Raw genomic sequence first — 140079 nt, 5'->3', positions numbered from 1 at the left:
AAAAACTTTATTGTTTTAATGTTTAGGAATTTCACTTCCTGTTTGTGGACCAGTCTCAGGCTGCGTTCACTCTGCAGGTCTTGATGCTCAATTCAAATTATTTGATCAAATCCGATTTTTTTGTCTGCTCGTTCACACTACAAACAAAATGCAACAGCAAACGCGCTCTAGTGTGAACGCTCAAAGCGCCCGCATGCGCAAAAGAAGACGTCACACACAACGCGCTCTGTTTACACCCAGAGCAACAGTATGTGTGACTGATGGCCTTAATATAAAGACTTCGGACTTTATGTTAAGTTATAAAGTTATTGTGTTTTCTACATTTGGCCTAATAATGATCCTTGTTGCTGTTTTAGAGGATAGCTGCAGATTATACAGAACAAATAAAATGTTCACGTTTCTCCAACGTTGTTCCCAACAGTTGTACTGGATGGACAGGAAGTGTTCACGATGTCTTCTCCGGCGCTGATAATCGGAGTCTGTCTTGTGTCAGTGACGTAAAAGGCGGATTTAATGCGACATGACAATCAAACAGCAGTCGCTTTCTGAAACATCGGATATGTATCGGATTCAGCACCACATACGAAAGTGACCCAGATCGGATTTAAAAATATCAGATTTGTGCCGTTCACGCTGTCATGTGGGTCGCAGAGGGTCAAAAACGCCGGATTTGATGCGCTTTCGCCTGCAGAGTGAACGTTGCCATAGAGACAGCTGATCACACATCATCTGTGAGCTTCTCTCTTACAGCCACCTCAGCTCACACACACTCATTTATTTATCAGTCATTAATATTTCAGCTCATTTATTCTGTAACACTGCTTTCATTTATTCATGCTAACGCTACTTTAGCTTCCTGCTGTGTCCACGTGTTCAGCGCGTTAGGCCCCACCTCCTCCTGATGAGTTTCCTCTCACAGAAATCAGCAACAGACAAAGTAAAAAGTGCTTCTTTTAAACACTTCTGTGTTCTGGCAGCCGCGCAGCTCTGCACCGACCTCGGGTCACTTCAGTAACGCTGCCAACAAGTGGAGTTAAGCCTCGTGTGAAGCTGCAGGCTGCATACAGAACAGCCTCCTGCAGATCTTTGGACTCTGAGGCTTTTGCTGTCTCGATGTTCTCTAAATCTTTTGTCTGGCAAGTCTTTACTTACACTGCTGGCTATGTGGTAAAAAAAAACGTGTGACACAAACTGAAAATGGAGACGATGTACCTTCAAAGTAAAAGTCTCAAAAGATGTGACTTTTACTTTGAAGTGAAATGTTCTCGGTTTGTGGAGAGCAGCTGCACAGCCTCAACCACTTCCATTCATTTAACTGAAACTTAAATATACGTTTTTATCTCAGTCTAGCTCCATTCACTTCTGTTCAGTGGACTAAAAGCGCCCCCTGCTGTGCTCTCGGGTGAACTGCAACTACTTTCGATACCACGGTTTAACAGGAAGTGGAACAGCCCCCCGTGACTGCGTCAGGTTACCAAGAGCAGATTATTTTACAGCAGCACATGAGAACCCGCCAACGCTATCAATGCACCGAGTCGTGCCGAGAGGCTCGTGTTCCTGATGGTGAGACAGGACACAAACATGAATGACCCCGCCCCCTGCGTTTGCCTGGTGCAAGTATACAGCAGAGAGAAAATGTCTCACAGCAAAGTTTATGGAGCTTTTTTGACTAACTTCATGATTTCTGCAGAGAGCTAAATGATGGTCCTGCTTGTTCTCCCCGTGAGCCAGAAGCATGCGAGCAAAGATTAAACCACTGAAATAAATGATTGTACTTACCGTGAATGTATTACTGGGGCAAATATTGGTAATTCCAGTTCTGTCTGTGAGCAGTGTAAGGAGGTTAGTGCCTGTGCCTTTACCGCAGCAGCTCAGCTGAAACACAAAGACAACACAGTAAAGACCTGGAAACCTCCGACAAACAAGCACCACAACTGCAGTTCCTCTAATGTCCAGCAGAAGCAGCAATGAGTCCGTCCCCATAAGCCCCTTTTCCATTTGACCTACTCGGGTCGACTGGTTTTCCATTATAACCCAGTAGTACCTTGTTTGCACGCCTTTCGTCATAGCAAAGCGTCGGCGCATCTGAACGTTCCAACAAAGGTGGACATCGAAGCTAATATTTACCTGCTGCTCGGTCTGTGGGTGTTCGTCACACTCGGGGGATCACGGCGTTGTTTTGCAGCCGAGTTTCAAAAATGGCAGTTTTGATTTTTGTGAACGAGACGCTCTCGTGACTCGTCGAGTGACGCTACTGACCAGCCAATCGGTTGCGTGCGGTCTGACGACATCACATTTTAGTACCTGTCTGGATCACTTAGAACCCCAGCAGGTACTAAAAGACTACCTGGTTTTTAACGGAAAACCCTGGAAAACGTGGCAAACTGTGCCAAGTCAGTCTGAGTAGGTACTCTAGGAAAAGGGGCCGCAGACTCCCGTGTTACAACTTTACAGCAGAAACAAACATGTTTACAACCTGTTACACAAACCGTTTGGTCTCTGTGGATCGTTTCCTGTACAGGGGAGGATGTTTCTATAACTCACCTGTTTAAATCCTATTAAGGTTTAAAGTTTGCATTATTAGGGGCGTGGCCTCTTTGACAGACAGGTGGATGTAGCCGCTAGGTGTAGCTGCTAGCTGCACCTCAGCTAACTGCACCGTGTTTGTGCTGTTGGAGCATTTTTAATGACATCATGTGACCAAAAACACGACTGCTGTGAGGTCAGTGTCCTAACAGGCCGTCACAGAGGGCGGAGCTCCGGTTTGCTGAGTGAAGTTTGAAGATTCGGACTTAATGTTTGTGATTAGCAGGTTCGTCTTAGTGAGGGTCTCGTGTTAGCTAGCATTAGCCGATAACTCAGGGCTCCACCCTCTTGTGAAAACGCGGTGACAGACGAGACGCTCCAACAGAGGGCGTGGTGCAACCCGACGTCTACCTGCATCTCTCTGATTTGGAGTTTAGTTTCTGCTAATTCCAAAGTCAGCTCACCTGGTATTCCCAACTTTTATTCCCAAATTCAACACGTCCAAGTTGTACGTGACCTTCAAAGCATGCGTGTGATTATCTCAGCTCTGCCGCTTTTCATGCACCGTGTTCTCAGTGTTTGCTGTACTTTAAGGTGACGAGGTTCAGGACGCCTCAGAAAACCCTTTACTTTATAAGAAAATATTCACATGATCATTTTGTTATATATCTGCATTGTACCGTCTCATGGAAGGCCTTCAGGACAAGGGTGGCGGCATTGTTCTTTTCCTGCATATTGCTGTTAATTGCGCTGTCGTAGGCGTTGTCGTAGAAGATTTTCATCTCCTTTGTAACCTGCAAAAGTTTAAATAAAGTTATTAGTTGTTGCCTGGTGACAGAAGCACACTAATGACTAATAACTCACACAAGGTAAAGAATATCGAGATATGAATTTTGGGTCATATCCTCAGTACAGTCTGTGGTTGCTGATTATATGAAGCATGTTTAATCCCAGGTGTCAACCAGGACCAAACGCTTCCCGATCAGAGAGCGGCATGCCCGATTTAACCTGCAGTGTCAGCGTGCACACTCACCGTGTCCCTGTTCATGTAGCCCCAGATGCCAGCTGCAACCTCACAGGCGAACAGGATGACGAGGCAGGCGAAGAACTGCAGGACGGGCCAGAAACACAGCAGGTGAGCGCGAGCGTCCTTCTACCTGAGCTCCGACTCAGAGAACACGTGCAGGTAACCGTGCAGCTGCTGCGTTTATTATAACTTTTTTATTATAATTTACAACCTTGCAACTTACACTTGTCAATGTTCACAAGTTGAACAGACGCAGGCAACGTAGAAGCACAAACTTCAGATAATATTAAATAAGACGATCTTAGCAGCAGTAAAAAGTGAACCTCTGCTGGATTATTGAAACAATAAGCATGTATGGGCCATCGCTCACTGAACAAGCCTCTCTGCATCCACAGAGCAGATGTTATTCCCTCCATCTGATCAATCTTACTTTATCAATCCACATATTACATGAAGGCCGGTCATGATTTAATGGTGATACACTTTAGTGCTGCTGTGAGCAAGATTCTTACGAGAGACTTTGTTTTGCTGTTGGTAAGACTCACTAACTGTTGGTCCTTTGTTAATGGTTGTTGGGAAACTGTAGTGAGCTTTATTCCAAACTGAGCTAATGTTTGGACACGGCCAGGATATGTGTGAGTGGGTTGCTAAGTGAGTACCACAATTTCACCAACAAGTGTTGGGAGTTGGTTCATTTTAGCAACGATGTCTGGGGGTCTAAAATATCTCATGACCACCTTCCATTTAAATTCTCTCCACAGCCCAGAATTAGTCACCAGATGGGAAGAGGTGTTCGGTGAGGCCCGAGTCTCAGAGGAGACTTGGGCCTCACTGAACACCTCTTCCCAGGTGTGCTCTGAGACTTGAGTGCCAGTCTCCGCTTCCCACCTTGCCTTAATATCCAAAGTTGCACTTGTATTGAAACTCATAAATGAGTTATAGAAATGACTGATCAGCTTTGGGGAGGAATTACTTTGAAATATTTTAGAGATATTTCCTCGACGGCTGAGGGCTCCAAACTTGCCTCCAGTCTTTATGTTTTGTCAAAAAATCTAAAACAGTCCGAAGAAGGAAGCTGAAGCCGACGTCTCAGCTGTTCAAATGAGCTCAGGTCCTCACAACATGACGAAGTTTATGACGCCTGTTATTTGACCTGCTCTGAAGTCTTCCACAGTAGGAGAAAAACCCTGCAGGGAGGAGAGGCTTGATAACATTGAAATTTCTTTTGGAAGACCAAACGTTTGTTTGATTCTGCGCCAAATCTTTAGTGTGAGCCTCGTCCGTTCCCCGTACGCACAAGTTAGAAAAAAGCAGGGAGTCCAGTGATCTTTCACATATTGTCTTCTCAGTGTTTAGCCACCGAGTTTCAGACCGATCCCGTACAGTCAGGAGTCTCGTAGAACAGCCGACCCCCCCCCTGCAGTTTGACAGTTTTAATGTTTGAAACTTGATCCTTGGACGTTTGCCTCGCCGTATCAATTTGGAAAAAAGTTTATCTAAATTATCAAATGTACAGTTGGGAATGTTTACAGGCAGCATCTGAAAAAGGTATAAAAGTCTCGGTAACACATTCGTTCTATACTCTCGATGCGACGCAGGAGAGACGGAGGCAGGACTGTGCATCGCTCTAAATCTGTTTTTATTACTTTAAACAAGTCTGAGAATAAGGAAGGGATTTGAATTCCTAAATGCTTGATACCTTCATCAGGACGTAGCGTTTTTTCTCTGAAAATGTCCAGATTCAACTTTTTGGGATTTCCTTGCCTGGATGCTTGAGCATGTGTCCTGATATCTTACAGTTTATTTCGTGCTGTGTGGGCCTGCAGATGGAAATGAGTCAGGAGCTAAACCTGGTGCGAGGCATCTTTTCACATCGTTATTCGTGCACCGTCTCACACAAAGAAACATTAAAACTATTAGCAGGTGTGAAAGTCCACAGGGAAGCTTCAGCGTGACTCACAGTTCCCAGCAGGCACTGCGACTCCTGGATGGCGCCGTAACAGCCGAGGAAGCCGACCACCATCATCACCGCGCCGACCGCGATCAGAATGTGGACACCTAGACAGAAGCACAGACGGATGGTCGTTACGAGAGGGGTGGAAGTCATCCTGGACCACAGACTCACAACATCTCATTTTATAACACGTGTAGTGACGCGTGGCGGACAGCAGATGGCGCACTTTTGTTTTCATGCCAGGGTGGTGAGTCATGTTCCTGTTATGTTCACACTTTTCTCGGTTTCTAACACAAAGCTGCAGCTCTGTAATGTCACACGGATCCATCGTCGGGGCACCAAACAGACTTTTCCTAAAGCTTGCACAGAATTCCTGGTAAAGACGGACGATGGGAACAAAAGCGTGAACGAGCTCCAGTCTGTGAGCATGTCTGTTATCAGTGAAGTTTTTACAGCATCAGAGAAAGTCTGCATGTTAGAATCAACATGTTAAAGCTCGTACTAAAGAACAGCATGATCCCAGTTCACAGGAGCAATTTCACTGGAAAAATCTGGAGACGCACAAATCTTCTTATTTCCTGCAGATTCTCACTTTCACGCTTTAAGGCCAACAAATACATTTGACACCATTCAGCTCAGAATAAACACAAAGAAGAAGAAGAGACGACAGACCCTCGGAGCAGCTTCGGACACAAACAGGAAGTCGAACCCAAACAGATTCCAAATTGTCGTCCCGGCAAATGTAATCAAACACTGAGCGAGACCGCCGCAGCGGGGACGGCGGTGTCGCCATCACGGGCGACAGCAAGAAAGAAAGGCCGATAAATCAGTGACAGCAAAGTTCAAGATGACGGCCGCGGCAACAGCTTGCCTTTATAAACACGCACAACGCTGCTTTTCACAATAAAAGCCTAAAGAACTACATTAATGTTTATTCTCAACAGCTGTGGAACCCACAGACTGTACGTAGATGATGGCGCGCCACATTTAGACCCACCTTACAGTTAATGGCATCAAAGATAAATAATAAAAAACAAAACTCTGAACTAAAATGTAAAAAAAGAGAAAATTTCTGAATAATTATCTGAGCTTCAAAAATTTCCTTTGAGTTTAGTTTCAGTCGTCTCCTTCTTTATTAAAATAACACGCACGCTCAACTCGGATGCTTTTATTTGGGAGGTTCACCCCGCCTCCTTCCTGCTTGTCAGCTCACACATTATTGAATTATTGGACCACTAACTGCTGCTCTACCCCCCCCTCTTTCTTTTTTTTTAAGCTCGGAGCCACAAAACTGCGGGTAATTTATAAATCGATATCTTGGCAAGTGCTCCCTCCATCTCTTCCATTACGGCTCTCCGGTGTCAAACTCCTGGCGGTTTGCCGCTCTTCATCCCTCGCTCTCCTGGCGCTCGGCCATCAGTCCGTCCTCTCTGCGTAATGCTTTCTCTCATTCAGAATTATGCTCTCAACCATGCATTTACTTAAATGTCTCTTCCTGTCTCTCCTTATTTAATCCTCTTATGGCTTTGCTTCCATTACAGCCTCTCTGCTCCATCCTTCAGCTGCTCCGTAGGAAGAGGAGCTGATGGAATGTGAGATCCTCGGCTTTGTGCCGAGATCTTCTCAGATGTTACAGACAAACGTCCGCAGGAAGAATCCGTGGTTTCTCGTTTTTATTTGTCTGGAGAAAACATAAAACTGCATCTGTACAGGCCCCTCGCTCCCAGCTCCACTCCTTCCTTGCCAATGAGATCGCCGCTATCCTCGGCGTCATTCGGCCATCTTGGACAGACTCCACCACCTCTGCGAGCTGCAGCAGGTGGAGAGGTGGTTGTTGAGCCACTATGCCGAGCAGAACCAGAACCTGGACCAACGGAAGGACGTGGAGCCCGCCAAAGAGGGACCGCTGTCTCTAATCCCACAGGAATGACTCACGGCTGGTCAGAGTGTGAAAGCCAAACCCGACACTAGGGCTGTGCGATATGACCAAACGCTCATATCCCGACAGACATTTCTCATCCCGATAATGATATAAATCCCACAATAATGCATTTTCTGTAAATTCTGTGAATCTCGGGCAGCTCGACTGGCGTGAAGTGTTTCCAGCTGCGCGTCGTGTAGCTGGAGTCGAGTGTTTTGACCGATGCAAACGGCCGCCGTTCTCTTAGTGAGTGTTTATTACACGGCGTGCTGCAGTCTGAGGTTTATTTTTTAGCACCCGACGGCTCTTTTTGCTTCTCATCCATAAACTCTCTGCATACTCTGTCATGTGATTCTTGCGCAGGTGGTTGAAGAGGTTTGCAGTGTTTGAGTCTGTGGTGGGGGCCGGTTTCCTGCATAATTTGCATAGTATCAGTTTTCTGGTCCGTGTTTCATAACCAAACCACGTCCAGTATAGGGCTGCCACGGTTACGTCGACTATCAAAATCGTCGACGCCTAATTTAATAGTCGACGCGTCACTTGAAGCTTTGTAAGATCCTGAAAGACGCAGGAATAAGTAGGTTGTAAGAGTGTAATAAAGGACTGAAACAGAAGATGGCAGCACTGCATCTACGAGGATGCCGGCTGCCGTTAAACCCCGAAGAAGAAGAAGAAGCAACCTCCGGCATCGTAGCTGTGTCCAAATTCAGGAGCCGCATCCTTCGGAGGCCGCATTTGTAGGCTGATTACGTCACAGCGACACGACGAAGACTGTCCAAATTCAAAGACTCCTCCCAATCCGTTCCCCAGATTTGAAGGATGGGTCTGGTGTAAAACCTTCGTGACCCTTTCCATATCCCAGGATTCATAGCGCGGCCCAGCCAATTCCCGTTTCCAACAATGGCAGCAGCGAGTTAGTTTTAAAATTACTCTTATTAATCTTTCTGGGTCACAAAATAAGCTTTTGACATATTTTCAGGCGAGAAAGTAGCTGTGTAAACATCAAATATCTGCTCGTTTATCAAGACACCGCATATTTGCAAAAGTGCTTCGACGTTTTCGGAGACGTCTGCTACCCACCAGCTCGACAGCTGACCGGGAGCTCGAGGGTCACTGAAGGCGCCCGAGAACCGCAAACTCCCAACAAATCGTTTTCAGATCACCGCCGTCTTTCGCTACTCAGGTTAAACGTGATATATAAGTCACTTAGACAACCTAAAAATGTTATTGTTGGGCTTTTTTTAGGGTTTTATTTGTTCGTGAGTAAATCGGTTTGGCTGAGATTAAAGTTATTAGATTAAATAAAACTTTATTAATCCCCCGGGTGGTTTTCACACAGCTGTGGCAGCCCTGGTCCAGAACCAGAACAGCCTGTGGACGCTGTCTCAGGGTGTTGGCCTTTTGGAGCTTCAGGACTTTGGTTCCTTTACATTTGTTTCGTTCCTTCATCCAGTTAAAAATGTAACCGTGGTTCCACTTTCAGACTGATGGGTTCCTCTCCTAGTCTGAAGTCCCCCCACAGACTTCTCCTGGAAACCTTTACTTCGTCTGCTCCAACAACTTTGATTCAACCGTCCAGAAAACAGACGGTACCTTTGTGAGTCCACAGACGTCACCCTTACAGTCACTGTCTGTCAGTAGAGCCTGTAAGCTCTGCTCTTTGCCTCTGCCTCAGTCTGATTACAGCGGCACGACCGGCTTCTCCCCTGTGAGCAGGACTTGGTGGTGGTGGGTGGAGATCTGCCTCCACCCGGCTCTCTGTGGGTTAGCCTTAGATTTATTATCATTTGTCTTTTCTGATGAGCACAGAGTCGCTGCTTCCGCCGTCGTCCGTTTGTTTCTCCGCTCGCTGCTGAAAATAACCTCGGAATTTCCCTCTGACGATCAAGCCTTTATAACCCAACCTCCAAATATTTTACCCATGTGTGAAGTCATCTGGGGATTGTTCATCGTACGGTGGAAACCTTCCCTTCTGCTGCTTCCTGTTACTTTTTTCTTTTATTACAGCTATTGTTAATACAGTGGTCCAGCCTCGGGAGGAAACCCTGAATCCACAATGGAACAAGCGATAAAGACCTTTAAGGTGGAACTTCAAGGTTGATGCTAGAAACGCAGACATGGCGGTGCCCACACTTCCTGCCTGAACCCTTTCCCCCATAAAGACGACCTCAATGACAAATTGTGAATCCTCAGCATGCATCAATAAAGTCGTGCTTTGGCGACCATTAGAGCAGTTTGTGCGTTTTTCTCGGGGTATCTGCAGAGAGCACCCTCGCTCACTCCTGAAGCACAGCCAGTCGTTCTGGTCTATAAGCAGCCTCAGGAGAGCGTCAAGGGTTACTGAAGCCAGTCTTCAAGAGTCTATGACAGTCGACGGCATTTTAAAATCTGTGACTGCATTAACCAGCTGCAGGCAGTGCCTTCACTCACTCAGTGAAACCAAAATTACACAAACAGCTGCGATAAGCAGATGTGGTTTCTTTGGTTGGAAAAGGAAGTAGAACAAAAAGCCAAAAGGGGAATTTCTGATGTAATATTTGATTTCGTGTCATTTAAGAAAACTTCTGTATTCCCAAGAACAGAAATGACAAACGTTTTTAAAATCCTTTTTAAACAGCGATGACGTGATGCGTGGGCATCAGCGAGTTTCCATAAATAAATCTGCACGTCTTTGGATGTGCGTTCCCGGGAACGTTTAATCTGGAGGTTTCTGCATCAGAGCGACGAGTCTCCTGCAGATCCACCTGCAAAGGTTGGATGCTCTCTAATAAGAACTAGCCACAGTGACGCAGTCACATGACTAACCCGGTGGTGGTTTCATTTCTTTATTCCCAGTTCATGATGCACCATTTTTGTACCTTTGAGCACGAACCCAGAAAGGCACTAAAAATAAAACTACAGAGCAAAGTTAGTGGATGTGACGCAGGCTGTTGTCAGGGGAGGTTTTCAGTAAACGAATTCCCCACGTAGTGGAATATTTACCACTGCTTCATTTTGGTCCCTCCCGTGAATGTGGCCGAGGGCCGGGACTCTTTGGGACTTCCTGACACGTCGGTGTCATTTCAACTCTTGTGGGAGTCAACGTGAAACCAGGGGGCTCAGTTTACTCCTCTGGGTGCTGGAGGGGTCGCTGTGTGAGTGACTTGCTGCTGAACAGGAAACTGAGTGGAGTCAAGTGATCTGAGAGCACGAGAACTTCCTGAAGCCCCAGTGTCCTCAGACATTTACTGGAGATTTAAAAAAAGAGGGTTTAGAGGCTTTTACTGTGAAAAAGGTGCATTTCAGGAAATGCTCTCCACATTTACCTGGGTACAGCTCAACTAGGCCCCGCCCTACACATTCAGCATTTTTAAATTCATAAAGTTTATTGCAAATATGAAATGTTATGTTTAAGATAAAGGAGAATATTTGGTTCCGAGTCATAATTTAAAACTTTCGATATAAACAAACGATCTATCTGCGCGACTGTCATCAGGCATCTGTTTCCACAGGATGTAATCAGAGTACGTCAGAGTCACCTGTCGACAGGTCTTTTATCGTGTACACGCCTGGTTTCTGTGAGACTGCAGTACTCACAGAGGGCTTTCATCTTCCACATCAGTGTCTTGTAAGAGTCGCAGAGACCGAGGACGTTTGTGCTGAATGACAATCAAGGTGTGAAGATCTGCGAGAGCTTCAAAGCTCACGATGGAGTCCGTGAGAGAGAAGTTCAGACCAAAACTTCAGCCGTCCCTGACCAAACGTTCGCCACGAGCCTCTGCCGCTAACAGCATTCACTCACACTGTCATTATAATGATTATTACATCATACACGGGCCTCGCAGATGAACTAAGAGTAGGTAAGTAGCTTACTCTTGAACTGAAGCATATTCATACCGTTCTTCTACATGTGCGTCACAGCGCCATTAACGCCTCGCTCCAGAGCTCCGAGCGAGCGCCATGCTAACTTTCCATCAGCAGCAGCTGAGCTCTCAAAGACGACTTATGCAAAGAGGAATTATTCTGATCCACGCTCTTACTCTTGGACTCTTACAGAGCAGCTTTGCATGATTAACAGTTTGAAATATTCAAAATAATCCTCTGACACTGGGCCTCAGCTCATCCTCCACAACACGCCATTTTAGCTCCTCCCTCTTTGAGACAACTTTCTTTTAATTGGCTACAACTCACAAAGAAAAAAGGGTGTGGCTTCTATCCCGTTTCTGTGACATCATTCAGATCCAAGAGTAGAAAAAACACTATCAGAAACTTTATGTCTAATTGGAACATCTACCACTGGAACAGGAAGTACGTGACAGGAAGTCATTTCAAAATAAAATTCTCAACGTTCCACTTCGTGACAAAGACAGAAGAGCTGTTGGGGACGATCCAGTGCAAGGTTTACAAAATGAATCTACGTCTGACTCATCAGGTTACACTTCTTTATTCTTTCCAGTAAGCCTGATTTTTAAAAAAGGCATTTGTACGGTCAGATAAAATTCTTACTAACTGTGCAACAAAAGATTACCAAACCTGCAGGAAACCAAACCCCTGACTCCTCATCACTGAGAAATCTGCAGTACGGCAGTGGAGGAAGTGAGAAATCGGGTTTGAGCAACATTCGTTTCTCCAGAATTCAAGAGAAACTCATTTTTAGAATCATGAGCAGATTTCAAGGCGACTATTCAGGCGTCTGCCGCTGCTTCAGAACACAGTTTAAAGTGTGTGCATGTGTTTAATCGTGTAGAAAGGCGAGAGGAGGGTCACCGTGTCTGTGAGCGCCGGGAGAAAGGAGAGAAACAGATGTAGGGGAAAGATCGAGCCGCGGAAAAATAAGTTGAGTTGAACGCTAAACACAACCAGATGGGGACGGAAAGCAGGAGCAAGCAAAGGAGAAGAAACTCTCGCAGAGGACGGGGGAGGAGGGGTGGGGTCACTGAGGAGGAGGAGCAGGAGCGAGTGAGGAATTTTTTCCTATCCCGACAGTGTTTTTTCCTCCCCTCCTCGGGAATGAGAGGGAGGCTTTATGTAATGCGAGGGTGCAATCATCGAGGCCGCTGCAGAGAAAGTCCCTGAGTGGATCCTCTCTAATGAGCGAAGCTTTTCCCCTTTAACAACCGCAGCCCGACGGCGCCGTCCAAACAGCCACGCCTTTATTTTCCCTGCGAGACGCTTCCTCACTTTTACTTTGCTAAATCACACCAGTTCTGCTTTTCCTGTAATGCCAGTTTTCATCTCTCTACTCCCTGCAGATGACTCACAGACGGGGGAACGACTCGGATCTCGTCACAGCCGTTTTTAAACGGGATCACGTGACGGCCTGTGTGCGCTCCATCAGCGCTGATCACAAGTAGCTGTTGGTTTGGGCGCGGCGGGCTGAGCTCTCAAAACAGCCTCTGACCTACAAGTCATGAATACCACGAGAAGTTGAGAGCGTTCAGCTTCACTTCCACCTGACTGTGTCACATGACAACCGCATTCATGCTACGAATCCCACGTTCCACCCGAGTTGCAACATGGCGCCGTTACAAAACCTATTCGTGTCGTCCTCTGATGGTTCTGTCAGACGGCAGCACGGCCCCAGGACCTGCCATGATACCTGCGCCAGCACACACCTGGCCTCCTCCTCTGGATGACCACACTGACTAAGTTACAATGAAAAGGAGGAGCTGTTGGGTTGCAAAGCAGCTTGCAGAGGAAACAGCAGCAACTGCAGGGAAGCTGAAGCAGCTTAAAAAGTGGGCTCTGAATGCTCCACCAACAGGAGTAGCTTCCATACTGTGTGTTTGTGACAGAACTGCACAGCACGAATGGGCCCGCCTCTCTGCACTGGACTCACTGGGATGTTCAAAAACCAGTCTGGCTTTCGCTGCGTGAGCATTTTCCTGCAGCCATTAGAGAACGGAAAGCCGTGTCCATAAAGTGATGCACATCATGGTGAGCAGCAACACTCTGCCTCTCCCTGTGGTATTCAAACCATGATTGATTGGTACAAAGAGGCCTGCAGTGGGCCAAGAACCCCTCCCCCCTCCATTACTGCAGCAGCTGCAGGCGGGATCGACATGCTCTGGCTTCACAGATCAGGCACGTCAAACCCTGAATCTGTGCGACTCAGCAGGAAATAACATTCATCATATCAACTTTTTCCATCCTCCAACTGTCCAGCGTTTCCTGAGCCCGTTCCCAGCTGACGCTCGACACGATACCGTCATCGCCGCGCTGCAGCGCGTCGAGCCTTTGCCATTGCTGCTCTGCAGCAGCCTCTCTCTCATCTACAAGGCGTGGTGGCCACTCAGAGTTCAGAGCTCAGTGTTTTTATTTCCGGTGACTTAAACTCACAGCAGCAGCCTCAGAAACATGTGAGAAGGCTTAGAAGCCATGCGGTCCAGATTCATGATTTCAGTCAGAGAAAACTGAGCTGCAAAAATCCACGACTGCAATTAAAGAAGCCGAACATTTGGAGGACGAGGATGTTTTAGTCGTGTGTCGGGAGGATTTAAAGTTCTGGTCAGGTTCCTTTGTTGGTTCTTGGTCCAAGAAAGAACCACAGGAGTTGATCCAGGAATCTTTGGAAGCACATGGAGAACTCCACACAGCGGGACCCCACCGGCGTTCAAACCCAGGCCCCTCCTACCACGCTACAACCTCATCTGGACGTTCTTCAGAACATCTGGACGTTCTTCAGAACATCTGTTGCACGGCTTTGGTCCAAAGTTTTAAACCCATTCGATTTCATCTCAGCTTTAATAAGAGCGAGGAGGACAACGGTGAGCTTTCATCGCAGCGAGCTGATGTGTTTCTCTGATAGATCCACATAAACTATTTATGCCCTGATAAGTGGAACTACTTCAGTCTGTGAGGCAGATGCACGATTGATTCATTATTAATGTTAAAATAACAACGTTAAACTTTGATAGTGCCTAATAAATAGGTATAAACTAAGTGTTAGGGACATGAAGGCTTCACTCACTAATATATTTAATCATGAGCTCAATAAAACTGGCACAAAACTGACCAGGTGAGCAGGTGCTCACAGAGGACAGTCCTAACCAGCAGGGGCAGCAGCGAGTCAGTCCCCATAAACATGTTTACAGCCTGAAACAAACTGTTTGGTCTCTGTGGATCATTTCCTTCCTCATGACTTCTATAACTCACCTGTTTAAATTGTATTAAAGTTTGCATTATTAGGGGCGTGGCCTCTTTGACAGATAGGTGGCTGAAGCTGCTAGCGGTTTGCTAGCTTCACCTGGACCGTGTTTGTGCTGTTGGAGCCTTTTCAATGACATCATGTGACCAATAATATGGCTGCTGTGAGGTCACTGCACGAACAGGACAATTTTGACTGGAAGTTACTGAGCTGCTAAACACCGAGGACATTTTCACACCTGTAGTTGGTTCACTCTGGCTCGAGTCCCGTGAACTCCAAGCGAACCAAAAATGCGTCGCTACAAACCGTGTGACCATGTTCAGTCTGCTCACCGGCCAGATGTGTGGAGGAGGTGGATGTAGCTCAGGAGGTAGCTGGTCACCTACTGATCGGGGGTTCGATCCCTGGCTCTTCCAGTCTGCATGCCAAGTATCGACCCCAAGTTGCTCTCTGATGCGTCCAGCGGAGTGTGAATGTGGTTAGACAGCACTCAGTTTAGAGTCAGTGCTGGTGTGACTGGGTGTTGTATAGAGCACTTTGAGAGTAGAAAAGCGCTTTATAAGAATCGGTCCAGTTACCATGTGTCTGGGGTGGGAGCAGCAAAAGTAAATACAGGAGGAAGAATACGGAGAATTATCCTTCATCTCAAGGCTCGTTGCTAGCTAGCATCTGTAGTTCACGTGGGATGTTTTTCAGCTCCAATGTCTAGCTGCATGCTACACAACCAGGTGCATCCTGGTTCAGATCGGTGCGAATCACACCTGCACCGAGCTAATGTTTCACATACATCCTATGATTGTAGCACTAAATGAATCCTTCTGCTTTCATATCTGCGGGCTGAGAATATCTAACAATGAACGACGGCAGGAAAGTCCGCTGATTTGTTTTTAACTGTTTTGACCTTTGCTGCCATGAACCAGGGCAGTGAGATTTTACCTGGACAAATAAAAGATTCATAAACAGACAGGAGCATAACGTGGTGAGCACACACGTGACATGAAGCAGACACAGATGAGTACGTACTGATGTAGAAGGTGCTGGGGGCGTGGTTTCCATCATATTCGAGACCCAGCAGGGTGGAGATCTTGGGGTCGTGTCTCAACCACAGGGCCACTCCCAGGATTACACCTCCAGTAAGCTGCAACGCAGAACACGGCACATGTAGTCATCCACATGAAAGCTGTTTGTATGCATCCACACTGAAACACCAAACTCACACAGCTGCACAAATCAGGGTGGAAGAGCAACAAGTAAAGTAATGGCTTCACTTCCTGTCTGACTGCAGGTGAAGCACTGAAAGTTCTCAACACAGCATCCACTCTAACTAATTCTTTCAGGGGTGTAAAATCCACAGTAGTCTACTTAGGGGGCGTGACTTACCCCCACCTGTTGCAGGTAAAACACAGACTGTAGATATGAGGCTCAAATGAGGCTCCTCAGAGAAACTGAACCATCAAAAACAGAGAAAAGTTGAACGCATCTTCATTCAGCCCATCACCTTCTGGTGTACACTCCACCATCGGTCTGAGAAATAAGTCCACACATCTGCAACCGATCTGAAGCGACACGTTCCCCCAGTCAGAGGAAATCTCTGTGAGGGCCTGATAACAACAAGCCGGCAGCAGCAGCCGCTGCAGCGGCAGCTGCTGCCTCAGAGGCAAAACACACATTTCCATTTCAAATTAAACACACACACAGACGAAGACGACTGCAGGAAGAAGCGCCGTCAGAGTAAAGTCAGAGTGAGGAGGAAAGTTCAATGACTGGTTTCCTTCCTGTATCCATGACAGTATGTTGGACTGATGTAATCTCCAAATTCATCCAAAAAGATCAAGTCCTGATTTCTATAAACGCAGCTGTGATCTACACGAGGACAATAACACCAATCTGCTGAAGCTGTGAAGCTGAAAAATGACGCTCATCATCTCCATTTTAAACTCAAGCTTCACTGAAACCAAAACAACCCCCATCTTCCTCCTCCTCCTCCTCCTCCATTATCGAGGTCCATTCCAGCTCTACAGCATGCTGCTGCCTAGCAACCAGATCAACACCACGACACACGCACTTGGAGCATGACTCAGGGAGGCTAAACGGTCTCTGAGCTGTTTCCTAAGAAGTACTTAACTCTTTACCCCCGACAGCAGCAACCCCACCAACAAGACCGGTTTACATAACGGGTCAGCAACAGAAGTGAGCGAGGGTGGTCTGAGGGTACGAGCACGCCCTCGTTACGGAGCGTTTATTCGTTTCAGCGTCAGAAACCTGACTGAAGTTTGTTTAAAATCAGATGGGAGACGGCGGTCGGATTCGTAACTTCATTTTTCCGCTGCTGTTCCTTTTCTGATGGTGATGTGTCCTCATCTTTCACAACACGGGAGTGAAAATGTGCACAACGTTCACATCTTACAGCCGTTTTTAGATGTCGAGCAGCTGTTCGACTCATTTACTGTTTCGTGGAAACTGTCGGTGTGACGTTTGCAAAGACAGCAGACGCTCCGAATGTGGAAAAAGTTACGCATATTGATGAGAGTCGCTGGACGCGCCCACCGCATCCTCATCGCAGTGTCACAAGTGCTTGTTGCTAGGTTACAAAAACCATCACTTCTGCACGTCTGACCCCATCACTTATCCAGGAAGTGAGGGAGAAAACAAAAACATGTCCGCCAGAGACACCAGACAGAGATCAGGTAAAGATAAACGGAGAACAGGAGCAGGCTTCAGGTTCCAGACTGAACAGGATCCAGAAAGTCCTGCTCTGCTCACGACGCGGCCTCTGACAGGGTCGAAGAAAAGCGCAATTCAAGCCTCGCCCAGAATAAACCAACAGAGCCCGGCGGGCACCACGCCACGCGTAGGCGGGCTCGCCTCCACAGATTTAAAGCTGGATCAGGGAAACCCTTCAGCAGCCATGTTCACGTCTTCAGACTAGATCGCCACGCGTCCCCGTGAGGCTGACATAACGCACACCTGTCAAACTGATGATCTAACTCCTGATTGGAGGAACAGATTCTTGGCACGTTTACACAAAGCATTTTTATTCCAGTCAGGCTTTGAGTCCATGCGTCCAGGTAAACACGGATTGTGTCATAAGTCCCGCCCCTTTTGAAGCGCAGCAGATTTTCATTGATCATTTATCACCGAGCAGAGCCGGGAGAGCACAGAGGACTCTGACTGCTCAGGACGTCTTTCTTAAATTCTGACTCCTGCAGTCGTTAGTTAGTTTGACCAACAGTCCCGCCTCTTGTTGCCAAGTAACCTTTTAAGGTGTTTACTACCTTTGTCATTTAAAAGTACGAACGCAGCTTTATACTCTTGGCGAGGCGACGGGCAGTTCCAGCGATCGTCATGCGGAACGTGAGCTAAATGCACCATAATGTGGAGTCTCAACGAGCTGGATGCGGCTCAAAGGGAGCACACCGAGTGGACGTGTTTCACGGAGCGTGGCGGTGAGACGTGGACACCCTCCCACTGTGACTGCACCAAGCTTCGTCACTTTCAGGTCGACAGGGACGTGAACGGAGGGAAGCGGCGTAATCCCCGACACGTTACTGAGAAGCGACGCGTCTGCGGCCGGGATGCGTCCGTATTGGTCGCTGATTGATTTCCTCATTGTAGCCGTTTGAATCAACGCTGTGAGGATTCCTCCACCAGCTGACGCAGAGCTCATCCTCCGACTGCAGCTGTGGTGGATGGATGTGGTCTATTAATCAATTCTGCCTTCATCACTTACTGGACAGACAGAAAATCATGACCACACCTGCACTCGTCTTATATTTATTATTATTAACAACAACAACGGATTGCATTTATATAGCGCTTTTCAGGGCCCTCAAAGCGCTTTACAATTCCACTCTCACATTCACACACGGGTGGAGGCAGCTACAGTTGTAGCCACAGCTGCCCTGGGGCAGACTGACAGAGGCGAGGCTGCCATATCGCGCCATCGGCCCCTCTGGCCAACACCAGTAGGCGGTAGGGAAGTGTGTTGCCCGAGGACACAACGACTGAGACTGTCCGAGCCGGGGATCGAACCAGCAACCTTCCGATTACAGGACGAACACCCAACTCTTTGAGCCCCTCAAGCTCCTTTTTTTATTCCTGTCTTGCTTTGCTGGGATGATGAGCTGTGGCCGATATTTGGATCACATTCATTTCATTCCTCATTAACTGGAGAACTTCCTTTGGACACGTATACGATGAACCCTCATCTTCTACACATATTTCATAAACAGACAAAATTCACCTAATGCTCAACATTTCCCGTTAGTTGACCTCAAACAACAAAACAACAGGGTTGGAACCAGCTCGACCAGGTGCTGGTGAGCACGTGAACCATGATTATGGGATCATTTCAGGACAGGTTGAAGGTAGAGGTTTGCAGCTCGATGCTCACCGAGCACTAAAATCAAAGAGAATGCAAACGTCACAGCTCAGTAAGTCGTTTGCTTTTTGGAGTCCGAGTCTCATCAGCAGAAGAAACTCTTTCCTGTTTCAAAAACAAGCTCAGGCCTCACTTTCACTGAGCAGAGCAGAGCCGCCTTCTCCTCTCTATCACGCTACACAATTGTTTAGAGAAAAAAAACATTATTCTAATAGCAGATTGGAGGCTTTTATAAAATATGTAATTTCAGCCAGTCCTGCTGAGACATTCCACTTCCTGTTGGTCCCATTGTGCAGACACTGCAGGAGCTCTGCCAGGAAAAACACTTCGTGGGACAGATAAAATGTTAGCTGCGGAGCACTGACTCAACCGTACTTCATAATAAATAAATGATCCAGTCGGACTTCCTTCCAAAGATCAAAGTTTGCTTAAACAGATTCTTCCTGTTTGAAGCTCTGAAACGAGCAGATTTGGACTTCATCGGTCTGCAGGTTACCGTTGAACGCGGGGAGCGTGTCTGACTCTACATTCAGCTTAACTTTATTTATACAGCATCAAAGCACGACAACAGTCACGTTAAGGTGCTTTACATTGCAGGTAACTACAGTAATATCACTAAGTGATGCAGGCTGTGTCAGTATCACTGGAGCTGAACCAGATGCGTTACATAAATGAAGCCTGGAGCTGGACTCGGAGGCGACACCTACATGATCACAAACACAGCCGACTCTGAGCTCTTACCTGCAGCAGCTCCTCCAGGCTGACCTGGAGGAATATGGAAATGACCGACGGTTATTCATTTACATTTTAATTTGTATTTATGAGGCGATATCGTTGATGTTATCACTGGTGACCGGTCTGTGGGTTAAAGTGCTCTCGCTGGAACTCTCGCTCGTTTACACAAACAGGCCTTCACAGCAGCTGCAGAGCCACGATCACGGCTTCTCCTCTTGCATACTTGCTCCACGTTGTTGCAAAGAATAACATCTTCATTATTTTAGCTGCATAATTCAACAACACCCAAATATGCACTGCAGGAATCACATGTGGTGAAATGTGCTGGGAGACTCCTGACAGGCTAGAAAGGCTCAGGTTTGCAGGCGCACGATGATGTGCAGCTCGCTTACTCCAGCGCCGAGTTACACCACCCAGACTCCACCCACCTGTAGCTGGTGGTCAGACATGAACACCGACTGCTCCGGGCTGTTCCAGTATCAGTGAACAAGCTGAGTGGTCTACACGCCTCCATCCCACTGTGGGAAGACCCACTGTGGCGAGGTCTTTATGGACAGCACTTATCAACATTTGTTTGGTTCTTTATTCGTTTCCTTAAACTTGTGCACAAACGGATTCGCCATCAGCGCTGAAGGACAATAAAAGGCAGCGACTGGCGAACCGTTACTGGTTTGGTGCTCTGGCCAGTTGGCCTGCTGGGATTACGAAATGGCTCGCCTGTGTTTGACTAATCCCATCACAGTTTGATCAAACCCAGAGTGACTCACAGCTGCTGCCGGAGGATCCTGATGCTCTTTGTTGTCCAAAAACAATTAAAGGCATTAATGACGACGGTTTCGTCTCACAGGAAATCAGCTGGGACTCGAGCTCGTCGGTGAAGACGACTCCAGTTTGAGAAACCTGGCGGGCAGACATCCCGTTTGAGCGACAGCTTGGTGACAGTGGGAAGAAACCTGCAGCAGAACCAGGCTCAGGGAGGGGCGGGGCTCATTCACCTCGAAGTAGTGGGAAGTTAATCTTAGGACCCGCCCACTTTGCTTCCATTTTTTTTCACCCGCAGTTGTCTGACATCATCGACTTTCTCTGGTCACTTCCTGTGTTGACGCAGCTTTATGATAATGCCCCCAAACCTCGGTTCAGTCAACCAAGCACACCTGGCACACAGGTACACCTTAGACCTCTGAAGATCTGATCTATATCAGACATGATGCCATGTTACCTAGCAACCAGCTACCAATGGACTAAAATGACCTGGCTTTAGATTTTATGAACCTATAACACTTTATAAAAGCTTTGTTTTCATTTCATGTCATTAACATTTAATGAAACCTTCGTCATCATCATCATCATCATGCACATGTGTGATGGCAACAGACTCCCACACCAGCTCCAGCCACACGGTTCCAGTTTATTACACTGTGTAAAAGCAGATGTGAGCAGATGTGCCAGACTGCTGTGACCCATCACCAGACAAAGGAAGCGCGGCAGGTATCGGGATATTTAAGAAGCCGGGTGTGGTCTGTGGCGTCATGGTGGGTGCTCTCCTATTTCAGGGGAATGCCGGGACCTGACGGGGAGCCAGAAGAGGACGGGTCAGCGGGACAAGAAGAAGAAGTCTTGTCACTAAAAGCATCCACGTGCGTTTTGTACCACGCCGCCACTTCAGGATAACTGGAATCTGCATCCATCATAGCTGCTGCTCAGCTCGTAGTTCACAGGCAGAGAAAACACGGCTGCTCCGCCCAAGTCCTCGCACTTCAGCTCGAGCTTCCCTCCCACCGCTGTCTATTTCTGCCCGCCGCACAAGCGCGAGGCAGAATGTCGGGCATGCTGGGGGTGGGTTGGAGGAAGGGTGGGGGTCGGGATATGCGGCTCCTTTCCAAACCACCCCCACCCCCACATCCTGTTTGACGCAGCAAGTCACGGCGTTACTTTGGTTTGACTGTTTTTATTGTTTTCATTTCGTTTCAGCGATGATCCAGATGTTCTCCAGTCGGTTTATTTCACACGTTTGTTCGTCCAGTAACTGAGGATTAAAAAAGGAGTCACGATTAAACCCAGAGTTTAACTGTTTAACCCTGAAGAACCGTTTAAAGTTCGATTAATGGAGAAACAATCTTTACTCTTAAAGACTACGTTTAGTCAAAGGGGAGAAAAGTGAAACTGGGACATCTTACGAGCTCAAACACCTTCAAACTCAAAGCCCAGTTGGCTTCTTTCCCACGCTCTTCGTGCTACCGTGACCCGGCTGCCTGAGCACTGCACACACAAACTCAGACGTCTTTGATTTCTCTCGCTTTTTTAACCAAAATGGCGTCCTGCTCACTTCCAGCTGCTGCGAGGTCAGCTGCACTAACAGAGTGTCCGAGAACCTGAGGGAAGATCAAGCGCTTCATTTGGAAGTTGCTCAGCGCTAATGAGCAGGTATCTGTGCTAACTCAGCACGCCGCCCTGTCATCCAAACGAGGTCGCTTCTGGCGCCTGAAAACATGGCGGCAAACAGAACGCTAAGGCCGAGTCCAGAAACGCCCGCCGGGCTGTCTCTTCAGTCCAGCTTCACGCGCTCGTATTTTCCTATCAGTCGGTCCCACATTCCTCTGCTCCGGCTACACTTTTCCTCAGAAGGTCAAAGTTCAGGGTGCGCCGCTACGATGGAGTGGTATGCCTCAGTGCTGCGCACACACTTTGTACGAGCAGCTGCGGCACACGGTGAAAGTAAGAAGGTTTGGTAACGTGTGTGTGTCCTTAAACGCGGCGCTCTGACCATCTGCTGCACGCCTGCTCGCTCCCCGTGGACTGTAGCGCACGTCGCGGCGCTCACGCGTGTGTGGTACTCGTTGGTGAGCTACTCTCTGATATTTCTGGGCAGCATTTGGCCGTTTCCCACGTGGAGACCTAAAAATGCAACCTCCCGCTAAACGAGCCGCGAGCACGCGAGCAGAGACACCCGACCGACCAAACTGACTGTTCACGAGAAACATAACGAGAAACCAGCAGCTGCTGTGACGCTCACAGACCAAAAGGGATAAAAGACTCATTCAAGCACAAAGAGAAACAGGGTTTCTGGAGCAGGCAGGAAAAAACAGAATCATGATTCAGGTTTGATCGTTTCTACCTGAAAGTCTGAAGGTGTGAGAATCATTAACACAGCTGCTCGCCAGCCGCCGGGTTTGAAAGAGGGCGTGGCAGACCAAATAAAATGTGACTATGAAGATAAGAGCTGCAGCAGGCTGCCCAGCTGATCAGAACGAGTCAAACTGATTAGTGCTCAGCATGAGAACGTTTATTTCATGCGCACAAACAAAAGGAAGCGGCCGGGTCGGCTTCGGACCATCACGCCGCTGCGCAGGCTGTGGGGTCGAGCTGATCCTTGACTTTTTCCTTTCTCAGAGCTCTCGCTGTCTCTCCTTGACAGCGAGAGCTCTGAGCCACACTGACAGAAAGAGGCTGCAGCCAACAACTCTGATGAAAAGGCAGCAGGAGGGTTTTACAGGTGAGCTGCTGGAACAGAAACGGCGTTCTTCTTCTCCCCGGCGCACAGCTGACTGCTCGGCTGTGGCCCTGCGAGTCGGGCCTTTCAGTCAGAATCAGGGGCTATTGTGGGCCGGGCTCCAGACAGGATGACCCTGCATCATTCATCGACACCCCCACCCCCACCACCATCATCATCACCTGTGTTTTTACTCATTTCTTGCTAATTATATTCACAGCCCGTGGAAATCCCCATTAAACACATCTGTTAGAGTTCAGCCGCTGCATGGCGCTTGATGATTAGAGGAGCTGATAAGATAATGAAGCAGCCGCACGCTTGGTTGAATATGTTCAGGCTTCTACTCGTCCACACATGGACTGTTTATCGGACAAAACAGGAAAGATGACATTTTCCAACATTTTCCTGGGGGAGACATTAAATCCAGAGACCCCGTCTGAGACTGTGTGTGTGTGTGTGTGTGTGTGTGTGTGTGTGTGTGTGTGTGTAAATGGCGTGCAAACACACACTGTCATGCTTCGAGGTGACGACTGCACACGGAGAACTTCGGGGTAAGCCCGTTGTTTCAGACGTTTCCATTGCAGGAGCACTTTAAAAGGCGCAGACTTCCTGTTAGCGCTGGAGCGTGGACACGCCAGATGTGTGAGAGCGGTGGAAGCTCACAGGCTGCTGAGCTGCAGCTGCTTCCTCAGCTCCACTAACACTGATCAGCACTTTCATGTAAAAGTTCACACATTTTTAACTCTGCAGCTTCCTGAGAAGCGCGTACAACACTTCCTGTGACTTCTATTAAAGCGGCTGAAATCGAGCGACACAGCAGACCCGAGCTAAACGTGGAGAATTATCCCAGCAGTGTGACACACAGCAGAGGCTTCAGTCACTTTATTCTTTTATTTATCAGACATTTATTAAAGTCTTGAAGCTCGTCAAAGGGCAACTAAGGGTCCCCTGAGCGCGGCGTTTTAGTGAGAACAAACATAAAACATGAGGTGGAGGTGGTGGGGGTCACGAGGAGATCATCAGCTGCATTGATTCCAGGACTTGACGCGACTTTTTTAAAACAATAAAATCTAATTTTTGCCTAAATATCTAAAAGGTTTTAGAAATTACAAACACTGTTACACTGTAACGGGATAAAAGGTTCCACACTTGCTCACATACGCGTTTGTTTACCGTAAACAGCTGATAAGAAAATAGCTGTGTAAACATGTGAAAATAAAACTGTTTCTATGACAACAGCTTATCCAACGACCTAACCGACGGTGATGATAAAGCCGCTGATTTCTAAGTAAGTTTATCATCATATAACAGCTGCAGGTCGGCCATCAAAGGAGTGTCAAACATAAGGTCCAGGGGCCAGAATTGGCCAGGCAAACACTCTAATTTGGCCCACTGGACAGCTGTGGTAAAAGTGAAGGAGGGTTAAAGTTTGGACTTTTAACTGTAGTTTTGTTAGTGTCACAGATTTTCCTGCCAATAAAGATTTAGAGCCTTCAGCGCTCGACCGATGACACAAAGCACCAATGACCATCGCGGGATTGAGGTTTTGTTAACCCGGCTCACACAAACAGAGCCTGGCTGTGCCGAACCCGCTTCAGAGGCTGGTGCTGTGTTTGGAGAGCGGCTACCTGCCTGCTGCTGCTCATGTGGTTTGACACTAAGAGCGCCTCGGTCAGCTTTAGGAGATGTTTGGGGGTAAAAGGCAACAACGCCGCTCGCTGACAAAGAGCGAGCTGGGAGTGGCCATCACTGATACCTGCGAGAAACGGCAGAAGCCGAGGAAGAGCCCCGCCTTCCTTATGATGCCAAAGGATGATGCTGGATTTATTTCTGATTTAAAAACTCGCTTCTTGCTCTGGAGACGCTCCCGGTGGGACGGCTCAGACTCCTCTGTGGTGGCGTGTGGACTCCGCCCATGAAATGGTGCAGAGCCTCTGTTTGCTATGGAGGGTTGCTTCACTTTCACTTTTAGTAAGGATGTAAAACAGGGATCGTCTGACTTTCTGTTCAGCTTTCCAGGACTGCAGCTCGGCGCTCCTGGACTTTCCACAGAGCAGAGAGAAGAAACCATGAGCAGCAGCAGGGGGAGGAGGAGGAGATGACAAACTGCCCACAAATGTTTCCACCATCCATTACCCAACAGGCTTTGACTCATCCAGTGGAAACCCCTCCACCCACCCATCCTACCCACACACGCACGCACGCACGCATACAGGAGGATGTAATCCACACAAAGCCGCACACCAAACTTCCAGCTCCGACTTTTCCTGCCACACAAACCGAGCAGTGAACATCGCCCGCGGTCACACACCTGATCTGTCCCCACCTGTGCACGTCGGCGCACAGCACCCACACTTTGCCTCGGAGGTACAATGTGGTTACGTAAGCAGAGCGCGCGCACGACTCCCCCACGACTCCCGCGCTGACGGTGATTTCCCCACCGCGAGCCCCTGCTGCCGACAATGTGCGCGCGCGCGTCCCGGAGCAGGCCTCGCGGTAAATGGGTGGGGGACGTGACGATGTCCAGCAGCTAGGGGACACACACAGACACACGCGAGCGCGCTCACCCAGAAGATGAAGTTGAAGAAGAAGAGCAGGTATTTGATGCATTTGGTGCAGCCTTCCACTCCCATGATGCTCCGGGACTCGGTCTGTTCGGCGCAGAGAGGCACAGCAAGAGGAGCAGCAGAAGGACGAAGCGACGGTTCAGGAGAGAGCTCAACACTGGAATGAAGCTCGCACACCGAGGCAACACCCAACCCCTCCCTCCTCCCTCCGCCTGGCAGCCAAACAGCGTCCAATCGGAGAGGAGCGAAGCGCGGGCGCAGCCAATCAGAGCGCAGGGTGGTGAGAGCGAGCCAAACTAACCCATTGTGTTAATGAGTCGCAATTTAGTTACATTTTATTTACAAACACAGAAACAGACGGTAAACACACCCTCCCGATTACGTCATCGCCGAAGGCTCTCTCTTTCTCACTCACTGGAAGGAGACGGGGGGGGGGGTCACAGGGGCTCTCCCGGGGAGAGGAGGGGGCTTTCAGAGGGACAGCAGGGGGGCGTTACGGCTGAAGATAACAGAACAAAAAGTAATCAAACGAAACTAAAGCATTTTTTAAACCACTCGATTATTTCTGCCTCGTTTATGTTTCGTCTCTTTCTCTTTATCCAAATTTATCTGGAAACACATTTAAAACAACAACACTGACCAAAGAGCTGGGCCCTGTTTCAGGAAGCCGGTTTAGTGGAAAAACTGAGTAAGTATACCCTGAGTTAACGAAAACTCTGGGTTTTCGGTTTCACAAAGCGAGTTCAGCTGAAGCCTGAGTGAGTCACTATGACGACACACGCCGTGAAGCTAACCTGCCCCCTAGCAGGTTTACTACAACTAACCCTGACTGTCTCCGCCCCTTTGTCGGAAACCTGACAGTAGGAAGTGTCGGACATGGCGTGCTCCTTCCTTGAAGAGCCAGTAGATCGTGAAGCCCAAATTCTCCGCAGAGCTCTCCGCCGGGAGAGAGTGATCAGAGCGCGTTTGGACATTTTATCATTTCCTGATGATTTTCTGTGCGAACGTTACCGTTTCTCAGCACAATCTATAATTTATTTGAATAACATCCTCAGGCCTAATATTGCTCATGTGACACATCGCGGACATGCTCTCAGTTCTGTGCATATTATTTGTATCGCACTTCGGTTTTTTGCAAACGGGAGCTTTCTGTATAATATTGGTGACGCTGAGCACGTTTCCAAGGCTACCGTCTGTCGGGCAGTCAGGAATGTTACAGTTGCACTGAAACGTCTCCTGTACTCGTTTGTGGTGTTCCCCGGTCACAGACCCACAAGATTTATCAAAGAGGGATGCCACAAAATTGCAGGTAGCAGGATGACCAAAACTTAATTCATGATGTGGTGATACTTGAACTACTACTTAAATTTTACATTTATTTTCACGGTTCCCAGGCGTGATTGGCTGTACAGATGGCACTCACATTCCAGTCATTGCTCCTTTAGTAAATGAAGGAGACTATGTGAACAGGAAGTCTTTCCACAGCATTAATGTACAGGTACATAGTTCCCTGTAGCATTTCAAACTAACAAATTATTTTATCATAGTAATGGATGCTAATTTGTGTTCTCTGCACTGTGAAGATCATATGTGATGCTGCCAACATTATCACAAATGTGGAAGCCAAGTGGCCAGGCTCTGTCCATGACTCACAAATATTCCGTGAATGTACACTGAGCACAAAATTTGGACATGGTGAGTTGAAAATACTTTAAAATATATAAAGACCAATTGCTTCAGAAGTGTATCCTTCTGTCTTAGGAGAGTTCACTGGCTACTTGCTTGGTGATAGGGGGTATCCATGTTTACCCTATTTGCTTACCCCTTACCCTGACCCTGAACCGGGCCCACAGCAGCGATATAATCTGGCTAATTGCAGGACAAGAGCCAGAATTGAAATGACTATCGGAATGCTTAAGGCCCAGTTCCAGTGCCTGCAAAGACTCAGGGTCACCCCAGAAAGGGCATGTGACATTATTGTGGCATGTGTGATTCTTCACAACATTGCCACAATTAGAGGAGAACACTGTCCTTCTGAACCAAACATCAGCAGTGATCCAAACCATGAACATCCTGACCCTCCCACGGACATACAAGATGGAAGCGCAGTCAGAGACACCATATGTCACAATCATTTCTTTTGACCCGTCACCTCAACATGTTGAAAGAAGAATAAACAGATTTTTTGTTCAACTGGCTTTATTGGTCGCCTGTATTTCCTGTACACAAAGTATTAAAAGATGTAAACCTCATAAAGTGTCTCTGTTGCTTCCTCCTCTGTAACAGCTGTCAATGTTTCTTCATTATTTTCCTGTAGTAAAGAAATAAACAACATTGCTGTTCTACTGTAAACTCATATAATCTGTGGAGTATTACTCACAACTGCATGTTGGTCTGGCTCAACAGGAGGCTGCACCAGATGCAGTACACCACCACCATCAACTGATAGAATATGAGGTTTATACAGGTCACTTATAACTTACAAGGGACCAAATGGCAATTAACAAACATACCAATCACCTTACACTTCATTGTCATTATGCTCTCAAAGACAACCAAGACTGAGGGAAGGCAAAATCAGTAGGAAAATAACTTCACTACAAAATAATCCATTATGGTAAAGAGTTTATCAAATGAATGAGCAGCACTGCGAAGGTGACTGTGAAGAAAGGATGTATGCACATCATGTATTATTTTGAATTTACCCCTTATGTAGGCACTTGTGTCTTGCGGGGTTATTGACTCAGAGGATGTCCCCGCAGAGATGCCTTCGGCCACAGCCTCTGTGAGTGGTGGTGGTGGAGGACCCCCACCTGTTTTTCGGGCCTCCGCTTTTTTTCTGTTGGCTATAACGGGCCACATTTGAGCATACAGAGTAAGCAAATATGTACTTGTAATGTGCTCAGATAATTTCAATAAGTGCTTACAGAAAGAAAATTAATGTAGCCTCTAACTGCAATTGATTTACATAGGACAAACAGACCAAGCACTATGGCTCATAATACAATTACACCTTACCTGTTTGGACTATATTTTTATATTTCATTTTTACTTGCTGCCAGGAACGTTTGGGGCCTGTTGGGTTGCACCTGTGCTCACATCACATCACAAAATAAAATGTATAAAATAACAAATAAAATAACATATGATAAAATAACGTGTTAAATGGGTGGAAATCCCTAGATCAATGTTTATATTAACACTCACGCATTGACTCTGTCGGCTATGTTTTGCCATGCATGCTCCCTTTCTTTCGCAGCTGTGGCTGTGTTACTTTTTTCCGCGGAATTTGCGTGTTATCGGCATATGCTGCCATCAGAATTTCGGCCTCAAGCGCTGTAAAATACATTGACCACGCCTTCTTTCCCTCCGTCTCCATGGTGACTCGCTTAATCTGTGCTCCGCTTATCAGGGCTTTATGTATCCTCGTCCGCGCGCTTCACTTGGGGTTAAAGCAACTCCGCGTTGACTGAACTAATTGTTATCAGCCTTTCTGAAACCGAATATTCCGAGTTGGACAGTTCGGGGTTACTCAACCCTGAGTGTCGTTTTTCACTCTGAGTTTTCTAAACCGGCTTCCTGAAACAGGGCCCTGCGCATGAATCACAGGGTTACACAATATAACACACACACATGCACACACACACACACACACACATATAAGATAAGATAAGATAAGATAAGATAAGATAAGATAAGATAAGATAAGATAGAACTTTATTAATCCCTCGGGTGGGTTCCTCTGGGAAATTCGACTTCCAAAAAAAGCACAGCAACGACAGAAGTTACAGTTACAGAACTGTTATATATATATATATACACACACACACACACACACACACACACACACACACACACACACACACACACACACACACACATATATAAATACAGAGACAAATATAAATAAAATATACAAAGGGGATAAATAGAATAAATAGGAATAAAAAATAAAAAATACAAGTGAATTGCACATTTCAAGTATTGAGTCTATTGCACCGTTGACTATTTACAAAAAGTATTGCACAAGGTATTGCACAGTGAGGTCAAATCAAATCAAATCAAATCAAATCAAATCAAATCACTTTTTATTGTCACATCACATGTGCAGGCACACTGGCACAGCACATGCGAGTGAAATTCTTGTGTGCGAGCCCCACAAGCAACAGAGATGTGCAAACACAACAACACAAACGAGCAAAATACAAGAATGGCCAACCTGAAACTAATAAATATATGTACAATATATAATAGTGTATGCATTTCTGGATGTGTATACTAAATATTTTCCTACGTGTGTGTGTGTGTGTATGTGTGTGTGTATACACATTTTTACAAATTAAATAGTAAAAAAATAAAATAAAATAATAATAATAATAATAATAAAATATATAAAATATACAGAGTTGAATATGTGCAAAACAAGTGGCATTTATATACAGTGTGGAGTGCATAATGTTAAAGTTCCAGTAGTGAAGCTGAGGTGTCTATGACGTGTTCAGCAGTCTGATGGCCTGATGGAAGAAGCTGTCTCTCAGTCTGCTGGTACGGGACCGGATGCTGCAGAACCTCCTTCCTGATGGAAGCAGTCTGAACAGTTTATGGCTGGGGTGACTGGAGTCCTTGATGATCCTCCCCGCTTTCCTCAGGCACCGCTTCCTGTAGATGTCTTGGAGGGAGGGAAGCTCACCTCCAATTATCCGTTCAGAGCACCGCACTACTCGCTGGAGAGCTTTGCAGTTGTAGGCGGTGCTGTTGCCATACCAGGTGGTGATGCATCCAGTGAGGATGCTCTCAATGGCACAGTGATAGAAGGTCCTGAGGATGCGGGGGCTCATGCCGAATCTTTTCAGTCTCCTGAGAAAGAAGAGAAAAGTGTGAAAAGGTGAAGAGGCACTACAGCTTAGTTGTTCCCCCCTCCTTTGTCCTCCTGTTTCCCCTCCCTCTCCCCTCCAGAGAGGAGTTAAACAGTCTGATGGCGTGTGGGACAAAGGAGTTTTTAAGTCTGTTAGTTCTTGTCTTGGGGAGAAGCAACCTGTCACTGAACAGACTCTTCTGGTTGTTTATGGCCGTGTGCAGAGGATGTCTGGCATTGTCCATAATGTCCAGCAGTTTCTTTAGTGTCCTTTTCTCTGCCACTGTCACCAGAGTGTCCAGCTTCATGCCGACCACAGAGCTAGCCCTCCTGATCAGTTTCTCCAGCCTGGATGAGTCCCTCTTTGCTGTGCTGCTCCCCCAGCACACCACAGCATAGAAAAGTACTCCAGCAACCACTGACTGGTAAAACATCCTCAGGAGCTTCCTGCATATATATATATGTGTGTGTGTGTGTGTCTGTGTTTAAACCCTTTAATGTGGTTGGCTCCATGACCACATGTTAGCCTTTTTGGCCCAGAGTGAGAGTTTCAATATTCAGGCTGCTGTATTGTGTGTGTGTGTGTGTGTGTGTGTGTGTGTGTGTGTGTGTGTGTGTGTGTGTGTGTGTGTGTGTGTGTGTGTGTGTGTGTGTGTGTGTGTGTGTATTGGGTTGTTTTGTTTTTAGAGCAGGAGTTACGTTCTAAAAATAACCCACAATAACTGAAACCCGCGAAGTAGCCGACTTTATTTACAATGATTACAGATGTTTTAAGGCTGTAAAACCCGTCACTACACACTTTAGACACTTTTCTCAGACAGGCATGAACATTTTCAGTTTTCTCTCTTGTTTATACGCTCAAAGTTCAAACCTTCGTAAAAAACAAACAAACAAGTCCAGCATTACAGGATGAAACCAAAGACACCCGCACGTGACGACGTCTCGTCAACATTGTTGTGCTTGTTGGGGAGAAGACTGACAAACGTACAGTCCAGCACTTATGAGTCACACTGTTAGGATGGAAGATTTATGTAAATGTGACGAGCTGAACGCACTCTGTGCTGTACAGGAGACACGTGCACGGGACTGATGGACAGTAGGGGTGCAACGATATTCGTATCGATATTGAACCGTTCGATACAGTGCTTTCGGTTCGGTACGCATATGTATCGAACAATACAACATTTGTAATTTATTTTATCAATTTTCCTTCTGACGATGCTGTCTGTGTTGAGCGCTCAGTGAATCTGTGTTCGACTACTCCGCCTAGGCTGCACTGTCGAGCGCAGATCCACTGAGCGCTCAACACAGACAGCATAGTCAGAAGGAAGAGCGCAGGGCAAGCTAGCGAGACAGAAGTTAAGCTCTCCTTGCAAGATGGACCTCCCCCATCCTCATTCAGATCTGGCCTTTGGAATTATTTTGGTTTTCATGTGACGTATGACCCTGAAGGTAAGCGAGTCATGGACTAAAGTAAAACAGTATGTTGGATGTGCCACGCAATGCTCAATTACATTGGTGTGAACTAGTGTGTTAGCGCAGTTAGCTCGTTAACGTGTTGGCCGTCTAGCCCCATGCACGGAGCGATCGGCGGTAGCTCGTTAACGGAGATTTGCCGTGTTGTGGCGTTAAGGTCATTTCAACGAGATTAACCTGAAAGCACTAGTGGGAACACAACGAATATGACTGCACATTTACGCCGACATCATCCTAGTGCAAAGACAAAAACAACAAGCATGCTACTAACTTTAGCCGAGTCATTTAGACAGCTGTTAGCACGTGATTCTCCTTATGCTGCTGAGAATATAGCCCAGAAGAAGCGGATAGTATAGCTTTTATTTTGGAAAGAGACATTTCTCTGTAATAAACTCTCTTTTCCAAAGATGAGTGATTCCTCAATCAGATACAGGGCTGGCAATATCGCTAGCCCGACGTCCTGGAGCTAGCGATTTTTTTCAGTCGGGCTACCAAAATCTATCTCTGCCCTGCCCGTCGGGCTATTGTAGGAAAAATATATGTCAATGCTTTTGCATTCTTTCAGAAATGTAGCTGGGTAATTATGTCATTGGCATCGGTGAGCCACTGTCAATATGTGACATATTGAAATCGCGTTTGAATTTGCGCTTGTTTTTTGCTTTCACTTTGCAATCGTGCGAACTGTGTATAGAGAGCGACAGCACTGATCTGTGAGTGATGATAATTTGTGCACCAATTCCTCTGACATCGTCTTATTAATCGTTAGCTTACTATGCAAACATGACAAGTGAAATCTCCCGCAGCTTAAACATGTGAGAGGTTGATCGCGCAGAGAATCGCTGAGCTTATGTGAGTGAGTGTGTAAAAGCATTTCAGTTCTGCTGAGCCAAATAAGACAGGTCAGGGTGAAGAAGTGACAGCCAAAGAAAAGCTTACCGCAAAACGGAAAAGTTATGACAAATGAGACTATAAGGCAAAAAGAAAGTGCAGCTTTATGGTTTCATGGACAAAAGAATTTCTGTGGCTGCAATATGACGAGCTAAATAACCAGGGCTGCACATAAGTGGTCCGCAGGTGCGCATTCACTGTCAAAATAAAAAACACGCACAAGGGTTAGGGTTAAATTTAAAAACTGTACTTTTGAGTTAAAATATATATTTATAATTTTAATAAATGACAAATTAAAAAGGCATGAACATTTTTTTGTATTGAAAAAATATCGAACCGTGACACCAAAGTATCGAACCGAACCGTGAATTTTGTGTATCGTTGCACCCCTAATGGACAGTGGTCCACAGCCAATCAGGACGCAGAACACAATGCGCTGTATAAAAAAAGACAAAAGGGGGAAAAGTATGCAAAATTGCACAAAAAAATCAGCGAAACAGCGAGGCTGCGAAAGATGAACCGCGATATAGACCGCCAGGGCTGGACTGGGACAAAACATCGGCCCACCAGGTATTATAGGAAAAACCATAAAGCCTTTGATTGAGAACAAACGCTGTTGTCACAGTGATGGATGCTGTCTTGTTGGTATATATGCATCAGTCTAATAAACTTAAACCTGCACCATCCTCCCTATTCTGGTATTCTAAACAGTACCTGAAAGTAGACTGTTGGTCGAGTTAACCTCCTGAACTATCTACCTGACATTGAGACAGAGAAGACTAGAGGTGAGACATGATCATTACTGATGACAGATTTAGATATATTTGCATAAACCATTCATTTGCCACATCAATAAACAGCATGACAGGGCAAAATATTCTTTCTAACATGGCAACCTTTAAAAAGTGAAAAGTGACAGAAAGACAGGTGAGAAAGAATAAAACTGACTTTTTGATGGCATTTTACACACAGTACTGGTGCAGTATCTAGAAAATGTGGGAAATACTGGCATCATATACAGGGAGTGCAGAATTATTAGGCAAATGAGTATTTTGTCCACATCATCCTCTTCATGCATGTTGTCTTACTCCAAGCTGTATAGGCTCGAAAGCCTACTACCAATTAAGCATATTAGGTGATGTGCATCTCTGTAATGAGAAGGGGTGTGGTCTAATGACATCAACACCCTATATCAGGTGTGCATAATTATTAGGCAACATCCTTTCCTTTGGCAAAATGGGTCAAAAGAAGGACTTGACAGGCTCAGAAAAGTCAAAAATAGTGAGATATCTTGCAGAGGGATGCAGCAGTCTCAAAATTGCAAAGCTTCTGAAGCGTGATCATCGAACAATCAAGCGTTTCATTCAAAATAGTCAACAGGGTCGCAAGAAGCGTGTGGAAAAACCAAGGCGCCAAATAACTGCCCATGAACTGAGAAAAGTCAAGCGTGCAGCTGCCAAGATGCCACTTGCCACCAGTTTGGCCATATTTTGGAGCTGCAACATCACTGGAGTGCCCAAAAGCACAAGGTGTGCAATACTCAGAGACATGGCCAAGGTAAGAAAGGCTGAAAGACGACCACCACTGAACAAGACACACAAGCTGAAACGTCAAGACTGGGCCAAGAAATATCTCAAGACTGGTTTTTCTAAGGTTTTATGGACTGATGAAATGAGAGTGAGTCTTGATGGGCCAGATGGATGGGCCCGTGGCTGGATTGGTAAAGGGCAGAGAGCTCCAGTCCCACTCAGACGCCAGCAAGGTGGAGGTGGAGTACTGGTTTGGGCTGGTATCATCAAAGATGAGCTTGTGGGGCCTTTTCGGGTTGAGGATGGAGTCAAGCTCAACTCCCAGTCCTACTGCCAGTTTCTGGAAGACACCTTCTTCAAGCAGTGGTACAGGAAGAAGTCTGCATCCTTCAAGAAAAACATGATGTTCATGCAGGACAATGCTCCATCACACGCGTCCAAGTACTCCACAGCGTGGCTGCAAGAAAGGGTATAAAAGAAGAAAAACTAATGACATGGCCTCCTTGTTCACCTGATCTGAACCCCATTGAGAACCTGTGGTCCATCATCAAATGTGAGATTTACAAGGAGGGAAAACAGTACACCTCTCTGAACAGTGTCTGGGAGGCTGTGGTTGCTGCTGCACGCAATGTTGATGGTGAACAGATCAAAACACTGACAGAATCCATGGATGGCAGGCTTTTGAGTGTCCTTGCAAAGAAAGGTGGCTATATTGGTCGCTGATTTGTTTTTGTTTTGTTTTTGAATGTCAGAAATGTATATTTGTGAATGTGGAGATGTTATATTGGTTTCACTGGTAAAAATAAATCATTGAAATGGGTATATATTTGTTTTTTGTTAAGTTGCCTAATAATTCTGCACAGTAATAGTCACCTGCACACACAGATATCCCCCTAAAATAGCTAAAACTAAAAACAAACTAAAAACTACTTCCACAAACATTCAGCTTTGATATTAATGAGTTTTTTGGGTTCATTGAGAACATGGTTGTTGTTCAATAATAACATTATTCCTCAAAAATACAACTTGCCTAATAATTCTGCACTCCCTGTACAGTACTTACTTCTGAAGAAATTATGATGGGACCCTAAAAAAATTACTATGTACAATAATGGATTTCTATACATCTCCCAGCATCTGGCCCATAAAAACAAAAAATCACCATTGGGCTTACCGACCAGTCCACCTACGGGGACCGCTGTGTGTGTATATATATAAATGTGTGTGTGTGTGATACAACCATGTTCCACAGTTGTCGTGGCTTCTGTCTGAGAAATCTCTTTACATTTGAAATGTTCATCCCTGATTTATTTTGTCTTTTCCTTCCTCTGTTTGTCTCCTTGTTTCTGGATTTTGTTTTTTTGCTTCGTCCTGTTGAATTTTTGCTGTCAGCCTAATGAAAGCTTATCTTTCTTACTTTATCTGGCTAGTGTCCTGTTGTGTCCTCTCGTCGTTCCCTACAGATACCGAGACCACGAAGTGCTTCAAAACAAGTAAAAGGATTTGGAGTCATTGACGTGACAGCGTGAGAGGTCTGACTCAGCCCTGAATCCAAGTTTTACGTACATTTTGAGGTGCGTCACAGCTGGATATGACGGCATGCATCAGTTTGTCTCTGATGACTGAAAAGCAGATTTAGTGGCAGTTCCCACATGACTCATGAGCAACTTAAAATGTGAGTCAAACATTATTCCCGGGTTCCGGCTGGAAGGTTTGGAGTCCAGGGGGATTTCTCTCTGGCTGGCTGAGCTTCAGCTTTCAGTTTCATGTTGATTGAGCTGTACGGGGCTTTGTCACATCCACACGTGCGTATCTAAAATACACCCACTGTGGATTCAGGTTTGTGCGGTTCGTGTACAAAGTGACTCGAGCTCTGAAAGTGTAAAGAGTGTTTTTCATGATTGTTTACAAAAATGAGTCACATGCTGGGCCCGGATGATGCTCCAGATCCTGCACATGCACAATCTGCAGTTCTTCCTGCACACGTGGCTTCAGGTAAAGCAGCCGTGGCTCTGTCGTTTATGCACATGTATGAAAAGAAAAGCCTCCGTTTGTTTTCCAGCTGTTCTTCTTTAACACACTGACTCCATATTTGTTCCTTGTCATCCGAGCGCCTGCGTGGTGAAGTCGGGGTTTTCCTACGACACCTGAAGATGTTCAAATTCAAGTCTGGTAAGAGTCAGAGCAGAAACATCTGCTCAGCAGCACCGAGTCACAATCATGGCTCCTCCTACTGGCCACAGGAAATCAACAATATGTGATAAACTTTATCTGATCTCCAACATCACCTCATGAGCACAGGAAGCGATTTGTTTGTGCAACAGCTAATAGTCAATAGAGCGTCTCGAGATGCTCCAGGAGAGACGAGCGTCTGATAAACTGAAGCTGTCGGCATGTTTGGGCTCTTCCACGTGACGCAGCAGTTTGATCAGAGAGGTGGTGTGCTGCTCTTCAGCCGTTGGGTGTAGTTCCACCCCCCTTCGTGCTTTGGGTGGACGAGGAACGCTGTAGCCAATCACCTTCCAGCTGTGGGTTTGTAAGCAGCTGTTTGCAGTAACACTGGGGGACTTTGTCCTGGACTCTGCTGTGTTGTTGGAGTCACTGGTTTGTCTTTTTTCTGCTGTTGACAGAGACTGAGAGATGACCTCTGACCTTTGGTTTGTGAGCAGTGTGTGTGTGTGTGTGTGTGTGTGTGCGTACAGCCCTGTTCTGAGTCTAAATTTAAACTCAGAGTTTTCTGTTCCTGTTTTTCAGGAGACTCTGATCACAAAGCCGTCAATGAGTCACCATGGCGACCGATAAATAAAGAGCAGAGACATTTTTAGCGAGGCCAGAATTATGAATACTGGTCGGTTCAGAGTTCAGAATAAATCCTCCGTGATCACTTCCTCTGTCCTGTCATTGATCACTGATCGATTAGAAAGTCAGCTGTGTTTTATGTCACAAATATTTCATGTTTGGAGAGATGTAAACTCTGATACGAGCTGTGAGATTCACAGGATGTGAAACAGAGAGTCAGGCAGGAGGGGAGGGGTCAGCCACCTGCCAGGTGAGGTTTCGTCTCAGGGTGAGCAAACTCAGAGACTCCAGTAAATCCTGAAGTTCTCCTGAGAAACGACTGAAATGCTGAAGAGCTTCGCCTCCTCGTCTCCATAACTTCAGGTATCAGGATGAAGCACGGTGGATAAGCTGTGCAGGATGTGGACGTGATGATATTTGAACAGATAATATTCATTCTTGACTTCAATACTCAGTGATTCCTAACAACAAGCACGGCTCTCATATATCAAAGCCACAACTTCATGTCAACCATTTTCTCTCGCTGCTGTTTAAATTTGACTCTTTGCTGAATAGAACGAGCACTAACAGTCCAGCTTCTCTGAACACTGGACCTTGTACACAAACTTCAGTTTTTCCCTTTAATATGACACCGCTGGCTTTTTAGCTGCCTCCACCAAAGATCCACCAATCAGCTCGGGACGTGCAGCGCTGTGTTAGCGTCCTTTCAGGCTCCTGGCAGCTCTCACTGCTGACTTTAAGGGCTCTTTGTGGACTCTGTCCTTCTACATGTGAGCTCGTAGTCTCTGATGAGCATCACAGTCAGTGACAGGACTTTAAATGATTGGTCAGTGTTTCCTGTTGGTGTGAAGCATCCTTCCAGTTTGCATCGGTCTGATTATACACACAGTATTTTAACTGTGATATACCTGAAGTGATGTACAGGCCACATTTAAAAGTTTGGTATCAAACTTTCAGTCAAGCGTGAAGTGAAACATGTTTTTAAAATGTAACTTTAGGCTGTTTTTTGCAGGAACACCCTAATAAGGTTTCATATAAGAAAAGAACTACATACAAAATCTTTACCTTCACTCGTTATCAGAAGCACAAAGTTTCTAATAATACGTTTCTGAGCCCAAACCCAGCTGCTCTAAACGCTTTCTATTCTTCGACCTGTCTGATGTCACAGAGGGAATAGGAGCCACACCCACCCGCCGTTCAAACCTTTTGGTTTACATAAGAAATGTATCTTACCTGCCCCTCCCTTCCTTCCCTCCCCATCTCCAGCTGCCTCCCTCTTCCCGCTCCACCACAACCACCCACACATGCAGGGCCTTGGAGTAGGGGTGTGTCACCAGGGTGCAGAGGAGGCTACCCCCCCCCTCTGTCCCCTTCTGGCTGCCTCTGCCTCAATTTTATCCCACAACTTAGACATTCACATTATTCACACTCTCATTACACATACATATAGGATCTTGGGGGTGGGCACAATCACGGAGTCCAAAGTACCATCAGGGTGTACACCCCACCCCTGGCGTCGTTGCCCACCTCTCAATTTTAAATACACGTAGACATTGAGGGCCAGCAGGAGGGACCATGCGCTTACCTGCTGCTCCTTGGCAGGTACCTCCATGCCCTCCTGGGTTTTAAATGCACCTTAGAACACACATGCATCAACATTACAATGAGCGGGTGGAGGGAGGTTTGGAGTCTTCTCCCACCCCCATTCTCTGCGACCTGCTGGAGCGGGGGGGCTAGGTGGAGTTGGCCGTCCGACTGCGGTCTGGAGTGTGGGGCCTCCCTGCTGCTGCGGAGTCGGGGCGGTCTGCTTCTCCCCACCGCAGGAAAAAGGGAAACACCACCTGGGTCTGGGTGCAGTTCCCCCCTCCAGGGGCAAGGGTACCTAGACCCGGTTTGTAGAGTACGCTTGGGGAGTGTGATCGTGTGTACAGCGTCTCTTTATGTCTGTCTCCACGTTGGTTGAGTGTGGAGTAAGTGCATATGAGAGCATGAGGGTGGGAATGGATGTTTGTGTCTGTGTGTGCCTGTATGTCTGTGTCTATATGTCAGGTTGGGTGTCAGACGCCACCTCTCTGGGGACATCTCAGGCCCTCCAAGGTTTGGAGGCCTATCTCCACCCACCACCACTTCCCCTGCCGGTGGCGGACTCCCTCAGGTGTCGGTGCGTTGGTGGTTCTTTGTGTCCGGGGATGGGCATCCAGGTACACACCGGCTCACTCCTTGGCGGCCGCTTATCGGGGCCTGGAGCCTGGGGCTCGCTCGGGCCCCTTCGGAGGTGGGGTGCCCCCGGCCTCTCGGCCTGGGGCTCGGTCACTCAGGCGCAGCTGGCTGCCGGCGGAGCTCACGGGCGCGTCACTGCAACTCCCCCTGGCTTCTGCTCCGCGGCTGCTGAGTGAACCCTCATCTGGGACTCTCCTCAGCTCTTACTGGAACAGTGGCGCGGCTGCCCCTCTGTTGGTCTTCCTTGGTCTCTTGTGTTCTGGGGGCCTCTGGATGTCTGGAGTTTTGATCTCCTCCATACCTGCTTCATGCCCTGGAGGACGGGGCTGTGGCCCCCCCACACCCTCTAGCAGATCGTTACATGGAGAAACCTTTGGAATACAAGCGCGCTGATCCACACAGGTATGCACACGGGTGTTCACTGCTCGTAGACTTAAATTACACCTTTCTTGGCTGCTACCTCGAAGCACATCTGTCCTGCGTGCTGCACAACAACATTGAATATTTAGTATTTACTGCTGTTTACACTTAGCTAGATTAATGCGATGGTGTTGTGTTTAGTATGTTGCTTTGGTTTTTTTTTTGCTTGTTTTCTATTCTTCTCTCAACAGGTGATCCAGGAGATTTTTATTTTTTTTCTCCCCCCCTCTCTCACTGTCCCTCTTCCCTTCTGTTTTTCCTTTCCTTCCTCTTTCTTTCTCCCTTTCCTATCCCTCACTCATGTCTGTCCCGTCTGTAACATCTGAAAATAAAATATAATAAATAATAAAAACAAAGATCGACCAAATGGACCAATACGGCAATGCCACGATGATCCATTTGGCAAAATAAATCCATTGGGTATCCTTGTTGGTCTTCAGACAACAATTCTGATGGCTAAAGAACCAAATGGGACAGGCAAACAAAAAAGAAAAGAAAAAAAAAGAAAAAAGAAATGTATCTTAAAGGGGGAGGAGCTAAAGGGATGAGCTGAGGAGTCGCAGGAGGCCCAGCAGGTAAAGAAGGATTATTCTGAACTATGAATCATGCAAAGCTGCTCTGGGAGAGAGAGTCCAGGAATAAAAAGATGAAGCTGGAGATGAGCAGAGGTATTTAACCGACTGACATCTGTTCCCAGTCACAAGCTGAAGGTTCTGCTCTGTGACAATATATCTGTGAGCTATTTTTAACCAGCGAAGTGCTTTTATGGTGCTGCTGGTACTCTGCTGTGGATACTGGTGGGGTGGCTGAGTGGCGCCCTCTGCTGGTGTGAAGCATGCACAACTAAATGCTGCTCTTTGCACATCCAGCAACACTTTGTTGCTTTAAAAGTTGTTGTGAGGCCTCGTGTAGGTGTGTGCAGCTGATCTAATGGACACGGGTGCTGTGTCGCATTAAATGCCGCAGTAACTGAGCAGCAGCACAAACAGAACCAGGATAAGATCACTGCAGAACTCTCACACACGATTATGTGTATTTTATAGATCATCACACAAATTCACATGATTACAGACAGATTATCACGGCACACGTGCCGCATTTTTACAGCTCAGCCTGCAAACAATAAATGTGTCCTAGCGAATGTTTCAGGAGGCCCCTCCCCCCTCAGGAGGAGGTGTCGGCTTTGTTGCAGCAGAAGTAGATTCAGAGCAGAAGCAGAGGCATAGAAGCGGTGTTCGGCTGTCAGCGGCTTTACTGTGAGCACCTCTTTACACGCTCTGCAGTTTTTTGCTGAGTCGGTTCAGAGCGTCTTCGACGATGTCCAACTCGTGCCGGATGTCCTTCACCATGCTGTTGATGTTGTTGGTGTCCTCCAGAACGTCCACGCTCTGAGTGTAGGGGTCGTAGCGTATCGTGAAGGGACGTCGAAGGGTCTTGGAAAACTCCCTGCAGACACAGCACACACTTTACATCCTCAGCTGAAGCTCTCACATCGGCTCAGAACCAAAATCAGGGACAAGCAGGGACATACAGGGTCAGGGTTCACGGTGCGTCTCACACATCATGTGGGGAAAACTTGCAGCTCACCTCATTTTGTTCTTGGCTTCCTCAAAACTGTCGGCCACATAGTAAACGTGCTGAAACGTGGTGATCATGCACTCCTGGTTGCAGGTCACCGTGGGGTCAAAAGGAAGGATGTTGGCACTGCTGGACAAAGCGTGCTAGGAGGACAGACAGACACGTGCACAGATGTTTTAGATAGAGTCCAAACTTACTGAAACCTGAGCGCAGGTGACTGCTGCGTCAGGTAACTAGCTTAGCAACGGTTGGTGTCAGCTGGAGGACGCTCTGTGCTGCTTCTACCAAAACCAAACACTGAGAGCGAGTCGTGAGTGCAGTGAAGTAAAATCTTACATGTTGAAGTTTTAAGCATCAAAACCTGGAAATACTCAAGTAAAATACAAGTACACAAAAATGGGAGGAGTTTTAAGATGGTGTTTTTATGCCATGTGGATTTTTTTAACCACTCAGTGGGTTTAAGAAAACACAAAAATCACTAATAATCTGAGTCCTTTTAAAAATCGTCAGATGAAGGTGCAGTGTGGAGGTCGGAGGTCACCTGGAGTTCACTGACGGAGGAGAGGAGCCCCGCGCCGTACGCCCTCAGCCTGCCGTCCTGCTTACAGAGCCCAAACTCCACAGTGAAGAAGTAACACTGGAACAAACAGGAGGACACCGACATCAGCTCAGAGCGCCACTGCACGCGCTCAGTCAGCAGCGCTCATCTGTCTGTTTGGTAGATTAAAGCCTGGTGTGGATGAAACTGTGGACAGGTGAGTTCACTGAAATCATCTGCTTCTAGTTTTTCACATTTCGTTCCAGTATTTATATTTACTGAATCCTTCTTCATGTTTTCTGTTCATGTTGAGCTCAGCAGCATCACATTAGCGCTAACTCAGCATGCTGTATACACGTGTCAGTAGAATATTGTATTTCTTTAGTCAGTATAAGCTTTTAATGATATAAGTTTACTTGTGATAGAATGCTGCATGATGATCATTTCCTAGCTTAGAACTGATCGTACTTTTCATTGTTCTGGACGGATTGTTCTTTATGAAACGTGTTCTGATATTTGTATCTGAATCTTCCCACAGCGATAGTAAGAAGTCAAACAAGCAGTCCTGACCTCGCGCACACACACACACACACACACACACACACACACACACACACACATGCTCACATCAAATGTATTCATTTTTCTCGTGTATAAATAAAGACAAGTGCAAGAACAGAGCGTGCATTTCACAGGGCCCCACTCTGATGTGAGCGCTCTGCGAAACGCCCTTGCAAGTTAAAACTGCAGCGTCTGTTTGTGTGTTTTCTCCTCTTAGACTCTCAGCTGAAGAAGTGTCATTTAGAATAAATCTCTTGACAACACGCATACTGACAATCAGCGGTTTTGAGTCTTGATTATATTAATTTATTCTTATTCTTTTTTATTTTCACAGTTTGCACCTTCGATCCAGGAGGACGATATTTCGTCCCACTGTATACCTGAGTGTATACAGTTGGGTTGACAATAAAACTCGACTTGATTCAAAGACTCAGGACAGGAAGGTTTAGGGCGGGGCCGTCACTGACGATGACCTTGGTGGGTTCAAGCTACCCAGATTATAAACCAGGTGGAAGTATAAAGGACAATGGTCCACCAGGGGGCGGACGTTCACCCCGGGGCGAGCGCACACTGAGAATCGCTCAAAGTCACCTGAACAAACTTTTCACATGAATATTTTGAACCTGAAGGAAGAATTTTGTAAATGCATCAGCTGCTGAGCAACACTGCTTATTATGAGGAACTCTGAATATACTGTAAGTAAGAATTGCTGTGATTGGCTCGTTCCTCACTGATGAGAAGCCTGGTGGTGTCACCTGGTGGTGGAGATGTAGAAATGCAGCAGAGGTTTGGAGCAGGAGCTCAGCAGGTGATTAACAGGACAGGTAACCACGTACATGCACCTCTATACATGCACCAGCCAATGACACGCTGCCACAGCTGTAAGATAAACAGGCGTGTTTCTGTGAGGATTGCCTGCTACTCAGGAGCTCGATTCTTACGGGGAGAGGGAGAGGAGACCCTGAGAGCACCTAATCCAGGTGTCCTTCACCTTTACGTGTCAGTCAGTGGTCTGTTTCACTCCTATTGGTAGTTGCCTTAATATTTAGACATGTTCAACTCAGGACCCGCCCACTTCACAACACTAACTCCATATTTTGCCTCCAGCTCACTGAGGTCATCAGCCCAACCTCTCACCTGCTACTGCTGCCCTGAGTCTTCCTGTCCCCTTAAGAAGAACTGAGAACTTTCTATCAGATTTAAGGCCCTATTTCTGTCATGTCTGAGGTCCCTCATGGTTTCATTCCAGCTTTCTGTTTGCGCTCTGTCTGTAACACTGTGAGAACTTTGTTAACCCTTTGTGACGTTTGCTGTTTTGGTTCTTCGTTTGCAGATACGTGTCCATGTAAAGCACTTTGGTTCAACTTCTGTGGTTTTAAAATGTTCTGTGTAATAAAACTGACTTGACAGCCTTATGAGCCAATCCCTTCATATGTGGGGGGAGCCATGTTGTTCCCGCCTCATCCAGGTGTATTTAGGGTGAGTCGGCGCTGCAGCACTCACCGTGGCCAGTTTGTTTACATCATCATCTGAAGCGCCAAGCGACGCCAAACCGAGCTCCTGAGAGAACTGAGCGAAGCTGGGCTCGGCAAGCAGAGGCACGTGACCCAGCAGCTCATGGCATGTGTCTCTGCAGCACACACACACACACACACACACACACACACACACACACACACACACACACACACACACAAGGCTTTAGAAATATGAACAAAATAATAGTGTGTGTGTGTGTGTGTGTGTGTGTGTGTGTGTGTGTGTCTTTGTGCACTCACGGTTCAGGTGTGTACAGAGGCTCTGAGCTGTGGCGGACATACTGAGTGCAGTGGAAGACTCTGAAGGCCAGGCCTGCCAGGAAGTCTCTGGGGGAGAGGTAACCGGCAACGGGCCTGATGATGAAGCCTGAGCACTCTGCTCAAACACACGCACACAAACACACACACACACACACACACACACACACACACACACTGTCCATCTTAATCTAAACAGCGACCAAAAGATGACCAGTTAACCAAAAATAAGAAAGCCAGAACTGAAGAGGAGTAAGATTAGACAAAGACTCAGGCACCAGGATGAGGGTACTGAGGATGGGAGAAAATAACAAAGGATAGAAGTAAAAACACAGAAAGGTAACAAGGACTTAACTGTCAAAATAAAACAGAGGCACAAAGATCAAACCACACAGAAAACAGGAAGGACGCAGGCAGAGGGGTTATTAGGGTTACCATGACAGCTGCAGTTCATGTACCGGCCAGCAGAGGCAGCAGCGAGTCAGTCCCCACAGACTCCCATGTTAAAACTTTCCAGCAGAAATAACCATGTTTACAGCCTGATACACAAACTGTTTGTTCTCTAGAGATAATTCCCCCTTAATAATAACTAAGGACGATTTTATAACTCACATGTTTAAATGGTATTAAGGCTCTAAGTTTGCATTATTGGGGGCGTGGCCTCTTTGACTGACAGGTTGATGGTGGTGACAGGTGGCTGTAGCTGCTAGCTGTCTGCTAACTGGATCTCTGGACCTTGGTTGTGCTGTTGGAGCATTTTAATGAAATCATGTGACCAACAATATGGCTGCTGTGGGGTTTATGGGCTCAAATTGTGGTCATAAATATTTTGTACTTGTAAATCAGGATTTGTATGTATAAAAAGAATTTGTGTGTGCGTAAAAAAGATTTGTGTGTGGACATACGTGTGAAACTCTGCACTCAAGCTTCAAGTTACAAGTACGAATTTTGACCCTATTTTTCTTCCTTTCAGCTGATTGGTCAATGTCATGTCAATCACAAATGTAACAATCCAATCAGAGAACAGATGGGTTTGGATGTCGGAGGGGCGCTTTTTGAACTGCAGGTCCTTGAAGGATAAAGGCTCCAAAACAATCAAACTGGTTTTGCCCATTATGTGCGAAACCAGAAAAAGTGCCTGATAGCTGCAGTGGGAAACATCGGTGTCACTCTCCTTGTTTTTGGCTCAGATATTCAGCAGCTTGGAAACAACTGCTTGCAGGGCTCTAGGGTGCGACCACATTTTTCAATGGTGCAACTAAAAAAAATCCTACGTCGCAGAACTCTGAAAGTCTCCGTGTGGTCAACAACAGACAGACATTATGCCTCTATCGTGGTCTAAACCAATCAGAGATAGCCAGGGGCGGGACCTCTCTGATTGGCCGTGATCCAGTTGAGAGTGCAGGTGGATAGAGATAGTGATGATAAATTCGATTCTTTTTACTGAATCGAGTTTGAATGAGTCACTCACCAAAGTGAATTGGATTTTGAGTCATTTGAGTCACTGAGTCAGTTGACCAGAGAGTGCAAAAAATTTACATTTTCACTGAAACTTAATTTGTTTCTCTTTTCATGTAAATCCTGCTGCTAAGACGAGTGATTCGTTTATGCTACGATTCAGCGCAGCAAGGGAGGGGGTGAGTAACTCAAATGTGCTGTTAGCATGTTAGCAGAGCGATGCTACTGTGAGCTGAGGAGCTATTGTGTTGATGTGAGCTTCTACTCAGGGTTTTTTCTTCCAGTTCAGAGCAGGAATGTTTTTGTTAAGTTAATGTTTTTTTGGCTGTTGTTTTTTCCCCCACAATTTTAATTATAAGTTAGATATATTTCTACTAATGATATTAGTTTGCTAACAGCAACAGGGATGAGTCAGTGAGTCAGTTGGCGTTTCGTGAATCATGATTCACGAGTCAGTAAAGTGATTCTCGAGTATTGAACGATTCGTTCATGATTCGCACATCACTAGATAGAGAGAGGTGAGTGGCTTGAATAAAGCGATAAAGCTCTCAAAACCATTTCAACAACAACCAAACAGTAAATGAGAGCAGGTACACGGATTCCACACAAAGACGTAAACACAGAGCGGACCGACGCATCAGAATCAGCTTTCTCTTTCTCGGCTTTCTCACCAGACGGCCCGTACACGGACACGCCGTCGGGGCTGAAAGCCGACAGCTCACTGATCCTGATGCATCGGCCGGTCCGCGCTTTGTGTTTACTGTTTACGTCTTTTTTGTGCTCAATTCTGAGCTGCAGGTTTTGTGTCTCTCCAACCAAAATTCACTGAAGCAGCAGCAAAAGAAGATCAAACTACGCTTCACATTTGATAAACGTCATCGTCATAAACATCATCAGTTGATAAACATCTTCTCTGACTTTTGCTGTTTTGCTTCCACCACGATAAAATCACACTTCATGCACAGCTCTCTCTCTCTCTCTCTGTGTACTTCAAGAACAGTTTCCCATCTCAAATCTAAATTTTTGCGTTATTCATTCGCTTATTACCCATATTGCATAATTTTATAATAAATGATCAGAATTATAATGTTTCTGACTGTCTGAGGCAAAACTGAATCGAATCAGGACCTCGTGAATCGGAATCGAATGGATTATAGAAATCAGTGATGATACCCAACCTTAGTGAGCAGCCTAGGCCCGACAGAGTGGATGTAGCTGTGGGTAATAAAAAAGATGAAAAGAACGATTGATAACTTTTTTGTTATGTCTCCGTCTGATCTGTCTGAAATTCATAGCCAGCTCTGACACGGTGCCATCAACCTCTGAGCGCTGAAAAAGCAGCAGTGTGTCCAGAAACACATTATATGCTGCGATAAATGCCCTGTGTCCCCTCTCCCCCCGGCCTTTCAGCAGCAAACAGGTCGTCAGAGTGATGATTAAGTTTAACATTGTCTACAACATTACCAAAGAGTGCCAACGCACTTTAAGCACAAGCAGTTTTTCAGTAACTTCTCTTTCTGGTAGAAATGTGCTTCAAATAAAGAACTTTGTGTTGACAAGATTGTTAGTTAATCATTTACAAATCAATAGTGTCTCTATGGACTGAATTTCCCCCCAAAAAGTGTTAAGCGCCCAAATTTTGCACTGAGAGACTGCAGCACTAAGAAAAAAGTTAGGCGCACCAGTGCAACCGTGACAAAAAGTTAGTCTAGAGCCCTGGCTTGCATTTGACGGTCAGCGATGGGCAGTAACACGTTAAGGTAACACATTACTGTAATCCGATTACTTTTTAAAGTAACGAGTAAAGTAAGGGATTACTATTGCAAAAAAGTAATTAGTTCGTGGTAACAGACGTGTGCAGTTCAACAAGGGATAATGTGCAGTGCGGGAGAGAGTACGACCGTGCAGCATTTAAAGCGTGGAAGTACTCACATTACTTTGAGTTTGATTCCTTACAAAGTAACACAAACGTTCGCGTCTGCTGTGCACTCTGCGTGGAAAATGAAACCTTAAACTTCTGAGCAAGTACCGAGAATGCTGGCATGACCGCTGAGGCACACCTGCACCGGGCAAACCTCCACCCGCACCACTCCTGCTAAACACGTGAAAATAGATTTAAGAGCGACAGGACTCAGTGCTGCTAAGTTTTTGATTTTATTTATTTTCTGCTTTGTTTTACTTGCATCTATTAGAAAGAGTGTAAACACAAAACAATTATTTTATTTTAAATGCTGGAATGTGCAGAAAATAGGTTTAAATGTTAAACACATTTCTTCAAGTCAAAGACAGCTGCATACGATTTAATTTTTCCTTGATGCATAAAGTTAAAGATTCAAACTAATAAGACACGTTTTAAAGAGACTTTTTCATTAGATTCAGTTTTATATGATGGATCATGCAGAAAAAATAGAATTGGGCTGAAAGGTCGCTTTATTACCTATTCAGGTTGTGTATCGTGTTTTTTAAAAGTAACTAAGTAACTAATTACTTTTGAAAATAAGTAATCAGTAGAGTAATGGGATTACTTTTTTGGAGACGTAATCAGGAATTAATTAATGGTCACTTTTCCAAGTAACTTGACCAACACTGTTGACGGTTACCTTTAAGGAAGTGCGAGACGTCCTCCAGCTGGGGGATGTTGTCCTCGCTGTATTTGCAGTACTTGGTCAGCAGTGGGAGGTTCTTCAGGTACTCCCTGCAGGCGTGGCTCGGGTACAGCTTGTGGAGCTCCCTGAACACCACGCCCCAGGTACGCACCTCCTCTGCAGTGTAGTCCACACGAGGGATGGGCTCACCGCTGTGAGAGACGGAGTTAAAGGATGAAAGCCCTTCTAGGTTTTTATTATTAACTTCATTAATGAAAACATCCATAAGAGGAACTCACTGTTTGTAGTTTACAGCTAAATCAGAAAAATATTGTCTTCGTTTTCTGTATATGTTGTCCTTAAATCCCTGCAGGAACAGCAAAACCTCAGTCGGTTACCGAGTTCACGCTACATTTCAGAGCTCTGTCCGATGACGCACATACCGGATGATCTGCATCAAGTTCAGAGCCGTACATCAAAACCCTGTTTGCACACAGGTCCAAGTCTGAGATCTTCTTGGGGAACCACGGCACACTGGGCACATCTGAAACACAGTCAAGACACACGCAGACCTGTGAAATAACTCATTCCTATCACAGCTACTGTTTAGTCAAAGTACGACAAGGTGTACCGTCCTCGGGTAGAGCGGAGCCGTCGAACGGCGAGATCTCCACGATGTCCGTGTGCTTCCTGAGCAGCTCGGTGAGCTCCTTGAACTGCTCGTGGTCGGTGTCGCAGTCCACAAAGATCTCAAAGTCTGAATTCCTTCGTTTGGACTTCCGGGACTCGATGTGGATGAGGTTGACGTGTTTTTCCTGCGAACACACACACACAAACACACACAAACACACACACACCCAAAGAAGATGCTGTAAAAGCTTCTGATCACATTCATTCCTGGCCAGTCACATGCATCCTCAGAAAACACCATATCTGTGTCAACATAAAGAAAATGAAACCTCACCTGGAAAAGTTTCAGTGCCTTTATAAGACCACCGACTTCGTTTTTCAGAGTGAATATGATGGTTGTCGAGCCTCTCCCAAAGCTGCTGGAGACGGTCCTGTTGTCCAAAGACCTTCCTCTGCGAAGCTCCTTTCCTTCTGACTTCCTGGCGTACATGCTTCTCTGGATTTCAGCGATACAAATATGAAATTGATAGTGATGGTTCAGTAAGCTTGCTTTGGCACTGGCTGCATCAGAGAGTCGTCTGGTAGGAGTACGACGTGAAGGTCGTGACAGGATGAGTCTCCGGCTGTTCTGTCACTCTGCACGGCGGCTGCTGCCTTTATGAAGCTGCAGCAGAGGGGAGGGCGCTCCAGAGATGGATGTTCATCAGGAGGAAGATCAGCATCACGCCATATACATCACAACACACGACGCCTTGACACGTCACCACCTGTTCACTAATTGTTGAGTCAACGTGACGATAAAGTGTTACTGTAACCGTCCTTTAAAATACACGAACGCATGAACTTTACAGTAACTGTGAACGACTTACTGTTTGCTTCATGGCAACCGGTTTATAGTACTGTGTACTGTTTGTGTACAATGAATTAAATATTTACTGTATTTATGACACATTTTAATTGACACTGTTTCAGGATTAACATCCCTTATTAGTTATAACAATAGAAGCGTATGACTGTAATATAAAGTCCCAGGTTATACATATTATATTTTCAGTACCTGAAACACTCACATGTATCTAAATCAAACTGATAACATAGTTACAGTTTGAATGGAGAGAGAACAAATTATGTTGCAAGTATTTGAATTAATGAGTATCCAACATGTTAACGTTATAGGCTGCATCATAGAGGACAGCAAACTTTGCTTTCTTTCACTGAACTCACAGAAATCACTTTGAGCTGCAGCTGTTGGTTCCTGCTCTTCTCTCTTCTGTTACAAATGAAGACAGTTGAACCCTAAATGCTGTAAACGTGGGAATGAAGAGATTCCTGTTTGTCTGTTTGCTGACTGTGTTTTTATGCGGTGATTAGCCACGGGACAAAATAAAAGAATTATTTATAAGACAGAAAACACACAAAATCTTTTCAAGTAACAAATACTTTAAAGAGCAGAGTATTATCAGTATCCTGACCTCCTGTCCTGGACTCTAGTTACACAGTACTCACAGGTGCAGACAGCTGAAAGGTGAACCTGGAGACGCTGTTGAGTCATTTTAAAGAAACTTCTGGTTATGAATGCAGAAATTATATTTATGGTTCTATTTTTTGAAAGTTTACCATCATTTTTTGTTCAGTTCTGTTTTAATATTAATTTTTTTTACATATTCAGCAGGTTATTTTTGATCTTTCGGGAAGTAAATGGACTGATTCTTATACAGCACTTCTCTACTCTCCCAGAGTACTCAGAGCGCTCTATACAACATGTCACATTCACCTTTTTCTATGATTTTAAGTGCTTACTGACATTCACACACATCCATACTCTGATGGGTCAGACAGCAACTTAGGGTTAGTAGCCCAAAGGCATGCGGGCCAGGCGGGGGTCGAACTACCTCCTGAGCTACAGGGGTTCGTATACTCTAATACAGACAAGATCCCTAATAGTCACGTGTAACTACAGTGTAAGGAGGGGAAACAAACTATAAATCTGTATCAGTGTTTTATTTTACCCAGATAATAAGACTCGGAGCGACCAGTCAGTGTGAGCAGACACTGATAATAATATTGCAAAAGGACTGTAAAGCGAGCCGTCACAGCTTTTTATTGATAAGACTTCAAAACCTATCAACTGGATCTCGTGATCAGGAGTCATCGCTCAGGACATCACCTCTGTCAGAAAACAGAGGGCGGGTCTGAGTCACCTGTGGAACCGAAGCCTTAGTTATTCAAACTGAACCAAATTCTTCTTTATTTTTCTCCAACAAAGAGCAACTTCAGTTTTACCAGCGGACGTTTTGCACAGGTGGCATCTTATCGCAGCATCATGCTGGAACTCCTGAGAGCGACACAAATGTTTGTAGAAGCCGTCAGCATGCCGAGGTGCTTGATTTGAAACACCTGAGTGAAATGATTTGGACAGGTGAGGGAATGCTTTTGGCAGAGCAGTTTGTTTTACACATATAAACAAAGGTTACACTGTGAGTTAGAAGTTTCCACCAAAGGTTTCATCGCATGTTCGGTTGCATGTGGTCATAACCTCATACGGGGGGGGGTAGCTCACATTGGCCATGTAGTCCGTCTATAACGAGTAATTGTAGTTATAGCGAGAGACAGGAAGTCTCTATCTGCTTCTCTAATTTTGTCTAAAACTGCAGCCTGACTCCAGCAGGCTCCACATGAGGCCTGGCGTATTTAAACACATTTACGGCCGGACGTGACCCTCAGCAGCCCTCTGAGATGAACGTCACTGATGCGGGTTTGCTGCTAACTGCAGCCATGATTTTCTGGGCTGCAGATCTGAGTCTGATGCTGCTTCTTTGAAAAGCTTAATGAGAGTCAGACTCAGAGTGTGATCCATCTACTGTCTGTTTATGCGATTAGAGAGCCCAGGCCTTTGTGCAGCACTGTCTGCTGATGCTGTATGTGTTTCTGTGCAGGCTCGTTTTTTTACTGCTTTACCTTGTTACGCACTGATCTTCATTCACATGAATGAAATAATGCACATGAAATACAAATATAACTTCCAGCATGAATCCGAATGCAAAGCCGACTCTAAAAATATCCCAAAATTACTCCAAAGATGCTAAGGCCCAGTAACGCTGCAGACCAGCACCTGAGGAATAACGGAATAAAATAATCAGAGTGTGTAATTCAAGCGAAAACTAGTGAGAACTGTGAAGGCCTGAGAAGTGTACGGTTTTAGGACTGAGCCTGTATCAGTGCAGAGACACGAGTCCATAATTACACTGGCTGTGTGAAAGGTTTTGTCCAGCCAGCAACAAACGTTTGGACCTTGACGTGTCTCGGACTGTTTGTCACTTTCATTTGGAAAGTCTGTAATTACTCCACATAACTAAGACACATGTTCCACCATAGACATTACTGCAGTTTAACTGAGGCTCAAATAGAGACAGGAAGAAGAAGAGCTTCACACAGAAGGAAGTCTCTCAGTTTGAAAAATGAGCCAATTATTTAGACAGTGTCCTCATTAATTCATCGATATGCTTATCAAATTTCAGAAATTCATCCATCATTTCTCTTCCACTTATCCGATTCAGGGTTGTGTGGGCGCTGGGGCCTATCCCAGCTACCACAGGGCGGGAGGCCTGGTACGTCCAGGACGGGTCGCCAGTCTGTCACAGGGCCTCCAGAAATTCATCAAAAGATGAATCTCCGCCTTATAACCCAGCTGTTTGTCTTGATGTCATAACGTCAATTACAAAGAAGTTGGGGCGTTTATAAAAGTACATAAAAACAGAATGCAAGTCACAACATATCAAATGTGTAAACTGAAAAAATGAATAAAAGTTTTAATAAAAAAGACTGAGTGTGAAGACAGCAGTCTCCCAAACATCTGGGAGCTCTCCCGTCCTCGGTGCTCATGCTCCAGATGTTCTGGGCCGCTGAAAGGTGAGGACTGGGCCGGGTGCGTTCACTCAGTTGAGTGGGTAAAGCGAACATGTTTGGGACGCGGCCCGCCTTAGGAGGCTGGAACAGGGCGTTTCCGCGCTGAAGGGGACGCGGCCCGTCTGGTTCCTGTCTCGGTCATATGTCGGGGCTCCTGGTGCTCGCAGCGGCGGTTCCACAGACAGAGTTCAGAGTTCGAGCAGCGCGTTGTCCGGGTCAGCTGAAGCCCCCCAGCAGCGGAGAGGATGCCGGCGGTGTCTAAAGGGGACGGGATGCGCGGACTGGCCGTGTTCATCTCCGACATCAGGAACTGTGAGTTTGTCTCCTTCACCCCGCAGCTAGGCACGGCTAGCCTCTGTACCGCGGGGACCTCAGGGAACCCGCCCGGGTGGGGGACTTCGAGCCCGGGGTCAGTTTCCCGCCCCTGCCGCCCTCGTTCTGGACACATTTACCCCGTTAAAGTGGGATAAACTCCCGCCCAGCGCTCAAGCCTCCCCGGCTAATCATCGCTAGCTGCTAGCTGCTAACGTCACCGTGTCAAAGGGCGTGGGCCGCCGTGGGGAGATAACCAAACCGTCACTTTTTAACTGCGTGAGCTGCTTTATCAGGCCAACATGAGCGGCTCAGTGCCGCCTTAGCAGGTCGTAAAAGTCGGTGTGTAAAGTCTCCGGTCCACCGCCTCAGTTGGCGTTAGCTGGAATTAACGTTAATCGCAAAAAGTAACGCAAAACGGTAATCTGAGTACTCGCGAAAGAGCGAGAGGAGGCGGTGCTGCTCTCCAGGGGGGTTAGAGAAAACCAGCAGCGGGTTAAATAAAAGCTTGAAATGAGAGTGTGTCCGTGTTAGTGGGCAGGTGCACAGGAAAGGTGAGACGGAGGCAGGTAGACAGTTCCCGTGTTTCTGTTTGCTGGTCGTGGGAACGAGTTACAGCTACAGTAACTGAACCAGCTGCTGTGTGACGGTACGGCTCTGCGGTACCTGCACGATGACCAGTCCAGTGGCTTTTGGCCTCTTTCAACATCCTTACACTCTGTGACAACTCTGACCCCTGACCTTGACCCTGAAACACTAAAGTCAGGTGACTTTCACCCACGTGGTGCCTTACAGCCTTTTCCTCTGGTCCCCTGTGAGATTTTGATAGGAAGTATCTTTTATATTGTGTTTGTGTTATTGTTGGGTCCTTACCTACAGTATAAACCCAGAGATGGCTGTTGTTGTGAGGTGGTGTTGTATAAATAAAGCCGCTGTTGTAGGTGACGGTGTTGCAGAACTGCACGTTAGTGTTCTGGGTGAGAAAACAGGCCTCAGAGCTTCCTGTTGCTGCCCCGACACAAACCGTCCTGACTGATTTTATTCTGCAGCGTCCGGCTGCTGCTGCTCTGCTGGTTTTGTTCATGCTGGCGTTTCAGGGTGACTTATTCTGAATCCACCACAGCAGCTTACTGTGATTCACAGTTCAAAATAAGCCTTCTGTATTTGATAGTGCAGTTGATTCAGGCCCTCTGTGTTCGCACAGGCTGTCAGTGAGTGCTCCCACATCCACTCTGCTCCCTTCACCTCTTATTATCCGGTCAATGTGAAATGTTGGCGAACGCTCATCAGGTTATAAATCACGTTCTTCACAACAAAGCACATGAAAAATGTTCCTACTGTCACAATCAGAGACTGTACATCAAGATGGATTTAGCTGAAAGGTAAATCTGACACAGAAGTGTCTTAAACCATCCAGCAGGGGGCGACTCCTGCGGTTGCAGAGAGAAGTCTGATTGGATGGAAGTCTGTGAGAAAAAGAGGCTCCGGCTCAGCTGACCTGAGCTCAGTAAACACTGTGATGATGGTTTATGGTCTCAGCCGCTGGTTTCGGGGCTTACTGAACAAAGCGTGATGTTCGATTTGGAGGTTTTGGTCACAACAGAGCGAGAAAGGAGCAGGAAGCGGGGAGGATTAGCTCTGGGTGATCCTGCTGCGTCATCAGGTCTACGCTTCAAAAACAGGCGGCCTGAGGTTCCTGCTTCTGGAGATAATAAAGTAAAGATATGTCACTGCTTCATCAGGAAGCTCTTATGTTGTAGTGTGCGATTAAACCCGGACGCCACGTTCCTCAGCGGGGGCGGGTCCTTTAAAAAAGGCAGGATGTTGTATTCATGAGTGATCGCAGCTCTGTGCATGCTGAGTAACGCTGATCTGTCTGCAGGTAAAAGTAAAGAGGCCGAGATAAAGAGGATAAACAAGGAGCTGGCAAACATCCGCTCCAAATTTAAAGGTAGGTGATGGAGAAACGAGCTCGCCGAGTCACCTGACCTGCTTCCTGCTTCCTGTCCCGACTGCTTTGTGTTGCCCTGTGAAACCTCACTGACTCTCTGGTTGCTGCTGTTTCTCCTGTTGCCACCTGTTCCTCACTGCCTATAATTAGTCTGCTGCAGAGAGGAGGCGATATGCGGGCAGGGAGTGTCCACATAGCGCCTCCTCTCCGCCCTCTCCACCCGGCATTCAGGCCTTTCCACTGTGTCCACATGTCTCTGCAACTGTGCTCCTTATCCATGAAGTACTGAGGCTGGCGTAAAACAATCTTTCTTCAGTTTTATTTGATGATGACGTTTCCAAACACTGAATAAAAGCCCAGTCATGCAAAAATAAAGATTGTGTGTTTGATGTTGCACTGCTGCAGATCCTGAACCTCCCACTCTCACTGGGTTTGGATTATTTGACTAGATTTGAATCAGACAAAGTCCACCTGCTTTCCCCTCAGAGCCTCAGCTGTTTGGAATAAAATGCTGCTGTTTATCACATAGACATTAAAGAGTGTGTGTGTGTGTGTGTGTGTGTGTGTGTCTGTGTGTGTGTGTGTGTGTGTGTGTGTGCAGGAGACAAGGCGTTGGATGGCTACAGTAAAAAGAAGTATGTCTGCAAGCTGCTCTTCATCTTCCTTCTGGGCCACGACATCGACTTCGGGCACATGGAGGCCGTCAACCTCCTGAGCTCCAACAAGTACACGGAGAAGCAGATCGTGAGTGTCGGAGCCGCTCGGCCGCCATGTTTCAGGGTTATCACGTGCGAGAGCGTCAGGACCGCCCCCTCACGCCGCTCTGTGGTCTCTGCTTCTGGGTTGATAAACACATTTGTTCCAAATGTTTTTATTGCAGTGCCGCTCGTTTCCCTTTCGCGGCGTCCTGGTGGTTTTTTTTAAACCTCTAATGAAGCAGGCAGTAATAACTGTGTAATAACAACTTTACCAACAGTGTTCTGGATGAGAGTGACGTGAATCGGCTCAAATCATTTCAGCTCCGAGAGACTAGATTTTATTTCCAGCTTTCCACCTGTCCCGTCTCTAAAAGCCCACACTCGCTGTGGTCGTATCTCTGGGTCAGACAGAGCTAGCTGCCTTTGACTTGAGCTCTCCGAGCGTCTCTGAGGGTCTGTGCTGAGATTCAGAGCTGTTGGCGGGCATCCTTCCTGCTGAGCGCTGGAGGCGGAGCTGCAGGCGCCATAGGCTATAAACTCACTGTGTAGGACCTCACCAGACTCCACTTAAAGTGTGACAGAAGAATGTTAATTTTGCTGCAAACGTAAATTGTTATCTCTGCGACCCTGACGTGGGGTAGCTGTCGTTAATCAGCTTCTGATCAGTTTTATTTCATTGATCAGTTTTTTGTTTCCTTAAAGGAAACGAGTGAGCGTGTGGAGGCGGATCATTGTCACAGCACGGCGTCCTCCAAAGCCTCAACGACTGTTCAGTTACACGAGTAATCCAGTAAAAATACTTTAAGCACGAGACTAACACGAGTTTGATAAATGATGATGATCGTCAGGGCAGCCGATTCGAGAGTCGCTGGGATCAGCTGATGTTTTGGTAACAGAGGCCACGCCTCCAGCTGCTCCGTGTGGGTGGTGCTGACGCTCCGGCTCTGCTGTGTGTGTTTGTGGATTTCCAGAGTCAGAGAGAGAAAGAATATCCCGTCACGTGACCTTTGCCGTGTCTCCTCCTTTCAGGGTTACCTCTTCATCTCAGTGCTGGTCAACTCCAACAGCGACCTGATCCGCCTCATCAACAACGGCATCAAAAACGACCTCGCCAGCCGCAACCCCACCTTCATGAACCTGGCCCTGCACTGCATCGCCAACGTGGGCAGCAGAGAGATGGCGGAGGCGTTCGCCTCGGAGATTCCCAGAGTCTTAGTGGCCGGGTTCGTTCTTAAACACGTTTTAGCTCAGAGCGGCTCAAAGTCCTTTAATATCAGTTTGTTTGTGTTGGTCATGAACCTGGTTCAGGGTCAGCTGTGGGCGCTCGTGAGAAATACGACGTCAATTATGTAGATTGTTGCAGCAGCGGTTTGTAAGGCACCAAATCCAACCTGACATTATCTGAGATTGACTGCTGTGGCCTGAAGCGCAGCGCCGTCACTCATTACACATTAATAAAGCCGACCTCATTACACAGTGACGATCCACAGGCCAGTGTGTGGGTAACAGGCCGTGAAACAGATGAGCAGGCGGATGAATAACCACACACGAACATCTCCATCCTTCCAGTCATTACAGACAGCTGTCTCCTCACTCACAGCTGGAGTCAGCACTCGACCTCCATCCAGTAAAACGAGCGGCTGTTACGGGCCGTCGGCACTTTGGTAAACGTTTCCGGAAACAACCCTTAAAAGCGACGTTATAGATGAGGATTCGTGTTCAGACTGAAACGCACATGTTGATGTTCTGTTTGGGCCTCAGCCCACAGTCGACACTTAATCGGGGAACTAGTTCTTGGAGGAGGGATACTCTGACAGGGAAGTGGGGCCAGTGTGATGCAACAGAAATCAGTTACAAATCAAAGAACAGCAAAAAAATTGCAAACCTCCTTCTGGGCCAGACTGGAAGCGACGGATCAGATTTTTACTGGGAACAAGCTCGCGAGTGAACGATAAGAAAACGGCGATCGTGGTGCATCAGCTTAATGAAATAACACAGAGCTGGTGTGAACAGTCTGAGCAGACTGTAGGTCTAAGCCTGTGTAATCTGATGTAGTCTGATTACCAATGGGTAATGTGGGCGTGTCCTCGGCTGCTCGCTGCTGGTGTTCTTCCTGTTTGGTGAACTCGTGTCGCCGTTGCTTCTCTCAGGGACACGATGGACAGCGTGAAGCAGAGCGCAGCTCTGTGTCTGTTACGGCTCAACAGGACGTCGCCCGACCTCGTGCCCATGGGCGAATGGACCACACGGGTCGTCCATCTGCTGAACGATCAGCACCTGGTGAGACTCCGCCTCCTCGTGGCGAGCTAAATACTTATATTTATCGTGAGAACGAGCTGATCGATGTGATGCCGTAGTTTAAACCCCGCCCTGAAACGCTGACTCTGCCTTCCTTTATTTCAGGGCGTGGTGACGGCAGCCACCAGCCTCATCACCACTCTGGCCCAGAAGAATCCGGATGACTTTAAGACCTCCGTGTCACTGGCGGTGGCCCGGCTCAGCAGGGTGGGTGTCCGTGTGACCCTCCGCGTCGCTCGGCTCAATCATAAACCAGCGGGGACGTTAATCTCCTTCCTGTTTGTTTAGATCGTGACGTCGGCGTCCATCGACCTGCAGGACTACACGTACTACTTTGTGGCTGCCCCGTGGCTGTCCGTCAAACTGCTGCGCCTGCTGCAGTGCTACCCTCCTCCAGGTACGGCACACACGCGTTAGTCCACCACGAATAAGTAAAGGTCTGAGAGGCGTAACCGTGGCGACGGGGCTTGAAGCGTCTGGTTTTCTTTGCAGAGGACGCCGCTCTGAGAAGTCGTCTCACCGAGTGTTTAGAGACCATCCTCAATAAAGCCCAGGAACCTCCGAAGTCCAAGAAGGTCCAACACTCCAACGCCAAGAACGCCGTTCTGTTTGAAGCCATCGCCCTCATCATCCACCATGACAGGCAGGTCATACACGCTTTGTTTATCCCCAAGTGTGGGGGAGAAAACAAAACATCCGTCAGTTTGCTTTTGCATGTGGGCGGGGCCAGTGCCTAGCACAGCTGTCATTGGGTGAGAGGCGGGAACACCTGGGCTGGCCGCCAGTCTGTCGCAGGGAGGGCGCAGAGACAGACCCATCACCTGTGATCGAGACGAAATGTAACAGGAATCAGGTTTGTGTGTAAAATGCAAGGCATTGCCATGGAAACCAGAACAAAGAGCTCAGTAAGTACAAATTTAACTCAAACACAAAGTCAGTAAGTAATAAATTAAAAGTACTAATTTAAGTTAAATGTTAAAAAACAGAAAATATGAGCTCAGTAAGTTACACTGAAATATTTAACATTTTAAAATGTTCAAATTTAAATGTACAAAGTAAAAATATGCAAAAAGCTCAACGTGATGAAATCAGATTAAAAACAAACAAACATGAGATGATGTCAGAGGGCTGAGCGAGCAGCTGCTGTGCAGATGTGCTGCAGTGTAGAGAGGGGTTCCTGGGCCCGGCCCACGTTCCTGACACGCGTAGCTCCGGTCGTCCTCGGACGTCATCGTGTTCGGGTGTCGTATCTGAGCCTCACGCTTGTCCCCCGTTGTCTCCCAGCGAGCCCACCCTGTTGGTACGAGCCTGTAACCAGCTGGGCCAGTTCCTCCAGCACAGAGAAACCAACCTCCGTTACCTGGCGTTGGAGAGCATGTGCACGCTGGCCAGCTCCGAATTTTCCCACGAGGCCGTGAAGACGCACATGGAGACTGTGATCAACGCTCTGAAGGTGAGTCTCGCTCAGCTGGACGTCAGTCGTCCGTTCCTCCTCAACTTGGACAAAACTCAAAGGTTTGGTTCGGTTCAATCTTTGAACACTAAAAACTAGTCTTGCCAATAAGTCTGACCTTTACTTTGAAATTCACACTTGCTTCCTGGTGTCTGTCCCGTGCAGACGGAGAGAGATGTGAGTGTTCGCCAGCGCGCCGTGGATCTGCTCTACGCCATGTGCGACCGCAGCAATGCCAAGCAGATCGTAGCAGAGATGCTTAGCTACCTGGAGACCGCCGACTACTCCATCAGAGAGGAGATAGTGGGTCGTGATGTCAGCACGTTTCGCCGTTCGCTTTAAGTGGCGTGAGCGCTCGTCTTCAGCCTCTGGCTTCTCTTCCTCAGGTGCTCAAAGTGGCCATCCTGGCGGAGAAGTACGCCGTGGACTACACCTGGTACGTGGACACCATCCTGAACCTGATCCGCATCGCTGGGGACTACGTCAGCGAGGAGGTCTGGTACCGCGTCATCCAGATCGTCATAAACCGAGACGACGTCCAAGGTTACGCCGCCAAGACCGTGTTTGAGGTGAGCCTCGCTGCTGTCCCTGAACGCTACAGAGCTCACCGCTGTTTAAGACTTGTGCGGTGAATCTTTGTCGAGCTGGCGCCGCTGCCAGCTTCATGCTCACGCGCGGTGTATTTGACATGTGGTCGCACAGGGATCCGACGGCACCGACCCGGCCAATCACAGTAGCTGCAGGCTGCACTGCTGTGACGTGTAGTTATATTTGCAGGGAGCAGCGTGTCGGGGTACGGCGCAGATTTAACTCGCACTTCTTTTCCCAGCAGACACGTTCAGAGTGGCTTCAGTCTGTGATCATGTGATCAGGTTTTATTCTGTCCGGACGTTTGGGTTTCTTTAAAGGCTCCAAACGGCTGTGTGACACACAAGTTTAACTGGCTCGATCATTGAACACTGAGGTCCTCACGGAGGAAACGAGTGGGCTTAAAGCTCTTTGATTGGTCGGTTGGATGAAGGAATCCTTCATGAACGCAGCTGTGATCCTGAATGTGTCTCCGGCCCGTGTGACTGGTTCGTTTGTGTCTTCTACCGTCTCATGAAGTCACTTCCTCTCTGACCTGCAGGCGCTGCAAGCCCCCGCCTGCCACGAGAACCTGGTGAAGGTGGGCGGGTACATCCTGGGGGAGTTCGGTAACCTGATTGCTGGTGACTCGCGCTCCAGGTACAAACCACACCCACAGCTGATCATCACAGTCCAGGGGATGTTTGTCTGGTCTCGTTGTTATTTGAGATTTTTATTAGAAAGAATAATAAATAGTTTCTGAGCTCTTCTCTCATTCTGGACGATTTTGTGACAGAATAGGAAAAATGTGCCGGCAGACTTTAGGAAACGTGTCATTTGTCAGTAAAGCTGACGCGTCGCTGCTGAAGCTGACGGGACCGCTCGCAGGTTTCACCGCGACTCTGTCTCCTCTTCCTCAGCCCTCTGGTCCAGTTCAATCTCCTTCACTCCAAGTTCCACCTGTGCTCTGTGCCGACTCGGGCGCTGCTGCTGTCGGCGTATATCAAGTTCATCAACTTGTTTCCAGAAGTGAAAGCCACCATCCAGGACGTCCTGCGCTCCGACAGCCAGCTGCGCAACGCAGACGTGGAGCTTCAGCAGCGAGCCGTCGAGTACCTGAGGCTCAGCTGCATCGCCAGCACCGACATCCTGGTGCGTTAACCCCCCAGCTATAAGACCCGCCGACGTGGCGACATCTGTCGTGAACTAGCACTGATGCTAACTGACTTCCTGTTTCTCTGCACAGGCCACCGTCCTGGAGGAAATGCCGCCGTTCCCGGAGAGGGAGTCCTCCATTCTGGCCAAGCTGAAGAAGAAGAAAGGACCCGGAAAACTGCCAGACATGGACGATAGTCGCCGCAGCGTCAACGGCAGCACGGAGCACAGCGAGAACACCGACACCACGAACAAGGTAACCACAGAAGCAGAGCTGTGATTGGCTGCTGTGAAATCTGCCCATACCTGTTTAAAAGCCTGCAGCAGGTCGCTATTGCAGTCTGCGTGCGCAGGCTGCCTTTAGCAGCTCGTCCTTCATCTTCAAACTCTGTCCGTCTTCTTCTTCACTGTTGGATGACCTTCTCCCTCCTGACAGGCCCCGCCCCTCCTCCTCTGATAGGAACATGGTGCTGTCAGCCTGACTTGGTAAACAGTAGCTGCACTGATGAGCGCGCTGCTCGATCAGCTGTGAATCGATTCATTGGTGAAAGCAGAGATTCAATCCTGGCAGGAGGGTGTAGTACACACCTCCACCTGTTCTCACTTTGTTTGCTGGTATCTGTCTTCCAGAGCTCCACCCACTCTTTTACGGATGTCCTGAATCTAAACCCCGCCCCCTCATCAGGAGCCAATCTGCTCATCGACGTGTTTTCCGAGAGCTCCGCCCCCGCTGCAGCCACAGACGTATCGGAGGAGAACTTCCCCAGGTGGGGTTCAGCTGCAGTGACCTGCACTGATGTTTCTGTGAGTCTGTCTCGTCTCAGCGATGCTGCAGCGCGTTCAGGTTTGCAGCGTTGGTTCATGCACAGCTGTCTGAAGGCTGACCACTGCTGCAGCTTTGCAAACAGCCATGAACTTTGACCTTTCTCACGCTAACTGAGGCCTGTAGAGACCGAGACTGAGCTCTTGGGTTTACCGTGTGACCTCAGGGTGACCGTGTGTCGATGGAGGTGCTCACGCCGCTCTCACAGCGCTGCAGAGTCGTCCACGAGGATGCCCGTGTAACGTGACATAAAAGTGTCGTGTTGTGAGTGTTGTGTGAAGCAGGCAGGTTGCACGTGACCTCGGCTGTGTGTGTGAAGCTGTGTCACGCCTGCTGTTTGCACACCTTGAACCAGACGGTGTGAAACTCTCAACATACAAACTGCCGCAGGTTTCTTTGCAGTGCCGTGCATCCCGCTGCTGCAGAGAGCGGGATGCACGGCCTGACAGGAGGTTAGCCTCTGACATCACCGAATGCCGCGTTTACCTCTGTACGCCGTCGTTCCTCGTTGTTAGCGATGCGAGTCATTCCAGTGGCCGCTCTGAGATCTGCACAAGATGAAGTGAATGAACAGATCGCTAAACCTGTGGGCGTGGCCGAGCTTTACCGCCGTGCTCGGCCTCACGATGATGTCTCTTCTTCACACAGACGTTTCCTTTGTGTAACTGTCGTCACGTTTTCCTTCTTCCAGGTTTGTTTGTAAGAACAACGGCGTGATCTACGAGAACCAGCTGTTACAGATCGGGCTGAAGTCTGAGTACCGGCAGAACCTCGGTGAGCAGCCGCTCGTTAAATCGAGGTTTAAAAAGCACAACCTCCTCCTGCCAGACTCAGGCTAAAATCTCGTTATCTTTGTTTTTTCTGTGAAGCTTTGTTATTATTGCTGCCTGACTTTGACGGTCACCCTCGCAGGTCGCATGTATGTGTTCTACGGAAACAAGACGTCCACCCAGTTCCTCAGCTTCTCCTCCTCAGTGAGCAGCAGCGACGCACTCAAGTCTCATATCCTTTCATGACAAACCTCGTAATTCTGCTTCAGCACAGCGAACCAGAGCACGAGGAGCTCCCACTTCAGCTCTGCACGACTCAGAAAACCACTTGGGGGGCCGAGGCGGCCCTGGAGAGGGTTGGGAAACTTTAACATCATGACCCAGGTGGCGAGTACAGCCGAGCAGAGGCGACGAGACCCTCTTTAAATATTTATATTCTGTTTTCTACAGAAATGCATCCGATTCTTTAGCATCTCTGTGTCTGTGGGCGTGGTGTCCTGTGACGACCGCGCCCCCCTGAAACAAGTTCAGAAAAACAAACGTCGGCCTCCAAAGTGCAGGAAAACCCAATCAGAGCAGATTTAAAATGCTGTGACATCAGAATATCTCCAGAGCGATCAAAGACGTCCCGGTGGGTGAAACTGACTGTGAGATACCCGCTGAACTTCCTGTTCCATCAGAGCTGTGGAAGCTGATGCATGTTTACTACCAGTCCTCTGTTTGTACTGTGTGTCTGTGCACTCACATCATCACGGCCGAGAGTAACAGGGAGCAGGTTTATAATTACAATAGCATGAAGCTGACCTCTGAGTGGAGCAGACTGAAACACCAGAGCAGACGAGTTGGACGTCATGCGCTCGCACGTTAAATCTTTGGTGCTAGTGTTTGTGTCGGGGGCCTGAACCGTAACGTCCTGCGTTTAAAAAGAATAAAATCCAGCTGAAAGTTTGAGTTTGATCACAGACGTGTGCACTCAGTAGTAGCACACAGTAGTAACACTCAGTAGTCGGAGAATAACCCCGTGAGTATCAGGAAGGCTCACTCAGAGGAGTTTGTGTCTCTGATGATGTGGAGCTCTGTGACCTTCAGTAGAGTCCTTAACGGTCGCGTCCACAGCTGAACGTCCACTCGAAGGCGGTCGACCCCGTGATAGAGGGCGGAGCTCAGATGCAGCAGATCCTGAACATTGAGTGTGTGTCAGACTTCAGCGATGCGCCGGTGCTCAACATCCAGTTCAGGTGTGTGTGTGTGTGTGTGTGTGTGTGTGTGTGTGTGTGTGCGCGCGCGCACAGGTATTAACATCTTCATGGGGACCAAAACTTGGTAGTTTACTATCCTCGTGGGGACCAAAATCCGGGTCCCAGGAGTTTGAAGGCATTTTTGAGAGTCAAAATGTGGTTTTAGTGTCAGGGTCACAGTTAGGTTCTGCTTAGGTTCAGGGTCAGGCATTCATTTTTGATGGGTAGGGTGGGGGCTAGGGAAAGCATTATGTCAATGAGATGTCCCCGCAAGGATATAAATACATACGTGTGTGTTTGTGTGCTCACTTCTGACTGCGTGTGTGTGCTCACGTTCAGGTATGGTGGGGCCCTGCAGAACATCGCTGTGAAGCTCCCCGTGATGCTCAACAAGTTCTTCCAGCCCACAGAGATGATGTCGCAGGACTTCTTCCAGCGCTGGAAGCAGCTCGGAGCGTAAGCGCAGCTTTCACTGATCAATACGCCGATCGATGGTCGATCGCTGCTGTGACTGAAAACACTTCAGCCTCTGAATTCGAGCGCTGACACCAAACATTTGTTCTGTTTTACGTCTGATCGATCTGAGAGAGCTCGAGTGTGTTTCTGTGAGGAGCTTTCAGGATTGGATAACGGGTCGGGGTTCAAATGGGTCACGTAGTAATCGAGGACTCGTTTCCTTCTGTTTGTCCGCAGTCCTCAGCAGGAGGTCCAGAAAATCTTCAAAGCCAAACACCCGATGGACACCGAGGTCGCCAAGGCCAAGGTAAAAAGACACAAATCACTTTGGCTGTAAACAAGTTTTTGTTCAGTTTTATTTCCGCAGCTAGAATCACAGCAGCCGCCCCCTCAGGCTGCTGCATGTCGTCAGGTGCAGTAAGATAACGAGCTGTTTGTGCTCAGGTGTCTAAAGTCTACTGACACCTAGTGGTCAGATGTTACACGCTGGAGTTTTGATGAGGATAAACTCCTCCTCTGACCCTCGGTTCAGGTGTGAGCCACCTGAGTCGTGCAGAAGAGCCACAGAGTTACACAGTAATATAGCTGTATTATAGCAGTAATCAGATTACAGCATACGCTCTTCAGCCTGTGGAGATAAGACGAACGTGATCAGGAATTTGCTGCACAAACATCGAAGTTGAGGTCGGCACACAGGTAGCAGAGTGAGGCTGCGGCGTGGCGACCGCGAGACTCGCGGGCGTGCAGAGACGCTGACCGAAGCGTCCACGTTTATTCCCACGGTGTGAATATGAAAATGTATTTTTCTCCAGATTTTAGGTTTCGGTGTCGCTCTGCTGGACGGCGTCGATCCCAATCCTGCGAACTTTGTCGGAGCGGGAGTCGTTCACACGAAGACCACTCAGGTGGGCTGCCTGCTCAGACTGGAGCCCAACATGCAGGCTCAGGTAAACACACACACACACACACACACACACACACACACACACACACACACACACACTCTCACCTGTGTGTAACTCTGAGTGCTTCCTGTGCAGATGTACCGCCTCACGCTCCGGACCAGCAGGGACTCGGTGTCTCAGAGACTCTGCGAGCTGCTCTCAGAGCAGTTTTAGACTCGCCGCCTCTCACACCTCAGCTCCTGTACAGTGTAAAGTCTTTTTTATTTTTCTTGCTTTACATCTGAATGAATCCAAATGTATTTTTGCACACAGCTTTACTAATCACACTGCTTTAATCGTCCCTCACTGTGAGCGCCTCGCTGCAGGTCCTGACTCTGCCGCCTTTCCCTTTAGAGAACAATCCCACCAATCGCACGCCTTCAAACCAGAATCGCTCGATCAGAGGTCGGCGTCGTTTACCTCGGGAGGAAAAGCCGCAGCTTTTCTGTCTTTGGTGTAACAACGACTTCAGATGCTTGGGGCGGTTCTGCTTTTGCACATAAATTTTACACGATAATTCAGCAAAGACAAAAAGTCCTCGTAGAACACTAGCTAGGATCTTCTTATTGTGCTGGAGGTCATGAGGTCATGGGAGCGCGTCTGTTCTTCTTGTGCACCTCTGAACCGGTTGGCTCGCTTTCAGACACCAAACGGGAATGCTGCTCCTCCAGCCACGGATCCAAGCTTCCCGTTTGGAGCGGGACTTCCAGGGAGCCATCTAGGAATCTGCAGCAGGTGCAGAGGTGAACAAGGAGACGGCTTTGTAGGTTTGAAGGGGACGTGGCCCAAAAGTCACGAGTTAAAGGTGGCCTTTGACCTCGCCTCGTTCTTACCTCCAGATGGTCGAGTCTGTGAACGTTTGTTACTGAGAACATAAAGGCCTTACAAAGAGCCTCAATCACTGCCTCACACACTACGTTTGCCTTAAAGCACCGCTGCACTCTTCACATTTCTGTCGCTGTTTGCTGAATCTCCTGCGTTTGTGTGACGTGTCCTCATCCTGATCTGCGACGGCACACGTGACTAGTACAGAGCGAGCGTTCACGCGTGGGCTTCAGCCTCACAGACGTCGATGTGACAGAAAAAAAACGCTGTTTCCGGTGTTTACGCCTCACGCGGCGCCGTCACCGTTTCGGCTTCAGGTTCACGAAAAAGTCTCCATCGTTTTAAAGGAGACCGTCAGACGCCTCACCTGCAGTGCCTTCAAGGTGAACTCTGTTCAGCCTCTTTTACACCTGTGCCCTCATCGGCTGCTGACCCCGCAGCTCGCCCCTGCTGTCAGCACACAGTGAGCCAGGTACTCTGATTACTGAAGCTCAGCTTTGTCTCTGCTGACGCATCAGCCTTTGTGCTAAACATTAGAGATGTTGGAGGAACGTCCTGTACGTGGCAGGAAGCAGCTTGTTGAGCCAGCAGGTGAAGCCTGGCCTCTCCCGGCTGCAGTTTGGCACACGTGAGTTTGAGCTTTCAGGAGGCGATGAAACGATGTCTGAGCGTTGGTCGGCCCAGCAGGAAGCTCTCAGCGTTCTTCCTCGTTACTGCCCATAGAGAAGTGTTCAATGCCACGGGCTCAGTCGTCACGGCTTCACCTCAGAGCGAGGAAACTTTAAGGTCTGACCTCACGCTGTGGCTTCCAGCTCTCGCCGTCGTAGCTGGACGTCCTCTCAGTTTCTGTCCTGAAGCTAATCTGTAGACGAAGTTTTGCGACCCGTTGAAGCTCCGTGTAGCGGCTCAGGCCGAAGCAGCCGCTCGTCGCGTTTCCTGAACTTTACGTCTTTAAAATCCGTCGTCGCTCCTGACGGACGCTCGCGCTCAGTCACGTGTGCCTCGCTGAAGGATCGCACGCCATCGAAGCAGAAGAAACGGCTGCTGATGTCACTGTGATGTCATTTCAACATCCAAATGTGTTTTTACAAATAAACATATTTTACAAACTAATAACCTGAAATCTGCTGTTTTTATTCAAAAAGGAAAAAAAGCCTCCTGGTAACTCGATCTCGCTTCACTTTGAATAAAAATAATAAAATGTTTTCAAACCTTCAAAAGTGTTTTTAGAAATGAAGCTGAAACTTCGCAGCACTCATATAATTGCCTCAGATTAGTACATGAATATCTGATTTCTTTTTTCTTACCATGAAAAGGAATTTTCTGTCTTAAATTCTACACTAATAAAAACGTCACATAACAGACGAATAGTGAATGATGTGTAGAGTTTCTCAATAATGTGAAAATAAAGCATGTTTTAAACATTTTTGTTAGTTTTTCTTAAACCACAACATGGATTTACACAATGATTTATATGAAACCAGCCGTGCAATACATGGTTTATGGCTTCAAACAGTAACTTCTGTTGACAGCAAATACATTTTTCTCCACGACAGGATCGTCATCCTCCTTTGAGTTAAACATAATGCTGTTAGGTTATACACTTACAGCACAGTTTTCATAAGGTGCCTGCATACCAACAATATTAGATTTAGTCTGGATGACAGAGACAAATCACAACAGTTGTCTCAAGGTGCTTATACTGTAAGGTCGACCCTGCAATAATACATACAGAGAAAACCCAACAATCATATGACCCCCTATGAGCAAGCACTTTGGCGACAGTGGGAAGGAAAAACTCCCTTTTAACAGGAAGAAACCTCCAGCAGAACCAGGCTCAGGGAGGGGCGGGGCCATCTGCTGCGATTGGTTGGGGTGAGAGAAGGAAGACAGGATAAAGACATGCTGTGGAAGAGAGACAGAGGTTAATAGCAGATATGATTCAATGCAGAGAGGTCTGTTAATACATAGTGAGTGAAGAAGAAACACCCAGTGCATCATGGGAATCCCCCGGCAGCCTACACCTAAAGGAGGATTCGGGGTCACCTGATCCAGCCCTAACTATACTTTAACGTCTTCCAGTGTTTCTTCAGTGTTGACCGGTCCCATACAGAGTGAAGAAGCCTTTTTCTCCTGAAAGTCTCCAACATGAGTCTGGAATGTCTCGGATTCCAGACTCTCTGGACTCTGGCTGTTTGTGAGATTTTAAACGAGCCTTTGTTTCTTGTATGTTTTCCAGAATATCCCGTCTCCACGCCTCCAACTGATCGATGGTGGGGGTTTTCTTACGGAGTGTGAGATTGGATAGTGGTGTTGAAGGCATATGTTTAGATCAAATCAAGTGTCTTAACTGTAATTTAAAAAAAAATATCTTTTTAGTGTTGTTATAAGTTTGACAACGTTGATTAAATGTTAGAAAGCTGCCATTTAGATAAAGACCTATCCTCCTCACGCTCCTCTCAAACCATATTTTAAAGCCACCACCCGATCTTCCTGCTGACGTCCAAACTGTATTTGTCCATACTGGGGAGACCAAGAGATACAGGGGTGGTGGGCTTTATACCACCTGTCACTAGTGGGGTTTTTGTTTGTTTTAAACATTTTGGACATTAACATTTTAACATTGATCGGTGATATGGGCATAGTTATCCATTGCTCAGGTGTTTCTTTGACTTACTTCAATAAACGGTCATAGTTTGTCAGTTGATTTAACATCAGTGGTTGGATAATTAAGTCCTATGTTGAACTGATAAAAAGGGTTTTTATAACTAGATTTAATCTTTCCACCTTATGTAAGACTGCTTTCTTAAAAGTAGAATGGGAGGCAGAGCCTTCAGTTTTCAGGCCCCTCTTCTGTGGAACCAGCTTCCAGTTTGGATTCAGGAGACAGACACTATCTCTACTTTCAAGATTAGGCTTCAAACTTTCCTTTTTGCTAAAGCATATAGTTAGGGCTGGACCAGGTGACCCTGAATCCTCCCTTAGTTATGCTGCAATAGACGTAGGCTGCCGGGGATTCCCATGATGCACTGGGTGTTTCTTCTTCACTCACTATGTATTAACAGACCTCTCTGCACTGAATCATATCTGTTATTAACCTCTGTCTCTCTTCCACAGCGTGTCTTTATCCTGTCTTCCTTCTCTCACCCCAACCAATCACAGCAGATGGCCCCGCCCCTCCCTGAGCCTGGTTCTGCCGGAGGTTTCTTCCTGTTAAAAGGGAGTTTTTCCTTCCCACTGTCGCCAAAATGCTTTCATGGGCTCATATGATTGTTGGGGGTTTTCAGTATAAAGCACCTTGAGGAGACTGCTGCTGTGATTTGGTGCTGTATAAATAAAAAAAATTTTCATCATCATTGTGTGAAATTGCAAATGACTGATAAATGTGTTTTGGTCAAATTGAGACATTCTGATCTGTGTGGTGTACCTTAAAACTACTGTAAGTTTCTAGGGGGTCTATTATTAGGTTTCCTGAAGAATTATCCTAATTGCTGTCTCAGACTGTGATGTCTGAGTTCTCCGTGCCCATTGCCAGCCTTTTCTCCTTGATTGTAATAAGATGTTTTGAGCCAGAGCGAGCTTTTTCTCCGCTTTGTCAGTGGGTAACTTGTTATATTTTGCTGTCAAAAGAAGTAAGTTGATTTGAGTAGTTGTAGTCTTTATTTTTAATAAGCTGAAGTTCCAAGAGTTTAATCTGTTTTCCTGAAATTTCCATTTCATTTTTTCTCTTTAAATGTTGGAGCTTGTAAAGCTGATTAATTCTCCTCTCCTCCCAGCTTATGTTGGTACTAGTTTGGCCAGTATTTGATCCAAAATCGATGCTGTTCTGGTTTTAACGTATGTAATAAATTCAGCGTTTTGTTCCGTCTATATAAATGGTCTGATTCTTATAGAGTGCTTTTCTGCTCTCCTGGAGTACTCAAAGCGCTCTATACAACATGCCTCATTCATGCATTCACAAGTGCAAACTCATCTACAGTCACAGTCCGATGAGCGCATCAGAGGGCAGCTTGGGGTCAGTATCTTGCCCAAGGATATCTGACATGCAGACCGGGGAAGCCAAGGATCGAACCACCAGCCTTCTAATCAGTAGATGATCTGCTCTTCCACCTGAGCCACAGCCACCCACCCGTAAATGCTAACAGACAGGACCATGGTCACTTATAACTATACAGCTGTGCCAGCAGTTTTTCATTTGTGATAACAGCTCTCTTGACACAGGGAAGTAATCTATGGGGGAGCAAGTTTTTAATGTACTATAGTGACACGAGTATTCCACTTTTCCAGGATTCGGTTCATGCCACACCTCGACCAGGCAGTTTGCTCCATTGCTTTTGCTAATTCGCCACTGCTGCTCTCCAGACGTTCTTCAGGTTCTTCTGTCTGCAGGCGGCGGCGCTCTACTTTCTGCTCGATCTCTCAAACTGGTGTGTTGTGACACAGGTGGTCATCTCACCCATTTTACCAATGCTGTCAATGCTGGACTTAAACTGCGAGCCAAGCGTCCTCAACTCTCTTAACGCTACCTTCAGTTCCACCATCCTGTTAGTAGCACCTTCATGTTGTTGTTCCTCTGAAGGAATTTTGGGGGGTTTGCGAGCTTTGACATAGCTCGGCTTACTTTGGTGTGGTTAGTTGAAAGTTTCAAGGTCATGCTGAGCCTCCAAGCTGTGCCCGTGTCGTCCCACGCTAAGTATCCCTGACAGGATTTGTTTCCCATGCGTTGCGAGCATGCACTGGGCTTTCCAAATCAGGGACAAATGGCATCCATCATTCTTGATTTTCAGTTAACAAACACTTCTTATAGTGACTAACTACTCCTGAAGTTTTGGAGCTCTTTGGAGCTGCAGTCCCCAACCCCCAGGCCATGGACCGGGCCACGAAAGCTGAACTTGGTTGGCTATGGTTTTTATCGTTTTTATCATTAACTTGGTTCCCTGGGTCTTTTCACGTGTGTTATGAATAAATCTTTTTTGGTACCGGTACTGGTTTTATTTTGTTGTATTTATCCGCGACACCTTAAAGGCCGGTCTGTGAAAATACTGTCGGATTTAAACCGGTCCGTAATGCAAAAAAGGTTGGGCACCGCTGGTTTAGACAGTTTCAGTGGGATCCAAATAATTATCAGCCAAACTGTCCTGTTTTTGTTTTTTAATTTATCCCGTCCGATAACAGGTGAGAACAATAAATGTATAATTTTCTGTTGTAACCCACAGACTGAACCACAGTGTAACGACACTCATCTTTCACCTTTTCACTAAAGTCAAACGTCACTTCCACCTCTAGTTGGTTGTAATGGAGGCGGAGTCAGCTGGGTCCACTCTCCCTGCCCAGCGCGTGCTAGATCCCGTCGGGGATAGCCACCGTGGTACGACACCCCCGCATGTAGAGAAACTTTTAACATGAAATTTTGAGTCACAAAGACAGAAAAGAAAATGTTATTTCCATGTAACTGTCATGCTGCGTTAAACAAATGTGACAAGTTTTATCACGAATACAAAAATATGAAATAAATAAATTTGCAGATGGTACTCGAATTATAACTCCCAAAGTCATTTTGTTCAGTATGTGCGTGACTTTGATTTCAACCTACTCTACCTACAGTTTCAAGTAGATCTTAAACTGAACCGGCAGCTTGTATCACTTCATCGGGTCTTTCAGCATCATCGTGGGCTCCACGTGTACATCCATAATGTACACGTGCAGCGCTGCACCTTCAATCATTATAATGCGAACATTTGTGGAAACACAAAAAGGCTCATCAGTTTGTTTTATTTGAAAAAGATGAAGAAAGATTTTCTCTCCTCTGTGTGCTTCAGGGTTCAACATGAAACCTCTTTATTCACAGAGACCTGACTGTCATGAAAAGTCTGCAGGCAGCCAGAACTCACGGCACACCTGTTCTCAGGTTAAAGTTTTCACCCTGCGCTTTAACTCATCAATGATTGCTTTCTTGAGAGGAATGTCTTTCATCACATAATCAATGAGGCCCTCTACAGTTTCCCATTTCAGATGAACTAAAATAGCCATGACTGATTTAAGGAGCTCGTCCAATTGAGCAGGAGGCATCTCCCGCAGGATCTGAGGCAGAGGCTTGAAATCGTCACTGGTCTTCCAGCTGTAGATGCCTCCGATGGCTGCACCTGGAAGACAAGAGGGTGGATGGAGAGTCACATATGTTGCTTTAGGAGCTGTTTCTCTTCATTCCTCACCATGGAAATGGCCGCTGTGTCGATTCGTGTTATATTTTTGACGGATTATTTGAATCAAGTTTCCAGTTAGAAATATTTCTGCCTGTCTTGAAGAGGATGTTGTAATAGTAATTTTACAATGTATGTTGAAGAGATATTACTGCCCTCTGTTGGTGTGTCTGTGCATTACAAGCAATAAAAGGTGTTCGTTAAAAACATCAGAGGAGACTGAGAGTAAATTATATCTGATGGGACTGAGGTTCAAGTTCATCGCATGACTGCTAAAATGCTTCGGTCCCCTCAACTCCACAAAGCTTCAAAGAATTTTCACTTCATTGCAACTTATGTGTTGGTTTGGTTCAACAGTTCCCAGCAGAGAGCAGAGCGATGGAGACTCAAAGTTTACCGCTCACAGTTTGCTGATCTGCACTTAAATGGACAAAAAGTTCACGTACAGCAGTTTATATTTTTGAAGTTGAGAAGTTAAAGCTCTGTGTGAGGGATCGTTTCCTCCCAATTCCACATACCTATAGATTTTTTGAACATGGCAGTCTATCAGTCCAATAACCCAATAAAATAAAAAATCTGATTGATTTTGTCCAAGTTCTCACTGTGTCCTCGATTCTTTCGTTTCATTTGGCCCGATCATCAGCTGCTTTAATGTCTGCTTCACAAATGGATAATTGATGTACTCACCCACAGCAAACCCCGGAGGTCCACCAACCAGCCCACCAACAACCGCACATCCTCCGGTCTTAATTCCTCCTTTCACCGAGTTCTTCATGGTGACCTTGAGATCTGGCTCAGACCATAATTTGTCGAGCAGTTGTTGGAGATCTTTTTTTATTTTGTCGTTCATCTTACTGATGAAGTATTTGGGTAAAATTCTGTCAGTTTCTGCCTGGATGTAACTGTGATGTAATTTTACTGTCAGAACAAATTCAGTTTTATTCATAAAGCAGCAAATCACATCAGGCCTGTAAGGTCCAAGCAGCAGACGTTCAGTCTAATATTTAATCAGAAGAAAAATATTCAGATTTATTTGTAATCATTGATAATATTTTTGACTGTTGATTCATGTCGCAAACTTTTAAAAAGCACTCCTGACTCGTCCACAGCAGTGAAAGTTAAAATAAGCTAATATAGACGACATGGATCAGCTGGTGCGATCAACAATGACTGATCAAGTTTAAGTGACAAGTAGCAGAAAGACAGAAAAGCTGTAATGATCTATGTTTCTTACCTTTGCTGTCCTGAGAGGAATGAAGCACGAGCACAAACACACACCTTTATAGCAGGTGTGTGTTTGTGTGTGAGGTGTCAGTGTGTGAGTTTCAGTTTCATTATTTCCATCATACAACTATAAATACTGCAATACTTTCATCAGTGACTGCAAAATGTCTGAAATGATTTGAAGCTTTGTAGTTTGAGCTCAGGAGCTCTGTTGGCCTTTTGGCTGCCCCTCCCTCAGCCTCCACTCCAGGTGCTGCTCATGAGCATCGTCTGATTGTTGGGTTCCTCTCCAGCGTTGCAGGGTCTTTACAGCCTTACAGTTTAAAGCTGCTGGAGGCGACTGCAGTTGTGAATTGGTGCCGTGCAGTAAAAGTGAAATGAATTTAAAGTTACAGATAAGCACAGATGTGTGCTCAGCTGGATTTCAGCTTCACACCAGGGTCTAAATTCACACTCTTCTGTCGCGCTGACACAAAAACACCTTTTATTCTTCACTTTTTGCTGAATGTTACTGGAGCGGTTTGTCTCGTCTCAGTTTGACAGAAGGATCCAGCACCATCACTCCGCCCTGACATCACTGATGTCGGCTGTTGTCTCTGTGAATGCTGGAAGAACACACTGGGAATTTTTCACTCGCAGACGTCTGCTTTTGTTTGTGGGCTCATTCCAGAGACCAGGTTCAGGTAAATATCTGAGGGTTTTCATCCTGAGATGAAACTCCAGGTTTCTGTTCAGGAACAAGAGCTAAACTCATCAGCGTCTGAAGAGTAAAGCCAAAACTGAAGGTCCTTAAACCTGCACTCTTTTTAACGGTCAGCAGGGGGCGGTGGATAGCACGGCACGTGGTTAAAATAAGAGGCTGGAGGCACAGAGAGCCAGTGCTGATGAACACAAATAAATGATGCAGCTCAGCGGGGGAGATGGATTCAACAGCAGCCTCTGATGGTAACTCTTACAGACTGCTGCGCACAGCCCGGCTTCTTTCACTACAAATGTTGGATGAACACGATCAGAGCCGACTGAAGACTCTGATTGGCTCTTCTGGAACAGAAACAGAAAGAATCTGATAAACCTGCTTTCTGGAGCAGCGCCTGGCATTTACCGGAAACCTGAAGCTCACTCGCCTTCATATTAAACAAGCAAACAAAAACTTTAAGCTCTGACTTGGTGACCAGCATTTTGTTTAGTTCATTCATTCACTGACTAACAGATGAGTTGGTATCATAATCGTTTTTGAGACAATAAGAAATGAAAGTACCCTGATCGAGTCACATCTGTGCCGTGTGCTTCTGAACTGTAGGTGTTTACGGCGTCTCGGTGCTTCCAACAGACGCTCCAAACATCCAAACCTGTGTGATCACGTTACCCACTCTGTGAGGTGTAAGGACCCTGCCAGTGTTCATTAGTGTCTTAATATAAACCCATTTACCATATTAGCACATCGGTTTCATTTCTTCAGGACGTTACTGGACTGGTTTATCTCGTGTTACTCGTACAAACCAAACCGGACCCTTAACACCGGAACAACTGTCACATGTTAGGAATTTTCACTTTCAATGTGAAACGATATTTCACGCCAGCCGACACCTTCGGTTGGATACTTCTTTAGCTTTATACGCACGTCTTTCAGGACTGGGTGTTTTTCTTTCTTTCTTTTTTTTTGTAAGCCCCACAAGATGGAAAAAGCCTCGTATCAGTTTGTGTATTTTCTGTCAAAATTGGTGCACGGTGTACACATGTTGAGAGATTTGTAACTGGCATTATACCTCTACCAAGCATAGCCCAGATCAATTGCTTCAAACCTGAAAACATATGTTCAATACATCATTTTGGGATAAACTGTGAAGTATGATGCGTCTCTAAGGCATTTTTCTCTGTAAAGCTGATAAACAAGAAGCCCTGATGCGTTTCTCATGATTTCTTTTTTTTTTTTTTTTTTTCGCCTGTCCCATTTGGTTCTTTAGCCGTCAGAATTGTTGTCTGAAGACCAACAAGGAGACCCAATGGATTTACTTTGCCAAATGGACCATCACGGCCTTGCCGTATTGGTCCATTTGATCGACCTTTGTTGTTATTATTTATTTTATTTTATTTTCAGTTTTACAGACGGGACAGACATGACTGAGGGACAGGAAAGGGAGAAAGAAAGATGAAGGAAAACAAAAACAGAAGGGAAGAGGGACAGTGAGAAAGGGCACTTAAAAAGAGAAAGAAGAGAAAAAAAATCTCCTGGATCACCTGTTGAGAGAAAAAGAAGAGAAAACAAGCAAAAACAACAAAGCAACATACTAAACACAACACCATCACGTTAATCTAGCCAAGTGTAAACAGCAGTAAATACTAAATATTGAATGTTGTTTTGTAGCACGCAGGACCGACAGCGCACAATGTGCTTTGAGGTAGCAGCCAATAAAGGTGTAGTTTATGTCTATGAACAGTGAACACCTGTGTGGATCAGCGCGCTTGTATTCAAAAGGTTTCCACATGTAATGATCTGCTAGAGGATGTAGAGAGCCATAGCCCCGTCCCCCAGGGCATGAAGAAGGCATGGAGGAGATCCAGGCTGCAGGCATCCAGAGGCCCCAGAGTGCGAGAGCCCAAGGAGGACCACCGGAGGAGCATCCGTGCCACCCTCCTGGGAAGAGCTGAGGAGAGCTGCCTGCCGGCTCTGCAGGCAGCCAGCTGTGCCAGAGTGAACCGAGCCACAGGCCCAGAGGCTGGAGGCCCGAGGGCCCCCTTTGCCCCGGAAGAGGCCTGACCGAGCAACAGGCACCAGGCCCCGCCAAGTAGTCACTGGGAGTGAGCTGGTACATACCTGAGCGCCCAGCCCCGGACACCAAGAACCACCAACGCAACCCCTGAGGGCATCAGTTACCAGCAGGGAGTGTGGTGAGGGGAGATAGGCCTTGGAGGGCCTGTGCCTGGTTTTAATGATGTCACAGTGTAGATTCCAGGTGCAACACCTGAGATCCTGAACCCTGAAGTGCAGGACCAGAAATGCTCCCGTAGTATTACGCTGTCATTTTAATGTTGGCTCAGCTACACCTTTAAAAGACTTCCTGTTAATGTTTGTGTCCTGATAACTTGTGTGACATGACCAGAAGTTCTAATATCGAGCTCCATGTACGAACAGTATTTCCTGCTCTCAGCACTTTTTTGTTAACTCTTTGTTGTCTAAGGAGCTTGGAAAGAAAAGCGTCTGGACACCTTAAGTTGCTTGAAGACGTTTCACCTCTCATCCAAGAAGCTTCTTCAGTTCTAAGGTCAAATGGTGGAGAGTCCCAGATTTAAACCTAGTGGGAGATACCCCCCACAGAGGGACAAAAGGACCCCCTGATGATCCTCTAATCGCCTGAGCCAAGGTATGAAACTGGGTGTGGGTCACAATCAGCCAGGGTTCGAGTGAGTTCATTGTGAAACCTGGCTCCACCTTATCATGCGAATTCCTGAGGTCAGATGGCCCAGGATGTGAGTGGGCGTTAAGGCGTCTGGGGAGGGATCTCAAAACTGGATTATAGATGGCAGACAGTTGGTGTCGTAAACCACCACCTCTGTTCAAAGATGGTCGCTCACAGTGCACATAAAAGGTTTCCTTCACTCCTCTTTCAAACCATCTGTCCTCTCTGTCCAAAATGTGAACATTGGCATCCTCAAAAGAGTGACCTTTGACCTTAAGATGCAGATGGACTGCTGTGGAGGTGGCTCTTCTGTGTTGTGCCATGCGCTTGTGAAGTGGCTGTTTGGTCTCTCCAATGTAGAGGTCTGGTCATTCCTCGCTGCACTGTACAGCAAACACCACATTGTTAAGTCTGTGTGTTGGAGTTTTGTCTTTCGGGTGTTTGTGTCTGAGCGTGTTGCTGGGTCTGAAATGCACCGGGATGTCATTGATCCTGATTGGGACCCACACCCAGTTTCACACCTTGGCTCAGGCGATTAGAGGATCATCAGGGGGCCTTTGTCGCTCTGTGGGGGGAAACTCCCACTAGGTTTATATCTGGGACTCTCCACCATTTGACCTTAGAACTGAAGAAGCTTCTCGGATGAGAGGTGAAACATCTTCAAGCAACTTAAAGAAGTCCAGACGCTTTTCTTTGCAAGCGCCTTTGACTACGATGACCTGGATGACTGAGAACCTTCACAGACTTAACTCTTTGTTCTGGATGTTGTCACAGAGAGGTGAAGGTGTTTTTTTGTGAGGAGCAGCCAATCATGAGTACTTTTTCTTAACCCCCTTGTTGTGTGCACCCCCACTGTTAAAGTGAATTGTTAAATGTTGTCATTTTTATGCTTACCATCTCTACATTGTTTCAACTCTGTGATCAAAGGAATTCCTTTGTCCCCCTCCCCAGCCTCTCGAGGTTCTGGGGAGGCTGTAGTGTTTTATCACAAGCACATCTATAAGACACAGGAGGAGGCAAAGTCTCTGTTCATGCTTCTCATCAGGGCCAGCTCGTCCATCTTATTCCGGAGTGAGCGTACGTTGGAAAGGAAGATCCCAGGAAGAGCAGTTTGCAGTCCGCGTCTTCTCAGACGCACGAGTGCGCCGGCTCACTTTCCTGATCAAAGTCTGTAGTAAATTTGCTGCAAATGCGACAAATATTGGAAGTAAATCCACAGTGTTTTCTGGCATTTTCAACTCCTCACTGCAGGCATGTCATGTGCCTGCCTGCTTCAAGTCCTCTACCATAATCCCTGTCCCCAAGAAACCTAGGATTACTGGACTAAATGACTACAGACCCGTGGCTCTGACATCTGTGGTCATGAAGTCTTTTGAGCGCCTGGTTCTCTCCTATCTCAAGACCCTCACGGCCCCCCTCCTGGACCCCCTGCAGTTTGCATATAGAGCCAACAGGTCTGTAGACGACGCCATCAGCATGGCCCTACACTTCATCCTGCAGCATCTGGACTCCCCAGGAACCTGCGCCAGGATCCTGTTTGTGGACTTCAGCTCTGCCTTCAACACCATCCTTCCAGACCATCTCCGAGACAAGCTTTCCCAGATGAATGTGCCTGATCCCATCTGCCGGTGGATCACTGACTTCCTGACGGACAGGAAGCAGCACGTGAGGCTGGGAAAGAATGTCTCGGACTCCCGGACCATCAGCTCCCCTCAGGGCTGTGTTCTTTCTCCTCTGCTCTTCTCCCTGTACACCAACTGCTGCACCTCCACCCACCAGTCTGTCAAGCTAATCAAGTTTGCAGATGACACCACCGTTATTGGACTCATCTCGGACGGGGACGAGTCTGCCTACAGGAGGGAGCTTGAACGTCTGGTGTCCTGGTGCAGCCACAACAACCTGGTGCTGAATGCCCAGAAGACAGTGGAGATTATTGTGGACTTCAGGAAGCACACAGCTCCACTCCCCCCCATCATCCTGACTGACACCCCCATCACCTCTGTGGACTCATTCCGCTTCCTGGGTACCACCATCACCCAGGACCTGAAGTGGGAGCCCACCATCACCTCCGTCATTAAGAAAGCCCAGCAGAGGATGTACTTCCTGAGGCAGCTGAAGAAATTCAACCTGCCAACACGGACGATGATGCAATTCTACACTGCAATCATCGAGTCCATCCTCACCTCCTCCATCACCGTGTGGTACGCTGGAGCCACTATCAGGGACAAACAGAGACTGCAGCGTGTTGTGCGCTCTGCTGAGAAGGTGATTGGCTGCAGACTCCCATCTTTGCAGGACCTGTACACCTCCAGGACATTGCGGCGTGCAGCTCGGATCTCAGCTGACCCTTCTCACCCTGGACACAGTCTGTTTGACCTGCTCCCCTCAGGCAGGAGGCTCCGGTCCATTCGCACCAGAACCTCTCGCCATAAGAACAGTTTCTTCCCCTCTGCTGTTGGACACATGAACAATAACCACATGACTGTTCCCACCACTAACACATGACCCTACGCTGTGTTCACTGCATCATTCCATGTTTGGCACTGATCACCACCTGCACTCATGTATATATCTATCTTCTTAGCACTTTTAAGTCTTATTTTTATGTCTATTTAAGCGTTATCTGACAGTATGTTTGCACTAAGTACCGCAGCAATTTCCTAATGTTGTAAACCTGCTCAACATTTGGCAATAAAACCCTTTCTGATTCTGATTCTGATCCTTGTGAAGGTTTGTTTCATGTTTGGTAAGCTTCCTGCCCTTTTTATGGCTTCACTGTGTTGTGTATGGTGAACCAATACAGGAATTGAACCATACATTGGGTGTGGGGGAGATTACCCTCTTTATGACCAGGATGTTGTTAGAAACAGTTGTGATCAGGAAGTCACGCACAGACATTCTTGCACACGTGCACACACACATTCTCACATGCATGTCCTTCACGGGAATAAGTCCCAGGGTCAGTGGGGTCTAAGTTTAGACCCAACACCCACCCTACTTTAGTGTTCTGGTCACAATTGACCAGTTAGTCTTAACAGCTCTTAAATTAACATAAGAAACGTCAGTTCAGTGGGCCATTCAGGGGGTTGGAGGCCAAATGGGGTGGAGGTTGGATTCCAATTCATTTTCTATGGTGTTTTCTATGGCCGGGAACATTAGAGATGTAACAAAGTTGATTAAAACGTTCAAAATTCAACTAAAGAGGTGCTTATCACTTTCATATAGTGCATACTGTGGAGGATGTCATAAGACCCATAGGCAATCGGATGTAAAACACAATATTTATGGGTTTTATCATTTGTAAATTGGTCAGATTTGACCCAAACATGACAGGAAGGTAGGGGGAGGAGCTAAAAGCGCTTCTTTCAGATGCAATGAGCTGAGTGGTTGCACTGAGGCCCAGGATCAGATACAGACTGTGAATCGGAGCTTAAATGAGCAGAATGGATTACCTTTAAATGTTCCATTTAATGTAAAAACCTGAAGAACAAGTTCAGATACTTGTATTCTCAGTCAGTGCGCAGTGTAATGGTACAGAGAAATTGCAGACCTCAGAATGGACATCCTGTCTTCTCTCTGGTTTCACACTGAAGTGTTTGCAGGATTTCTGCTGGACTGGTCTGATTACACTCTCAGTGTTTCACTGAAACACAAGCTTTTCTGCTTCATCTTGTTCACACACTTCAGCCCAAACATTCAGCTCAGATCTCGTGTATCACCTCGAAGTTCTTAAGATTTCACGGGAAACCTAAAGCTCTTTATCACCTTTGCTTTTAACTGCACCCTTTGGTTACACCTGGTCTGACCTTTCAGCTTCATTCAAACAACTTTAACATCTGAGTTTGTTGAATGTGGGTAAGCTGGTCATGTGCTGCGTGTGGATTTTACACTCGTTTTTTTTCCATAAACGTGCTGTTGATGTTCTTCAGCTGCACCTTCTGACGTTTCTTTGTCTTCCAAACCCAAAAAGGCGAGCAGGGAGCTAAAGATGAACATGCCGGAGGAAACTGATGTCTGACCTTTAGGAGCTGTTGGTCTGAGAAAACCGGCTGCCAACTTCAAGTATAATTCTCCATATTTTACATTTGCACAGTATGTGGAGTACTTTATTCAGGAGAATGAAATCATTTGTAAGGACACAAAAATGTTCAGCAGTTTTTTTCTTTTATTTGAATCAGAGTGAAGAAAATACATTGACTTTCTACTCCGGCACAGATTATCTCTAATTTATGTTTCTAACTGAGAAATACGTCTGGTTAAAATTCACTGACTGTGTTTGTCCATCACGAAGGCCAACACACACACAGAGTCATAAATGTTAAGACGCCTGTTCTCACATTAACATTCCGATTAACAAATTGATAATTGTGGTCTTGAGATCAGGATTTCTCATCACTTTATCAATGAGGTCTTCAGCAGTTTTCCACACCAGGCCACGTAAATGTCGCCTGATTGCGTTGAAGAGCTCTCTCCTCTGGTCATCAGTCATCTCCCCCAGGATCTCAGGCACAGACTTGAACTTTTTACTGGTCAGCCAGCTGGAGAGGCCACCAATGACTCCACCTAGGAGACACAGAAGAGAGGGTGAATGGAAAGTCAGAACCAGGTTTGGTATCCAGTCTTGTTTCCACAAAAAGGTTAAGTGTTTGAATTATCCCAAATAAAAACATCAGAAAACACAGCTGAGGATTTTTATCTGTTTAATAATAGATTTATATTTACTGTGAACAAGTTTCGTAAAAGCCAAAGAAAAATGATCCGATTTATGGTTTTGTCCCCGTATGTGTTTCTCCTCCATGTTATCTGTTCAGATAGGGTTAGGGTCTCATTGTTCAGAAACAATGACTTTATTTTGTTTTTATTTTCTTAGTATTACCCACTGTAGGAACAGTTCCCTCTTATCTGGATCATTCATTCACTCACCAACAGCAAACCCCACAGGTCCAAAGAGAGCCGCGCATACTAATGTGCATCCTCCCGTCACAACTGTTCCTTTGAGGAGGCGCATCCAGGTGTTTCTCAGCTCTCTCTCTACATCAGGTGATAATTCATGAATCAGTTTTTCGATATGTTCATCTTTCGCTTCCATCTTCTTGGTGAATCTCCTGTAAGAGAAAAATATGATAACTGATCACCGAGAAGTTCCTATGAACTAAAACAGAATACACATCCATATTAATAATGCAGCATGAATAAGAATAAACGTCTTACCGTGCTGTCCTGAGTGTGCGAGCTGATAATCTGCTGTGCACAGAAACACTGACCTGAGCATCCCGCTTCCACTTTATATCAAGATGTCTGTGGGGCGGGTGGAGGTGTAAGTGGCTTCCAGTTCTTCTTAAGTTTCATTATTACCTGGATTGTCTCTGCAAACATCCAGTACATAATGCTGAAAATGTGCTGGTTTGTCCTGTTTTACTCGTACAAACCAAACCGGACCCTTAACACCGGAACAACTGTCACATGTTAGGAATTTTCACTTTCAATGTGAAACGATATTTCACGCCAGCCGACACCTTCGGTTGGATACTTCTTTAGCTTTATACGCACGTCTTTCAGGACTGGTTTTAATGATGTCACAGTGAGACTCCAGGTGCAGCAGTGCAGAGGAACACCTGAGATCCTGAACCCTGAAGCTCACCTACACATAAGTATGAACTTTGGACTTTTACAGTGCAAAGCCAGAGACGCTCTCGTACTATTACTTTGTCATTTTAATGTTGTGTCATAACAGCAAAGCTGTGTCAGGTAAATCACTCCTCCAGTTTAAATGAGCCGCACTGACAGAAGCAGGGATTGGTGCTTTGTGGCCTGTGAGGCCGGGTCAGGACAGGTGTGCCCACCTGTTGGTGCCATACTCTACACCCTTCTGCTGCTGATCAGTGTGCTGTGACCCTTAAGCTGTGATAACCTTTGCATTAAGATATGTGGTCCAGTATTAAAGATGAACAGTCCATAAATATCTTTGTTGGGTCCACGTGACACTAATTCTCTGCAACAGCTACAAGAGCATCTTCTGTGCAAACTGACGTGGGTCCAGTTTACCTTTCACCTCACTAAGAACACGATCTCTTCTTTAAAGCTATTCATTGCAATGGATTTGTTTTTGGTACAGGACCTTATGAGGACGCCCAGGCTACGAGACCAGCGTGGACCATAAGAGATTTGGGACTGGTGTCTAAAGACAAAGCTAAGCTCTTTCCTACGCTCCCACGATCCTACCAGTTAATCCATCAGGCTACCTGCTTCTGTAATACTGACCTTTCTAAAGGTTCCTCCCTGCTCAGACACAAGCTGCTCCATAATGTAGCTCTGTTACCTACTGAAGTCAATATTCCAGCTGCACAGCTTCATAGGAAGTGAGTCAGCTGAAAACATCTGGAGCATCAGCAACAGGACGCAGCAGAGCCAGGACTGCTGCCCTCCTCAGCTCACAGACCATCACAGGCTGATGTTGAAGAAGAGGAAGCATGGAGCTGTCCCACTTTACAGATGTGTCGCTGCCATCAGAGTTTCTCATTTTAAACATTTGATGTGTTTTCTCTCTTCTACTCAGAATAAAATCTGAGTTTATGAGATTTGGTAGAAGCTGATTTCTGATTTGGTGAAAATTGGGTCAAAGTCAACCAAATATGAAGATCAGTAAAAACTTTATATTGCCCACAATCATCAAATTTCACAACAACATACCAGGTCTTCCTCGACAGACACGAGTACCAAGGTTGGCTAAGCCCAAGGTCAATGTTGACCTTTCAATTCAATTTTATTTATACAGATCACAACAACAGTCGCCTCAAGCTGCTTTACACTGTCAGGTCGACCCTACAATAACACACACAGAGAAACCCAACAATCATATGCCCCCCTATGAGCAGCACTTTGGCGACAGTGGGAAGGAAAAACTCCCTTTTAACAGGAAGAAACCTCCAGCAGAACCAGGCTCAGGGAGGGGCGGGGCCATCTGCTGTGATTGGTTGGAGAGAGAGAAGGAAGACAGGATAAAGACATGCTGTGGAAGAGAGCCAGATTAAATAAGTAGTATGAGAAATGCGTTGTGTGACAGGCGACGCAGAGAGCTGTACAACACAGTTTTTATTTGTCCAATGCAACGTCCTGCAGTGTCACAATGATGTCATAACACGCTGCAGTAAAAACATGATAAAAAACATCAGAGGTGTAGTACCAGCCCTCGGTCTTCGGGGGGAGTAATCATTTTACAGTGTACCAGCTGAGCTGTCAGTCATCAAAGCTGCTGAACAAATATTGAATGAAAAGCTTGAAATCTGAGAGCAGCAGCACTCTAAAAAGACCCTGATGCAGAGTGTGCGAATGAGCAGATTTTCTAATCCAGATTAAATTACACGCTGGTCCCATTCAGGGATTAAAAAAGCCAAAGTAACAAAGACATCAGTGCTGCACAAACATTGCTGAGAACTTCGTCTGTGTGAGCTGCGAGACGTCCGTGATTCAGTTCAAAGGTCAGGTCCACGTGGAACCATCCCTCAGTCCTTGTAGCGCACCTCCGCTTTCAGCTCCTTGGTGACGTAGCTAATTAAGGCAGCGGCGACCTGCTGCTGGAGGGTGGAGTTCCCCATCACGAGCGAGACGAGCTGGGCCGCGTCCGTCCAGTCCAGGTTCCCCAAGACGGCCGTGATGGACTCGTAGAGCTGCCTCTGCTGCGGGGGAGGCAGCTCCATCAGGATCTGAGGCAGAGGTCTGAACTGCCCGCTGGTCAGCCAGCTGCCCAGGAGACCGCCGACGGCGCCGCCTGACAGAGATGCAGAAGAAGAACACCAGCGCGTCAGAGGCGCACACACAGGCGTAAACAGGCTTAAGTAACAGCTGTGGCCGAGGTCAGCGACAGCGACGTCCAACTTTAAACGTCTAAAGCTTTAAACACAGGCTGTTCACATCAATACATTTATTGATTGATTATATTATATCTATTATGGAAAAGATCAGAGCGTGTTAAGGCGTGTGCTTTCAGGCCATGCATGTGAGCACCTGTGAGGACATAAAGCCTCCTGGTGGACAAACTTGTGACTCCCCTGTTGAATTATGGGCTTCGCCAGAGTTTCAGAAAACTTGACCTCTGACCTTGACCTCTTATCAAATGAGATGTTAGTACACGCACCGTGCTGTGAATTTTAAACTCTGCGTCGCCTCGTTCTCAAGTTATCAGATTTACAAACTTTGGTGACCAAAGTGCGTCTGTGTTTCCATCAATGCAAACGACTAAATTCAGCGTGTGGTTAAAAATAATCGTCACACATGTGAAACGGCTCTGCCTTCACTGAGGTCGTTTACCTGTTCGTTCACACAGGTGTGCTTTAACTCTCCTGTCGGCCACACAAAGCGATTTACATAACGCCAGAGGCCTTTCAAGATGGCTGCTGTGTGGGGAGGACTTTGCTGGTCCAGGTTACTGAGGCTGCCCGCGTGACGATCACTGCAGCAACTAAAGCCTCCAAACGTCTTCTTACCTGCAGTTACTGCAGAGGACTCGAACCTGCTCGTGTTTACTGCCTTCTACCACAAAAAGCACAAATCCTCAGAGCGTGTTATTACTCTGACAGCTGTGGCAAACACGCGGCCTCGTCCACAGTCAGGTTTAAACCGACAAACTCAAACCCAGCGTCCTCCTCTGTTTCCTTTTATGTCTTTTTATCTCCTTCTGCTGAATCAGCAGATTTAATTCCTCCTCCTGCTTCTTCTACTTACCGACAGCGATCCCCGGAGGTCCGCCGAGCAGCCCGCCCACAAACGCAGATCCTCCCGCCACCATCGCCCCTTTGGTGGAGTTCTTCACGGCGACCTTGATCTCCTCGTGAGCCGACACTTCACAGCACAAACGCATGACGTCGTCCATCCGGGCGGGCATCTCTGCGACTCCACGTGGTGTCTTTCCTGAAAACAAGGTCCAAAAATGAAGATGAGTGTAAGTAGTTATTCCTTACACAGCGACGCACACCTGGGACAGGTGAGCTGCCAGCGTCACAGTTTCACAGGTAAATCTGCTGTTAGCGTGTCGCAGCTGTCACATCTTTAATCGCATTTCTGTGGTTGCTGCATCATTGATGCAACAGTGTGTGAGCTCCGTGAGAGAGGCAGCGGTGACTAACGTCACACACAGCGTGTCACAGTAACACACGCGTGTGCGACACGAGGTCACGTGTGTACTGACTCCGTGTCTATCTGCGACCACACAAACCACCCAACCCGAGCCTACGCTGCTCAGCGGTTGCGATTTCTCTCGCGTCTCCTTCTCTTCCTTCTGCTCCGCCTCCACCTTTCCCAGCATCCACCTGTGCCAAATGTGCAGCTGTATGATGACGCATGAATAGAAATAACATACAGTAGAAATGCAGCACAGACACAAAAGTGGAAGCAGCACGTCTGACCCTAAAATAAAAACCAGTTTCAGTTTTCCATCAGCTGCTGACTGTGACATGTAACAAAGAAAAGTGAGATTCAAAGAGCAGAGTGTCATCCACCTTCAGCCTGTTTGCATAAAACTGTCACGCACACGCGAGGCACGGAAAGGACCACAGCTTGGTTTCACTTTTACTTTCCAACACAGCCTGAAACCATCAGACGGCCTGTGATCATTATAATTACTCGAATAAACCACATCCACGGCCCTGCTGCGTTATCTTTCGTGTTTCTTAGGGGGCTGTCAGAGCTCCGGGTTCAGGACAGGCTCCGTGTAAACGCGTCGGGCACAATCACAGCAGTTGGACTTAAATTAGACGGTTTCTGAGCGGAGTTTGGTGGGACGGGCTCGGCAGTGACAGGTGTAGCACACCGGCAAACAAGAAGTAACTACAGAGTCAGGACGTGAACATCAGCTGCTCTGTCTGACTCACAGAGTCGGATAATCTGAACCGGTTGGATTCAACTGCGAACTCGGGACTTTTTTTTACCGAACACTCAGACTCGTTCCCCTCTCTGTGTGAGGCTGCAGAGGTCAAAGGTCACACAGCTGATCGGAACACATTCTGCTTACCTTCAGTCCGTCACTGTCCGCAAACTGTAGACAACTTCCGGCTCTGCAGATCAATGAAGGAGGAAACACACGAGCCTGTTTGATTCTTCTTCGCTGAACACAAACCGGAGAAACGGAGAGAAGACGGTCCGGTGCGCCGGTCCGCTCAGGAACTCACGTTAAAACACTCACGCTCTAATCTCACTCTACTTTTGTTTAACGAACGCATGCGCACAAAGTTTGATACGCTCAAAGAGCACATGCGCACTAAACAAGCCGGAGACCGGAGAAACTTCAAACAAAGTTTCTACACGGAGAGTTCTGATTGGTCGCTGCAGCTCGCTACGTCACCCAAGCCTCCACATTGGTCGCTTGAATTAAAAAGAAAAAAGAACTAAATTCTTTCTTCGTGTTTTGAAAGTCAGCTCGGTTCATTTCCAGCATCCTGCAGCGCGCTGTGGTCGTTTCTGTATATAAGGATTTAGATTGTTTTGATATTGTGGTATATTGTTCATTGTGTTGCTCGTATGTTGTGTTTTAAATTGTTGTGCACTTCGCTCTGTCCTTCACATTTGACTTTATTAAATATTATGATATTTAATTATCTGCTTGATTTTCTTATTGTATTCATTCTGTTTAGCTTTGACCTCCTTCGGCTGTTTGTTTGGTCGGATGTTACCGAACTTCAGACCAGAGGACGTTTCTGTGTTTTATGTTTGACTCATTTCTTCTTCTTCTGCTGAATCGAAGAAAAATGAAGTAAATCGGACCTCGCTGTCCTCACCTGCAGTACCTGCGGCTGCCACCAGGAGGCGCCGCCCCCTTTGTTTTAATATGTGAAGCGTTTGTTTCATTGAAGCTGCGTCCCACACACGCCCCGAGTGGGGTGAATGTGGGACTCGGGACCTTGTAGCTGTCACAAACATTCATATCTGATCCTGCGTCTGAATCCTGTTTGTCTTGTTTCCTGTCTGAGAGCAGAGGGACTATTTAACCTCCTCGCATCCTAATATCACCGTTTCATAAAGAGAAACAGAGCGCGGTCCAAGCACCGGCACAGCGAGCTGGAGCAGCCTCCGCGTCCATCACTGACATGTTTACATTTATGCTATTTGCATCTTTATTTCACGCTTTCTTCCTATTTTTACTTCCTGTTGCGTCACACTGCCACAAAGACGTTACCCTCATCCGTGTTTGTGATTGCTGAGCTCCAGATCGCTGAGCGCGCGGGTTAACCCAGCGAGCAGATAACCTGCTTCCGGTGACCTCTGACCCTGACCGGTACGCTGAGGAGTGACCTCAGGCCTGCCGGGTCTGCCCGGCTGAACTCGGCTCAGTGCGAGGATCGGGGCAGGGGGCGGGGCTTTGTTTGTTTACGTGTGATGCAGTGAGATACGCTCCGCCTGATTGGGTGGATTTTGGTGACGTTTGAGGCAGCGGGGGAGGAGCCTGTGTGAGATAAACAACCTGTGGATGAAAACAAGCACAGAGAGAACCGGAAGCTTCAAAGCAGCGAAAACATCGACTTATCGGAGCAGGTGGGTCTGAATCTTTAGTTACACCCACGCGTGACCTTTGACCTGCACGCGGTTAGTGTTAGAGTCTCTGTTCCGCCGTACCTGAGCACGGGCAGGGTGCTTGTTCCAGCTGGAGGTACACGGAGTCCTGCCGAGGTCTGTTTCTCACGCACGCACAGAGGCGCGTGTCTGTTAGTGAGTGCGTGCACTTCTGTTGTGTTTCACGCGCAGATGTTTCTGTAAACACGATGAAGCTGAGGGTCACGTGATGAAGCGGAGCTGCAGTCAACATGTGAGCAGGACAAACGCACAGGAACAACGGTTCTCAGTTTAATAGAAAATAAAGTTTTATTATTTTAAGATCTTATAAACTGCAGTTGAGCAGTAATGTGGAAACAGGAGGTGAAAGGTCACGACCCGGCTTCCTGTCTTTGTGGAACATCACCTGGGGTCAAGCTGCTCAGGTTTCTGAGGCCTCGGCGTCATGAGGGAAGCTTTTTACCTGTGATGATCTCACCTGTGTGCTGCTCTTTATCCACAGGTGCTGTCAGAAACGTCGGGATGATCGGAAAGATTCTTGCTCAGCTTATCGGGAATGCCAGCGAGGACCAGGAGTCAGCAGGAGAAGAACACGAGACGCTGCGGGAGTTCGAGGACGAGGGCTGGGTCATCGTTACCCTGCCAGGTGAGAAAGTCAACCTGCTTCAGGTGTACACGCTGCAGCGCCGATGCTTCTAAACATCTCTGATCCTCATGCAGAGGACGGGCTTCTGTCGGCTCCAGACGGGGACCTCCTCGAGAACCTGCTGATCGAACACCCGAGCATGTCCGTCTACCAGATGAGACGCGGGGTGGGTGGAGCCGAGGAGGAGGAGCCGGGCTCTGATGAAGAGGAAACCTCAAGGTTATGATGCTGACGATGCTTTCATTCAGATAATCTGAAACCAGTTTTACAAACACAGAAGACAGCAGGGCAGGTGGGCGTGGTTTATAATGTGGCTTCCTGTGTGTCTCTCCAGGCCTGTGGCGGTAAGGCGGCATGTATCCTGGCGTCTCGCCGCCTGGGGGCTTCCTCTGCCGTACAACATCCAGCTGCCGGCGGCGCAGCGTGCCAGGAGCCGTGCTGAAGGCAGGAAGCTGAGCCGCGGCGCCCTTCACAGGCAGAACCTCACCAAGACACGCTTCTGCCCTGCAGAGCGGCGCTACGGACACTTCAAGCAGCCCTGCCAGCGTCTCTACAACTACTGACTCCAATATCGGCGCCGCTCAGGCTTCACCTCGCCGTTACATCACGTGACATTCACCACTTCCTGTGCAGTAATCAAACAGCTGAAAGAACCACACGTTTTTCATTCTTCTGTAAACTTTATTGTCAGCAGGGCGAGCGCCGCGCGGCAGGACAGTCACTGCTCAGATTAATGTTGATGATGTCAGAGCTTCGTGCTCTGTCGCCGTGTTCAAATCTGTCATTTTGGCGGCTTCGCTCTTCTTCTTCTGCGTGTTAAAGTGTGTGATGAGTTGACCTCTTGACCTTTGCAGCGTTCCTGCTGCTTTTCTACTTTTTATTTGACACAAATGTGAGATTTTAATTTTTATTTGTGTGTATTTATAAAATGTTTTAAAAAAGCAAAATAAAGTTTTTGAGATTTTCTAAAGCTGCGGTCTGCGTGTCTTTATGGTGGGGGCTCGTTCACTGCCGGAGCTTCCGGATTTTTCCCATGAACCTCTTCACCTGCTGCGGGTCCACCTCGTTGGCCCAGTGCCCGCCCAGCTTAAAGTGGGAGCCCACTATCATCGCGTTTGCATCCAGGTAGCTCTCGACATTGTCATAGGTCACTCCTGAGCCAATCAGCACGGGGATTCCCACAGACTGGGAAACGTCTGGAAAAACAGAAAAAATCACTTTAATGAATTTCTATTTAAGAACACGTCAGCAGTCGAAAGCTTCGTTTCCCACCGTCCAGCAGCACACGAACGCATCTCAACCCTCCAGACTTACAAACCCTGAAGTCCACCTGAGGCTGTGAGCAACGAGGTTTAGAATTTGAATTAGATCATTTAGATTTCATTTAAACCTCTGAATATTACAAAGGAATCTAGTAGATCGCTACTAAACGCACTGCAGGCTGGACTCAGCACAGAGAGGCGTCGGGGTGAGGGCTGCTGTGGTGCTACTTCCTGCCTCTCAGTCGATATGTGACCCACCCTGATTAGTCTCACCTGTTCCCACTCTGATGATCCTTCTGTTCCCTGACACAGTCCTGGCTCCGTGTTGGGACCTGGACTTTGGGCCGTGTCTCTGATACGTTTGCCTCGTTTACTGTCAGCTGTTTGGACCTTGGGTTGAAGCATTGCTAACTAAAACGCAGCCGCTGCTAGCATGCGTGGTTTGTTTATCTCGCCTGGAGCAGCCTCTGCTATATAAACATCATCACCGAGTGCTAACTCCTTGGAGCTCAAAGGTATCTGACTGCATGCTGCGCAGGTCCTTTGGGTCGGTGCAGGACAGTGTGTGTGCAAACAGGCTCACTGCATGCATATTCTCTGGCTTCATAATGACTTTGCTCACCTGAGGCGTGCCCTCTCTGACCTGCCAGAGTCTCCTGCCTGTGCGCAGAGGGGTGTGGCAGATATAAGACTGACACATTAGAGTGTGACAGAATAGAAAATACGCTTCAGATGCCTTCACCACCTGCAGAGCTGCACTCAGTGAACCTCCGCTCACACGCGTGACCTGGTGAATGTGTCTGAACATGACCAGCACCTGTGTGTGTGTGTGTGTGTGTGTGTGTGTGCGCGCGCGCGCAGCAGTGGCATGTACAGCACTCAGACTGTTTACAGGCTTGAGTGTCCGGCTGCTATAAATATCCTGGCTGCTGCTGCGAGGACGCGGTGCAGAGTTCAGACTCAGTAACCTGAGCTGATACAAACCTTACTGACTGATTACTGCAGGATTTATGGTCCTGTGCATGAAGCTGCATGAAGCTGCATGAAGCTGCAGAGCAGCACCTCAACGCTGATTGCTTAAATGTTTTAAACAGGAAATGGACCTACAGATGAGGAAGCACAAAAACACGGCACTCATCAGTAACACCTGAGGGCAGGTATAGCTCTGGGTTTATCTCAGTGAATGTCGGTGGAGCCATGACTTTCATTTCTAAGCTTTCGATAGGAAATGGACTGGTTCTTTTCTACTCTGATCACTTAAAGACACAGAGGGAAAAACGAGTGGATTTACCTCCCACAAACAGCTCAGGTGGGCTTGACCCCCTGCTGTGAGTGTGACATTTAAAATTCAGACTCTTTGGGCGCCGGTTTAGCTCAGTGGTTCGAGTGCGACCCGCGGCCCTCTCTCCCTCGGGGTGAGGGGGACCTCTTCTGGACAAACGGGGTAAAAGCAGGAGGACCTGAGGTGAGGGGGCTTAAAAAAAATGTCTGATATGTTGTGAAATACTGTTCTGAGAATAAAGTGAAGTGTGCATCCGCCCACGCAGCACAGCTGATGAAGACACACCTGAACCCTGCAGAGCCAATCAGCTGTTTCTGTGCTGCATGCAGGTGAATCCTTTCTGCAGCTCTAACAGGAGTCACCTGACCTGAGATTTTAACTTCAGATTTTAATTTCAAAATAAAAATCCTTGTAATGTCTCCTTTTTATATTCTGCAGCGAGAAGCTGCTAGGATTCTGATTGTAGACGATAAAGTGATAAAATGCAGTGAGTGACGAGAGTCAGGCTAACATCTGGACAGAGTGTGCGTGTGTGCGGCAGGGGCGGGACCTCGGAGCTCCTCGGGGTCGGCCTGCAGTCCTGTGGCTGCTCCTGTGATGATGACGCCGTCTGAGAGGAAGAACTCAGCAGCACGCGCCGTCTCTGCGACGCTCACGTCTGACGTCAGGGCGTGAGAGCTGGAAACACACACACACACACACACACACACACACGTGTGGATGTTACACACTGGAGATGATAAGTGGTTTGCACTGTAATAGAAATCAAACCTTGTGTGAGGTGTGTGAAAGTTTCATGATTTGCTGCTCAGTGGGGTGGATGCTCCTCCCACAGCAGCAGGTGAGCTGCCCTTCAGTGTGTCTGCAGTAGACACCAGAAGGACACCACAGGGGACCATCAACATGAAAGCCGCAGGTCCAGGCAACATCCAGGACGGCCTAAGAGCTCGCCAAAGTGCTGACACACATTTTAACACCTCTCTCGCCCAGGCTGGCCCCATTCACGTCCCAGTGCCTGAAAGCTCAGCTGTGACAGGCATGAATGACTGTTGGCCGGCCGCTCATCCTGATTATCTGCAGCTGTACTCAGACACAGGAAGTGTTTTCACGTCTTCTTGCATCACTGAGTACTTCATTCTTTACTATAACTGCACAGCAGGTGACCTCACCTGTGCTTCTTCTTGATGTCGGTGAAGATCTGCACGTGCTCAGCTCCGATCTGTTTGCGGTACCGCAGTAACTCCCCGGCGCCGGCGTTCAGGAGGCCTTCGTCTGCCACGTGAGCAAAGACGAAGGCCTCAGCCCTGATGAAGTCCAGGCCTGGAAGCACACAGCGCCGTCACCGTGCTGATCACACGTCCTGCATCTTTCCAAACACATCAACATGAACTGAATGAACAACTGAACCTGAAGCCAGAGCCACAGCCAGAGCCTGCTGATTGGCTGCAGTCAGGATCTGCGCTCCTATAGGCAGGGACGGACAGGCGGCCCTAACGCTGCAGCAGACGGCGGTCATGCAGGCGCTCACCTCGGGGCCCGCGCTCAGAGAGTACGGCACATCGTGCATGTTTTCAACGATCAGTCCATCCTGAAAGACGGGATTGGAGGTTCGGTTAGCGCCTCGCCTGTGCAGACTGCAGAGCTGTGAGGAACGCAAACAACGTGCACAAACGTACAACCCCTGCGTCTCTGTAGATCGCTGCCTCCCGGCACGCCGCCTCGCTGATTTCAGACATTTTCAAAGAGCCCAGTGGGCTACCTGAGGAAGAGGAGGAGCCTGTTATAAAGGGTCTCAAAGAGTACCCTCAACACTTAAGGATGTGGGCACCGATGTGCACATCATGCATGTACAAGAATACGAGCGCAAACTGTGATGTTTTTCTCTGCAGCTCCTCCTACTCAAAGTCACGAGTACACCTGGTGACACATCAGGACACAACCATGATCACCTGGACGAACAACAAAACACCGCATATTTACAGCGTGTCATTATTTATTCAACACTAAACCAAAACGCAGCGTGTGAGAAACTATCAGCTGCTGCTAATCGATGCAGGTTATTGACTAACTGATCATCAGCGGTGTGAGCGCCTCTGTAAAAGCAGAGCTTTGGTCTGTTTGCAGGGCGACCGTGTTCAGGTCTGTTAACACAATCCCAAAATATTCCTACGAGTGGACGTCCCAGCAAGTTTACCCCAAGGTCAGAGCGTGCAGAAAGTGTGTGTTAGTGTGTGAAAGGTCAAAGGTCATGACAGCAGAAAAAGTGAGAGCAGGCCTTGTTTGGACAGGAGAACGGGGCCGAGGTTCAGGGTTCAGGGTGGGTCATCGTCTGCATCGATGTACTTATTGTGTATTTTGTTGCCGTGTATCTTCGTATGAAGTTAAGGTCGATCGTACTGCTGCGAGTCTCAGCCTGCAAAAGGGATGTTTGATCTCCACTCACATTGTCCTGGTTAAATAAAGTTTAACTGCCCCGTCACAGGGCGACCACACCGGTGTGCGAGGCTGAAATGTTACACGTCTGACTTAATCAAGTTCATGTCTGAGCGCAGCGTACGCAGGAAAATGTCACATATCAGCTAAATCTGAGCCAATCAGAATGTGCGATGTTGTCTTAACCTGATGACGCGCAGGCCCACGCGAAGCTGGACGCCAGCTCACCCTGAAACCACATTTTGCAAACCTCTGTGCTCTTACTGACCTCCCCCTGCCACGACCAAACACTTCACCTGAACCTGGAGGACGCCGACAGGTGGACTCTGTTACCTGGCAACGCTTTCACGTGAATCATTCCGATAACGACGGATTTTAGACGCCCAAACAGCTCCAAAAACTTCATCCTTCCCTTTCTGTGCAGACGCCACAGAATGAAACCTGTTTGTGTCGTTCTCAGGAGGGGGTCATGTGACTGACCAAAGGTCGACTTTGTTCTGTTCACCAAACAAAAAGAGTATTTCAGCTTCACCGAAGACACGAACACAATCATCTCTGGAACAAGTTTCCTGGCTGTAAATCAGGGCCAGCAGGACGTGTCTCATCTATTTAACTTTTACGCTCTCTGAGGAAGCTGAAGTTTAACCATTAATGTTTGTCTGCACTCACCTGGCTCTGGGTTTCCTCTCAGACTCACCTTCCTCCACTTTCACCCACTTATTAAAACTTCTATTCTTCATATAGCAGCAAACCTCGAAGCTCCGTGCCGACCGCAGGAAACTCAAAGCAGTCGTTCTGCGCCTGGCAGCTCCATCACCCTCCCTCCTCTGCACATGCTCAAACCATCTCATCCTCTCTGACTCTCAGCTGCTCCTCTGATGGACTCCTCCTTCTCACTCCCAGTGAACGTCTGAACATCTTCAGCTCATCCTCTGCCATCTCCAAACAGCAGAGCTCACTGCTGTCTTTGAACCTTCCCTTTGTCTCGTGCTGCTACCCTTCCGTCACGAATCACCCCTGACATTCATCTCCACCCGCTCCGCCCTGCCTTCTTCACCTCTCTAGTGCACCGTTCATTGCTTTGGGTCCACACCAAGCCTCCTTGTCCTCCTTCCTTTGTCCAGAGGACACTCCCTGCAGTTTCCCTCAGCTTTACTTTCCCAGCATCCTTCCTTCACTCACTTGCTCTTCTTGATGTCCAAAGTCACCCTGCAGTCAACCATCCGATACTGTCCAGCTACATCCTCCCTGACACCACCTCAGTCTCATATCTCGCTCAGATCACACCTTCTGTACCTTCCTCCACCCCTCTGACCTCCACCCTGTGGGGCGTACACACTGACACCCTTCGACCTCACGCTTCATACTGGTGACCTTGCCTGTTACTCCTCACCTCCACAGCACTGCTCAGGCTCCTCCTTCAGGATTACTCCTGCTCCATTTCTCCTCCCGTGATCAGAGCTGTCTGTAAATCACGAGGAAGCCTCGGTGCTTCCCACAGCTCAGAGGGATCATCGTGGAAGTCTCCACTGTCCTGACCTGTGCTGCTGTGTTTGTAAATGCAGATGCTGAGCTCTGTTACGGGTCATGTCTCAGCAGCAGGAGGAAGGATGGTACCGATGTGACGTTATTGCATTTCCTGTATAAGCTGGTTATTAAAACCACGGCCTAATGAATTATCATATTCAGCCTGCAGCAACAACCGTGTGAGGACGCTGTCATGTGATCACGTGACCAGAAGCCACAGATTTGCTGACGTCAAAGGTTGGTTCGCCTCCTGCCACTTTATCAGATTTAATGGTGAAGTTGGGAGCCCGGGGAGGAGTCCGGAGGCGGCTGAGCGGGTCACTCCGTTACGGTCGGAGGCGGGGCGAGTACGGCAGCCCGCAGTGGACATGTGGGAGGCGATACGCTTCATTTTCCCGCTGAATCACAACCCGGTCCCGTGACAGACACTGAAGGTAACGCGCACGGAACCCGCTCGCTCACTTGCTGCGTCATTCTGCCCGCTTTGCGTCGTTTTCCGCGTCTTTCTGCGCCGCTTCTGCCTTTGTTTACATCTGACACACAGCCACGCGGTGCCCGAGCGCTTCCGGTCTGCGAAGATCCGCCCCTCGCAGCTGTCAGCGCGGCACTCACGCCCCCATTTTTACCGGCAAAACTAAAAACTCACCGTTTCCTTCACGCTCGCGACCATCCGCGTAGAGTTCAGCCAGCATACCTGCCGCGTGCCCTGCACAGGTGAGCGGCTGAGGTGACGCAGCTCAATGCGGCTGTAAAGCGGCGCAGAGGGTGGAGATTTAGCGCCAACTGGAATCTACGCCTCCTGACGTGGAGCTCATCTGCACTCTGCGAGGCGCCAGCTCGGAGCAGTTAGCCCGGCCTAAGCTCAGAATCCCGGGCACCGCGAGCAGGAGAGCACCGGAGGACAGAGAGCACACACCTGGAGAACACACTTGGAGAACCCGAGGGGAACCCACTGCGGGGTTAAACCTTCCTTTGGAGCTCTCGGCGGAGCAGGGTGAACTTCAAGGGAGGAACTTGAGGTGAGTTTCTGCAGCTGGCTAAAAGTTTGCGTGAGTAGAATTGGGGCTTGATTGCCTGCAGCGTAATGTGACCCAGGCTCCCACGTTAAACCCCCACGGTCTCCGGTCCAGACGTGGACAGCCCCCGGGGGTTCGGCTCTTTGTTGGCCGCTCCGTGTCCGCATCAGGCGGCCATGATGTGCAGCCGGACTCGGTAAAATATCGCTGTTTTCGGTTAACCGAGCCCCGTGGCCGCCTCAGACCAACCTTGCTCGGTGTGGCGTGGATGTCGGGGCAGTTTCCCGGGTCTCCGAGGTCCGGTGGGGGGGCTTTGGGGGCACTTGGAAGCGGCCTGCTGCCCCGCTCTCCGCGCCAGGCTGAGCCGGGCTTTGTCGGGAGGAAGGCGGCTCGGAGTGGGGGTTGGGGCCGCTGTACGTCGCACTTTTACGGCTGTTTAAGTCTAAATTTCAAGTCGTTTGTCGTCCACAGGTTTGCTCCCACGGACGCTTCCACGGCCCCGACTATAATGAGAGGAACACGGTGAGTTTGGCCCACGCAGGAAGAGCCACCAGGAGCTTTAGCCTCACGGGCTAACTAGCCTGTTGTTTCTGGACCGTGTGAGCGTTTACCCGTGCTAACCCGGGTTTGTTCGGCTGATTGTGGATATGGCAGCGCTCGCTAACAGCTGCTGTTTGCTTTGCTTGTTTCAGGGAAGACACAGAAGCGAAGAGTGCTCCTGCCGAGGCCCCCAAACACACCACAGTCCGACCGAGGAAGAGGAAGGCAGATGTTGCTATTGTGAGTGTCCTGAAAGGCTGGCAGAGGCTCCAGCAGGGCCCCCCCCCCACACACACACTCTGCTGGGGTGGGTCATTGATGTGTTTTGTCACAAAGAGGGTCACGCAGGGTTCCAACAATGTTGGACATCATATTAGAGCCACAGTGAGGAGAGCTGACAGAAGCAGTGGGCCTTCATCTGAGGGGAGATGGTGAACAGCACGGAGGCGCAGAGCGCGTCTTTAAGCTCAGGTTTTTTGTAACTGCAGCCCGAAGGTCAGCGGTCACCTGATCCAGCCCTAACTTATTAGCTTTGCCAGGAAGACGATTTGAAGGCTGATCACCTGACACCAAGCGCGGTCCACAGGAGGGGCGCCTCCAAATAACAAAAGCATGAGAACGATAACTCCAGGGTTCCTTCTTTTCTGTTTGTTCCTCAGGTTTTACCGGATCTGGATGAGGAGGTAGCAGAGATGACGAAGAAGAAGCAGCGCGAGTGTGAGGTGGGTCTAATTACCTGCAGCGACTCCACGCCCACAGTCTTGGAGGCGTGTGTTCCTCCTCCACCCTTCTTCGACTCTAACCGAGCTCTTCCTGTCTCCCAGCCGGGCTGGAGTCCTGCAGCTGATCGCGTGAGTCCGCAGAGGTGGATCTCCACGCCTGATCAGGAGGAGTGCCCGCTCGTCCCCCTGGTCAACGCCAGCTTTCCTCATTACAGCTTCCACACCACATGTGTGACACCCGTGCACCACGCGCCACTGCCCGCGCTCTGGTGAGTGGTGCTGATGGCTGCTCAGCCCTCAGTGGTCGGGGGTGTTTTCCTTTAATCTGTCACCTGTACCTGTCCCGTGTCAGCGATCTGTTTGACTCTGTGTCTGTCAGCTGGGCCAGTAAGGACGCCGTGTGGAACAACATGCTGGAGAAGGACAAGTCCTACACCAGAGACGTCCACATGATGGACAAACATCCACACCTGCAGCCCAAGATGAGGGCCATCCTCCTGGACTGGCTCATGGAGGTCAGTACTGAGTCTGTGAACCTGCAGCACCACCTGATCTCAGGTGTGTCTATACGTGAGATTTTAGCTTTACGCTAACCTTTAGCTTCAGGCTGCAGGTTTTACTGTGGACGATCCACGGCAGACGCAGCTCGGCGTCCCGGAAACCATGAAATCATTCATCTAAGAATAAACAGTAAAGATGCAGTCACCTTAATGTACTCAAGGTGTGTGTGTGTGTGTGTGTGTGTGTGTGTGTGTGTGTGTGTCAGGTGAGCGAGGTCTATAGGCTGCACAGGGAGACGTACCACCTCGCTCAGGACTACTTTGATCGCTTCATGGCCACCCAGAGGAACGTCCTCAAATCCACGCTGCAGCTCATCGGCATCACCTGCCTGTTCATTGCCGCCAAAGTCGAGGTGGGGAGGGCGGAGCTCTTCGGTACCGTGCGGGTGCTTTGTTGCGGCGTGTCTGCTGCGTTTCTTATCTTTAAATGTTTCTCTCCCAGGAGATGTATCCTCCCAAAGTCCACCAGTTTGCCTACGTGACAGACGAGGCCTGCACAGAAGACGAGATCCTCAGCATGGAGATCATCGTCATGAAGGTAAAACGCACGACCTGCCTCGGCCTTAACCGAGCTCTGAGCACACCTGTGTCCTCACCTGTGAGACACGGCCTCTGTGGCGTCATCAGGTTTCCTTTGGTTTCTCAGCTGAAGACTCGGTGACAATTTCACTGTTTGGTCCATTTAATTCAGCTTGATTTATGCAGCGTCAAAGGTGCTTTATACGGTCAGGTACAGAGAAGCCCCAGCAGCCAGACGGTCCTCTATGAGCCAGCACCTGGTGACAGTGGGAAGGAAAAACAGGAAGAAACCTCCAGGAGAACCGGGCTCAGGAAGGGGCGGAGCCATCTGAGCAGTTTAATGATGCTCATTGTGTTTAAAAAAAAAAATCAATTTTAGTTTGAATCAAGTGATCTCGATTCCTTAAATCCTGGATCTATTTTGCATATAAATGTATTTCGTCAGAAACAACACAATCTCAGGTTAAAGCTCACAAAACTATTCAACAACCAGCAAACGGCCAAAGCTGTGAACGCATCATTTCGTGATGTCATTCTGTCATCGCAGCCCTTAAACCTGCGTCAGATGGGAGATTTGGGTGTCTAACGTGGACTCGTCTTCTCTCTAGGAGCTGAAGTGGAGCCTGAGCCCACAGACTCCCGTGTCCTGGCTCAATGTTTACATGCAGGTGGCTTACCTGAAGGACGCGGACGAGCTCCTCCTCCCCAGATACCCGCAGGCCACCTTCACGCACATCGCAGAGGTACGCCGTCTGTTACCATAAATGAATTGTGCCGATGTGCTTGGAGACAAGCGTCTCTCGCTGAGGTGGGACCGTCTGTCTCCCGCCGAGTGTCTCTGATGGTGCGTCTGCTTTCAGTTGTTGGACCTGTGCATGCTGGACGTGCGCTGCCTCGAGTTTTCTAACGGCGTTCTCGCTGCTTCGGCGCTCTTTCACTTCTCGTCCCTGGAGCTGGTGGAGACCGTGTCAGGTAAAAATCCTTTTCCACACTTCCTGTTTGTCCCTGCTGGTGTGACTCCACCCCGACTCACCTCCTCCTCCTTCTGTCCGTGCAGCTCTGAAGAGGGTGGAGGTGGAGGAGTGCGTGAGGTGGATGGTGCCGTTTGCGATGGCGCTGCGAGAGGTCGGCAGCTCGCCGATGAAAACGTTCCCGGGAATCTCTGCGGATGACATGCACAACATCCAGACACACGCCCCCTACGTGACCTGGCTGGTAGGTCCAACAGCTGTGTGTGCGTGCGTTTGTTTATTTCCCCTCACAGTCACCGGTTTGTAACTTTATTGATAAGTTTGTTGCTCCGGGGCACAATCGGCTGTTTTTGACTATTTCACCTTTAAAACAGCTTCTCGCCTTGTTTGGTTTCGTTCTTTCAGGACAACCTCGTGTCTCAGTTTACCGTGTTAACACAACTGATCTGAAATCAGACAAACATAAAATCAGAGTTTTATTTTTTACTGTAACAAACACAAACATGTTTAAAGAATAATTTTCATAACTTGAAATGCAAATATAAATTGTAAGTTTGCAAAACTATGCACAAGTAACTTTGGTCGTTGCTGTGCTTTTTGGAAGTCGAATTTCCCAGAGGAACCCACCCGAGGGATTAATAAAGTTCTATCTATCTTATCTTATCTTAAGTTTTGCAAATAAAAAAGTTTTTTGCAGCCATTTACCGAAAAATGCAGCCAAGCATATTTTTTATAACCATTTCAAAGTATTTACAGAACAACCAGCTGTTCTGCATCAAATAAGAGTCCCACAAATTTTATTTGTATTTGTGCCGCTCCAAAAAATAGTTTCTGTCCACTATAAGACAGAGGAGCACGTCCCAGCCTGACGCCTGCAGGCTGGGACGTAGATCCAGAGATTTTTTATCATCTCTGGATCTACGTGGCCTCTCGACACAAGATGAGATACCTTTATTAGTCCCACAAGGGGACGTTTAAAAACTTGTCTATAGATCACTGCATCTCCATGTCGCCTTACATTGGTCGTGTGATTAGGACACGCCCACGTGTGCGTTGACCCCCAAAGCGTTAATATCAGAGCAGAAATTCAGACAGAATAATTTTGTAAAAATGATGAACGACGGCAGAAAAACGCGCTGCCACCTCTGGTTAAACGAGCTCGAAGCAGAAGAACTCCGTCGCGGCGGCGATGACCGATCGGCGCTTTAATGGTTGAAAAAAATGACATTAAATGCTCACACAAAAACTTTAAAGACAGGATCCAGAAAACTGCTCAGGATTGTTTCCGTTTCCTCCTGAGAGCCGAGGAAAACTTACGTCGTTTTTTCCAGCATGGGTTGCAGCGAGGTTAAGGCCTGAGCGGTCATCGCAGGTGGCAGATAGAGGGCGGAGTTATGTAGACTCCTGGGCGTGTACCGCAGGTGTCAATGGGGACAGGATGTAGTAAATGTGGAAAAAGGTCCAAACGTGTGCTTTTTCACATGCGTGTTCCTGCTGTGTTACAGGAAAAGGCGTACTCCTACCAGGAGGTGGAGCTGCAGTGTCACGGCGGCTGCCCCGTCCCCTCGGGCGTCTTGACTCCGCCCCTGAGCAGCGAGAAGACCGAAGAGCCGGACCGAGGCGAGGCCACCGTGGTTAAGATCAGAGCCAGCATGGAGTCTCCGCCCCCCCAGTAGCAGAGCGCTGCTGACGCCGGCGGGACAGGAAAGCTCGGCGTGTTGGATTTGAGTTTCAGCTGAGATTAAATTTTTAATTCCAGGGAGGGAAACAGCAGCGAGGAGACGCGTCACCGCCATGGGGACGTGCTTAAGCTCCGGTCTGAGCGCGAGCAGAAGAGACTTTGTTTTCATGCTTTTTATTAGCGGTGCTGCTGAACGCTCGGATCAAGTCCAACCACGCCTTTATTTTCTATGCAGAGGCCAAACTGAGGAGACCTTTAGTGCGAGCGAGCGCGCTTAAATCTATTAGTGGCCTCATTTGCCCCCAAACTATTTCTAGGGTCGTGTTTGGCTCTACGTGCTGCTATAAAGTGGGCTGAGCATGATGGGAACTGTGTGTGTGTGTGTGTGTGTGTGTGTGTGTGTGTGCGCGCGCGTGCGTGCGTGCGTTTTCCTTTTTAATGGGCACAGTGTGGCCATGTTCTGCTTGGGGACCAGTAGCTTGGCTACCTTGATGGACAGGTGAACCAGCCGGGCTTCAGAAGCTAAATGTTGACTGTCTTGAACTTTGACCTTTTTATCCCAAAAATGTCTCTACATGATTTGTTTTGTTTGTTTTTAATGAAATGCTGCTACATGTTTTCCAATAAAGGTTTTTAAGCTCTTTGACGTGATGAGTGTGAGATGGGCGAGCTCAGGCTGCGCTCCACCAGGTGGCACTGTGACACCGTCAGACGCTTTAAGCTGATAGGAAGGAAACGGGAACTCTAAGAGCATCTCTGGCACTCAAACATGAGTTCACTGCATTCAAACAGGAGGTGAGGTGTTAGGATAACACAACGGTAGTGATGCTGACAAAAAGAGCTTGAACTGAAGATGTTCTGATATTGACTGGCAGTGAGACGGGATCAGAAACGAGTCCATCAGAGGGACGGCTGAGGGGGGAGGGTGGGAGAGGAAGAGCTCAGAGGAGGTTCATGGATGTAGTGAAGGAGGACATGCAGAGGGTTGGTGTGACAGGAGGATGCTGGGATAGGAGGAGGTGGGTGTTACACAGCAGAAGACTGAGAGGTTAAAACATGTCTGTATCTCACTTCTGCAGGTTTTCCTCTGATCTGAAATGTTTTTGCATGCAGGAAACACGCAGACCATGAAGCTCGGTCTGAACCTTTTACATCCTTCAGGAGTCAGTGGCCCACACTACACCTTTAACTGTAATTCATTATTATCAGGAAGTCCTAAAAACTCCCTGAAAAGCCTTCAGCTGATCCAAAATGCTGCAGCAAGAGTCCTGACAGGGACTAGAAAGAGAGCAGATTTCTCCTGTTTTGGCTTCCTTCGCTCTCGCTCTGCAGGCCTACTTGTTGTTCCTAGAGTATTTAAAGTAGAATGGGAGGCAGAGCCTTCAGTTTTCAGGCCCCTCTTCTGTGGAAACAGGAGACAGACACTATCTCTGCCCTCGGTTTCTCTCACATTGCTGACAGTTTGATGTGAGTTGTGCTGATTTTAGATTTAATTTGAAGCTCAGACCCTCCAGAACACAAACACGTGACTCTGATCTTCATGGGGGACTCCCAGAATGCACCTGCGGGCACAGGTAAAGTCACCTGAACCTGACTCAGCTGGGTGGAGAAACTCGTGTTCTGTTCTTTGAACTCTGGATTGGAAACACAGCATGAACCAGCAGATTAAAGCAGAGAGCGTGCTGGTCCGGTCTGTGAGCCTCGATGACGGTAGCTCAGCTTTATCAGACCGAGGGTTCACTTTGTCAGGCTCTGGGGACACGAGCTCCTCGGATGGAGAGCAATGTGGACGTCTCAAAGATGATGGATGTGCTCGACGAGGGCTGACGAGTTCTTCTAAAAGCAATCAGAAACTTTAACAAGTCTAAATTTCTGCCATTCCAGGTCCCCCGACCCGGACCGCTCCTGAAACCGCTGCTTTGTTAAAGTTTGTTTATTTTAAAAGGTTTTTGATTTTGTTCTGTCAGTGCTCAGAGTGCTGGAGGCTAACAGCTACAGCCAATCACCTTGAATCTGAGCCGCCAGTTTGGACCGTTAATCAAAAACGCTTCACTGTGGTGTGACGTCACCGATCAGCTGCTGCTGCACCAACACCACCTCCGACTTCCAGGAGTGTCTGTGAATTTTCCCACTCAGGAATTCACTTAATCCTGACCCCACAGGAAGGCACGCTCGCTCCTTCAGGATCGTCTTAGTGAAGAGTGGGCTTGTTTCAGCCTCTCGAGGGTAAAAAGGCCTGACCGCTGGTCTCATTATGTGCCGAAGGAGCTGTGGATCTGCTCGCCTGGTTTCATGTCTTCACACAGGTGCATGAAAATAGCTCCGTGATCTGTCGCTGTTTTAATCAAACTTTTTATCAGGTTCCCTTTGGAGTCCCAGCGTCCGTGAGCCGCTCAGAATCAGACGATGTTTTTGTATTTATATGTTTGTGAGGCCAGTTTGGGTGGGCTGGAGTTTTGCTTTCTTCACGGTTTCTAAAGTTTCACGTGGAGATGTGCTGGAGAAAAAAAGAAGCAGCTGCGGATCGGGGGGATCGGGATCCACGTCGGGCTTCTGGTGAAGCAGCGTGGTGGATGCCTCCGGGCTCCTGGTGGGGGTGGAGGGGTGGTGTTTCCTGCCTGTGTGAAGTGATGTTTGCTCGAGCTGAGCGGCGTCAGAACCAGGCCAGACCTCCCTCAGGGCCGTGCCACCGCCCCATGTAAACAACTTGCTCCAGTGTATGTTAGCAGACACTTTGATGTTAGCAGCTCTCCCGCCTTCTCTTCTCTTACTCTTAAATATTTCATTCATCGCATTCATGTCGCCTGGAACGGCTGCTGTCGCTCTCAGGCACCGCTTTGGGTAACGCACACTTTCAGCTCAGACTCAGTGAGTCCACTAAAGTTTGTCAGGTCTGCAGAAGCTTTGAGGGCTCGAGGAGGCGCTGGACAGGCTCCTGATGGTTTAGCTGGGATTGTACCTCCCTCTGGTGGACACTTGCGATAACTACAGTTTACCTGTGCAGGACTTAAATCCTGATGTTGTTATTGTTACTGAAGCAGGGTTTCCTTGTTGAGCTCAGTGTCTCAGTGTTCATCACCTGTGTGTGTATATTAAAGGTGACCTGTTCTGCCCTCCCTCCTTATCTGGTCCCGCCTCAGTGCAGCCCTTTAACTCATCCTCTCTTTGAAATAAGCCGTTTTAACGCCAGTTCTCTCCTCATTGGCTGCCCCTCAGAAGTTCTCTTTAAGACAGAGACTCCAGCATGATCTTAAATGGGCGGGACCACTAAGAGCTGTCGCCCAATAACCTTGCGATAAAATCACCTCCTCCTTTTACTGTGAAGAAGCTTAAATATGTTAAAATGTTCACATTTACTAAACCGTGCGTTTATAAAACCGATGAGAAAAATAAGTCTCAGTTTCTCCGTGGGAATGCTGAGTAAATCGGCTCCTTGGACTTAACTACCTTACTTGTGTATAAGCGCAGAGCGTGTGATGCCTTTCAGTCCGACAGTTAAACTGACTCAGACCTGTGGCTCAGCTGATACAGACGATAATGATGCAGAACAGAGTGAAAAGTGCCACATCCCTCCTGCTTTGAATGCTTACACATTAAAGCCACCCACTGGGCCTGGTTGGACCCTTTGGTGACCCAGTTCTGGGCCCCAGGCTTTACTTTTAACATCTCTGGATTTAGACAGCTTCACATTTTGTTACAGACGTTTATTTCTGCTGTAAAATGATAAGAAAATAATTTGTTCTTAAACTAATGTGAAGTGAAAACATTTTAAAATTGGGGGAAAAAACAACACAAAACAGAATTTTATGTATTCTTATTAACATACATACATTTTTGTTATTTCCATACACACGTTCAAACAACAAAAACTAAAAAAACGGCTGCGTGTTTTATGTTTGTGTAGTTAAAGTTAGGTCTTGTATGTTGTTCGTTATCTCTTAAAACTTAGTGGAAAAATGAAGATGTGAACTGAAAACATTTACACACATTTACATTTAATTTTATACACATTTTAAAACATGTGATGCATAAAATTTAAGTTTTAATTCTAATAAATGACAAACTATAAGCCATTTTATTTCCATAAACAAATTTTGAAACTATTTTTGCTGCAAACTGAAATGTAAAATAAAACATGTTTATTATTTGTTAAAACATTCATAGAAAAACTCAATATATTTATTTTATTTCCATAGACTTATGTTCCTTTTTTCTTTAAAAAAAACTGAAAACATTTAAATAAAAAAGAACAAATCACAGAACGTTTTATCTAAGAAATGTTTATGTTTTCAAAAAAAATGGCAATACAAAAAAAATCATCAAAATCAAAATAGAAGATTACTGCTGCATCATCCGACCCGCAACCGACGACGCCACGAAACGACGCAGACTCGATCCTCTCGGCTCTGTTTCAGCAAATGTTATTAAAATATATCCGACCCTTCATTGGCCAAGGAAACATAACTGGCCTCACCATGACTCACCGTGTGATTATCCCGCCTTTAAGTCTGATGTCATTAGCCTTTTCGAGTCCAAATTCCGCTTCAGGCATACTTGCCAACCTTGAGTGATATATATATATATATATATATATATATATATATATATATATATATATATATATTAGGGTTGCCAACTCCCTGGAAGATAAATAAGGGACACCTCGTGGCCAGGGCCGGGCGACCCAGTTGTCTTCACCCTTCCCAGTGTGGTGAATTTTCTAGCTCTTTTTTTGTGTGTGAAATTATTTTTTTTTAACCATTTGACTTGAAGTTGATTTAAGCAGATGCATATTCTTTGTGATATGAACACATGTGAAACAAGTGATCATTTAGCCATTTATTTTTAGCTCAAAATGACAACATTAACACAGTAAAACAGGTCTCTTTCTTAAACAGAAGCCTGTCATGCTTAACTTTTGAGAATATAAGTAAATCTTTCTTTAAAAGAACTCTGTCCTGCTTAACTTAAAATAATAGAAAACAATAGAAAGAAAAATATTCTTGTAACAGTGCACATTTAGTGCATTTAGTACAGTTGGCTTCAGCTGAGGTATTATTTCAGCTTTTCTAATGCTAATCAGCTGCTCCTGTTTGTAAACCCACTTGTTCCCATGATTACGCATCATAACTCATCATCATTATTCATCTATGTATTACTTTTATGTATTAGTCATCTATTTGTAATCATCTATCCTTGCAGTTGTTTATTACACAAAATAAATTATATTATCACACTTCTGGCCACATAGCGCTGATATTCACTGCACATGCCCATATTAACTTTTTCCAGCCAGGTGTTTTCCTTTTCCCATTCTTCCCTTTCTCTGAGGGGAACAAACATTGCTGCTCTAACGCTGGGCTCACACTGTGCGATTTTTGGCCCATTTTGAGCCGATTTTTGAGTGATCGGACCGATTTTGGCCTTCATCGTGCGTCGTGTAGTATACGTGGGGTAACGAGAAGTGATTAACACCTCACGACCAGCTCCCGATCATCAATCGCTCGTGAGGGTGTCACCACAGCCGCTCACACTGCTCACGCGCAAACACGTAAACGTCGGTGAAAAAGACGGAGCAGCACGGCTGTGCAGCGTGTGATCTGGACACAAGCGATGGAGGCACAACTTGTAGAACTTTGGAAAGCTCATCCGAGTCTTTTCCATGTGGCCTCACAAAATTATCACGACCACAACAACCGTGAAAATAGTTGGATTTACATGCTGCTCATTCACAGCTGCCTGATCATGTTTTTCATTAGCAATTTAGCAAAGTTGATGGTGGTGGTGTGTCTGTGTGAGTGAAAGACTGAGAGAGAGAGCGACAGATTGTCTGTTATAACCTTCATTTTATGGAGGCACAGTGTGAGCACTCAGGTCGCATCAGAGCATCGGGCGGTATAGTGTGAGACCTGCATCGTGACCTACCAACTTCTAACCCCTGCGAGTCAATCGTGCAGTTTGAGCAGGAGCTGAATAACGTGACTGAAAAAATCGTACAGTGTCTGTCCAGCTTTAGGTGTACTGTCGTCCGAGACTTGCACCGCCGTGTCGGCGTTTGTTTCCCTGTTGGCCATGCTTCTTGTTGTGGTCATCTGTTGTCTTCCGGTATTTTCTCCGTAAGCGACCTTTCCTCGACCAATGAGATGAGCGGTAATCTGAATTGTCATACTCGAATTGTCATAAGTGTGCTGTCAGCTCATTGGTCACAAAGCAGGAGAGGGGCTGGGAATTATGTTTTCAAACAAAGCGTTAATCTCATTAACATTTATAGACTACTTTTGATTCTCACTGTATTACGGGACAAAGTGCGTCGCTTATTAGCTCAATACGGGACGTGTACTTTTGTTTCGAAATACGGGACGATTCCGTTTTTTAAGGGACGGTTGGCAACCCTAATATATATATATATATATATATATATATTCAAGTTTTTTGTGTATATATATATATATATATATATATATATATATATACACAAAAAACTTGAATTTTACAGTGTTTATAAAATAAGTTATTGTCACCGTTATTGTTGTCGGGCCGGAAACAGCGGGAGTGCCCAAATTCAGAGGCTGCATCCAATTGAGGACCCGGCGTTTGCGGTCTAAGGCTACGTCCACACGTACACGGGTATGTTTGAAAACGGAGATTTTCCGTTTTCGTTTTGAAAAATAATCCCGTCCACACGTAAACGCAGAAATGAAGGAAAACGCTGCTATGAACATGCCAAAGCAGCAGGTGGCGCTATATTCCTAACCGTGCAGAAATGTTGGCCAATCAGAAGTCTAGAAGCCTCGGTGGGAAATAGTAAACAAAGATGGGGCATAGAAGCAGAACCGAGTCGTATGTGTGGAGGGACAGTAACTGTGTATATGTAAGCATTTCAGAATCAGAATCAGAAAGGGGTTTATTGCCAAATGTTGAGCAGGTTTACAACATTAGGAAATTGCTGCGGTGCTTCAGTGCAAACATACTGTCATAAATTACGCTTAAATAGACATGAAAAAATAAAAGTAGGAATAAGAATTAAAAGTGCTACGTAGAAAGATATGTGCATGAGATATACATGAGATATACATGAGATATATACATGAGATAAGAATTAAGAGTGCTGCGTAGAAAGATATATACATGAGTGCAGGTGGTGATCAGTGCCAATCATGGAATGATGCAGTGAACACAGCGTAGGGTCATGTGTTAGTGGCGGGGACAGTCATATGGTTATTGTTCATGTGTCCAACAGCAGAGGGGAAGCATTTAAACACTGCAGAGAGTAGAATTAACAGTATTGTAGAAATTCATTTCACCAAAACAATAACGTGGCGCACAGTGTGACGTCAAAAAATGCGTACACCTTTGACGCTGCGTTTTCTGCGTTTTTCTCGTCCACACGTAAACGCAAAAACTGAGTTTTCGAAAATATCCACCCTGGCAGGCGTTTTTAAAAATCTCCGTTTTCAGTGACCGAGAACGCCGTTTACGTGTGGACGAAAGGTGCAAACGCATAGAAAAATCTGCGTTTTCAAAAATACCCGGGTACGTGTGGACGTAGCCTAATTGTGGCGGGTCCTCCGAAAGCCGGGTAGGCTGGAAGTGAGTGACTGTGACGGTCTATAGTGATGGGATTTACGGCTCTTTCGGCTCCGAACCGGCTCTTCAGGTTGTTTTGTTGCTTTAATTAATTTATTATTAACAATAATATAAAATTATGCACAAAAGGAATTACTAATGTAAAAAAAAGTGGTTTTATTTATATATGTTTATATATAAATATATGCAGTGGCCTTAGAGACAAAACACGTACACACTCCAAAACACATTTCTAGCTTTAACTGAACTTCCAAAACAGCTGCCTAGATCACTTAAATTACACAATTGAAAGCATATGTGTATTGTTTGTGTATTTATACACAAACACTCATATATATATATATATATATATATATATATATATATATATATATATATATATATACACAAATAATTTACCTGTTACTACCACACACCAAATCCGGTCGTTGGTACTTCTGAGCTTCTGAGTTTGTATGTGCTTTGTCTGTAGGGGCCACCGTAAATATACTTTTATTTATTCACTCCACATAAAGTGTAATAAATAAATCATATAATACAAAAATCAATTATTCACATTTCAACTTTTAACTATTTAAATTTTCAGCTTTTTCCTTTTACAAATTTAAAGTGAAACAACACAAAACACTGCAAACCACAACACAATTAAATATAAATTAAACTATGAAAACTAAAAGAACATGCATATTCTGTCATATGGACCTGCGTGAATAAACTTTCTGAATCCTTTGTCATCCGCAACTGAATATAGTTGTGGATGATTACTATACCTTTCTAATGTGAGTTGTTGTCCCTGCTCTCTCTCTCTCTCTCCCTCCCGCTCTGTTCCTGTGCTACTGCCAGTGTAACTACCGCCCCTCTGTATGGGCTCAAATTGTGGTCATAAATATTTTGTACTTGTAAACAGTGTTGCCAACTTAGCGACTTTATCGCTATATTCAGCGACTTTTTCTCTAAAAAAAGTCGCAAAAAAAAGACGTGAAAGCGCGTATCGCTTTTACTCTCAACAAGCAGCGGGTGCTGTAACGCAGTCAGTTCTTCTTTTACTCTTATGCTGTTTTGTGGATCACAAGGTTTGAAACTACTTATAAACACAAACACAAATTAACTCCACCAGAGCGCCTGTTTCGGGTCACTTTTGCCGGTCCAAGCCCGGGTAAAGGAGCAGGGTTGGAATTGTGACAAAAAAAAAATTGCTAAAAGAAATTTAATTTGTAGTTCTAAATAAACTCTAAATGCATTTAGGACGTTTTTTACTCACTTTATGTCTCTTCCACGATGTTATTTCTCTCTCCAACAGCGTAGGTTACAATTAGATTAGCATGACCAATTATGCAAATTAGGCGATGACGTCATTTAGCGACTTCTAGCGACTTTTAGGACAGCCAATAGCGATTTTCCTTACTGAGGAGTTGGCAACACTGCTTGTAAATCACGATTTGTATGTGTAAAAAGATTTGTGTGTGGACTTAGCCAAAAACTTAGCCACCTCCGGCGGGGGGCAGTGTTGTGGAAATGACACAATTCGAGTCCATACCCTCTGCCCAGCGCAAAGCACAAGGCTCGCATGCAGAGTGAAGCGAGAGAGAGAAAGAAAGAAAAAAAACAACCCACGGCTCGCGATAGACTATGTGCACGATAGCATATGTTACTTCCGGTGCGGAAACTCCTGTGGGGAGCTTTGTTTCCGGTGTCCTATTCGCGCCTGGTTTACGGTCCAAAACAAGTTAAGCAAATGAATGAATCAAGCGGCGATTTACATTTCTATAGATGTCTCGGGCATTTACCCAATATATCTGTAAATGATGTTCGATATTGTCGATATTTTTCCCCCGCGCCTCAGAGCAAAAGAGAAAAGGGATTCAAATGTTATATTTCTCAGCTGTCCCTCGTTTATGCCGGGTGTTATGTTCTAAAAATAACCAGCGAGAGGTGAAATCAAGGAGCCAATTTTATTTTTTGACGGTGCAAAACGTTTGGTGGACATCGTGGACATACAGCACTGCACTTCAGAGTCACACTGCTAGCATCGATGCAGCGATTCTGTACTGTACAGGAGAGACGTCACGGAGGAGATCGTCTGCAGCGATCAGGACGCAGGACACAATGTGATGTAAAAAAATAAGCATGCAAACTTGCACTAAACAATCTGCGAAACAGCGAGGTGAAAGGTGAACCGCGTTATAGCGAGGGACCGCTGTAATTTTTAAGCTAAGTCACAACATACCCTTCGTAAATACTAATGTATAGAAACCCTTACAATCATTCATTTTTGTGTGGCTTTTTTCAGGGTTTGTTAACATGCTGTGTAGGTGTGTACTTGACTAGCTGATCTCGACATAACGGGGAAACATCTGGTTTGACTATTCTTCACCTGTAGTTTGAATGCTGAACATTTGCCTGTTTAAATCATGAGACCAGTCACTACACAGAGATGTGCTTCTGAATGTGGACGATGTGTCTTCTGCTGCAGTGATGCAGTTCTGCTTGTGTTGAGTGATGTAAACAACTGATCGATCTAAACGCTTTAAACGTCAAAACTGATCATTAGACTTTTTATGACACAACAGTGGTGAGTGTTCCCACCTTCTGCTCTTTGTAAATCTTTCCGTTTTCGAGTTTTGGACATGATTGTGGAGGATATCTTCGCAGTAGTGATTGACTGCAAAGTAAAGCTACCGGAAATGTACAACCCTACATCCGGTCTCAAACCAGGAAGTTAGCATTTTCTCGTGCACAGGGTCTATTAGGAGCCGGCTTGCGTCGTTCACGTCAAAGATCCGGCTCTAAGAGCCATTTCGTTCGCGACCGACACATCACTAACAGTCTAGCCTTCAGAATTACGCCACGAGCTCTCTCGGTGGAGTGAAAACCAGCCGTAAATTCTCGACCATCTCACACTTCTGTTTAATCAGTTTTTTGTTTGGCGTTTATTCAGCTGTGTGAAAACCCCAGAGGAACCCTCCCGAGGGATTAATAAAGTTAAATTTAATCTAATCTAATAACTTTAATCTCAGCCAAACCAATTTACTCAGGAACAAATAAAACACTGAAAAAAGCCAAACAATAACATTTTTAAGTTATCTAAGTGATTTATATCACCTGAGTAGAGAAAGACGGCGGGGGTTTGAAAACGATGTGCCGGGAGTTTTCTGTTCTCCCCGGCTCAGGTATTTGAAGTTTACACAGCTACATTCTCGCCTGAAAATGTGTTAAAAGTTTATTTTGCAACCCAGAAAGTAATAAGAGTAATTAAAACTAAGTAGCTGCCGCCATTGTTGGAAACTGGAATTGGCTGGGCCGCACGATGCATTCTGGGATATTGTTTTTCAATTTTGTTGTCCGGGTGGAAAATTGGGAGAAATTCGGGAGAATGGTGGGTCTGAGAAATTTCAGGTGGGGCACTGAAATCCGGGATTCTCCCAGAAAAATCGATAGGGTTAACATGTATGTCTTCAGGTCCCAAAGTCAAATGAACACTGCGGCATCACTGAGAGTTACAAACTGTAAAGTCTTTCATCTGTAATAAAATGATTTATGATTTAAACAGAATTTATTAAATATAACAGAGTTAGAAGTTAGCAGGAAGTTAGTTCGCTAGCTTCCACCTAAGCATGATATAGCATGTTCTGACTGAGAGATTTCTGAACAAATTCAAACGTACAGCTCTGCTATCACTTCCAACATAAATGAAGACAGAAAACTAAACAGCAGTGACGTTTGCAAGGTTACTGAAGTTGTGCTAGCTTCTATATAGTGATGTGCTACGTGATCGCTAGCTACACAGCTATGTTAGCATAACATTAGCACAGTGAAGCTGGAGGATGAACTTTTTTACACTCGATAAAAGTTAACGTGAGGGTTCCCGATGGTTAGGGACAAATGCAGTCACATGGCAGGATGCTGTAAAAGGACCAAACTTAAGTCAGGAGAACAACTGAGATAATCCATCCACAATACGAGGTTAGTCATTCATAGGGCTGGGCATCGTCACTGATTTCTAGAATCGATTCTATTCCGATTCACCAGGTCCTGAATCGATTCGATCCACGATTCGATTCAATTTGATTTGAATCTGGGAAATTTTGCTTCAGACAGTCAGAAATATTATAATTCAGATCAGCACATTTACATATTTTTGTATCTATAAAGAGGAAGCTGACACTTTCCAGACTTTATCAAAGGTGTGAGCGTCACAGCAGAGGCCTTTGTGTCAAAGCAGCTGAAGATAAAACACAGAAAAACATGAAGGTGATTTTCCTGGCCTGGATTTTATAAAAATATTCTGCAGTAGATCATCAAAAATGAAAGAAAACCATTAATCAACTTGAACATTACCTCCTAAGTTACAGCGGTTTTATTAGAGACACAGCGTTTTGCATTTTGCATAATTTTTAAAAGTTTAAATTTGTTCAGAAGCATATTGAACGGCAGAAATTAGGTTTTCTTTTCGGAAGTAAGTAAAAGGAAAAAAAAACATCGGCCGACAGCGCTGTAAACAACGGCGGATTTGCAAGCGAATAATGCAGAAAACAGATTTCGGGGATAGATGGGAAACTGTTCTTGAAGTACAGAGAGAGAGAGAGAGAGAGCTGTGCATGAAGTGTGATTTTTATTGTGGTGGAAGCAAAACAGCAAAAGTCCATGACGATGTTTATGTGAAGTGTAGTTTGGATCTTCTTTTGCTGCTGGTTTGGTCAATATCGTTTGGAGAGAGATCAAACTAACAGCTTTAGAATCGGCGCAAAAAGGATGTAAACACAAAGCGCGGACCCGCCGAAACATCAGAATCAGCGAGCTGTCGGCTTTCAGCCCCGACCGTGTCCGTGCCGTCGGGTGAGAAAGGCGACATCTCACTGATCCTGATCCGCAGGTCCACGCTGTGTGTTTACGTCTTTGTGCAGAAGCCGTGTACCTGCTCTCATTTACTGTTTTAAATGTTGGGTGGTTGTCAAAATTTTGTGACGTTTCACCTGAGATTCTGGAATTTTGGGCAAAATACATTTATATAAAAAAATCGATTCAGGATTTTAATGAATCGATATCACGTTATCCAAGCCAGAATCAATTTTAATCGATTAATAAAACCCACCCCTAGTCATTAATATACTGCTGCATGGGCTGGGCTGTAGTTACATCGGAAGGGTTTAAACACTGAACTTTCCCATACGGAAAAGAAATAGTAAAAACTTATATGTGATTACTCATGAAAGTGGCCACTTTCTCATTACTTTCATACATTGGTTTAGTAAGTATCCAAAAACATACAAGTTTCATTGTATAATTTTTCAAGGGTTTTCACTCTTATATGCTTTTCATACAAGTTTCACACAAGACAGATACAAACTTTATAAGATTTATATATATCTTTTCCATATGGGTTAGGCTACGTCCACACGTACCCGGGTATTTTTGAAAACGCAGATTTTTCTATGCGTTTGCACCTTTCGTCCACACGTAAACGGCATTTTTGGTCACTGAAAACGAAGATTTTTAAAAACTCCTGCCAGGGTGGATATTTTTGAAAACTCAGTTTTTGCGTTTACGTGTGGACGAGAAACGGAGAAAACGCAGCGTCAAAGGTGTGCGCATTTTTTGACGTCACACTGTGCGCCACGTTATTGTTTCGGTGAAATGAATTTCTACAATACTGTTACTGTTAATTCTACTCTCTGCAGTGTTTAAATGCTTACATACACACACAGTTACTGTCCCTCCACACATACGACTCGGTTCTGCTTCTATGCCCCATCTTTGTTTACTATTTCCCACCGAGGCTTCTAGACTTCTGATTGGCCAACATTTCTATACGGTTAGGAATATAGCGCCACCTGCTGCTTTGGCATGTTCATAGCAGCATTTTCCTTCATTTCTGCCTTTATGTGTGGACGGGATTATTCTCCAAAACGAAAACGGAAAATCTCCATTTTCAAAAATACCCGTGTACGTGTGGACGTAGCCTTAAATTTAACAGTCGTAATAAAAACTGAGAGAGGCCGACAGTCATCACTGATTGTTTTTAAGGGCTTGTTGAGATTAAATAGAACAAGATACAAAACATGAAAACATGTTAAAACCACAACAGCCTTAATAAATGCAGAGTAGTTTGGACCCGGAAGCAGGATTCATCAGGTCATCACTTAAAGAGCAGATAGAAGCTTCTCTCAGTCAATCCCAGCCACAACCTGTGCACCATAAAGCTCATCAGCTCTTCTAAACGCGAGACAGAATTTAAACAAATTAGTGGCATAAAAACGTGGGCACTATGTCTGAACATCAGAGGTGGAAAGTAACGAAGTCGAATTTTCAGGCATCTGTACTTGAATATTTATTTTTCTGATAACTTTGGACTTTTGCTTCGTACATTTTTAAACAAATATCTGAACTTTCTACTCATTACATTTCCAAACCCCGTTACTCTAGGTTCATTTATAGCGTTTCTACTCTGGGGATAAAGTGGCCAGAGGACTGCAGTGTCCGTAAGGTGTGTTTGTGTTGTGTAAGTTGTCTACTTTAGCATCGAGCTGGGCTACAGAAGAGGAGCAAGCACAGAGTAACGTCATAATTTGAAATACAGCGTTTCTATGAGATCAACAAACATCAGCAAACACAAAATGTTTGTGTGCAGTTTGTCTCACAGTGTGTTGCAGCTAAAGGTCCAGCTGCTTATTTCACAGGGAGAGAAAAGAAAGAGACCTAACTTAACTCAAAGATGGCGAAAAATAAGAAAGAAAGACAGGAGAGGAAGAACAGAGCTTAGAGTTAAAGGGAAGGATGCTCAGTGACGCTCGATACACTGCAGATTTAAAGCTTACATGTCATAATTTTCATCACATTGGTATATGATGTGTTTTGATAAATCATGTGTTTTTATTTAGCTATACAAACCTGCATTATTCAAATGTTGCATGAAAACACTGGGTAATTTTATCCAGGGTAATCAGATTACTGTGCAATAATGTGGTGAATTCACAGCTCTGTGTTGGAGTGCTGCACAGCAGCTGTGGTGCTCATGGTCAGATGCTGGTACATCAACTGTAGCAGAGATGAATTTGCATTTACCATGTTTAGATTAATTCACTGAATTCCAACTTGACGCTACTTGTATACTGTCGAGTATAAAGACACGCCCACAAAGAGCAGCAGGTCAGCTGATATCCACTCGAAGCCACCTGCTGAATCCCACTGTGACCCCTGACCCACGTTACTGTTCAGGTGTGGAGGGCAGGTCACCCTCTGCAGAGCAGCCAACAGGTATTTATTTATCGCTGCTTGTCTCCTACATAAGAGATTCAAACTAAGTACATTCATTATTTGTATTCTCATGTGCTGATATTATTTTATTCTTATATTGATTTAGCACAAGGTTCAGTTCCCTTTGTACAAACGCAGTGAGTAGAATCGTCCTTCAGCTTTTTACTTTCGTACTTTGAGTACATTTCAGAGCCTGTACTTTATTACTTTTGCTTGAGTAAAAAAGTTGCTTCAGTACTTTTACTGGAGTATTTCTTAACACAGGTATCTGTACTTCTGCTTCAGTAAAGGAGGTCTGTACGTTTGCTGTTGATCGTACGTCCTGTTCCTATAAAGGTCATTTGTAGACCTCTGTGAGTCATACCTGTGATACTTTTAATAAATATACCCTCTTATAAACATGGAGCAGAGATAAATGGTATATACAAGCATCAGACTTTGGAGATCGCTACTCACTGACACATTGAACCTTTTTATACCCGTTTAGGATCCCATTTATTTATTACTGCTGAGTTTAGTTTAGTAACTCGATATCTGTAGTTCTGATTGAATGATGTATACAGTGGGGCAAAAAAGTATTTAGTCAGCCACCGATTGTGCAAGTTCCCCCACTTAAAATGATGACAGAGGTCAGTAATTTGCACCAGAGGTACACTTCAACTGTGAGAGACAGAATGTGAAAAAAAAATCCATGAATCCACATGGTAGGATTTGTAAAGAATTTATTCGTAAATCAGGGTGGAAAATAAGTATTTGGTCACCTCAAACAAGGAAGATCTCTGGCTCTCACAGACCTGTAACGTCTTCTGTAAGAAGCTTTTCTGTCCCCCACTCGTTACCTGTATGAATGGCACCTGTTTGAACTCATCATCTGTATAAAAGACACCTGTCCACAGCCTCAAACAGTCAGACTCCAAACTCCGCCATGGCCAAGACCAAAGAGCTTTCGAAGGACACCAGGAAAAGTATTGTAGACCTGCACCAGACTGGGAAGAGTGAATCTACAATAGGCAAGCAGCTTGGTGTGAAAAAATCAACTGTGGGAGCAATCATCAGAAAATGGAAGACATACAAGACCACTGATAATCTCCCTCGATCTGGGGCTCCACGCAAGATCTCATCCCGTGGGGTCAAAATGATCATGAGAACGGTGAGCAAAGATCCCAGAACCACACGGGGGGACCTGGTGAATGACCTGCAGAGAGCTGGGACCAAAGTAACAAAGGTCACCATCAGTAACACACTACAACGGCAGGGAATCAAATCCCGCAGTGCCAGACGTGTTCCGCTGCTGAAGCCAGTGCATGTCCAGGCCCGTCTGAAGTTTGCCAGAGAGCACATGGATGATACAGCAGAGGATTGGGAGAATGTCATGTGGTCAGATGAAACCAAAGTAGAACTTTTTGGTATAAACTCAACTCGTCGTGTTTGGAGGAAGAAGAATACTGAGTTGCATCCCAAGAACACCATACCTACTGTGAAGCATGGGGGTGGAAACATCATGCTATGGGGCTGTTTTTCTGCCAAGGGGACAGGACGACTGATCCGTGTTAAGGACAGAATGAATGGGGCCATGTATCGTGAGATTTTGAGCCAAAACCTCCTTCCATCAGTGAGAACTTTGAAGATGAAACGAGGCTGGGTCTTCCAACATGACAATGATCCAAAACACACCGCCCGGGCAACAAAGGAGTGGCTCCGTAAGAAGCATTTGAAAGTCCTGGAGTGGCCTAGCCAGTCTCCAGACCTCAACCCCATAGAAAATCTGTGGCGGGAGTTGAAAGTCCGTGTTGCTCGGCGACAGCCCCAAAACATCACTGCTCTCGAGAAGATCTGCATGGAGGAATGGGCCAAAATACCAGCTACTGTGTGTGCAAACCTGGTAAAGACCTATAGTAAACGTTTGACCTCTGTTATTGCCAACAAAGGTTATGTTACAAAGTATTGAGTTGTATTTTTGTTATTGACCAAATACTTATTTTCCACCCTGATTTACCAATAAATTCTTTACAAATCCTACCATGTGGATTCATGGATTTTTTTTTCACATTCTGTCTCTCACAGTTGAAGTGTACCTCTGGTGCAAATTACTGACCTCTGTCATCATTTTAGGTGGGGGAACTTGCACAATCGGTGGCTGACTAAATACTTTTTTGCCCCACTGTATGCTGTGTTTTTACTTGGTGTTACATATTTAAAATTTCTCTGTTAATATATTGTGTTTTCTGTAGATTTATGATTCTCTGTAACTGATTTTAATTTTATTTCTGGCTTTTCTTTTGCGGTGCTCTGGAGCCAGCACATAGACGAGCTGCATTAGTGTGCATGCACGTGCTCTGTCCAGGGAATTGAAATGAATTGAAGTCTTTGAAGAGAAATATAAATGTTAAGTCACGTGATCTTATGGCACATTATTACCTCGTTATAGCGTCTGTGGCTGCACTTTGATACGTTTGTGTTATATTTGGTGTGAATCAAGAAAACTGTTCATACAAATGTTCCTTTGATGTGCTTTTCCTGCAGTTTATAGCGTTTGACCTTATGCAGTGACGTTGCTGAGTCAAGTCTAGGGACTTTGACCTGAGCCCTCATTAACGCCCTAATAAGAGCTGGTTTCATTGGTAATAATTAAAGTTTGGTTCATTTCAGGCGTCGTTGCCGGGGCTTTGGCCCCAGTGGGCCCCCATAGTGTTCGGAGACTTCCTAACCTGGTTGAAGGTTAAATAAAAGTGCTGTTGTCGCCCTCTCACCCCCGACAAACCGGCAAGATCTCGTCCTGCTTTGGCTCCGTTGTCCCAGCTTAAGCAAACAAATACCTCGCTTAATTGCGCGTTGGGATTTGTGATTTGTTGGGGACGCGGCGGTCTTTGTTCGTCAGTGGGTGTCACGCTCGCAGACGCCGCCGTAGTATCTGTATCCTGGCGTATGATGCGCGCTGAGGGCGACACATTTGTAAATCTTAAAGCTGTTTGGTACAATGGAGCATGTGTGGATTAGGCCTATTTAATAATGCAAGCACAAAGGCTCTCTGTTATTTTAAGTCTTTATGGGATTTCATCTTGTGTGTGTGTGTGTGTGTGTGTGTGTGTGTGTGTGCAGTATCGACAGGAAAGGATGTCTCTCACACACACACACACACACACACACACACGCACACACACACACACACACACACACACACACACACACACACACACACACACACACACACACACACTCCCAGTTCCTTTCCCATTGTAATTCCTTTAATTAAAGTGATTTTATTCATAGGCACACAGCTGGCACCGGCTACTTTCCATTAGCCATCTGAGTGGCCGCTCGGTTCGGTGGGAGGACGCGCGCTGGGGCCGCTTCCTATGGAGCGCACAATACTATTTTCATCTCCCAGCTGAGTTTGTTGTGTGTTTTGAATTTATTAATCATTGATTTTAATGTGCCGCCTCTTGACAGTGGCAGCTACCCACGCATTAATTAATTCCCGCTTCCCAGCCTTACAAAATGGCATTTAAAAAACAATGAGAGGTCGGCCGGTGTTTCCTCTGACCTATAAATGGAAGGCGTCAAAAAGCAAAATGTCAAAATTTGCTTTTATTTGTTCTTCTCTTGGCACATTTTTATTGCCTGCCTTTTATTTGATAGAGCGAGATAGAAACGAGGTTATTTTAGGTGTGCGGGAAACGATGTGTAAATACAGTTGTGTCACCTTTAATATTCTGCTCGTCTTTTTGGGAGGTTGCGAAATGCAATAATGTCTCTTTTGTTAGGCACGTTTTCCCCGCGTGCACCTGCTTTGCATACGGCATCTGCCAGCAGCGCTCTCAAAGGAGCCCGGGGTCTTAAGTTGAGGATAAAGGTGCATTGCCATCGACAATAGGTAGTGTGTGTTTATCCTTTGAGGTCTTAAACAAGTACGTGTACAAAGATTTCCCTTCGCTGAATTGGCGGAAATAGAAAAAGGGAGATTAGATCTTAAATGAAGCATATGGTTGGTGGAATTTGAATAGAGTTGGGATTTGAATGTATTTACGGAACTATATTCTTTTTTTATTTATTGAGCAGACCTGAATTGTTCATCCATTTAAATGAGTGACTGGTCTGCGTGTTTGAAGAGATAAAAGCTCGCTCTCATAATCCCTATTGACACTGCGGGAGGCGTAAAGACAGCTATTGGTAAGTCCCCGCAGCGCCCTGCCCCACAGAAAGAGCCTCATCCGCGGTTAAAGCTAAAGATTTCCTGACAGATTGCTCTCCGCAGATTGATTAGCACACGTTGGGAGAGAGCAACTTCCCAAACTGCGTGTCTCCGCGAGGGAGGGGGCGCTGGATGCGCAGGGCTTAACGCACACTTTGAAAAGCGTTCCCGCTCTCTGTTAAAGGGAGAAAAGGCTGTAACCCGACGGCGCCCCCGCCGAGCTGCGGCACGAAACCACGAACGGTGCTGCCAGCTGCATGAGATAATTCGCGTCACCTCTGTCGTGCTGCAAACAGCTGGAGCGCAGGGAGAAAGAACCCGGAGCCCGGCGAGGCCGGGAGCCGGGTTTACCGGCAGCCATGTTGGTTTTAGATGGACTTCTGAGCAGCAAAGCAAGGATAATCATTCCCGTGCAAACGCTCGGTTTGACACGTTCAATTAGAAAACAATCGGCGCTTTGAAGAAAGACCGTCCCCGCTGTTAGTGCACCTACGGAGCCCCGAAGCCGCCGGCCTTCCTCCCCCTCCTCCCCTTCCTGCTCCTGGCCTCTGAAGGGGGAGAGAGAAAGCCATCGATCAGCGAGCGCCCGCCCCGCCTCCTGTCTCCTGCCTCCTGCCTCGCATTGTTTTTTATCTCATCTCGCAACCCTGTTGCCATGGCACTGAAGATGGCACTTCAACCCTTGTGCTTAATGATCTCTTGGATGATAGCCTACTCGTCAGACATTCATGCCCTGCTCTGTTGAAACGCTCGACAGAGAGGAATGAGCTGCGCTGGTGGAGGGAGGGCTGCTTATTTGAACATTTTATTCCGAGCCTAACTGGTAGCAAACACGGTGTTATGGGTTATTTACCAAATGAGCTGTCTTAAACAGCTCTTTGTGCGCCCTTCCTGGCCGGCTCAGATGGACGCAGACAGACAGAGAGCTGCGTTGCTTTTGTTTCCCGGCGTTACTTTGAAAGCTGTCCCTCTTTTCTGGCAGTTCGGAGCTGGCTGAGAGATTAGCGCTCATATAAATAGCTGTCACTGATTTGACTAAGAGAACACTTTGTGTCATTATGAAGGCAGAAAATCCTAATTGGGGAAATTGGAACACAAAAAAGAGCCGAGCGTTCAATTCATATCCGTAATCCGCCACGTTGCATGAAATCGAGGGTGTCACGTTACAATGCTCGATTTTAGTCATCGCTGCGATTGAGACAAAGGTGGCGCCTGGAGCCATCACGCGGTGCTGCTAAGTGTGGGAATGTGCCATTTTCCGATGGCGCGTTTGGCATCCCGTCTGCGTTGCTGTGTGAGGAAGGCCTGCAGAGGGAGGCGCAGGAAGCCGCTCTGAATCTGCCCAAGGAAACGCTCGCCGCCCCTCCCCCCGTTATTTAAATATGGATTCGTGCGTCGCGCTCAGTCAGACGCATTAGCGACTGCTTATTGATTGAGATTCCTGGAAAAGAGAAGATCTGCTGCTCGGCTCTTTGAGCACAGTCGACCTGTTACTCGTCCGTCTGCGTGGCGAGGTGGCCCTCTGCGTGCTTCACCTGGTTATGCTCCCATCTTGACAGGTGTATTTTGACCCAAACCTACCCAAGTAGGCTTTAGTAGCTGAGGTGAAGCAGTGAGAGCAGAGCACATCCTACCTGCCTCCGGTGGTGATGTTTAGGCACTAAAATGGCTCGGGCAGGTTTGGGAGCCGGTGGATCTAACAGCAGCCGGCCCGTCCACGTGAGTCCGGAGATCAGTTAAGAACACGAGATGATCTGGGTAAAACCTTCATACCTTGACTATGACGCTCTCAGTCCTCTGCTGCTTTTATTTTGACAGCGACCCAAACCAAAGCTGAAATGTTTTCCTCCTGGTGTGACTCTGCATGTGTACGCAATATCTGCATCACCTTCCTGCCCCTCTAAACTCTCAGATTAAATGATTTAAGGACATATTGATGGATGAGTTAAACTCTGATGGAAGAGTGCGGTGACTTCTCTAAAGTTCGGCGAGAGCAGAAGTCAAAAATAGCGGCGTTTAGTTAAACGTGTTTAGTCTTCTGAACGCAGACAGGCGGTGATATGAAGCGACTTCATCCTCTCCTCCCTCACGATGAAAAACACACTCCTCTTTTTATCTGCTTTTATCTCCTTTTGTGCCAGAGAGCTTTAACGAATCAGCATCTTTATCTCTCCCCTCCTCCCATAATGCAATAGGGCGAATGCTTCCTGCGTGTCATAAATATGCTATTGAAAGGTCCAATTGAATTAAACTAAAAGATCTGGGAAGAAACTGGGAAGTACTCTCACTTTCCCCCTTCTCATTTTTGACGGCGGGAATTTCTGTAAATTGACACTGAAATGGTCTGTCTCGCCTTCCTCGCCCCCTCCTCCTCCTCTCGCAGCTCCTCCCGCCCCCTCGGCGCTGTCGGATAACGCGTATATTAAGAGGCTCTGGGCGAAGCGTGCCGAAATGGGCCGAAATGGGAATACAGTAAATGAGATGCCCATTGTCTGGCAGATAACATTTCTCCTCATCATAGTGCCTCGCTGATTTTTCTCCACATCTGACGCCTGATTGGTGGATAGACACCTCAGATTACCTGACCTTGGCTTTCCTGTGTCACACACACACACATGTGCGCGCAGTGCATAAAATCTGAATTTCAACCAAGTGTTGGCGCTCCCCCCTAACGTGGAGAGGAATGCTTGGATGGATGAAGGCCTCAGACTTGCAGGTGATAACGGTCATCTTCGCTGCTTCACTGTGGGGCGACACAACTGTATGTGGGGCGACCGTAGCTCAGGGGGTTGGGAAGCGTATCTGTAACCGGAAGGTCGCCGGTTCGATCCCCGGGCTCTCTGTCCTGGTCGTTGTGTCCTTGGGCAAGACACTTCACCTACCGCCTGCTGGTGTTGGCCAGAGGGGCCGATGGTGCGATATGGCAGCCTCGCTTCTGTCAGTGCCCCAGGGCAGCTGTGGCTACAGCTGTAGCTGCCTCCACCAGTGTGTGAATGTGAGAGTGAATGAATAGTGGCATTGTAAAGCGCTTTGGGTGCCTTGAAAAGCGCTATATAAATCCACTCCATTATTATTATTATTATTCATCGCTCACTGAGGCCAACAGAATCACGTCATCTGCAAAAAGCAGAGTGGAGAACCACTGAACAGGAGAGCCTCCGCCGCTTGATGTGTAGAAATTCTGACCATGTTGAACAGCAGTGGTGAGAAAGGGCGGGCCTGACGGAGCCTAACTTACATCCTTCAGCACCGCCGGAGGGGTCAGCAGTGATTACTCGTCTGTTATCTAACTACAGTCCTCCCAAAAAGTCGATTGCGTTCACCTGGACGTGGCGTTTCCAGTGGGAGAAACGTTTCGTCACTGAATCCAAGAGACTCAGACTCAAACGCTACGTCCAGATGCACGGGACCGACTTTTTGGGACTTACTTACCTGGATGATTGAGCGTGCGTCGAGACATTGTAACTACACTCCTGTTTGCATTTATTAATAATTTGGTTATAACAGCCTTCACTTCAAAATGTATGAAACGTGACGCACTGGCGGTTTCACCTCATTTCTTTGGGGTCAAAATGACTCCAGGTAAAAGTTTCCAATTTTAGGGAACGTCATTAACCATGAGACGACGCGGGTTTTTACACAATTTAGAAATGTTTCAGTTTCCATGCAGTCCAAGCTGGTGCTGCGGTTGTACCCCATCCTCCCTGACAGGATCCCCTGAGGAGTGTGCTCAAACACCCTCTCCAAGATCTCTTATCCTTGAGAGGATAAAGATCCGATCCAGTCCGAGGTTCGACTACCGGGACTCTCCGCTCTGCTGGCGATCTTATTAAAAACAGGAACCACTTTTCCAGTCTGCCAATCCCAAATCCGTATCTGTTTTCTCACAATCTTGTAGAGGCAGGTCAACATCCCCACAACCACCCGAGCACCCTCCCACTGCCTCGGTGAACACACCCATCCCATCCAGTCTAAAACAAGGTGAGAATATAAAACTACAATAAGTGTGTGGAAAAGCTCAGTGCAGCTGTGTGAGCGGGACAGAAGGAGCTGGCTGCGCAGACGAGCTGAGGTAAACCGTTCAGAGCTCCGAACGGAAACTCGGAAATGAATTCAAACATGTTTAAAAAATCATTTTCATACTAATTTCTCACACATGTGGCCGTTGCTGCTTTCCAGCACGCTCTGTAAATGTGGCGAGCGCGTGGGATGTTAGGCAGCCGAGGAAGAAACAGGAATTTCCGGCTGATACCTGTGAAATGTAGGTTAGATGTTTCATGGAACTTGCATCAGTGTTTAGTGATTGTCGTTTCTGCGGCAGCGCGGCATTATGGGGATTCTCTTCCTTCGAGTGGCAACTGTCAGGGAATATTTTGGTGTGTGTGAAAAAAGGGAGATGCCTTGAATACACATGCTATTAATAATTAACTCTGTGCTTTATTCCCCTTTGAAAGTTATTATGCAGAATTAATATTTCATACGGGTACAGGCCCTACATGACAACTGTGCTAAGACAAAGGATAGTAAAGGCGCAAAGTTTGACAAGTCTGTCTGGGCTTGCTCTAAAATTATTGGCCTTCATCTTATATTTAGCATTCAAGAGATGCCATGAGATGAATCTCTATTTTTGTTCCCTCTCCTATTCACCAATTCTTCTTTCCCACCCCTATGTGCTCCATTTTGAATGAACACTCGCAGCGCAGGCCTCCTCTTTGGAGATGGGGACTGTCATTAGCCCTTCAGGCTCTTGTGATCCACATCGGTCCTTAACACTTGGACCCTGCAGCCACTTGGAGATCTCCGGAGAGGTGGCAGCGCTCCACCTTTCCTCCGTGATGCTTCGGGGACGTGTCATCGAAGTGCGTCTGATGGCATCTCTCGCACTGATGCCTTTTTCGTTCTTTTTGTCATCTTTGCATTTAAGTGCGAGGCAGAGGGAGGATGTATGCCGTCAGTCGCTTCCTGAATCGTCAGGGCTTCGAGTTGATGTCGAGCTCACGGCACGCAGCGAATCTCGTCTCATTTAAGCAGTGAATTCGATATAAAAGTGTGCCGTGTTGGTAGCGTGTGGGATTTGACCCATAGTGTCGTAACCCTGTAAGAGTCACGTGACTATTGTTGCCAAATCTTTTAACCAGGAAGATAACAAAGCTTCGAAGTCCAGAAATGATCACGTTATCATAATAAGCTAGAAACATCCTAAAATGACAGTGGAAAATAATCAAACACGCGAGCAGCAGCTGTGGTGTTTCAGGCCGACTGAAGCTCAACGTGTGGTCACACCAGAGCTTTCATATTACACCAGGTGATACGTTTTAGCCCAAACTTCAGAGTTTTTCTACTCTTAGATCCGAGTCACAGAGAAAGGATAGAAGCCCCGCCCATCTGCAGCCAGGAGACAGCTGGCCTGCAAGGGGGAGGAGCTAAAACGGCCCAGGATCAGGTACAGAAGGATCATTATGATCTTTGAATCATGCAGAGCCGCCCTGTGACAGATCTGATTCGCTTTTAAGGGAAAAGCTGTGATTTTTCTGGGACGTTGTTAATCATGAGACCCGCAGTCGTGCTTTCTGCTGCAGCGCTCTGACCTGTAGCTCACACAGCGGGCCGCAAACGTCGCATCTCCCTCTTTAAATTTCAAACATCCCTCTGTCTCCGCACGCCCCCTCCCCCCTCGTCTCCCTCCTCCCCTCTCGTCTGACTCTCTTGTCTCATGATATGCCACAGAGAGACACAATTATCCACTTCATTTGAGTCGTGGTGCTAATGGCGGCCTCTTGGGGAGTTGGGTGATAGGTAGCAGTAATTGTAAATGGTGTAATGAGTGTGGAACGGCCACAATGTAGCGCTCCGCCATTACAGGTGACCCCCTCCTGCCCACCTCGCCGACGTCGCACCGACAACAAGTGAGCCCCCCTCCCCCCGCGGTCCTCCCACCTCTCCTTCAGGGTTCAGCAGAGACAGAGGAAACATTAGCCTCACAGACCATTACTCCCAAGTGGTTTGGCTGCTGCTCCTTCTCGCCTCGTTGTGCGGGCGGCCCCCTCACCTCCCCTTTCACTTCTCACATAATCGGACTTTTTTTTGGTTTTTGTTCTAACTTTTGAATTTTTGCTGATGGATGAAATTAACCCCGTCCCTCCTGGATTCATTTTGACGTTCTCCGCATGTTTAGACTTGAATTTCGTGGATGTGGATGGAGAGAGCACATCTGGAAGGGAAACGCTTCCTGCTCTGTGGATGTTTGAATGAGTCTGCACGTGGGTGACCAGGTGTCTCTTAATGCGAACCACTTTCAGTCCTTGAAAGAATCACAATCATCTTTGTTTTTTCATGCAATAAAATAATGTGTTTTTTTAAATAGGCAGTATATAACTTACACAAGTCTGTGAGACTCGTTGGCCTAAAACGAGCTGTGCTGATCCACAGCTCATCCCAGACCAAATCAATCAAACCTGAATCCCACCTGACATCCTCACAATCAGCTCATAAAACATTTTTACAGCATTTTTGATCCACATAAGTGCCGCACATGCTCATATTACCCAGCTCATATTAGCATGTGCAATAGTTAGCGACGGGTGGAAACAGGTGAAAGGTCTCCTTTCTATCTATATTTGATCCCAGAACCATCTTCTAGCTGTAATTTTGTCCAGATTTAACCACCAGTAACTTTACATGTCTTTGTTAAATACTCGTTTTAGAAATTAAAGTTTAAAGGAACTGATTCTGAGAGCTCATTCTTCTCAGAATGAAACTTTAACTGTGGTTTGTGCACAGAAGACTTGGTCTGAGTCCATGTGTGACCAGTCAGAGTGCCCATGCTGACCCTGTCTACCACCAAAAAACCAACAATGTGAGCATGAACTGGACCACGGACCATGGAAGGAGGTGGGCTTGTCTCACGTGGATGGCCAGGTGTGTGTGCATCGCTTACCTGGAGAATACCTGACACCAGGAAGAAGGCGAGCCGGAGGGGGCAGTGTGATGGTCTGGGGGATGTTCTGCTGGGAAACCTTGTATGCATCTACATGTGACTCTGACACGTCCCACTGACGTCAGCACTATTGCAGACCGTGTGCACCCTTACATGGAAACGGCGCCCCCTGATGGCTGTGGTCTCTTTCAGCAGGCTGATGAACTGAAACGGAAACGGTTCAGGAGCAGTTTGAGGAGCACAACAAGAAGTCTGAGATGTTGACTTGGCCTCCAGAGTCCCCAGATCCCCAGGCGATAAACGAGCAAACGCATCTTTAAACGAGCAGCTTTGATGTTGCTTAGAGAAGGAAGAGGAGTGGCTCCTCTCCACTGGGTGATGACATCACAGCACCTGTGAGGAGACAGGTGAGCGAACTCGCCGACACTCCCCAATTATCACAAGTGACACCGTGTCAGCAAATTAGATCGTTGCTCAACGACGCCTGGAGTGTCGGTGAGCAGCGGGAGGCCCGGCAGACCTCCGGCAGCATCCATCTGACACACACACACACACACACACACACACACACACACACACACACACACACCTTCCCTGCTATTACTTTTATGTCTCTCACGCACACGAACACACACTCATGGACATTACCTGCCTCTCAGCCCAATTTACCTTCATGTGATTTATGACTTATTGCCGTCATTAATCAGCACACATGTGGCTCTGCTGGCTGTCTGAAATATTACACAACTTGTGCGAGGCCTTTAAATGTCTGATGTGAAGCAGCTCGACTCGTTTGGTGCTGCAGACAATTAAAGAATAAAGAAAACACACCCAGCTCGCTGCATGATGGAAAAGCTGTGCTCACTGGAGATGCCGAGAGCGTGCTCACGGCTCCTTAAACTAAGTCCAAATGAGTTTTATATGAATAAAAGCAGCTCTGTGTTCGTGTGCCGCAGGTTTGTCACACTGACGGTTGGTGAAATTATGGAGAAACAGTTCGGTCAATTTTTGAAGCAGTGGATCGATTGATTTGATCTCTTAAGTTACTGAACTCTGACCTATGAATCATTCAAGCATAAAAAGGCTCCTCACCTGTGGCTGTGTTGTGTCTGCAGATAAGAGACAGCTGAGCACAGAGCTAGTTTTAAATTCATCTGTTTCCCAGCAGCAGTCGCACAAACACATCGTTTGTTCCCATTTCTTTAGTCGAATCTGTGAAAAATAGCAAAGAAAACATAAAAAGTTTGACATAAAAAGAGCTGTTAGCATATCTCAGCATGGTGTGCAGCTTATCCTTAAAAAATCTGAGGACACAGGACAGAAGAAGAAGTGTGAGACCATCTACAGCAGGTGAACAGAATCTAAAAGTCACCTAACAAACAAACCTGACGCAGGACCCGAGAGGTCCGCCCAGGAACATCTGGAAACATCTGGGTGTTTTATGTTTCATGACAGTGATCCCAAACACACTGCCACTCGGCCTCCCCAGAGCCAGACCTCAGCATCACTAAAGCAGTGTGGGATCATCCTGACAGAGAACACAACGTCCAAAGAAGAGCTTTGAGTGTCCTTCAGGAAGCCTGGAAACTATTCCTGAAGATCCTCACAGAGCCTGCAGAGAGCTGCTCACACTACATGTTCACCTTTCAGAACACATGAACTCTGTTTTTGTCTTATATGCTGTGTTTTCATGAATGTTTGCACGTTTGCTGCAGTTTCCCCAACAAATTATAGAGAGGTGAGGGCTGGCTCAAGACTTTTGCACAGCATTGTGTCTCCTGAAGGTTCATATTAAACGCGGCCCAGGTTTCTGATGATAAGGTTAGTGCTCTGAACACTCGGTTTGTCACAGTTTTTTCTCTCGTCTCGCCCAAACGTCTCCACTGCTGCCGTTACTGTGAAGGAGCAGAACCCACAAACATGCTGGACGCAGGAGCTCGGAAAGAAAAGCGTCTGGACCCGAGAAGATCGAGGAGTGGTGGCGAGTCCCAGATTGAAGCGGAGTGTCCCTGAGGCTACGTCCACACTAATACGTTTTCATTTAAAAACGCATCGTCCACACTGAGACGGCGTTTTCGCTGATGGAAAACGCGGCGTTTTGAAAACGCTCTCGAAAACGCATACATTTGAAAACGATGCTTTCGTGTCACAGCGTGGACAGCGAAAACAGAGACTTTCTAAAATAATGACGCATGTTAGTCATGTGATCCAGTCATAGCGGAGGGCGTTATACAGCAGTTGTTTTGATTCCTCTCAGTTTTGACAGCCCCAAAAAAGATGAATATCTTTGTACGTGCTCCAGATAGCTTTTCTTCGAACGTAAGGGTTTTGTGTCGTTTCAATGTGGACGCTCAACTCTGGGAAAACGACTGAAAACGCTAGTGTGGACACGGCTTTTCAGACAAAAACGCCGTTTTCGAATCTGTCCGGGCCAGTGTGGACGTAGCCTGAGAGAGCTCCCTGAAACCTTCCTGTCAGCGTGACCCTCACACTCGGACTCTTGTCCTTTTTAAACTGGGATTGAGCTTCTGTGGTTCCATCGCTATTGTGACCTGACCATCAAAGTAACTGGCAAACCAGTGAGATCCCTCTAAACCAGCACAGAACGTCGACTTGTACGCGTCTCGTTCACAGTTTGAACCTCCAGCTGCTCGTCGGTCTAAGCTGAAGCTCTCCGACGAAGGCTGGATTCGGACTTTTCGCTGTTCTGCGCTGCATCTCTACAGACTGCAGAGGTAGTTCATCGTTAGACGGAGCGTGTGCGTACACATAAAGTGCGTAACGCTAACGGAGACTCTCCACCTTCAAAGTAAAAGCTGTGGCTTTGAAGACGAACGGCTCCGTTCATGATTTGTTTTTCAAGTTTCAAGCCACTCGGAGAGCAGTTGGTGAGCGACTGCAAGCAAGTGTGATTTTTGTGTTGTTTTTTAAAATTTTGTATTTTTTGTGTATTTGTGTATTTTTTTTTTATTTTTTTATGTGTTCTGTGTTTTTTTTTAATTTTTTGTTTTTTATGTTTGTTTTTTTTAATCTTTTGTGTTTTTGTGTTTTTTTTATTTTGTGTATTTTTGTTTTTTTGTGGGGTTTTTTGTGTTTGTTTTTTTAAAATCTTTTTTGTTTTTTGTGGGTTTTTAAAAAAAAAGATTTTTGTGTTTTTTATTTTGTGTGTTTTTGGTTTTTTGTGGGGTTTTTTTTAAATCTTTTTTTGTTTTTTGTGTTTTTTTGTTTTTTTTGTTTTTGTGTATTTCTTTTTAATTCTTTTTATTTGTTTTGTGTTTTTAAAATTTTTTGTTTTTTATGTTTTTTTTGGTTTTTTTGTGTTTTTATGTTTCTTATGGTTTTTTAAAAACAATTTTTAAATTTATTTTATTCTTTTGTTTTATGTGTTTTGATTTTATTTATTTATTTGTGTTTTTTGTTTGTTTTGTGTGTTTTGGCACTGACGTGCGCTGTTTCATGTTTGGTTTTGTAAACAAACTGAACCAAATGATATTTTGGTTATTTAATAAAATGTAACTAATATCTAAACACACCAACATTTAAATCCTCCATCTTCAAACTGATGACATCATTTCCTGTTATTGATGTCGCTGACATGTATTCTGGTGCAGAGATGCATTACAGTTTTGGTGGAACAGCAGATTTTTCCCCTGAGCAGAGACGTGTTTGAGCAGACGTGAGAAATGACGTCAGATTAAAGCAGCTCAAATATGAAAATATATTTGTTCCATTAACACGTTTGAGAAGACTTGACAGTTTCCACGGAGCGACTCTGTGCAGATGGAGAAGCTGCTGCAGAGCTTCTTTCTTCCCATCAGATAAATGTTTGACTAAAGCTGCACGTTGGATTATTGTCTGATAATAATTTTACACTTTTATGTGTGTTGTTTTCTTTGAACTGCTGAAAATGTCTGAAGCGCGTTTCAGTGGCCGGGCCGTCGTCCTTTCCTCCGTTTCCTTTAAACTCAGCTGGGATTTGATTTCAGCCAATCTCTTTTGTTTTGAGCTGTTTTGTGAGTTTTGCGCCGCATCAGGATTTTTACTTATTGAGCTGCTTTGTTTTCTTTGGTCTTATTGAGCTTTGGCTGAGTTTACCTTATCGAGCCTTTTTGTTTTCACATGCTCTGATTTTATTTTGGTATTTCGTTCAGAATCAGAGCGTCTCGGCTTCCTGCAGCACGATCTGTTCAACATTTTTGCACGTTTGAAACATGTCACATGTTTTTCTTTTACTTGCGTCTCAGTGTTGGGTAACGGGAGCATTACAGCTCTTTTCTTTGTTATGGGGGGCCCACCGACTCCTGTCTTAAACTCCAGTTTAATTTTCTTTCACCGCACCGTGGGGTGTCCACATTATTCTGTCCACCTCCTGTCCTCGTTGTGCGGGACAGGGCGTGAGGTTGTGCTGCGTTTCATCCAGCAGGGGGTGCTATTAGTACTCGTTTGCGAGCCGAGGCCTTCGGGGAAAGACGGCTGAAATGCCAGCACTGCCTACAGAGACAGAAGGATGGGGGACGGGGGGCGGAGGGCGGCGTTGGAGCGATGGCGCTGGTCTGTGGAGCCGTAGCATCAGACATGTAGCGTTAACAGAGTCGGGAGAAGCTGATTGTTATTCAAAGTTCTGTATGTCAGGGTCGTTAAACGAGTCGATGACGGGGATTTGAGCTGCAGCTCGATCCCACGCCGCCGTTCCCGCGCTATTCCCTCAACATATGTGTCTGAATGGGAAATAAATCACGGTTCATCATCGGCGTCTCCAAACACTCCGTCACACTTCCATCTCCTCCATTCTCTTCTATTTTTAGGCTTCATGCAGACATTAAATCAGCCGTCCCTAACATCACCCCCTCCTCAGAATATTCTGGCTCTGGTCAAGTGGAAGAAAAAAAAACACCCCCCACTGATGTACAGTTAAAGAAACGAGCCCCCCCACCCCCTCCACCTCCCTTTTTATTTAAAGTGAGCGAGGAACATTATCAGGCTGGGCCCAGCCGAGCAGAAACATTCCCTAACCCCAACCTTCCTGCTGACCCCTCCCTCGCTTTTAACAACTGCCGACATAGTTTGGCTCTGTTATGTGATCATGCTTGGATGAAATCTGTCAAACAGCTCCCTGAGTTATTAGGCTGTCTGCGCCTGACCTTTCCGCAATCAAAGATATATGACTTAAGGGCTCGGATTTGCCATGGCAACGGCTCCAATTTGCCGCCGTGAGAAAAGGTCTAATTGTTGCAGAAATTTAATGATCTAGCCCCGACATCAGGGGCTGTGAGATTTTATGAACTGTTTACGCTATAATTTTCTTTTGTTAATGCATTCCGCCTTAACCCCTTCCCCGCTGGCTGCCTGCAGGGAGGGGAGGAGTGTGTGTGTGTGTGTGTGCGCGCGAGGGGGGGTCGGGTTAGGGAGGGCGGCGGTGATGAGGAGGAGGCAGAGGAGGAGGAGGGCTGGGAGGGGGGCGTTTTCTGCCCCCAACCTGTTAGCTTATGTGTCTGGCGCCTCTTTAAAAAGGGCAGTTTTGTCTTTAAGAAAAGCAGCTGCCTGCCGCATTATCTGCTCTCAGCGATGTAGACATCAGTAATATATTCTACAAGGTCAAAGACAACTGAGATTAAAATGTCTAATCAGTTAATTTGTTTTATTGAGAAGGACTGCCGTGTGATTGGACACACAGAGAGATAGAGGGAGATGTGGAGGAGGGGTGGAGGAATATGGAGAGATGGAAAGATGGAGGGGAAGAGGGTATTTTGACTGAGCTTGATGCTGGAAAATATGGCCGTGCCACTCAGTTAGAGCATGTTGATGAAGCTCTGACACCCTTTGTTTTTCTCCCTCGTCTCCCCCTCCTCCTCCTCCTCCCGTCTCGCCCTCTCCCCTCTCTCTCCACTCATTTTCAATCTATGGCACATTCATACAAGACTGATTTTATTAGTTGCTGAAATAGACTTATATTTTATATCTCATTAAATATTCAAAATAAATTCAGCATATTTGAGCTGTTCATACATATTCAGTTTCTGTAACCAGGATCAGAATATTTTGATTGAGCCCGTACAGCAGAGACACTTTGAATTTCTTTTTGTGTGCAGATAATTCCATTCAGAGGAATGAGTTGAATCACAATTGATCTCATTGTTTTCTTTTCCCCCCCACTTACAATTAAATGAGCAGGAATATATTTCTGTGGATAAAGTGGCTGCAGAAGGTGTGTTTGTGCAGGCGAAAAATCTCGGCCGCCGTACGAACGCGCGACACCACCGCGATGACCTTTAGTGCCTCGTTACGACCTGTGCCGGCCTGCGATGGAGAGCTTTCTGATTCATTTCACCAAACGAGCGACACGCCGTGGCAGGCCGCCGAGCGGTCGGTCTGATGGTTTTCATTGTTCGAATAAAGAGTGTTCGGTGATTTCGGCCGACCGAAAACGAACCGGCTCTGAATGCTGAAGTCGTTTCCGTTTCGAGCATTTACACGATTCACACGAAACGTCTGACCCGAGGACGCCGCGCTGCTTTGGGGTGTAAAAACCATCAGATTTTATTATTTAAATCAGCAAATGACAGGATAGAATAAAATGCTTCCTCTCTCAGCTGCAGGATCTTTACACAGAGAACTGAAAGTAAAGAAATGAAAAAATACTGAATGGATGTTAAAAATCAAATTATTGTCTTTTTTATTTTTATTTATCTGTTACAGTTTTCTGAATCTAGAGGTTTCAAACATGTGGTCCACGGGCCAAAACCGGCCCGCCCAGTGAGTGAAACCTGCAGATTAATAACTGGAGTTTATGAACTCGGGGCTGTTCCAGCTGTGCTGTTTGCAGAATGCATGCAGAGCTTTGTGGATGATGATGAAGAAGAAGAAATCATCAATAATCACAAGTTTGTGAATAATCACAGAGACTAAATGTGCAAAAACATTATCACCATTAATCATCTGTGTTCTAAATGATGCTTCGTTAAGTGTGAACAACGGCTTTAACAGTCTGAGCTCAGACTGAGGCGTCACATGACGATAAGGTCATGTGACTGCATGGAAACGCCACGGCTCTGAATCCTGCGTGAGGAAAACTGGGATGTTTCTAACTGCTCATGAGTGATGCCGGTGAGGCGTGCACACAACAGTCTGATGTCACATATTAACATGATGTCATTGCAGCTGACCAATCAGGTTTGTGATGTCGTGACTCATTTAATGATATTTTTCTAAAGCTAGTGAGCCCAGTGTAGTGTGCTAGCGACAAACGTTCGGTTTACTGCGGGACACAGACGTGTTTTTCATTCCCGGACTCTCCCAGAGCAGCTTTGCATGATTCACAGTTCAAAATGATCCTTCTTTATATGATTGCGGGACGCAGTGCAGCCCCTCCGCTCATCCTCTGACACTAGCTCTTTTACCTTCTCCCACTTTAAAATAAACTTGAAGTACACCATAAACAGGTGGGTGGAGTGTCTGTGCCTCTTTGTGACATCATCCAGATCCAGGAATAGAAAAAGCCGTGAGTGTTCTGGGCTCACGGTGACTGGGAACTCTGGTCATGTTTAATCCGAGCCGTGTTTCATACGTGTGTGGATGCGGCTCAGACACGTTAAAGAGTTTTCAGTGAAGTGGGATCATTAAAACGTCTCCTCTCCTGCTTCATGCTTACACTTTGAGACAAATGTGTTGGCTGCTTTTTCCTCGTGAGTAAATGTGTGTCTGTGAATGTGACCTCCATTAGGAGCAGCTGAGGAGATCCATCCAGGGGCAGTTTGTTTTCCAGAGAGGAGCAGCAATGGCGGACGGCCCTTGATTTATTAGAACCATGCGCCCGGTGACCATGATGAAGTGCATTTCCATTTTAAAAGACTATACGGCTTCATCTGGAGAGGGGGGGTGAGTTAAAGAGCAGAGAACGGCTGATGATGAGAGAGCTGAAGACGAGCGGGGAAGTCGCCTCCAGATAAATTCTAAAAACATATTTTCCGGGTGAAACGATGTTTTTAGGAGGACGCCGATGTTAGATATTTAATCCTGTGTAAGTTGTTAACAGAGAGTAATGCCACATTCATAAGCATGAAAACATTTCGGGACAGTCGCTGCCAAACCTTTGCAATCATGCAAGGCTTGTGTGATGAAAGGAGGCGTGCACAGCGTGGACTTCACTTTTTAAACGAGCAACGCGGTGCACGTGGACACCTTCACACAGAGGCTGACAAACTGGCTCTCATCTGCGCAGTGATGGAGTGTTTCTTAAATGAAAATACACCTGTCTTTAGGACAAATATGTGCCACTAATTACCTGTCTAACCTAAATCTCTGGCTGCCAGATGTTGCAAAAACACAGAGAGACAGAGACAAATTGCAGCATGCTGTCGTAGCGCTGCACGTAAATATAGTAGTGGCTTAAATCATCTTTTCCTTGACCCTGTTTGGCTGCTTGTTCAATGTGATTCTGCAGCGTGCTGAGCCAGTAGGAACCTAATTGTAAAGATAGGCTAAGGTATCACAGGATCACATAATCTCTCTCCTTCTGTCGCAGCGCCTCTCTCTCCTTGGCCTGACCGAGCCATAAGCAGGATTACATTTTGATCTGTATCCTTGTTTCTAATTCAGATTTCTATTTCAGTTATGTTGACTTCTCCTCCTCCTCCTCTGTTGAACACACGAGTAGATGATGATCTGCTGAAGACCTTGAAAAACTTTCCATGCCGGAGATAAAGCGGGGCTCCTGCGGCTTCATGCGAGTTACATTCAGGACTCTTTGAAGCTGCTTAGAAAGACGTTCAAGATTAACTCAACAACCCAAACCGAAGGAAACGCTGTCGCTTCCTGACGGCTTGAGTTGAAGTGAAACCTCTGTGGGTCCCGCTGCCTTCATGAACAGTTGGAAATATTTTTGTATTCGAGATGTTTTCTGCCCTGATGACTCTGCAGTTTGGTTTGGAGTTAGCAGAGGTCGGCGCTCTGAACGCGTGAAGGACGTCTGAAAAAAGCTTTACAGCATAGACTGTACATAAAAGATGTACACCGCCACTATGACATCACAGCTGGTTTGTGAAGCTTGGCCCTCCAAACTTCAGAGACTGAGACCATGAACTCATCAGGAAGGTGTTCACAGAGCTCAGAGGGGCGTGACTACAAATGATCCCTGTGAGCGCCGCCTGGTCCAATCAGACGTGATCAGAGGATGAGGATAAAAATATAAGGAACTGATTTAGCACAGAGTGGTAAAATTATTACAATAATTATTATTATAAATTATTATTTTATTTCATTTTATGTTACAAAGAATTCAGCGCTGCCCATCTTTTACATACAGACTGTAGTTCTGCTCCTGGTTCTATCTGTTAGAGAAGGAGTCTGACCCCTGACCTCTGACATCACCAAAACGCTTGTGTGAGGTCTGCATTAATATTACCAAGAGGAACACAGACATTTTCTGCTTTTAGAAAACCTCCCCTCGTCCCCGCCTCAGTGAAGTAGTAGTAATAACAGCACAAACAGCCATGTTCAGCTTTTACTTAAAGGACAGGATAATGAGACGGAGGATCTATTTGCTCGGCGTAATGTGTGTGTCTCCAGACGCTGGTAATACGCGTGGACCTCTCTGTCAGCCCGGAGAGAGGTGGGAGGGCTCGTCTTTATATCCTCGTCACTGAAATGCCTTCTGAGCACTGCAGGAATTTGGGAGCGTGTTCAGCTGGATGTTTCGGGGTTAAGAGGCGCCCACTTATTGGTGCACCAACCTGCCAATCTTAATCACAGATACCCAACATGCAGCAAAGGTAAATATGTCCATTAAAGGCCCCGAGGGGCCGGATTATGAGCGGTCGGCGGCCTATGAAATGCAGATTCTGCCGCTCAGGATGCTGCACACACCGCTCTCCTGTGTGATATCAGCCATGAGCGCTCATTCTAATTATTTGGGCAAATGTACTAATTAGCTATCAGGTGACCCTCCCTCACCACCACCCCCGTCCTCACTTATCATCCTCCCCCGACATCTTTTGTATTCAAAATAGCTTCCAAGCATGGTTGGAATTTTTTAGGCCATCAGCAAATATTTACCAGTTCCATCTCATTATGTTTCAGGCTAAAATGCTGGCTGTGAATATCTTAAGGCCCCGAGTACACGCCATCTAAACTTTGCCTTGACCTTTTGTTGCTGCCTGCACTGGCAATTGAGCTGCAGCGTCCGTCTGCACACACACACACACACACACTCACACACTCACACACTCTCTCTCTCTCTCTCTCACACACACACACACACACACACACACTCTCTCTCTCTCTCTCTCTCTCTCACACACACACACACACACACACACACACACACACACACACACACACACACACACTCTCTCTCTCTCACACACACACACACACACACACACACACACACACACACACACTCTCTCTCTCTCTCTCTCTCTCTCTCTCTCTCTCTCTCTCTCTCTCTCTCTCTCACACACACACACACACACACACACACACACACACACACACACACACACACACACACACACACACACACACACTCTCTCTCTCTCTCTCTCTCTCTCTCTCTCACACACACACACACACACACACACACACACACACACACACACACACACACTCTCTCTCTCTCTCTCTCTCTCTCACACACACACACACACACACACACACACACACACACACACACACACACACACACACACACTCTCTCTCTCTCTCTCTCTCACACACACACACACACACACACACACACACACACACACACACACACACACTCTCTCTCTCTGTGTCATCGTGTCTCGCTGCTGCTTCGCTGGACTTGAGACCAAAGCAAACTGATGATTATGCATATACACCTTCCTCTGCACGGTTAGCCCTGCAACCGCTGCCTCCCGCTCTGATCAATGCATTAACTTACATCGTGTTCCATATATCTGCTTTAGCACGGCCGGCGGAAATGCTGACAGCCCTCCTTTCTTTGGATTTGGCGATTAGCAGCTCGGGCCTTGTCAATACAATAGTAATGAATGGGCCAGATAAATGTGATTTGGGGGCATAATCATTTTTTTGCGATAGTATGATATTGCTGGTGTGCATTTTTTGCTTAAAAAGCAGAGTGATTAATCAATAATTAATTTTGAAGCAGGGGCACTGATAGAGGCAAAACGATGAAAACATTCGCCATAAATCTGCACTTTATCGCCGCTATTATCGAAGGATTCGTGACAACAGCTCGTCAGTCTTGGTAAGTATGTTGTGAGCGCTGCACGCTTCACAGAATGTCTGAGAGAAAATACTCACGTGTCTTATTTACTGCCTAATGTCTCTTTATGCAGCAGATATTTGTGTACTTATCAATGTCTTTTACGCCGAGCCGCTCCGAGACCACGGAGGCGATGGATCCTCTTTCATCGAAGCTTTGAGGCATCGTCCCGAGCTTCCTTTGTGAGCCGCTCACGTCAAACTCTCCACGTACGGTGAAACCTGTGTGTGGCTGATTCTGGAGGGAATGGTTTCGTAGTTTCACGTCTGTTTGTGAGTGCGGCGCTTTCACCTGTGTGTCTAATAGGTCACCTGGGTGAACGGCAGCATGGCCTCTTTCAAAAACAGCCCAAACGATGCAAACTTTAAACCTTATACGAGTAATACTCAATAACTGGCGTCACGGAGGGAGACGTGATCCACAGAGACCAAACACGTTTATTTCTGCTGCAAAGTTTAAGCACAGACTGACTCCCTGCTGCCTCTGCTGGACGACAGAGGAACTGCAGGTCTGGGCTGATTTTGGGGGTTGACGGCTCGTGCCGCTAGCGTAAGTCTAATAATCGACATGCAGGGATGTTCCCCTGAAACTGAGTCCAGTATCAGCTCTGATCCATCTCCGCGCTTCGCTGCAGCGTCTCCGACTCGTAATCCACATTGGAAAAACAAAAAGACCCCAAAATATCCCAGCACATCATCATTTTAGATGTATGGAGCTGTGTGTATGTGTGTGTTGGAGGACAATGGTGTGAATTTAAAGACAATGCCGTGTTCTTGGCAGGACTTTGATGCTGAGCCAAGTCCCGTCGTTCTCAGAGGTATTTACCCTCGTCTCTTCCTACCGCATTGTTAAACACTACCTCTGTACGTTTTTATAACACTATTGT

At 46.7% G+C, this 140079-nt stretch overlaps 9 protein-coding genes across 17 annotated transcripts in view; 3 read left to right on the top strand and 6 right to left on the bottom strand.

Moving 5' to 3' along the window:
• Positions 1 to 25907, bottom strand: part of LOC147338436 (CD81 antigen-like) — a 28695-nt gene extending 2788 nt beyond the window's left edge. Inside the window, exons 1-6 of one of the 2 annotated variants that reach the window (XM_086286146.1) lie at positions 25728 to 25907; positions 15578 to 15692; positions 5514 to 5611; positions 3560 to 3634; positions 3207 to 3320; positions 1780 to 1875 (exon numbers count right to left, since the gene is read on the bottom strand). In XM_086286146.1, the coding sequence (XP_086142272.1) occupies positions 1780 to 1875; positions 3207 to 3320; positions 3560 to 3634; positions 5514 to 5611; positions 15578 to 15692; positions 25728 to 25793 (564 nt within the window). In that variant the 5' untranslated portion in view covers positions 25794 to 25907. Of the gene's footprint in view, positions 1 to 1779; positions 1876 to 3206; positions 3321 to 3559; positions 3635 to 5513; positions 5612 to 6179; positions 6316 to 15577; positions 15693 to 25727 lie in introns of those variants that run through there. The other variant, XM_086286206.1, reaches the window with a different exon arrangement.
• A 15054-nt stretch (positions 25908 to 40961) lies between these two features.
• On the bottom strand, positions 40962 to 49705 carry LOC147338435 (tryptophan 5-hydroxylase 1-like). Its single transcript, XM_086285883.1, has 10 exons — positions 49395 to 49705; positions 49062 to 49245; positions 48874 to 48974; positions 48730 to 48797; positions 48446 to 48642; positions 44370 to 44505; positions 44095 to 44221; positions 42034 to 42129; positions 41502 to 41635; positions 40962 to 41360 (listed from the first exon to the last, which is right to left on the bottom strand). Exons 1-10 carry the CDS (start codon positions 49548 to 49550, stop codon positions 41183 to 41185), a joined length of 1377 nt encoding a protein of 458 aa, XP_086142009.1. The 5' UTR covers positions 49551 to 49705; the 3' UTR covers positions 40962 to 41182.
• A 3346-nt stretch (positions 49706 to 53051) lies between these two features.
• On the top strand, positions 53052 to 67572 carry LOC147338434 (AP-2 complex subunit alpha-2). The gene is made up of 22 exons (XM_086285804.1): positions 53052 to 53278; positions 55161 to 55229; positions 55831 to 55973; positions 56957 to 57150; positions 58078 to 58207; positions 58331 to 58432; positions 58514 to 58622; positions 58718 to 58868; positions 59510 to 59678; positions 59844 to 59981; positions 60065 to 60247; positions 60808 to 60905; positions 61166 to 61397; positions 61492 to 61656; positions 62031 to 62167; positions 62915 to 62997; positions 63136 to 63226; positions 64109 to 64231; positions 64571 to 64687; positions 64925 to 64994; positions 65500 to 65634; positions 65728 to 67572. The coding sequence occupies exons 1-22, from the start codon at positions 53212 to 53214 to the stop codon at positions 65803 to 65805; spliced, it is 2784 nt and encodes a 927-aa protein (XP_086141930.1). The 5' UTR covers positions 53052 to 53211; the 3' UTR covers positions 65806 to 67572.
• A 4788-nt stretch (positions 67573 to 72360) lies between these two features.
• On the bottom strand, positions 72361 to 73506 carry LOC147338433 (protein C19orf12-like). Its single transcript, XM_086298014.1, has 2 exons — positions 73344 to 73506; positions 72361 to 72599 (listed from the first exon to the last, which is right to left on the bottom strand). The coding sequence occupies exons 1-2, from the start codon at positions 73504 to 73506 to the stop codon at positions 72361 to 72363; spliced, it is 402 nt and encodes a 133-aa protein (XP_086154140.1).
• Positions 73507 to 81609: 8103 nt separating this feature from the next.
• Positions 81610 to 82580, bottom strand: LOC147338432 (protein C19orf12 homolog). Its single transcript, XM_086298002.1, has 3 exons — positions 82490 to 82580; positions 82202 to 82383; positions 81610 to 81841 (listed from the first exon to the last, which is right to left on the bottom strand). The coding sequence occupies exons 2-3, from the start codon at positions 82365 to 82367 to the stop codon at positions 81612 to 81614; spliced, it is 396 nt and encodes a 131-aa protein (XP_086154128.1). The 5' UTR covers positions 82368 to 82383; positions 82490 to 82580; the 3' UTR covers positions 81610 to 81611.
• Positions 82581 to 84053: 1473 nt separating this feature from the next.
• LOC147338431 (protein C19orf12 homolog) lies at positions 84054 to 88600 on the bottom strand. 2 transcript variants are annotated; one of them, XM_086285704.1, is made up of 3 exons: positions 88446 to 88600; positions 86000 to 86185; positions 84054 to 85046 (listed from the first exon to the last, which is right to left on the bottom strand). In XM_086285704.1, exons 2-3 carry the CDS (start codon positions 86157 to 86159, stop codon positions 84781 to 84783), a joined length of 426 nt encoding a protein of 141 aa, XP_086141830.1. In that variant the 5' UTR covers positions 86160 to 86185; positions 88446 to 88600; the 3' UTR covers positions 84054 to 84780. The 2 variants fall into 2 exon arrangements, with proteins under 2 accessions (XP_086141830.1, XP_086141770.1); XM_086285644.1 differs by lacking the exon at positions 88446 to 88600 and adding an exon at positions 87285 to 88420.
• Positions 86265 to 90435, top strand: LOC147338430 (tumor protein p53-inducible nuclear protein 1). Of its 5 annotated transcripts, none has more exons than XM_086285281.1 (4): positions 86265 to 86286; positions 89322 to 89465; positions 89540 to 89684; positions 89800 to 90435. In XM_086285281.1, exons 2-4 carry the CDS (start codon positions 89342 to 89344, stop codon positions 90026 to 90028), a joined length of 498 nt encoding a protein of 165 aa, XP_086141407.1. In that variant the 5' UTR covers positions 86265 to 86286; positions 89322 to 89341; the 3' UTR covers positions 90029 to 90435. The 5 variants fall into 5 exon arrangements, with proteins under 5 accessions (XP_086141407.1, XP_086141461.1, XP_086141665.1 ...); XM_086285335.1 differs by lacking the exon at positions 86265 to 86286 and adding an exon at positions 88655 to 88801; XM_086285539.1 differs by lacking the exon at positions 86265 to 86286 and adding an exon at positions 88722 to 88804 and having other exon boundaries at positions 89326 to 89465.
• On the bottom strand, positions 89159 to 96590 carry LOC147338429 (uncharacterized protein F13E9.13, mitochondrial). 2 transcript variants are annotated; one of them, XM_086285124.1, is made up of 7 exons: positions 95112 to 96590; positions 94776 to 94939; positions 93686 to 93768; positions 93417 to 93597; positions 93179 to 93329; positions 92560 to 92687; positions 89159 to 90661 (listed from the first exon to the last, which is right to left on the bottom strand). In XM_086285124.1, exons 1-7 carry the CDS (start codon positions 95291 to 95293, stop codon positions 90471 to 90473), a joined length of 1080 nt encoding a protein of 359 aa, XP_086141250.1. In that variant the 5' UTR covers positions 95294 to 96590; the 3' UTR covers positions 89159 to 90470. The 2 variants fall into 2 exon arrangements, with proteins under 2 accessions (XP_086141250.1, XP_086140901.1); XM_086284775.1 differs by having other exon boundaries at positions 89161 to 90661; positions 94776 to 95116.
• On the top strand, positions 96262 to 102624 carry ccne1 (cyclin E1). Of its 2 annotated transcripts, XM_086283638.1 has the most exons (12): positions 96262 to 96988; positions 97457 to 97507; positions 97678 to 97765; positions 98185 to 98247; positions 98350 to 98516; positions 98627 to 98762; positions 99014 to 99160; positions 99250 to 99345; positions 99935 to 100069; positions 100187 to 100298; positions 100384 to 100541; positions 101803 to 102624. In XM_086283638.1, exons 2-12 carry the CDS (start codon positions 97494 to 97496, stop codon positions 101971 to 101973), a joined length of 1287 nt encoding a protein of 428 aa, XP_086139764.1. In that variant the 5' UTR covers positions 96262 to 96988; positions 97457 to 97493; the 3' UTR covers positions 101974 to 102624. The 2 variants fall into 2 exon arrangements, with proteins under 2 accessions (XP_086139764.1, XP_086139026.1); XM_086282900.1 differs by lacking the exon at positions 96262 to 96988 and having other exon boundaries at positions 97026 to 97507.
• The last annotated feature ends 37455 nt before the right edge of the window (positions 102625 to 140079 follow it).

The sequence above is a fragment of the Aulonocara sp. 'chitande type north' Nkhata Bay genome, linkage group LG1 (genome assembly GCF_057382095.1).
Source record: "Aulonocara sp. 'chitande type north' Nkhata Bay isolate Kocher_YH1m ecotype deep benthic linkage group LG1, A_spYH_male_GT1.1, whole genome shotgun sequence".
NCBI lineage: Eukaryota > Metazoa > Chordata > Actinopteri > Cichliformes > Cichlidae > Aulonocara > Aulonocara sp. 'chitande type north' Nkhata Bay.
This window is presented reverse-complemented; position numbering and strand designations above follow the sequence as displayed.

Excerpts from the sequence above, each read along its gene's own strand:
- LOC147338429 (XM_086285124.1), bottom strand. The coding sequence starts at position 95,293 with ATGAGATGGTTTGAGCATGTGCAGAGGAGGGAGGGTGATGGAGCTGCC. Across the intron at positions 93,330-93,416 it reads GGCTGTGGCTCTGGCTTCAG|GCCTGGACTTCATCAGGGCT; the intron begins GTTCAGTTGTTC and ends GTGTGCTTCCAG. Across the intron at positions 92,688-93,178 it reads GACATCAAGAAGAAGCACAG|CTCTCACGCCCTGACGTCAG; the intron begins GTGAGGTCACCT and ends GTGTGTTTCCAG.
- LOC147338432 (XM_086298002.1), bottom strand. The coding sequence starts at position 82,367 with ATGGAAGCGAAAGATGAACATATCGAAAAACTGATTCATGAATTATCA. Across the intron at positions 81,842-82,201 it reads ACCTGTGGGGTTTGCTGTTG|GTGGAGTCATTGGTGGCCTC; the intron begins GTGAGTGAATGA and ends TGTGTCTCCTAG.
- LOC147338435 (XM_086285883.1), bottom strand. The coding sequence starts at position 49,550 with ATGTACGCCAGGAAGTCAGAAGGAAAGGAGCTTCGCAGAGGAAGGTCT. Across the intron at positions 48,643-48,729 it reads TTAGCTGTAAACTACAAACA|CGGTGAGCCCATCCCTCGTG; the intron begins GTGAGTTCCTCT and ends CGTCTCTCACAG. Across the intron at positions 44,222-44,369 it reads CCTCTGTACACACCTGAACC|AGACACATGCCATGAGCTGC; the intron begins GTGAGTGCACAA and ends TGTGTGCTGCAG.
- LOC147338434 (XM_086285804.1), top strand. The coding sequence starts at position 53,212 with ATGCCGGCGGTGTCTAAAGGGGACGGGATGCGCGGACTGGCCGTGTTC. Across the intron at positions 53,279-55,160 it reads CATCTCCGACATCAGGAACT|GTAAAAGTAAAGAGGCCGAG; the intron begins GTGAGTTTGTCT and ends ATCTGTCTGCAG. Across the intron at positions 62,168-62,914 it reads TCGGAGGAGAACTTCCCCAG|GTTTGTTTGTAAGAACAACG; the intron begins GTGGGGTTCAGC and ends TCCTTCTTCCAG.
- LOC147338431 (XM_086285704.1), bottom strand. The coding sequence starts at position 86,159 with ATGCCCGCCCGGATGGACGACGTCATGCGTTTGTGCTGTGAAGTGTCG. Across the intron at positions 85,047-85,999 it reads ACCTCCGGGGATCGCTGTCG|GCGGCGCCGTCGGCGGTCTC; the intron begins GTAAGTAGAAGA and ends CATCTCTGTCAG.
- LOC147338433 (XM_086298014.1), bottom strand. The coding sequence starts at position 73,506 with ATGAACGACAAAATAAAAAAAGATCTCCAACAACTGCTCGACAAATTA. Across the intron at positions 72,600-73,343 it reads ACCTCCGGGGTTTGCTGTGG|GTGCAGCCATCGGAGGCATC; the intron begins GTGAGTACATCA and ends CTTGTCTTCCAG.
- ccne1 (XM_086282900.1), top strand. The coding sequence starts at position 97,254 with ATGTCGGGGCAGTTTCCCGGGTCTCCGAGGTCCGGTGGGGGGGCTTTG. Across the intron at positions 99,161-99,249 it reads TCATTGCCGCCAAAGTCGAG|GAGATGTATCCTCCCAAAGT; the intron begins GTGGGGAGGGCG and ends TTTCTCTCCCAG. Across the intron at positions 100,070-100,186 it reads CCTTCACGCACATCGCAGAG|TTGTTGGACCTGTGCATGCT; the intron begins GTACGCCGTCTG and ends GTCTGCTTTCAG.
- LOC147338430 (XM_086285539.1), top strand. The coding sequence starts at position 88,737 with ATGAAAACAAGCACAGAGAGAACCGGAAGCTTCAAAGCAGCGAAAACA. Across the intron at positions 89,466-89,539 it reads GGTCATCGTTACCCTGCCAG|AGGACGGGCTTCTGTCGGCT; the intron begins GTGAGAAAGTCA and ends ATCCTCATGCAG. Across the intron at positions 89,685-89,799 it reads GATGAAGAGGAAACCTCAAG|GCCTGTGGCGGTAAGGCGGC; the intron begins GTTATGATGCTG and ends GTGTCTCTCCAG.